Source organism: Plodia interpunctella, chromosome 8 (assembly GCF_027563975.2).
Source record: "Plodia interpunctella isolate USDA-ARS_2022_Savannah chromosome 8, ilPloInte3.2, whole genome shotgun sequence".
Classification (NCBI taxonomy): domain Eukaryota; kingdom Metazoa; phylum Arthropoda; class Insecta; order Lepidoptera; family Pyralidae; genus Plodia; species Plodia interpunctella.
Window position 1 is genome coordinate 9,932,122 of NC_071301.1, and position 107,879 is coordinate 10,040,000.

At 35.0% G+C, this 107,879-nt stretch overlaps 7 protein-coding genes and 1 long non-coding RNA gene across 14 annotated transcripts in view; 5 read left to right on the forward strand and 3 right to left on the reverse strand.

Moving 5' to 3' along the window:
- The first annotated feature begins 1,466 nt into the window (after positions 1–1,466).
- On the forward strand, positions 1,467–3,754 carry LOC128671730 (cuticle protein 64-like). Its single transcript, XM_053748466.1, has 3 exons — positions 1,467–1,527; positions 2,730–2,811; positions 3,333–3,754. Exons 1-3 carry the CDS (start codon positions 1,510–1,512, stop codon positions 3,605–3,607), a joined length of 375 nt encoding a protein of 124 aa, XP_053604441.1. The 5' UTR covers positions 1,467–1,509; the 3' UTR covers positions 3,608–3,754.
- An 11,443-nt stretch (positions 3,755–15,197) lies between these two features.
- Positions 15,198–82,191, reverse strand: mAChR-A (muscarinic Acetylcholine Receptor, A-type). The gene is made up of 6 exons (XM_053748468.1): positions 82,042–82,191; positions 39,629–40,428; positions 25,278–25,386; positions 21,400–21,410; positions 16,430–16,594; positions 15,198–16,120 (listed from the first exon to the last, which is right to left on the reverse strand). Exons 2-6 carry the CDS (start codon positions 40,354–40,356, stop codon positions 15,328–15,330), a joined length of 1,806 nt encoding a protein of 601 aa, XP_053604443.1. The 5' UTR covers positions 40,357–40,428; positions 82,042–82,191; the 3' UTR covers positions 15,198–15,327.
- Positions 57,527–60,519, forward strand: LOC128671707 (juvenile hormone esterase). The gene is made up of 3 exons (XM_053748429.2): positions 57,527–57,758; positions 58,048–59,375; positions 59,801–60,519. The coding sequence occupies exons 1-3, from the start codon at positions 57,630–57,632 to the stop codon at positions 59,973–59,975; spliced, it is 1,632 nt and encodes a 543-aa protein (XP_053604404.1). The 5' UTR covers positions 57,527–57,629; the 3' UTR covers positions 59,976–60,519.
- Positions 61,221–70,231, forward strand: LOC128672172 (uncharacterized). The gene is made up of 6 exons (XM_064436124.1): positions 61,221–61,409; positions 62,708–64,026; positions 64,798–64,967; positions 66,587–66,783; positions 67,223–68,544; positions 69,976–70,231. Exons 1-6 carry the CDS (start codon positions 61,281–61,283, stop codon positions 70,145–70,147), a joined length of 3,309 nt encoding a protein of 1,102 aa, XP_064292194.1. The 5' UTR covers positions 61,221–61,280; the 3' UTR covers positions 70,148–70,231.
- Positions 82,192–89,094: 6,903 nt separating the features above from the next.
- Positions 89,095–91,404, forward strand: RpL26 (Ribosomal protein L26). Its single transcript, XM_053748465.1, has 4 exons — positions 89,095–89,237; positions 89,470–89,651; positions 90,471–90,611; positions 91,225–91,404. The coding sequence occupies exons 2-4, from the start codon at positions 89,484–89,486 to the stop codon at positions 91,360–91,362; spliced, it is 447 nt and encodes a 148-aa protein (XP_053604440.1). The 5' UTR covers positions 89,095–89,237; positions 89,470–89,483; the 3' UTR covers positions 91,363–91,404.
- On the reverse strand, positions 89,723–90,168 carry LOC128671737 (uncharacterized). The gene is made up of 2 exons (XR_008404877.1): positions 89,971–90,168; positions 89,723–89,883 (listed from the first exon to the last, which is right to left on the reverse strand). It is a non-coding gene; the product is annotated as an uncharacterized LOC128671737 (long non-coding RNA).
- An 898-nt stretch (positions 91,405–92,302) lies between the features above and the next one.
- LOC128671728 (uncharacterized protein) lies at positions 92,303–95,044 on the reverse strand. 2 transcript variants are annotated; one of them, XM_053748463.1, is made up of 3 exons: positions 94,887–95,044; positions 94,383–94,481; positions 92,303–93,810 (listed from the first exon to the last, which is right to left on the reverse strand). In XM_053748463.1, the coding sequence occupies exons 1-3, from the start codon at positions 94,887–94,889 to the stop codon at positions 93,424–93,426; spliced, it is 489 nt and encodes a 162-aa protein (XP_053604438.1). In that variant the 5' UTR covers positions 94,890–95,044; the 3' UTR covers positions 92,303–93,423. The 2 variants fall into 2 exon arrangements, with proteins under 2 accessions (XP_053604438.1, XP_053604439.1); XM_053748464.2 differs by lacking the exon at positions 94,887–95,044 and adding an exon at positions 94,660–94,772.
- A 1,346-nt stretch (positions 95,045–96,390) lies between these two features.
- The window catches only part of LOC128671704 (proteoglycan 4-like), a 20,465-nt gene continuing 8,976 nt past the window's right edge, over positions 96,391–107,879 (forward strand). For 4 of the 6 annotated variants that reach the window (XM_053748420.1, XM_053748421.1, XM_053748423.2 and 1 more), the window contains exons 1-5: positions 96,392–96,729; positions 96,939–98,211; positions 99,975–100,090; positions 100,411–100,574; positions 107,107–107,301. In XM_053748420.1, the coding sequence (XP_053604395.1) occupies positions 96,967–98,211; positions 99,975–100,090; positions 100,411–100,574; positions 107,107–107,301 (1,720 nt within the window). In that variant the 5' untranslated portion in view covers positions 96,392–96,729; positions 96,939–96,966. Of the gene's footprint in view, positions 96,730–96,938; positions 98,212–99,974; positions 100,091–100,410; positions 100,575–107,106; positions 107,302–107,879 lie in introns of all 6 variants that reach the window. The other 2 variants (XM_053748422.2, XM_053748426.1) reach the window with 2 other exon arrangements.

Consider the following 107,879-nt stretch of genomic DNA (forward strand, 5'->3'; position numbering starts at 1 on the left):
TGATGTGAGGGTATTAACAAGTGAGGGTGTTGATGAATTCAATGGCTGATATTGGTATCAAAAAAATGCGCGTCATAGTAAATTGATTAAACGTTACATTGCTTGCTTGGTATGTAAAAGTGAAACTGACGTTGTCGAAATTAACACCACACAATTAGGTATATTCGTGCAGTAGCCGAATATTCATTATGTGATGAAATGAATGAATGATGGTTCAGTGTTAAGTGTTCGTGATTTCACAGCTTACAAAATAGTTGAATGTCACTGAAATTCACCTAAAACAAAGTGGAGAAGAAGACCTACCTACTGCCCTCAGATTGTTGTTGTAGTATTGTAAGTATGCATACCCACTAGAAAACTAGTGAGTTTCGATTTCCTTCACCTGAAAACGGTGGTGATATATGAAAACTACCATTTTTAATTCCATAACTTATTACTTGTGAAAATAAGATTACCACAAAATGGTAAAACGTGCTTATATTATATTATATTATATTATATTATATTATATTATATTATATTATATTATATTATATTATATTATATTATATTATATTATATTATATTATATTATATTATATTATATTATATTATATTATATTATATTATATTATATTATATTATATTATATTATATTATATTATATTATATTATATTATATTATATTATATTATATTATATTATATTATATTATATTATATTATATTATATTATATTATATTATATTATATTATATTATATTATATTATATTATATTATATTATATTATATTATATTATATTATATTATATTATATTATATTATATTATATTATATTATATTATATTATATTATATTATATTATATTATATTATATTATATTATATTATATTATATTATATTATATTATATTATATTATATTATATTATATTATATTATATTATATTATATTATATTATATTATATTATATTATATTATATTATATTATATTATATTATATTATATTATATTATATTATATTATATTATATTATATTATATTATATTATATTATATTATATTATATTATATTATATTATATTATATTATATTATATTATATTATATTATATTATATTATATTATATTATATTATATTATATTTGCATAAACTCATTAGTAGGTGAAGGATTCAAACCTGTAACTTTTCGATCGTAATCAGTCATCTTATCTACTCGACTAACTCATCTTTTAATATCATTAATGCGTATATTTGGACTCCTGTTATATGCTGTCACTAAGCCTGATTTTGATGCAACGAGGAGGAAAGAAAATTGCCCAAACGTTTAACCTAAGAGTGAAATAGATCCGGAAAACTGCCAAGAAGGAGAAAACAAAGAAACGTTTTAGTCCAGCAAGGATACTTGATGTAAACACAGCGGCTGATGCAACACGACATCATGTTCCGGCTGAAGCGCAGGATGTAACAGGCTCCCTATAAATACTGTTTCGGCAAAATTTTCGGCACACTTCGTCTCAAGAGGTACAACTATGAACACCCTGATCGCTGTGAGTATTGCAAAGCATTATTATGATTTAGATGATTTTTGACTTGATCAATCTAATTTTTGATAATATTTATTACTCGAATCATTTTTTTTTTGATCATTCACTAGCTATTGTTGTGATGATACTGGACGTTCCACATACAGTAATTGTGTTAACACTAAAAGTACGTATTTAGTTTCGTCTATGTCGTAAATTTCAAATTTGAGCAATGAACCAGCTATACACAACTAAAGTACAAGCTAAAGTACGGTTTGTGTCGGTCTATAAATTTCAAATTTCGTAGCAAAATATACTTTAGCATAAAGTATGTTTAACTTTATTATGAATATGAGAGTTAGTTCACAATATTCTGTTCCCAAAAAACAGCTAAGTAGTTCAATCAAAGCAAGTGTTTACCACCTATTATATTTGCTGAGACAGTGCTCTGTCTCAGCAAATATAATAATCTATTACAGATAAACAGACAGCAGATATTTATATTAAAAGAGTTCTTCCAGAACAGTAAACATACATGAAAAATTTATATGTGGATTTATCAAACTATTACTAATATCCAGTCCAGAATTTGAACTCATGAATTAACAACATGATCAGAATGAATAATTCAAATTGCCTAATGAAGCAATAAAACCAACAGTTTTTATTGATTTCGGCGGAACTAATACTTTACAGAGTACTTTTCACAACAGGGATGTTGCCTAATTAATTTCTATTTGTAAGAAACTTGAAAAATATGATTGTGAAATCAGTTAAACTAACACTTATTACAACATTTAAGTTAACTTCAACTTGTGCAGAAAACGCCAACAGTCTTGACAACATTTAAGTTAACTTCAACTTGTGCAGAAAACGCCATTTTATCTAAACGACCGACTTTAAAATTAAAGCCAAAGTTAACTGGTGCAAATTACCTTTAAACCTCTTGGGATTAAGTCTCGTTTAGTGTCCATTAATTTAGTTTTTTATCATCTACTGCTGAGTTGTTATTTTTTCGATAAGTATCCATTAGAGTGTTTTATTTTATTTGGACCCAATTTCTCTCTCAATTGTCGGTTTCCTCACAAGTCACCACTAAACTTTTCTTTCTTGCATCGTTTTAGCGTAGTCACATATTGGTTAAAAAATTATATAAAATCCAACTCGATAATAATGTATTACCAGTTTATCTACCTATATCACAATTTTATCTTTTACTTTTCCAGTTGTCTTGTCTGTTGGCGGTGGCGCATGGCAGCGCCATTGGCGGCTGGGGATTAGATGGCCTGGGTGGCCTGGGTGGATACGGTATGTTCTATTTCATCTATTTATATGGCCTTATTGCAAAAATATGTAAAGTACAAGGAGTAGACTTGATGCTAAGAGCGCTTTTGGTACAGAGAAGACTGTGTTGGTAATTGCTAAAGATATGCAGCAAAAAAATATATCATTTTCTTATCATAATCTTTTTGTTTTCTATTGTCTACGGTAAAGTAATTGGCGAGTAAAGTTAATTTTATAAGAAGATTTTAATTATTAGATATCTCTTGTCAATTTTGTCAATTTTATTGGCTAGAAGTGGCACAGGAAATACTGTTATTATCTGATTACTATATAGCATTGTTATTATCTGATGCCATAAGACTCACTTCCATTCCTTTTCATCCGTGGACAGTATAAATTACGAGTGAATTGTAACTTGGTGAATAGAAGACTTTCATTGGTGAATAGATTCACCAAGTATATATTGATTAAAAATTAATGTGCATGACCATGCACATTAATTTCTAAACAAGTTTTTAATCAATATATAACTATTATATTGACAGGTCTGCCAATCGTCTCCGCTCCAATCATCAAGGCCCCCATCTACGCTCCCGCCGCGGTCTCCACCGCTAGCCTCGTCAAAGCCGCACCTATCCCCGTCATCAGGACTGTTGCTGCTCCCATCATTTCCACTCCTATCGTCAGGACCGTCCCAGTTGTGAGCTCAGTCGGCCTTGGATTGGGAGGATTGAACGGCCTCGGTTTGGGAGGTTATGGTCTGGGATACGGAGGCCTGGGCATCGGCAAACTCGGCGGCCTTGGCTGGGGCAAAATCTAAATGAGACGAAGTGTTACCACCAATTGGCTTAACGACATCCTTGGTTTCATTGACTGGTCCTTATAAACTGAGGTCGATTTCCTACGAACTGTTCTTTCAGAATCTGTCAAAATTGTGTTCGGAAATTAAATATTGGATTTGTTTCTGGATGTGACTATTTTTCTGCCTGTTTTCCTTCTTCGTGCACATAATCTATATAAGGTACTCAACAATACTTAAATCTAAAATATCATCTAAATATAAACTATGAACTAATTCCAGATCAATGGTAATATATATTCTATGAAGCTTCATTGCCCTATAGTCCATTATACTTTCACCAACCCATCTCTTCTCTATCATGGGGTTAATTGAAAAAGCAATTAAACTGAAGAAACACCAACTATCTGTAGGGTCGCCATTAACTTTTAATAACCATGACTGGACTTTTTTCTTGTTTGGCTATGTGACATCTACACAATTCCATAGGGCGGAATCAAGCCGGTAAGTATTTGCGAAATAACTTTTTAATGTTGCGGGACGGGACGGTATGTTCAAATGGTACCGTATTGGTGTCTCGTATTAAAAAAGTTACTTCGCATAAACTAACCTGTCAAATACCTCGTTACCTACGCATAATAATAACAAATAATTTTTAGTTATATTTTAATTAAAAATAATGTACATTTTATTACATTGTGACAGGAACTTATTTACCCCAGGATCGGGTGGTCATATCATGCGTATGTCGTGTATATACAGTACGTATGTATGACAACCCTACCATAATGAGAATTCCAATTTCACATTGAGTTGATCAAAAAGTTGAATAGATTCCTTTCAAGTTTGATAGCAGGGAATTTCTTTGGTTTGATATTGAATTTCATCAGTCGTTTGTGTAACTGCGGGGTGGAAATTAAAATTCATTAAATTCGTCTTGACTACATAACCTGACTATTATTATGTAGACATCATGCAAGCGGCCATTCAAATCACAATAGAATCTTCAAAATTTTTTTGTTTATTTTCCTCGCCGACCGCTTCGTGGCGTCACAGCCCCGAATGTAACCGAAAACACGCGAGGATATGAATTTATATTCAGTCTATTAATTGCTTTCAATGTTGGTTTCTGTTAGAAAAGCAAGGTGCACTTAAAACTTCCACACAGTTGTAGGAAGACGAATTAGCTAGTGGTGGTGAAGTTACCAAGTGAATTTGTCACAAGTTGGTTCAGCTTGTACTCGACTGAAGAAAGTTGCGTGGACTACTTTATCTTGGAAATTAATTGTATGGCTTCAATAAATTTATATCTATCATCGTAGTTATAAGTCATATAAGATACCTTTAGGCGACTTAATATAAAATAAAATCTAAAACCAGTACTCGATAAGAAAAGAATAGAGAGTATCTCACGACACGACCCTCACGACGCCGATTGTGTTGCTAATTTAAATCTTGAAATTCCCATGTAAACGAAGCCACATTTGGCAATTAGATTATTAGATATATATTTATTAATCACCCGCGCAAATTGTACAAGTCAATTCACGTATCCAATAAGATTCACATTTTGTCAATTGAGAAAAGAGTGCGGTGAATGTTTTTGCGTCCCATACGTCAAGCGCATGCCTTTGGAAGTCGACAGTTAAGTAATTTTTATATTAATAATTGATTAAATATCATACTAAGTTCGAACACTAATCTGAACCACTGGCAAGCGCAATATTTAACAAATAGTCCCTTCGAAATGCCGTATCCTGACTCCGTCCGTCCGACTCCGTGTTTCGACAGTGGGGCCTACAAAAAATCGTATATTGCTTTCTCAAAAAGTCAGCAACGCATCGGTGACCCATATGAGATTACTGGTGTCCATACGGTGTTTGCTTACCAACAGGCAGGTTGCCCACTTCACTATAAAAAAACTGCATCTGTATTATTGTTTATCAGAAATTCAATACTAAGATCAGTTCAGATGTAATTTTACATGAATTACTAGGTGTTTGCAAGAAAATGGAGTTTTAAGGGTCGTTCGCAGCGAATTGTACCTCCATTATTTTCAATAATGTTGAAGTGGATCAGTAAAGCCTGGTTTACATTGCACCTTGGGGTGCGATCAGTTGGGATCAACTGACTTAGAGGCTTTCCCACCTACGCTGAACCCTTTTCAGCGTAGTGTGGACAAAATCGTTAAATTTTAAAGGCAATCTTATAGGGACTAACCAAAAATATTGTTAACACTACAGATAGTATAGTACAAAATCACTTCCCGCTGTCTGTCCCTATGTATGCTTAGATCTTAAAAACTACACACTATAACTTTTTATTACCATTACTGCTGAAGAAGGTGTAGGTGCTCTGTGTATAATTCGTTATTGGTTTTACCCGAGCGATATATGGACGGGCCCTAGTCGATTATATTAAGCTTATTATTGTTATCAATTGTTTTACACTTTAGTTGTATGTACATACCATTGGTATCTTTAAAAATGAATTCGTACATTATATAATTGGAAACTGTAATTTTGGCTGCAAGGATCGGTCTCTTAATTGTTTATATAACACGTGAACATTGAAATTATGATATGCATATAAACTGAACCTTTTTGTATGTGTTTCTATTCGTATTTTTAATCTAAATCTGAATAGTATTTGAATAGCAGTTAAGTAAATATGTGTAACTAATATCGATCATATAAATATATGATCGATATTAGTTACACATATTTACTTATCATTCGTGATGCACGGGTAAATACCCGTGCAACACGAATGTAAAGTCTCGAGATAAAATATTGTTAACATTACTAATCGAGTTCAAATTTGATCCCGGCTGTATTTACAGTCGTTAAAAAGCCTTCAATCTGCTTTTGACTCGCGTGGTTGCTCATGGTCTATCCAATATATATATATAGATACTAACGACCATGCCGAATGAAGACGATAAAGTAGGAAAGCGGGCCCTGGGCTCTGACGCTCACTGGCTGCGGAAGAAACCAGGAAAACGCTCAGACGAGAGAGAGAAGGAATCCCATTGCCAGCTGTGGCGACGTCAAAATGACTGCGATCATGAGGAATCTTAAACTGAAACTTAATACGTAATCGACTAGTCGATTAAAATTCTCCCACTTTAAATGCGGCTTAAGGTTTACCTCACACGGGGGAACTCAGCCGATGTTTGTATTGAACTTCACCCTTCGCTCGCTAAGCGCGTCTCTAATGGAAGCCGACGATTTTAAACTTTATCGATTATGAATTTTACCGAAGTCTGAAAGTGGTAAACTAAAAAAAAAATTAAACAAACGATTGTAACTGAAAATGTTTTTGTTTAAATATCAAAATATACACAAAAAATAAACACACTTCACCGTTTTGTTCACTCAATAGCTAAACGTATTCTTCGATTATCGCGTTTCTTGACTATATATTCATATCTATACTAATATTATAAAGAGAAAATGTTTGTATTTTCGTTTGTAATGAATAAACTCATAAACTACAGTCCGATTTTAATGAAATTTGGCAGACGAAATCGTCAATAGTGACAGGCTACTTTTTTATTATGGTTTAACCCGAGCGAAGCCGAAACGGACTGTTAGACTGAGGGATAAAGTAGTGAACTTGTATCTGTTAAATTCTGAACATACGAAAACTAATGTAAAGTTAATAAGATAGTGTTATGATAATCCAGCTCACGTTGAAGTTCCGTATATCGATATCATAAATCTTGGCAGAATATTAACGACCAACTTACTTCAGAAGCTAGTGTGCACAGCTAAACATCCTTTTTTTCACTTCTCAAGCTAATCAAATCTTTAGCATTTTTATTTATACTATATTTTTTGTCTTTGGTTTTTTCTACTGCAGTCACAATTATCTTGTTAAAATACATAAATTCTTACAATTTTATCTCCCACTTATCTATAGTTTCGTTTCCAGTTGAGCTCAGTCCATTACGAAGCTTAAGGCGAATTCACATCTGTGCCTCTGTTGACGAAGCGTGTTACAGGTTTTTTTTTGTGTGTAATATATTTTGGTAATTAATTATGAAATTAGCCTACATACATATTCGCTATTCTGTTCCTCTTTCATAGTCAATTGAAGAAGTCGATATTGATAAGTCATTAACTTATCGAGTGCGGATGCGCAGATCTACGCAAGAATATATTTTTTAACTATCGTCGTCTGTTGTTCCCGCAAAAGGCGTTAAGAAAATCAATTGTTGCGAATGTGGTATTATCGTAGAATGTTTAGCGTAAGTTTAACGAGCCGCCTTACTATAATGGAAGATTGCGGCGCATGATTGGCAAAAAGGTGGATTGTTCAGACTGTTAAAATAAATCACTTACCCTGGTCACGTATGAAGGAACCTTCATCATAATTTCCATCAATTATGGGAAAGATACTCGCAAACTGACAAAAATATGTCTCAAAAACATCGCACAGTAGACGAGAGTCAAAACAGTCAAGCAATTGCTTAACTGTTCATTCAATTTAGGTTCATTCAATATAGTTAACAAAACTAAATCGAATGGCGCTGATTGCCAAAGTTCAATGAAAAAAAAATCTTATGACTAATAATAATGTAGTTATAATGGATATTTAAAAACATTAGTTTGTCTGTATAATGGATATTTCTGTCTTTATTTCTTGGCTGACACATCATTTCAATTGCTTGAAATTGGCACTTATAATTTTCATAAACACACTTCACTATTTTGTTCACTTAAAAAAAAACACTTGTTTATTTTTATTTAAATTTTTATTGTCTTTGGTTATACAAAAACATGAATTAGTTTTAAAATAACTTACAAAACCACATTTATTTATAAATACATCGTGAATGACTAAATTGTACACTGATACGAGATTTGACACTTTTTGACACTTATACAAAGTGTATTTAATGTTACGCAAAACCGGCACAAATGGCAACACTAGCACATGCAGTATACAAACTACCCGTTGCCAAGGTGCTCAAGACATTGTCATGCTATAGAAGACTTGTCATTGTTTACATTCTATGCTCGTGCTGCACTCGTGCGCAGAAACTTTGCGTTAATATTCCATTGGAAGCAAATATCCTTAAGGAGACTTTTTCCAATTAACCTAATTTGTTTTACAATCTCACGGCCATAATTTGTCAAATTTAGGGTGGAAGGGAAACGAGTTTGGGATAGCGCAAAAATGTCAGTAGGTTATATTTGATTTTCATTTGGCTGTCGATAAGGTTAGTTGACTTGTTTACTAATAATACCTACTTTTGAAGTAACTTTCGGTAAAACAATAACTTTTACTATATTGATCTTGGTAAATATAATTTTAATATTTTTGTCAACCAGCCTCATTGTCTAATTATTTTCCTCTCGCGTGACCCTAATTAGGTGCGTGTGGCGGTATGTTGACCTACTTTAAAACTTAAATATTACGGTGATAAAATTACATATTATCATGGTCAGTCAATTTTTTTACTGACAATTTTCTATAGCAACGCCCACAATATCCATTAAAATAGATATAATAACAATAACGTTATAAATTGAAAAAAAAAAAATACTAAATTGGCACAAAATAAATGTTATGTTTTACACAGCGGTAAAACAACATAAATATCCTATGATAAATATTAAAGCAATATGGATAGAAATGTTATCCATTTTTATTTTTCGATTCGCCTTTAAATTAAATAATGGTGAAATTATTCTCGCGTCGAAAAATGACTATTACACTACAATAACATAGGACAGAACAATAAGGGCGCAGCTGGCACATTGCATCCTATTTATTCAGACATTTATTTAAGTATAATAATCATCTGTTTAAAATCGAAAGCGAGTCTGAACCTCACGTATTTCTGTCTTGTTAATTAAAATTATATGAAATAGATAACATATAGTAAATAAAATTATCGTGGAGTTTGTATTTGCGTCTATGAATTGATTATGCCACTGCAATAAGTAGTAACAATGTAAAAGAGACAGCTATAGCCGAGCCCCTAGCTATAGGTCGATCTTATTACTCGAATTCCTTATGGTGCCAGTGGCATTATCAACTTTATAACATTTACATTTAAGAGGCAAATTAGAATCCCACGGTGTAATCTCAGAGAGCTTCGTTCCACGCCATAGGCCTTGCCACGTAGTTAAAAGAAACATCGTAAACACAAGTGACAGCTTACGATATCAAGATAAACTTTGCGGGAAATCAAATTTTTTTCTTGATATCGACAGATGCCATGGGCCTCTGTTCGATATTGCTTGTAACTTACAACCTTTTGATCCTACCAAACACCATTACACCTATGTACAACTACAAATAAACCAACAGTTATCAATTAGGTCGTGTTCTCTCGTATTTTTGATGATGATTTCATAAAGATGTAAAAAAACACAAATGAAAATCAAATAGTACCTAGATCATACCACCTACCTCTATCATTATCTATGATTTGAGACATCATAGTGGCCTACCTGCGACTCTCGTAAAATAATTATACATGGATCCAAAATCTAATCGGTTCGATGTATATTTAAAATTATTGAGTTTCGCAAACAGGTACTTAAAATTAACAAATTTGGCTAAATAACAAGCGTATGTAAGCTTCGTCTTGAGCATTGAAACGAAAATTTATGGAAACTAGACAAGATTGCACAATCAAAATATATTTTAAAAAATTGAACAGAAATATAAATATTACAGACTCTTGATATACCATAGTTTCCCGCGTTTTGTGTATTTCTAGATCTTTCTCACCTCTTCAAGAGTGGAGTTGTCAAAACATATCGAAGGCTAACAAAATAAAAGCAATCATGTATACAACAAGCAATCTATTCAAACCTGTATACAAAGCGTTCCGGTTCATTCGTTAGCCTTCGCTCCACTACGAAATACGCTGATATAGTCCGCCACGTGACGCGTAGTCAGTGGATCGCCTGTCTCACTCACACACCTTATGTGCGCAAGAAATAAGGCAGATCTGTGCGTTACGTAGTGAACACAATTTCTTCGAACACAAGTCTGTATGTGTTTAAAATTAATAATAAATTTTTGTACTATCACGGTGTGCTTAATTAAAAAATATTATAATATAAATTTTGGTATTTTTAAATAGAGCTTTAAGGGTGTGAAGTTCTCAAACCTACATAACCCTCAAACCAATATTACATGACGATCGGATTTTTTTCTTAACTAGATCAGGTGACCCATGATAAAAAAAAAACATTTATTTAAAACTAATTTACTGTGCGCATTGATAATAGGTTTAGGAATAAGTATATTGACCAAAACATAATAAACAAATATGATGATTTCAATAGTCTAGACTATTTAATACTGGTCGTCCGATAGCCCAATTCCGTATAAGTACACTATTCTATTCATACTCGTTTGGATGTTTCTGTCATTATGAAAAGTATATTTTTAAATTACAATATAATATAAGTACGCTTGCATAAAAAATAGAAGAAAAGGATATTATTCTAGATCAGAAGAACATTAGGCATAGATGGAACTGTGCAATGCGTTATATAACCGCGAATTCAGCCCGGGAGCTGAAAAATGCGGGAACACGCGTAACTCAGCGGTCGATCTAAAGCTAAATGTTCCTCTAATGGGCCTTCCTCCTTTATCCGGGCTGAGGACCGGCACATAAAAGACCACGTATGATCAGTTATGAGGCGGAGTTACTCTAAAATAACATCGTTTTCTTCTATTTGACGGCACACGAACTACGTTACGCGCATAGAATTGTCACAAATTACAATTCGATACCAAAAAATACTCACGCGCTGTTAATCTTTTTAGATGGAACAGAATCGAAATATTTATTCAAGTTTATTTAGTAGAAATATGTTTTCCCACGACTGTGTGAAAGTATTTTTTTTATGTATTAATTTTAATTTTGTTGTGCTAAAGAAATACTATTTGGATGTTATACATTAGTGATCAAATTTTTCTAGTAGTGTCTCGGGCTGTCTAAATTGATAAAATCGAAATTTTATTTTCATATGACTACATGTAGTATACATTAGTTGAAATAAAGATAATTAATTAAATGTTCTATAATTGCCTATCATATTTGTAAATTATATTTTGGTCATTAAAAGTCAGTAATGGAATTTCGCATTTTAACACCTAATAACAAACAATACATTTTTAAATGTTAAATTTATGTTTTAATAATAACAAGAAAGTATTAAAATTACTATAAATAAATGAAATTTTTTAACAAATATATTATTTTGATAAACTTTAATAACGTAATAGATTAAAATAGACTGTGAGATTAAAATTTAATAGATGGATATATTATACAAATGATTAAAATGCGTAATCCCTTTGGATTGTATAAAATTTTTGGTAATATTCAAATCTAGTGTCTTATATAATACATACAATTACAATATCTCTGATATAATCTATCTCTACATGTACATAATTTAATAAATCGGTTAATAAAACCTCATCCACAACAAAAGGAACGTTATACGACATTCATAAATTTTATGTATATATATATATTATACGCACGTTATAAATTACACATTCATTACTTGTATATAAGTAATATATTCAATAATATTAACTATTAATAATATAATGCAGATACAAATATCATAGACTTATGAAATATAGAATTAAATGTCGTATTTACAATTTGATTTATAATTATATTTAAAAATACACACATATATTTAGAATTTAGTTAATATTTCCATTTTGACACCGCACTGACACATTCATATTATTACCGCAGCAGTTTAGCCACATATTAAAAAAAAACTTATTAACTCATTTTGAAGGCTAGTTCGCTGTACGATATCACAATAGTGATATTATGATTAGGATATTGTATACATACCATAATAACTACTAAATCAAAATACAGGGGTTTTCCACTATAAGACTACACGAGCTATGTCTTCCCGTCACATGGATAAACTCAAAAATAATATTTTTTTGAGTTTTCTCTATTTTTACGTATGTCATCGACGTAAGTGACATTTTTATTACTATTTTCATATAAAATGTATCTATTTAAAACATTCATTTTGTATCATTTTGCCACTGTAAGAATAAATAATTGTGTGGTCAAATAGTAAATAAAAAAATATCATTGACCATACGCTAGGTCCAGCACTGTGTGGTCTCAAAGAGAATAACCCCATTATCCTACAAAATGAGTTAACAAGTAACAAACTACGGGTATGTAAGTCACTAATTTTTATTTTTAAATTTGAAATCGTTGTATTCAATATTTGTGTTATACGATTTTTGTCGACAAAGAAAAAGTAGGAATATATTTATGAAAAACAAATGACAAATCTACAAACGCTTCACACTTCGAAGAAATTGAGCGTCCAACACTTTGGAACATTTAAAATATACTAACAATCCGAGCCGTGTCTAAATCATCACATAAATATTAAGTAAATATTGCTTAGAAATGTTTTAATTATCCTTATTAATGAAATTCACAATTAAACACACATCGAGGAAGCATCAAACAAGGCAAAACTCTCTCTTGACGATATTACAAACGAGTCCACACAATTTAAGACACCTAATCATCGCCTAAAATTGTATAAGAATTTGGCATCTATAAATAGGAAAAATGACATAAATTTATCTATAAAACTCGATGTATGAATTTAACATTTTTCAAAGAACCTGAAATAAAAAAAAATATGTGTGTAACATCTGATATTGGTGACGATATATCGCAAAATTCGCGAGCACTCAATGGTCGTTTCGCGTATTTCCGGCTGTAACAGACATCCGTCCGTTCCTTTTCACTCTCACTGATGGCTTTATTTGCTGAACATGGATACAGATAAGGTCTAAAATTAACACATACATTACATGCAAATATATTCCGTAGAGGTAATAATGTAAAAATTATACAATATTGGAATTTAAGACGATTATTATAAGAAAAGAATCTAAATGCATAAAATCGAGAGGAAAGATGTTACACAGCGGCAAATCGTAAGGAAAACAATTATTATTAATCTTCATAGCAATAACTTAACATTACGGCCTAACTTAGCACATAATATGGAATAACAATTTGTTGGCAACTAGGAGAAAAACTAAATTAAAAAACAGCCCTAAATTTGTCGATATTTATACTAAAAGCTCAAACCTTAACAGAACACCACTTAGAGAATTCCGACTAGAAATTACAAGATAAAACTAGATCACTACCGAGTTTAATATTACATCTTTTCATATAGGTACTAACACTAGTCACTCTTTAAATATTTGGGCATTTAATTTTCTTCTTAAAGTTTTGATTTAATCAATTCTTCTTATAACAGAAGAGTAAGAACGAATGGAAACAGTTTATCGTAAATTAAAATAACACGTAAATTTACCAAATCTAAAAGCAATATGTCTACCATGGACGGGATGATCAACTCACTAACAAAATGAAAGTTTCACAGTTCATTGCTTTTGGGAAAAAGATCGAATTAAATTGTTTGACCATGCGGACATATTTAATTTGAGATTGATTAGATATAAAGGGATTACTTGAAAAATGAAATTAGTATTTAAGTTAACTGTGTTAAATTTAATTAAAACTACCTGTGTTGTTATTAACTAAAAGGGATGGGACGTTTTCTATTAACAATTAATGGAACTTGCGAGCTAACCTGGCTACGATCATGACGACTGCAACGTCGCACGAAACGTTAGATACCACATAAAATTGTTCATCTTTAGTCCTGTTAATTTAATTTAAGTAAAAAGATTAACGAATAATTTCATAAAAATATGTCCATATGGTTATTTATATGCATATTTAGTGTTTTAATTTTATTTATATATTTTATCTCTCGTCCATCGAGCTACAAGTTTTCAACTTTTGCGCACTTTAACATAATTAATAACTACCCGTACAATATTTTCACCTGGTTCTTGAATCAAACTATATTTGTACTATGATTTTTTGAATACTTAAGAATAAAGCTTTATGGTGACTGCGATTGAATTTTCTAGTGAAAAAATATAAACTCGATGGAGTTATAGTGACGGGTACCTAAATTGGGCAATAATTATTTCGGTACCTCGTACAAAACCAATATCCTAATGGATAAAGGTTCGAATCATCTTAAGGGGCTCACCTATTGCTTGAGACTCCTTGGAAATAATTGTAGTTTCATTGTTCACTTCAAATACTGTAATGATCTGTTGTAAAGAAAAATCCATATGTCATTATCGTCTGCGTCATATGAGATGATAAGTTCACTGATATAAGCCTCTTCTATAGGCTTTGATGATATTTTATCATCAGACCGTTTAGTCGGTTGAAGTCCAGCAAAAAAAATTATTACAAACTGGAACATTTCACATTAAATTTGGTATAAACAATAAAGGAATCGTTCTGCTCTTACATGGAGTGGTACAGGCTACAATAGCCATCGGCAAATGATGAAGGAACCAATGTCTGTCCGGTTAAGCCATTCCGGGTAGAAGGCGCAAATCCAAAAAGTTCTGGCTTGATGTCGTCAAGGATATGTTTATTTTTATTTAATAAATAAGGCCAGGACAATTATGGATGCCCCGACGAAAGACAGAGCAAATTGGAGATACCTTGGTCTCTTACGCTTCGCTCAGGAAGCAGCCAGAAAATCGCAATAATGAAAGAGAGAGAGACTGAAGAATGGAATTCGTGCAGCAATAAAAATGAGTCCTTAAGATGATATGAAACGATCCTTAAGATGATTTGATCTTTATCAAAACTAATTGTACACTCCTCTAACCATTGCTTCTCTATTTCTATTATGCCATTTACATGTCAAAATTCTTACATACGTTCTTCTAAAAGTTGCATTACATAGCGCATAACACACTGGGTTTATAGTTGAGTTCACATAGCACAGTGCATAGAAGAATGACCATAATTCATCTGGTATGCACTTGGTGCAAGCTGTGAGAGGTTTTAAGAGTACAAGGATATTATAAGGCGTCCACGTTATAATAAATGATAGGAGAATAGCGGATAACGTTTTAGCCGCTTTGGTCTCCTGTTTCTTTTCTTGCGTTTTCTTCTTTTTCGGCTGTTGTTTGGAAGTTATGCCTTTACCAGCCAGTTGTTTAGGGATAATTTTAGCATTAAGGGGGATTCTGACGTCTTGAATGTGGGATGTTCTTCTAGTTAAGGCAGGGTGGCCGGCGGGATGGAGGTTGAGCTCGGAATCGCCCCTCGCTGGTGGGCGATAATGGGTTCTGGTGTTAGAAGGGGGTGATTCTTCTGTGATCATTTTAATCGTTGGTCTTTCAGTGTCTGCATCGGGTAACCTTATGAGGATGGTGTAAACAGAATCGGCTGAAGCAGATTTAGGGGCAGGTGAGGTAGTGGTGTTGATTCGTGTGTTAGGGGGGAGGGAGCGGCTGTCTCGGGCTGCAGGCATGTTCCCTGGAGGAGGGTCGTAGGTCCTCCTGAGAGGAGAAGTTCCTCCATCTGCGGCTGATGACCCGCCGGAGCCGGCTCGTGACGCGTACGGATCTCTGATGACGTTTAATGATGTACACCTGGAACAAAATATTATAGTAGTACTATATTGTTTTTAAACAGACCATCTACTTATGTGTATGCGACTACCTGCCACTAGATAAAAAGTCATGTCAGATGCCTTTAGACGACTTGAATAAAATCTCACACCAGTGTTAGTAATAACACATTCGATATGATGATGATCTAATTAATTTTCGAATAAAAATAAATTTATCTGCTATTTTAGGGATTGCTCTACCTGTGTTTGAAATTTCATTTTTAAAATTCTTTTTCAAATTTTTAGGCCTATAAATAATTTTAATAGGACTTATGTAGGTATTCGTTACCTGGACACGGAGCTCTGAAGAGGCGTCTCGACAGACACAGGCGTGGCGTACCCAGGGTCTGAAGGTTCCTCCTCAATCTCGGTGTCCTCGATGTCCTCTCGGCCGGAGTGGTACCAGGCCACGCACCAGGCATGGACTGCCGCCCACCCGCGCTTCGGACGACGACTCGAGCTTGACGACTGTGGGACAATGTACATCCTTACATATTATAAAACAAAGTCCTCCGGCGCGTCTCTCTGTCTGTTCGCGATAAACTCAAAAACTACTGCACGGATTTTCACACGGTTTTCACCAATAGATAGTGTGGTTCCTGAGGAAGCTTTAGGTGTATAATTTATTATGTTTTACCTGAGCGAAGCCGGAACGGGGCGCTAGTAATTAATAAACATTATACATGATTCTTGATGATATTATTGTATAACTCCAGGTTCTATGCAAGTTTTTACCACAAGCTTTTATTATCGTCAGAGAGATCTTGCATTTAACGTTAATTGAGGATTTCCCTCGTTGGAAGCCGATCCTGGGTACAAAGTCATGCTTATCATAATAATCCATCGTCATGGAAAATGAAGCGACCTGGAAAATTTCAACTCTATGCAACAAGTGGAATTAGGTGAAATTTGAACTCGCAAGATTTGATTACAGACAAGCAAACAACGTGACAGGTGAAAGAAAACAAAAGCTAGAATCTAATTAAAGATGGACCCACGACGATAACCTAGATCCATAAATCAACGAGGGACAGCGCAATTTCTGCCCACTCCGATCACATTCATTTGTATCAAGTTAGCATAAAAAGAACATATATTCCTTTACATACCTTATATACGAAGCAGTATTTTAATCAAATAGAAAAAAGAAAGTAAAAATTTAAAGGCTTAGATTACAGAAATAACACGTTTTATAATTACAGAACGGCGTAGAACCTTGTCCAATTACATCAAGCTAGTACTTTGTCACCTTATTAAATTACGGGAAGACAGGACGCACATTAAGGAACACTTTCAAGTTTCCACTGTCGTTTTAAAGTTGAAAGGAGACATAATTTGCTCTCTCACTTGTCTTCGCGTGTTCCCAGTTGACTTCGGGGCCGTGACGCCACAAATCAAGTTCAGAGTACAAATCCGTGATCTTACGACTCGTCGCGTGCCTGACGCAGACCATTGTCAAACCATTGGCACGCATATCATTCTTGACGACATCCAGATAGCACTCCTAAGGTTTGCCCCTTCTGTCGGGGCCAGACGGGAGCGGCACGAAGTTGGGAGTAATATTTTACCCAATTATTATGGACGATTTTTTATGACATACAAAAACGGAGGAGGGACGTAGGCGAAGAAAGTAAATTAGTTAGAGAGAGAAAACAACAGCTGAAAACGTTTAATGGTTGAAGGAGAATAAAAGAAAATAATAATGTTTAATTTTGGCAACGACATTCAGAAAACATGAATGGCTTAATTTAAAATTATATAGAAAAAAAACAGATATAATGTAGTTTAAAGGTCAATTTGACATATTCCAGAATATTTGAATATTAATAAACTAGAAAATGTATGGAAATCATCTTTGTGTGGTTCCGTATTTGAAATGGTTCTACACTCCCTATCCTACTGAGGATGTCGTACGAAACGACTAAGGGACACGTGGCAATAGGCGACAGTGGCATTCCCGAGAACGGTGGACGACGACCGTGCCAAGTGGAGACGAATAATTAGTAAAGCGGACCCTGACTCCGACGCTCGACAGCTGTGGATGGAGCCGGAAAAACGCTCAGATGAGAAAAAGTTTTTCCAACTTTAATCAAATAATCGACTTATGTGAATATTATTTCTTTCTGTAATTAAAATCGCTCGCGTCATCGATTTTTCACAAAAATAAATTTAGGGTATTACAAAGTTTAATGAATGGGAAACCTGCGACAAAAATCTTAAGTGTATTTGTGCCAAAACCATCCAAGTTTAAATTCAGTTATTACTTGCGTATAACAATTTTTAGATTCCAGGTAAGTTAGCGCAAATTTTTAATTTGGACGGTAGCCAAATCTTTATTGGGATCGATTTGGCGAAAAAAGAAAGGAGAGCCCAGCAAAAACTCGTGATACACTTCTCAATATAATAGACGTAACTGCGAAAAGTTACTAAAATTAACTATTTGTCCATTTCTTAAACAACAAACATTCTGGCATAATGGTCACCATGCCGGACTGCTACACTGGAGGTCCCGGGTTCGATCCCCGGTTAGGTCAACATGAAAATGATCTTTTTCAGATCGACCTGGGTCTTGGTTGTTCATCTATATACGTATATGTTATAGAATATAGTATCGTTGAGTTAGTATCCCATAACACAAGTCTCGAACTTACTTTGGGGCTAGCTCAATCTGTACGACTTGTGCTTATATATTATTAAATATTATTATTATTCTAAGTTGAAAATAAATATTTTGAATATATTCCGTTCCTATTGCCATTAGCGTGGTTTTTTTGATGAATTCTGCTTTAAAATACTACTCGACATATGATTCTATCTCCTCAATTTTTTCCGTTCGTTATAATTTACGCCAGTTTGTTAAACGAATGATTAAAATTTAGAATATTTTTTTTCTCAACCCCTGCGGAATTTCCCAATATACGTAATCTCTCTCTTTTCACGTGTTCCATTGCCAACGGGGCTGTGACGCCGCGATGTCCGGTCAGCATGAATAATATACTTCGGCCGCTATATAAAACTTACCTACCCACTCTACACTAAAGGTAAACCCGTTTTGCAAGTAAAGTTTACAAAGAAAACAAACAGGTTTTCGAGTTATAATTTCACCGCTCGTGTAACATTTCAGGGGAAAACAGCGAGGAAACGTATAAGCGAATTTACTATTTATGACTGCAAGAGTATGATATTCTTGGTACCACAGATTCAAAAACAAATAGACATGTAAAATTTCTTTCTTATAAAAGATTCAGTTCTTATGCTAAGCTTGTTGGCCCTGAAGCAGTGACGACACACCGACATTACTGTCATACAAATTCGTAAATAAATTATTGTTTTTGATATTTATGAAAACGTCAAATCAGATGATTTGACTTGTTGTGAAATGCCTAGTCTTAATATTTTGTGATTAATATACGAGGTATGTATAGTACTACCACGTTTATAAGTAACCTCGGCATGTTTTGTTCGACGGCGCAGAATAGTATAACCGACCGCCGACTCTGGCCGAATAAAAACATTAGTGAAATAACGAACTTATTGCTACTACATAAAATTTTAAATCCAAAAACAACAGGAGTCGTGCTATCTCGCTCATAATAATTGTACCATATTACACTTGACGGCAACTCCAGATATGGCGCGTACGCATTAGCCAATAGCGATTGGCGCAGATCGGTGTAACTTATAAAAGTGGTAGTACTGTACATAAACTTATTAATACAGAAAAAATACAAATTACTAGAAATCATAAAATTATTTATCTGCTTAATTTTTTTGTACATATTTATAAATAGTGTGCCTGATGAGATATGACAGAACTGATGTATAATATTAAAATGGCAATAAGCACTTTGTATTGAATTTTGAAATTAGATTTCCAATACAGACTAGACAAATACCAGTATTTAAATTTAGATCTACAGCTTTGCGGTAAAATGTACATTCTTAACAGTTTTAAGTCTATGGAGTAACGAACGAATATACAATTTTCTCGAAAACAGTAGGCGAGGAACGGGTCGTGTTATGTTGTCTTTTAGTATTGAAAATATTATGAAGCAGATTGCTGCGTTCCAAGTAAAGATTTCAAGGAGAGATATGGTACAAATTATATACACGTTTCACACGACATTTAGCACAAACATAAATCATGTTTACACGTAATGGAATCACATGTACTGTGGTGAGAATAGTGAAAACGTTTTCTAAGAATGTCTCTGTGAATCTAAATGCTCTCAAAATAGTAGCGAAGATTTACGAGTTGTATCCCTTTTCGATCGCAATTCTAACGAACGTGCGTTGCTGAAGTACCATAAAATATTATTTTCGTGTAAAAGTTTGATAATATACTTAGCTTACTTACACATAGACCAATTGTCTATGTATTTCTGCTGCACAAAATATCTTACATGTTGAGCGCATATCCAATCTCCAATGTCATCTGACTCACACACTTTTATATGGCTATTGTACTTATTTTCTAATGAAACAATACATTTGTAAATAATGTTTTTTTTAATACAAATAGCAATAAAATATCATGTGCTGCAGTTGCATCTGTCAAAAGTTAACGGAAACTGCCTAATTCCGAGCGAGCACCGACGAAGTTGCACAGAAATTTAATTTATCAGGCGCAGATCTCTCGCTTCATGAAGTCTCTTCGCAAATCTTCGGAGTTATTAGGTTAACTGCATTTCACAGTTGGTCTTGCTCTGCGGTATTCAATTATATCGTGTTTCATTCAAATATAATGTCAGCGTTATTTTTATACAAGATTTTATTTAGTTTTGCCTGCCCCATTTATCTGTATGTATCTTGCAAGTGATACATCATTATCATCATAAGTCTGATGCACCTCTCCGACCATATTATCTGGCTTACTTGTGCACCCAAGATTGGCTCCCAACGTAGGAACTGCTCAACGGCTTGAATGTGTTGAATGAAACATCTTCCCGGCGACAACAAAAGCCTTGCGTGGACACGTGGTCTCGATTCCTATATTTAATATAAGCACTCGATCACAATCCTGCTAATATTATAAATGCGAAAGTTTGTAAGGATGTATGTGTATATGCGTGCATACGAGGGCTGCTATTTATGTATCCGGAATAACAAAATTAAACAAACATATATTATTACATATGGTTTTATTGTTTCTCGAAGTATTCTCCGCGATGATCTATGCACTTCTGCATACGATGAAACCAATTTTCAAAGCACTTTTTCCATTCTGATTGAGGTATGTCCAAAACGTGTGTTTTGAACGCATCAACGGCCTCTTCGCGGCTCGAAAAACGTTGACCACGTAATTTATTTTTAATGTTTGGAAATAAATAAAAATCATTGGGTGCCAGGTCGGGGCTGTACGGCGGATGACCCGTCAATTCAATCTTTTGACCCTCCAAAAAATTATTTGTTTCAGCCGACTTGTGGCAGCTAGCATTGTCGTGATGAAGTATGATTCTGCGTTGTGGGTTGTTCTTTGGTATTTTTTCAAAGACTTCTGGCAAACAAATGGTGGTGTACCATTCAGAATTAACCGTCCTACTATTCTCTAGTGGCACTGTAGCTACATGTCCGTTGATACCAAAAAAACAAGCGACCATTTGCTTTAAAGTGCTTCTCGCACGAACAACTTTTGTTGGATTCGGTTCATCTTGAAAGACCCACACCGTTGACTGCTGTTTAGTTTCAGGGTCATAAGCATAGATCCAGGTTTCGTCACCTGTGTAGATATTATAAACAGCTTTTGACGTGCCACGGTTGTATTTTTTTATCATTTTCTTACACCAGTCGACACGAGCCTGTTTTTGATCTACGCTCAAGTTGTGCGGAATCCAACGCGAACAAATTTTTTTAACAATTAAATGTTCGTGTAATATCGCGTGTATACTCGTCATACTAATGCCCAGAGACGCCTCTATCTCGCGGTATGTAACATGACGATCTTGCATTACTAATTGTCGCACAGCATCAATATTTTGTTGTACCACTACCGATTTAGGACGACCCTCCTTAATTTCATCCGTGAGCATAGACCGTCCACGTTGAAATTCCTTAAACCAATAATACACAGTGGTTTTCGATGGTGCTTCATCTCCAAAAGTTAAAATCAGTTGTTCGATGCACTGTTTTTGAGTTAATCCACGCCGAAAATCATAATAAATCATCGCGCGAAAATGTTCACGAGTTAAATCCATGGCAATGAAGACAAGCTATTTTCAAAATTGGCGCCAATTGAAAAAAACAAATGACAGGGACATGAAAAATATTTATTCTCTAGCCGAAGAGTTCTATTTTCAAATGTTGTAATTACTTTTTAAATATTCTAGAATTATTGGCCAGTTCCGGATACATAAATAGCAGCCTATCGTATAAGTTTGTTACTCTTTCACGCAAAATGTACTGGACCGATTGTTATGAAATTTGGTACACGGATGGAATATGACCTGGAATAACACATAGAGTACTTTTTAACCAGTCATACATGTTTTCGTATTACGTTAAACATGTATGACTAGCTGCGCCCCGGGGCTTCGCTCCCATGGGAAGTACAAGAGTACTTTGTTATTAAAAATAATTATTTGACGGTAATTTCTGAACAAATACTTTGACTTTGACCCAACATTTGCTAAAGAGCTATAATTAAGCGTGACATAGTTTAACACAATAGACCTATATCTCAAATTATCCTGTAATGCACCGATGCGCATGCGTGCAACCACTTACAGCCATTAGATGCGGTGCACTCAACCGAGTTAATGTATTGAGACGTAAATTATATAACCAAATGCTGAATAATCCATGCTAATATTATAAAAACGAAAGTCTGTCTGTTCCGTTTTCACGGCTAAACCTGACTGGACCTATTTTGATGAAATGTTGTATACCTAATACATACAAAATTTTAATGACCCGTATGCTATATTTTTATAAAACTGAACCCCCAAATTACAATAATGGGTGAAAGTTTGTAAGAAAATGAATAAAATTAATTGCCAAAAATAAAATCATACAGAAAAGACGACTTAATTCTCTAAGTATCACACAACATTATTGGTCTAGAAATTAATAATCTGGCATGGGTAAACATATTACCCGCAAAAAATATAATTAAGCTGTCAGAAATAACTATTATACGCTGACGAAGTCGCGGGTAGGCAGAATGTTGATTAGGATCCTTAACAATGTTAGGTATTTTCAGATTCTGATTTATTCCTGACATTGCAATTATTTATGTTTTATTTTATTTTATTATTTGTATTTTTAATAACTTATTTTTGGAACACAGAAAGAAAGTACTGGTCTGAATCAAAAAAATATTTCTTTATGGTATTTTCTGAATTAAATCAAACAATATGACTTTTAACAGTACTTGTGTAAGTCTAATTAAATTAATGCTTATTATTTTTTATTGTTATAATTGAAACAGCAATAAAAAATAATAAAAAATAATAAGCATTAATTTAATTAGACAATTATAACAATAAAAATTAATAAGCATTAATTTAATTAGACAATTATAACAATAAAAAATAATAAGCATTAATTTAATAAGATCTACACAAGCACTGTTTAAAGTCATATTGTTTGATTTCATTCAGAAAATACCTAACCTAGTTAAGTATCCTAATCAACATTCAGAATTGTAGAAATTAAAAACTGTCGGCCACGTGAATTACGTTCCTGAATATTCATCAGCCATTCGGTATTACGTTATAAATGGCCTACATCTGGAATTGAACGTTTAAATGACACAGACTTATTAAAACTAGAAAGAATACGTGTATCTAAACAAAACAATTTAGAATTGAGGGAATTTCTTTTGCAGTATTCACTGTTATTTTTTAACATTTGGTTCAATGATTCAAAGATTGATCCAAAATGCTCAACACATTAATGATGAGTGTGCGGTGTGTGCTTCCGCCCTAGATATCAATACTAGATTATAGGACACATAATGTAGTCCTAAACCGATTGCAACAGTAGCATTTCAAAAGAGGCATTGTAACAATAAGAGTGGAATCTTTAAAATTGTGCGGCAGGATAGATTGAATTGAAGTTTTATTCGAAATGCATAAAAGATCTGATAAGATTAAAGATAATTCGAATTGGCTCTTCTAAATCTACATATTGCGTTTAAAAATGGAGCTAATGAGAAAATTCTCGCTAATATTCGTATGGCATAAAACTAATCAGACTTATCGGCATGCGGTATCAATTCTGATATAAGTCTTCAGTGTATGCTTGATTAAACCACTAAAACTGTATTTTAATGCAACCGAATTATCCAGTAAGTAATTGCTTGTTTATCAAACGGATTTCAAATTGCGGTTTGCCTTTTATGCAAATGAACAGCTTTTGATTTTGTGGTTTCAGAAATATGATTGCAATCACATCAATCACAAAATGTTTGTTTATTGTGTTGATTATTGGCCTGCGGAGCAATCGAGAGTTTCCTCTCTTTTAGATACTAATGCAATACTACTATCAGATTTTCATGTACATAGATTATTATACAAATTTAAAAATCTAAAATTTTATTTTTATTAAAATGCAGGGAGAGGTTCTTAATACTAAGGCCATGGTTAGGGAATTAATAAGTATTTTACATACGGAAGAAATCACACTCGTCAACGGAACCGTCACAACTGAGGGCTTAGTGCAGATTTGCATTTTACTTAAGTGAGACGCAGCGAACCAATTAAATTGTGACGCAACGACAACCACACTGCGATGTGATTGGTTCGCTGCGTCTCACTTCGAATCGATTCGATGGTGAGGCGTGAAATGAAAAACAAAAAGTGAAGCGTAAGTTCAGCAGATAACAACTTAAACAGCAGATAAAAAGGTTCTATAATTTCGTAGAATTTCAAGAAGTTGTCCCTCAGACCACACGCACATGTTCTCCATAATATATTTTTTTACTTTTTATTTTTTACACTAGCCGCCTTATTAATAAACATTTAATTCTCTGATCAGGCTTGGAGTAGTTTTTCTTTGTTTTGTCCCTCTCTCTCTTTTCAGCATTTGACATTGAAAGAACGAGACAATACAAAGAATAACATATTCCGAGGCTAATCAGAGAATAACGTTTTTATTAATAAGGGGGTAGGAGTTTTGGTAGCTTAGCTATCACTTACCTGGTGGTCCCGCCACCGCTGGTCGTGCAGCGCGCCTCGCACGTGGTAGACAGAGTCCGCGTCACCTGACTCCGACCGCGCCCGCCCGTCCACCTCGCGCGTCTCGTCACTGAAAACAATGTAATATTATAAAGGTGCTCGTGAACATTTCGGTCTATGTATTCTGTTAGAATGTTAATTTTTTTTTAACATAAAATAACAGAATAACTTAGATATGTTTGTGTTAATGAATCTACATTTTTTTTGTTTCATATTATTGAAAATTTTCTGAAATGTTCAGTTGAATTAATTTGAGGAACATCTACCTAAAAACTTAAGCACTCAACAATGTAACTATTATTCCTATATTTTAATGAATTCTTTAATATTCTATAAAGAAAATAAAAGCATGATTGGATTAAACCTAGACTCTATTCAATTGACAGTTCTGGCATGATAGGGACCAACACTGTTCAAATGAGTTTCTTTCGGCATTTCTTCTCAGCAGTGGTCGTTCCGAAATACTAGTAGTTTGTAGCTTTGGTAAACATCATTTAATTTAGAATATGACGTGAAAAAGTGCCTGTGAAGTCCTAATTTCTGAATAAATGATTTGATTTGAGTTAAAAAGTGGATAAATAAATCTCCTTAAACAGCTTAGTAAGGATGGCTGAATGAGATAAAAATACAGATGATGCTAACTATAACTTAATAGCTATAAAGAGTTAATCAAAAACATATAAAGGGTAAGAACAAAGAGCGCTGGCGAGGCGCCAGTGTGCAGCGATTTCATACAGCGTTTCTCTATGTGTGGGCCTAGTCATAAGATATAGCGATAACTGATTTTTTACCCGCAAGTTTGCATAAAATTCATTATCGCTGTCTTATAAATTAGTATTCTTTTTTCAAATTTGAATTGATAGGAACTGCGAAGCTATCATATTTTATATAGACTCTTCAAATTCTATGACGGTTTTTTTTTCTGACATGACTCAAAAAAACGATGTCAAACGTTGATCACGTATTTAACATGTATTTAATGTGTATATGTTAATTGAATTTATCCGCCCAGAATTAAAAGATTTTGACAACTACAACATTTTAGGTTTTTAAATGTTTGTAGTAAAACAAAAGACGGTTCTTTTTTATAATTGACAACCGAGAAAAATGCATAATTATCGCAGAAAAGGTCATGTTAGAAATTAAAAATACGGCAAACAGCAAATACGCAGAGTACACTGACCTAAGCCTATTCTAAACTAAAACATCTAAAAATAGATATTATCTACACTGGCCTAGATTCTAAAGAAAAACACTTCATCCTCTTATAAATTAGACCACACCCTAAAGGATTAAACCCATTCGCCGTACAGTGGAAAACGACATTAAATCGTCCGTAAATTAGCCGAACTAGCAAGCACAAATCTCTAAGCTCTACTCCATTTGGGTTATATCCTCTCTGGAACGATGTGGAGTTACAGCTTCTTGTGCGTCTTCTGTTGCTCTTATGCGTTTGTGAGTTTCATGATAAAAGGTTTTCTTCATAAACTCTCTCTTTCTGATCCTCGTATCTTTCCGGTTGCATTCGAGGCTGTTATGCCGCGAAGCCCGGAATCAGTTTAAAAAATGAAGAGTCCTCCTTAGAACAGTTCTCAATTTAGTTGATATAAATCAGAATATCGTCAAATAATTTCCACGCGAGCGCTAGAGAATGCTGCCGTGAAATGCAAACAAAAGCTTAAATTGATTTTCACAGCTAACACAACTCAGCGAAACCCGATAATACAGCAAGCCACAACGTAAACAATAAACCCAAATTTAAAACGTTATATTCTAACAAAAGCTCAAAGCAAAGATGCAAAAACCTTCGGATGAATCATCTTATCCGAAAAACGATTTCAGGCCGTCTCGACTGAAAAACACAGCTCAAAATAAGAGCTTAATGTAAAATAAGCTTAACTGCCACTCGAGATGACGCCAGAATGACCCGTAATGGCACAACAATAGGATTGCGAATTGTATACGCTCCCCAAATACCCAGGCTTCACGTACCGAGCGACTCGTAATAAGTACCCTCGCGAATGCCCATCTCAACTCGCGCCGACTGTAACGCCACATCTACACGCACTACATCAAGCGATTATGAATCTTCCTATCTCAAATTTAAGTTGACTTTTGATTGTGAGGAATATCACGTAAAGACAGCCGCTGACAAGGAAAACGGCGTAAGTAAAACCGAATGAATAACAAAATTGGACTGTATTGTTTTGACGTTAGAATACAAAATGCTGCGATTGAGTGCTTAATGTTAACTTATTGAGAAAGACTGCTCTGTCATAAATAGTGTACGGTGGAAAAGCTTGTACATTTTCCGGACGTTAAAGGGGGTGAGAGGGGACAACATGTGGCTGGGGGGTGAGAAAGGGGGGGGGTTGAATCGGATGTTGTAGAGAAATTGATAAAGTTGTCGGAGTAATAACCTAATTCGATACCAAGATGCTGAATTTATAGCCTTCTCTTTATGACGTCATAAACAGTAGGGCAAAGATAATTTCCTTCTGATTCAATGTTAAAGTGTTGTCGTCTTGGTTTATTATAGCTAACAACAGAATAGGCATAATGCCTTATAATAACAGAAACGAAAGACAGGGTCACACGGCAAGAAAAATCTTCAATTACTCGTTTGATTTTTCTGTAATAAGAATATTAACTACAATACAAATTGTTGAATTAATTAATAATTTTAATGCTACTCTTCATTATTTCTTGTTCTTCCATAATTCTCCTATATAACTTGGATGATCAGGCTTATTATTTGGTAGGGCGTGTAAATAGTCCTACCTGTGGTTGTGATTGCTCACGGGTTTTAATACAACGACGAAAGGCGTTATTGGGCGGAGGGAAATTGGTGAAAGAACGGACCACTAGGACCAACAAAAATATCCAGCACTGACCTTCAGATCTGCCTTCCTTATCAAGATCCTCAATCTGATGAGCTGCTGTCTTCAGTGGTGGCTGCTATCTCTGGCTGTTAAATGATGTACCGGCACTTGGATAAAGTTCAGACACTGCAGTGTTATATAGTCCATGTAGGATCCACAATTTCACAGACCACTTCATAAAAGGCACATGGAGATGCCGTGCTGGTCACATATGACGAAAAAATGCGAAATTATAATAAAATTAAAGAGAGCAATTGGATCTCGACGCGGCGCGAAACATTCAAGCGAATAGAAGATAAAAAATATGGCGGGCGTTCTCTCACGCAGTGACCTTTTGCCGCGAAAAGCGACATCTGTAAAATTCCAGCAGAATCCTAATGCATGCTGGATAAAATCAGTAGCGCTAGCGGTCCATAAAATTAAAAAAATAACATAAATAAGGAATAGATGGCGACTGCGTCACCATTATTATAGGTTTATTTATTATATTACTATGTGTTACTATGGAGAGATTACGTAGTTAGTATGAGTGCTTTATTTACTTATTTACCGCAATGAAAAACCAGCAATGTATACCGAATCCGCCAAAGTATGGCGAACTGTTCGACGACAGTGTGGAGCCGGCATAAATTAGTCGTAGTGAGTAAGACTGTATTAATTGCATAATTAAATAAAAAATGGATTATGATATACATTTTCCATATACATATATAGAAAATTTATTAAATGAAAAAGATTTAACAGTTAAAAATACATGAAATTATGTTTCCAACACGCAGTAGACACAACGTTGTGCATTCTGATACTATAAATTTCCATATACGCACTTGAATCAAGTAGCTACAGGAGCAAATATCATTAACATACTGTCGTAAAACTAAACAGTTTCAGCGACAGGTGACAGTGTGCTACAAAACTTCCTAATAAAAACTCCCTTGACATTTCAAAACTCAGAATGTCCTGACATATAGAAATAAGTGACCCGTCCCTTCCATCTGCCTATAAGATCGCGATAACCTCAAAACTACCTACCTTGTCTTCTACGGCTTTTACTAAAAGTGTGAATCTTGACGAAGGTTTTGGCGTATAATCTAATGGTTTTCCACGAGCGAAGCCGGGACGAGCCGCTAGTCATATGTGTAACTAGTCTGTTTCTGCCCCGGCCATAGAGCGACGGATCGGAGACCAGAATCCGCTGTACTACTTTTTATTCGCCGGTCATCAACATTTTCATCATCATATCGAGTGTGTCATTGCTAAAACTGGTGTCAGATTTTATTCAAGGCATCTGACATGACTTTTACGACAATTTACCGCCATCTAGTGGCAGGTAGTCGCATACACACAAGTGAACTAAACTGACCACCAGTGTGCAGGTTTCCTCAAGATGTTTTCCTTCACCGGAAGCAAGTCAGATTGGTATACAAACTCGTATGGCGGGAGTAGGATACGAACCTGAGACCTTTCGATCCACAGGCGGGTGTCTTAACCATTACACCACCAACGCTTCGCATTCTCATCCTTGACTAATATTGTTTGTTATTATTTCGTTACTTATATCGTCAATGAGGTCCATTTCCAAAACTGAACAACTTCCACCTTAATAATCCTATAGAATTAGGACTGAGATCATTATGGATTATAGTTTCTTCCCGCAATCATCTGCTCACCTGTCCCGAGTCAAATTCAAATCCAAATTCAAAATTCTTTAAATTCGGATTCCTTTTCAAAAAATTACTTAGACTAAGTCTACTGCCGATTTCCAAAGCGCAGGTGAAGAAGAAGCGGCGCAACAAACTTCACCGCAACCTTTTCTTTAAGGACATCAATTAACAAATGTAGGTATACTTATATGAGTGCCCAAACACCTATACTCGGCTGACTTTATGACAGCTCCTAATATAGCCGTTGACGTTGGTTCTGGCAAGACAGGATTTAGTGACCTGTGTAACGATTTCGAAACACAAAGACAATTATTATTACTCGATTATTGTATAAACTTATCATTGGCCCAAGTCTAATTAACTAATCGTTAATGGTAATACATGTAACTACTTTAACTTTTTATAAACGCTCAGCGCAGATCGTAAAGGAAACGTGTGGAACTTTCGCATAAAAGGAGTTTCCTCTCTGCATACAAACTTGTAACAATCGAGGAGCAACACAATGACGCATGTCTTTCCCTTTCACACCGCTGACAGAGGCATAATGCCGTCTCGCTCGCTGACACGTCCTTCCGTAGACTATAATGGTCATAGAATACGCGGCCGGCAGAAGAGATAGCATCTGTGAGGCTTGTCAGAGTTATTTCTCTGCATTTTGAATAGATTCTAGTTCGCCGTCAATGTATATATGTGGTATTGTTTGCGACATATTTCTGAACAAGTTGGCACGTGTAGTTAAACATTTTTGTTATTTTATAGTTCAATGATGGTTTTGAAATTGATTTGTTGAGATTAAACACGAACTCTCTATTTATTTTTTATTGAATATATTGGAAATACATATTGCATCTACTAACAAATCGCTACAACTGTGATAGTGATATAACTATGAATTATAATTCTGTGACTTGAACCTGAGCATCTAACGCAACGGTCATGTCATTATTTAGAAATATATCAAAACATTTGTTATAATGAAAGTCTCACCGTCTGTGAAATTCTCACAACTAACCCGCTAAACAGATATTGATTAAATTATGCATGCAACATTGAAGATAGAATTACGCTATTATTTTTAACTTTACCCCCAGAAACCAGAAATGGGTGACACGAAATGGTGTTTCCATGAAAAATAAATCCTATGGATTTTTCCGCGGACGAGACTACGAGAAACAGCTGGTTCTTAATAAACATAACAGTTTAAATCATACCTATGATCAGTGAAGCCGGTTACTGAGCATGGCACTTTACTTGCAAATGTAATCTACATCTAAAAAGATTCTCATCGTTGGTAAAGTGCGAAAAAATATCCTTAACTAAATGAGTTTTCTTTGTACGCGACGCTATCTCACGGGAATTTATCTTGAATGAAAATTTCGCGAATGAAATCGATTTAATACTACTGAGATAGATACAGAATTGCGTGTCTCTTGGGGATCCCACCGATCAGAGTCGTCGCAACACTTTAAATGTACATATATATATATTCAAATACATTTTAGATACAATCAGTACTTATTTGATAACTTTTAACTAGTTGACAAAAGCCTATGTGGGTTGGGTACTTACTATTTTTTCAACATAATTCTGTATTTGCAATATCATACACGCTGAGATAAATATTACCAATAGAATGGCTAAGATAATACTAGAATAGGGCTGACTGTGGCTTTCAGTCATGGCACAAAGCTGAGCTGGGATCCTTTTCGGCATGGACCCCTAGTTCGTACATGTGTAACAAATGTAAAACTGTAACTTTATTGTCGAATTTTCTTTCTTTCTTGTACCTTAGATACTATTTTCTGAGTTAAAAAATACCTTTAAAAAATAAAATAGATATACCTTTTAAATTTCATCAAAATCAGACCAGCGGTTCAAAAGTTATCGCGTTACAAACGTGCACACGTACATACATACAAAAAATGTATGCCCCAAGTTTTGTAGAAATCAAATATACAAATTGAGGGAGAAAGGATCGCCTCGCTGTTGGTGTCGATATAAATCAATTGTGTCAAAACAAGAGAACCGTTCGTATGAAAGATGTTTTTTTTTCGCTTTTTCTCCCTGTATGTAAAAACAAAGTCGTAAACTCGGTAAGCGACAACTTTCTCCCCATTCACGTATAAACAATGTGATATGTGCTCAATTTCATGTAAAATGCAAAGTTATAAAGAGTATTTTTACAAACTTTCATTTAGTTGTACGTTATTATGTTTGTCTGTAATACATTTTTCCACTACTTCCACTAGCACTACAAGAGTTAAAGTTTCCCATATTGCTTCAAAGCATTATGAATACCAGATGGTGCATCCAGGATCAGCTCCCAACAAGGAAACTCCTCAACTGCACCGATGTGATTTTTTTATTCGAGAATATCAGATTAAAATTGCTGTGTGGCTTTGTTTTTAAAAAAACTGTTCTTTATGAAGAATATAATTTTAAAACGTTCGAAAAGCAATAAGTTCAACAAAAAAGTCATTTAGTAGACTGACATTGAGGCAGGATGTACCAGCATTTACCCACACTCTCTCCATATATATCCCGGGAGGACATTGACAAATTGCGGCTTTCGACCGCCGGACAATTAAAAATAGTTCCACGAACGCGCTCAAGGAAAATGGGGGGGAATAATGATGGGAAGGACATTACATCTTTTTTTATTACATATAAATCGTTAATTATATTTATCATCAGCCATTTAAACGTCCCCACTGCCCGGGCAGGATAAGGAGTATGGGCCATGATCCAGCACACGAGTTCATTAGGAATTGGCGGGTTTTAACGACTGCAAATACAACCGGGACTAACGACTTAACGTGCCTTCCAAAGCTCGGAAGAGCTCAAGATACTTTGATCAACCCATCCAATGACAGACCATTGTTAGAGTGTCTTAACCGCCACTGTCACAGGCCGAGCGCATTAAACACTGCGCCATTGAGCTGAGAAACCAATAATAAAAAAAAAACAGATTGTAAACGGTTCGTGCGTTTGAAAGCTGCGATGACACAGACAGACATAAAGATACACTGACGTGAAACTTAAAACAACATACTGATACCTACCTATAATGTTTACCTAAAATATTTACGCATTTTACATGTGTATAAAAATGTAATTGAAAAAACAAATCTAGAATCTTAATTTGTTTGGAAAATAACACGACAAACGAGTGTCAAAACACCAACCATCACTTTAAAAAAACAACTATGCTTAGTTGTTTTAGCTATTGAAAATTACCTAAAACGGCATTTTAGGTAATTTTCAATTACATGAATACTTATCGATGAGCCTTTCGTAAAACATCGTAACTAGCTTATTTGGCTTTCACAAAATCTAATTCCAACTTTCACAATTCTTTCGGAATGTTCACTAAATCCCAAGCATAATTTCATTAAATTTCAAGAAGTGGGCCCTCAGAGCACACGCACATTTTTTTTTTATTAATGTAATTGTTATTGGAAAATGTACTTTGAAAAAATATCGGCAACAATATTCAAGTACAAATAAAATATGATTGCCAAAGATTCACGGCTTGAGATTAAAATCTGTATAGGTACTTCTCGATAGATTTCGGGTCTAATCTTTCCCGAGGGCTCTTGCGATTCAAGATGGCTGCCAAAATTTCAAGTGGATCGATGACGTCACGTGGTCCCACTTATATGAAGTTGGTTTCGGAATGTGGCTGGTATGAATAGATTCTTGAATGAAACACCGTTATCCAAGATTACGAGCCGAATGTGTTATGAACCCCCGTCGCAAAGAGGGGTGTTATCATTTTGACGTGTCTGTCAATGTATCACTATGCTGTCTGTACTATTTTACCTGCAAATCGATTGAAGCGATCGTGACCATATTTAATTATTTTTTTAAGAGAGTAATGCCGAGGGATTTTTAACAATTTTAATTAATGGTTAATCTTAGACAAATCCAATAAATATCTGTTATATGTCGCGCAGGACATTAAATTTTGGACTCAAAAATCGTGACGTCCCGCCAAAATCGGGACATAGTACTACTCAGTTGCACTTTCAAATTTATAAATTTCAAATTTAATTTATTTAACTTTGATTTTAACCGGCGGCACGCCGCTGACGTTTAGACAAAATGGCGCACTTTGCGTTTTTCTGCGCACGTTAAAGATAACGTCGACATTAACGGTGCAACTCACCCTTACAGATTCCTTTTTACATATAGATACATTTCCAGAGCTTAGTAAGTTAGCATCAAGTTAATAACTTGATTAGACTTGGATGGCATTTCATTTAATGCTGTCACAATAGCGATCACCCAATTATAACCTTCTTTATATAATCCGATAAAAACGTATCGTGCCTAAAATGTACCGGGTCATATCTACACGAGTCCCCCTTCTCATGAATCGGGTGTAACGTGTTACAAGGTTGCCAGGTTGCCACCCGCACTTTATATTAAAGTACTAACTGCACCCCGCGTTATCACCCACGCGTATTATCATTCATTGGAATTATTAAAACGTTGTAATGTTTAAAAAAAAATCAGCTCCCTCAATACCAAATTTCATAAAAGTTGGCCGAGCCGTTTGAGCGCGAAGAAGTAACAAACTCACAAACTTTCGCCATTAGTTATATTATTAATGGGATAGAGGAATTCATTGTACGTTATTTCGAGTAAATATACTCTATACTTTATGAGAAAAATAAAGAATGCAATGCTTTTTCTTCTTTTTTGCTATAGGATTGTATAAGCTTGGTCTTATAATATATAAGGGAATTTTTGGCAACCCTAGGTGTAACCCGTTCTCCCCCGAGCGGTGACACGTCAGGACGCGAAGGCGACGAGATGAAATTTTTAACGGTTTGGCGATAGGTGTTATATCACATCAGTTGTGAGGCTTTCGAGTTGTTGTAAGCGTAAGTGTTGTTTCGTATACTTGTGTATACATGCTCGATGCCCTCGCATATTTAACACAATCAACAGACATCATGTTATCAACACATACCAAAATCATTACAAATTCGCCGCTTTTGCTTCAAGATAAAAAGTATGGTTGACTGTACATAATTGCTTATAAAAAAAATTAAAAGCATTTTCTTATTCACCAATGATATATACATGCCCCGTAACGTGGTGGTGAGTCAATATTATCAAAATATTAACGATAGATGAAGTATATGCAGTTTCGGCTTCCATCGTGTCAACTATGTTCAATACAATATTAAATTTCCTTTAAAATTTCATAGCACATGCCAAACTTACTACATAAAATGTTAAAAGGAAGTGCCTACGTACTGCATGTACCAGATAAGGCGGGAAAAAGCGGCGACATTTTTAAAAGTGTTCCGCTTTTCAAAATGGCGTCGGAGCTACCACCGCGGTAATTGAAAATGGCCTGTCCAATAAGGTTGCCACGGAAAGTGCTTTCTTGGAATAGATATTTCGCTCTTTTTGTATACTATGCTATGTTATACAAACTTTTACCTGTGTGTTTTGTAAATGACAATTTAAGAAATACAACTATGTCCTTCTTCAAATCCTGTATTAAATATACAGAACTGATTTTCTGCAATCGCTGCCTAATCTTCACATGTTTCTGGCAGCTGCAGTACCCAAAGGCCGGTGAAAATCTTTGAATTTCTAGTATTCAGCTTTGATTTTATGACCGGCGGTCTGACCTAACGGCGGTAACCTCTTGTTGGTTGACCTAACCTTTTGTTACATAACAATCGTCAAGCCTCATACTTCGGTCGCCTTATACGACATCTACTAAGATTTAGAGTTCGTCCTATTTTAAAGCGCAAATCGCACGTGATTTCGATTCAACCCTCTTTTCAGTCGCTAAGTTTTTCTGTTTACTCGACACCACATTCGGTTTAGTGTACTATCATATCTATCCATTATCAAGACAACGAGCTGGTCAGTTTTCTACCTACTTTACTTTTCACGACCGAACAATATTGCACTGTCATCCGAACTTCGTAGATTCAATCACAATTTCATTTATTTATTTGTAAGTATTTGAATTGCGCAATGCTAACAGAAACTGTACTTACATAAAATCCCTTTGCATCCGTACACATGTATGTAATTACAGTTTTGTGTTTATTTTAAGGTCGTTAACTTTGACCCGCACTCTGCGCGCCGCTGACATTTAGACAAAATGGCGTAGATGCGTAGTTTGTGTTATTCTGCGCAGACTTGTACAACTTACTGTAAATATACCTCTCTGAATGTTTTTCCCAAATTGTAAATGCTATTTTATTAAAACACGGCGAGTCGACACAAGTCGCACGCTGTCATAGAATAAGTCGCAAGTCAAACCATCACGTGGGAGTAACAAGTCATAATTCACGCCGCTTCCATAGAGAAATTCTACGGCTGTTTAATTACGAACGAGCATTAATTTATACAGTTTCCCGAAACGCGGATGTTATTTCAGGCTTCCGACTAAAGTTGTAGACACATTTTAATTCGGAATTAAGTAAAATGTAAGCTTCTGATTGCTTTGGCAAATATTAATCGTTTAACTATTTAACTTTTCTATATAAGAGTGTTCGGAGAGGAAGGGTGATTTGCAGGCAGTGGGGATATATAGCTACATATATATTGTATATCTGTTGAAGAAAATCATCGTGAGGAAACCTACACACTGGTTGACAGATTAAGTTCACAGTATGTGTATGCGACTGCTTGTCACTAGACAACATAGTCGTGTAAGTCATGTCAGACGAAAGCGACTTGAATAAAATCAGACACCAGTATTAGATACTCTACACTCGAAAAGAAAGAAGAAGTACTAATTATTACTTTACCTTTTGTATACAATTTGTTTTCAACGAATAAAATGCTGACAGTACTACGACAATCAAATGGCATTTTGTAAGGCGTAAGTAAGTAATTCTAACCTGAAAAACTTTATGACAAATTCGATATAAGACATTATTTTCTACAATTAAAATGTTCTTGAATCAGATGAATGAGATACATTCGACTTAGGAGAATATAATAAGCAAATACAAACATACAATCATAATATTCTCTCCATAGGCTATCGGAATTTGGCTCAAGAAGTTAGAAGCCTCAACGTCATTATACCCCCTATATTAATTTCCTCTTTCGATTGTTCCCATCGCTCTTTTATTTCCAATTCTTATTGTACCGATATTTAGCGGACAAATCTGTATTATTAATTATAAGACGGAGACAACAAATGAGAAGAGGACAGAGCTACTATTGAATTTTGGTTCGTTTTAAACTCGTCTATTTCGCGAAAAATGTTAATTGTTGGTCACCTTTTCAGCAGAAACAATTTTGGCGTACACAAAAAAAAAAACAATATTATTTTTCTGATTTTAGTATACAGGTTTTTGATTTGTGTGGATTGCACCATTGACGTTAACTTCAACCTGCTCAGAAAAACGTTAAGTACGGCATTTTGTCTTATTAGTCAAAGTTGGTACGTGATTTTGACCTGTTCGCCGCTGACGTTTAGATACAATGGCCTATATAATGGCCTTTGCTTTTTTCTGCGCAGTTGCCACTCTCGGCATTACCACAGATAATTCCAGTAGTTCCATTTAAATATAGCAAGTACGTATAATATGTAACTTTCGTATTTCTGTGTGTCTCAAAGATATAATTTTCCTTTGTGCCGGTCTGGTTATGACAACTGCGGACATTTTATGTTTTAAAAGGGACCCATCATGTGTGTGTCCGTGTAGAGATTTTATCTATAACCCCTATAGATTTTATATAAAATATATCGATAATCCCTTTGAAGCGAAGCGCTGGGACGCATCTATTAACAAATAATTTAGCTTTTGATGAATTACATCCATACATACATATTATATCGCCCGTGGTTCGACAAATCTCATCTCGCAGGCTACATGCTAATTAATTGCTTTAATGAATTTTAAAAAAATAGAAAATACCTAATAAAGCCCTCATAATTCATGATTAGAAAACCAAATAGCAGACCTATTCCAAGGTCGAGACAAAGCGAGTGTCGTCAGATGCGGAATGAATATGCAAAACTCATCAGGGAAACTGTACGGAGCCAGAGCGCGGGAAAGTCTCATTTTTCGTCGCCATTAATGCTTGTTAATTAAAGCGAAACCCCACGAAGCTATGAATACTTTTTAATTTAAATTCAGAGATCTGATTTTTTTTCACAATTTTAGATCACATCAAATATTGTCTATACGTATATCTATTTTTTGCCTACATATGAGAAGTTCAAGACAAAAAGAAATCTTCGTATTTGGATTCATTTTCTTTTTAGGAATGTATGTTTGTCTAAAAATTTTATTGAAATATCAAGGAATAATTCAATAAATTCAGAAGATCTGATTTTTTTTTACAATTTTAGATCACATCAAATATTGTCTATACATATATCTATTGTTTGCCTACATATGAGAAGTTTGTCTAAAAATTTTATTGAAATATCAAGGACTGAAGAAGTCAAAGATTACTAATAAACCAGGATATACTCGTGAATTAATATATAGAACATCACAGACGTAAATTTCTACAAAATTTCATTAACACTTTTGCAATTTGACATCGCAAAAACGAGGGTTGCTTAAACACACTTTTAAAACTAATTTGCCATAAAGTTACTTAATTACAAAGTCGCATAGGTGAGAACACTGCAGACGCTCTGAAAGCTCAAGATAAACTTAGGATTAAAGTTCCAAAGCTCCTGACTTTCAGCTTTGAGTTGTAAATCTAAAGCTCGGAGGACATGCATTATTAGGACTTTAAAACATTCTTCTTTGAACTCCGCTACTTTTGCAGAGAAATTCTGGTAAAGTTGTTTTAGGTTTTCGTCTGTTTTTCTTCAACCTTCTGCTAAAAAAATGGTGTTATTTGAAACATCAATATTGGATGTTTCAAATCATAGAACACCATTTGCAATTTTTATAAAATTTACATTGTTCTTCATAGCATGTCGGTCGACTCAGACGGATCAGTTTGGAGACCAGACTAAGAGGCATTAACATTTATGGAACGATTTAAATGCGGCGCTGTTCAATTTAGGAACCAAATGAATCGCATTAATATTATAAATTAACTTCATAGTACGAATATGCGATGCAGATCAGTTCAGGTCTTGAACTGGAACGCATAAAGAGATGATAGTAAGCCACAAAGCATTCTCCTTGACGTTGTACCTGTGTGTGCAGTTGGAGACAACGCATGATTGCATATCAGAACATGGAAGACATGGACGTAGTCTGATCCAGTTAATTTGAGTATTGGCCAATATACAATGTGGTTGGAATTGATAATTTTTTATCTATGAGAAAGTTTGTTGTAGTGTTCGATGGGAATGGAAATCGTATGTACCATACATAGGATTCGAAAAAATATTATATAATTTTAGTGACCAAGTATGCTGAGTAATACTTTTTACGTTAGATTACTGACGTTGGTAATAATAAACATAGTTTTATTAGATGCCGAGTAATAGTTATAATGGAATTGGGCTGGGCACCTGGCTAATGATGGAAGGTGGAGCAAAGCTGTAACTGAGTGGTGCCCCAGAACTGGAAAACGGAGCGTAGGGCATCCGGCGGCTGGATGGGTCGATGATGTAAAGGAAATTGCTGACAACAACTGTATGGGGATGGCCGAGGACAGAGATGGTTGGCGAAGATAGGAGGAGGCCTATGCCCAGCAGTGGGTCACGGAGGGTTGCAGATGATGATGATGATGATGAATAGTTATAAATATGCTAGAAACTCACCAGAAAAAGAAGAAAATACTTATTAATAAAACTTACCTCGAGTTGGACCTCTTCGAAGAGTCGTGTTTCTTCCCCCCTTGCAGATTCGGCAGATCTTTCTGGCGTTTCTTCGTCTCCCTCCATATTCTGTAGTACAGTATACACATAACTGTCACTGGCACATAAAATGCGGCTATCGCCGTCCCGAACGTGATGAACTGGTTCGTCTCTATGAACTGAATGTAGCACTCGTGAGGAGGCACCTTCCTCTCGCCATCTATGTATGGCCACGCGTAAATCCAAGGGGGCCAGAGAAGCAAACTGAACCCCCACGCACCCCCTATCATCACTGTCGCTCTTCTTGTAGTCCTTTTAGCGCGATACGTCAACGGTCTCGTCACACTAAAGTATCTATCGAAACTAATTATTAACAGATTTAACACTGACGCGTTCGACGCTAGATAATCCAAGGCGAGCCACGTGTCGCACACATGAGGCCCCAAAGGCCAGTATCCATAAATCGTGAACATCGTGTACAATGGCATGGAGATTAGTCCAACGGCGAAGTCAGCAACGGCCAGAGAGAAGAGGAAGTAGTTGCTGATGGTTTGTAGTTGCTTGTCGATTTTGAAGCTGATCATAACAAGCGAGTTGCCGACGACGGTGAGGATGGAGAGAACGCTGGCGAGGGTTGCGATGACAATCTTCTGGGCGAGGCTGTAGGGGCTGGCGGGGAGGCTCTCGTCCAGGTCTGTGAGGTTAGCTGCGATGGACAGGTTGAGCATGCTGTCAACTCGGCGAACGGCGCGAGCCCCTCGCGCCGCGCGGGCACGAGCGCCGACCGACCACGTTTCCGACTGTGGACAAAAACAAATAATTGAGAATGTCGGTCAATGAGGGCTTTGGTTTAAGATTTCTTAGGGAATATATGAGGATCTTCTTCTTTATAGCGTGTCGACTCGGCGAATCATATTAAAATTTGTGTATAAGACGCCACAATACAGCATGTGAGGATGAGACAAATACTGGCTGCGTAAGTACTTAAATTTAAAGTATCAATTGAATCAATGAACTAAAATTATCTAAATATTGGTGCCCTGAAATTGAGACACTTAATCAGGAAAAAAATATTGAAGCTTTTTGTCTTTTTGAATAGCATTCAAAATCATCCCTCTCATTTCATACTGAAAGAGTACCTACGTAGAAAGAAATCCACTTACAAATAATGATAAAAGTAAGTGGAAATACCAAAATAAATTTCATTTCTCAAAATGCGTTTGAAGTGTTTGACAGAAACTGACCTATGTTACCTTTCGCGGGTCGAATTCCTTCACATATATCGAATATTCCCAGAGCACCTGCATAATGTTCCCCTTGAATAAAAAGATTGAGCGGGTGGAGTATTGGATCGGTAATAGGGTCAAATTCAATAAAACTTGTATCGTTTATGTAAGCTGTTTATTTTGCGATGGGTTTTCTAGTGTTACTTTTGATATGAAAGGTACTCATCGCGGAATAACAAAAAATATTCTAACGCTATCTAATGCATAAGTAAAGAAACCAGTAATATAGCAACAATAATCAGGCACATGATGGGATTTCCTGGAAGGGCCTAGTCAAGAAAGCCACAGCTACTGTGATACGATACGATTATAACAATGATCGTAATAATATATCCGCCGTAAAATATAGGTATAGATATAGTAGCGGTTTAGCTTTATTAGAGGTATATATGGGTTTAATGTTTATTCCCGGGCAAGATCGTTTACGCTCAAGATCACCCGTGTGTAAATAAATTAAACAGTCTACTATCTATATAGTTACACTGACTATAAGTTACCCAACCCTATTTGTCAAGATGTGCTGTAAACACGTGTGACCTGAACCAGTTATGGATCGGTTATAACTAGTTGAAACTAGTTATGGGCTGCTGTCTTTGTTTGCCCGGTGCTGCGATGTGATATGACTACATGTCATTGTGGGCAATTTATCTTTGATAATTTATCGTTATTGGATGTGATAATGTAGTTAGTTCGACTTCCATCCCTAAAAGTAAATACTTTCCATGTTATCCATAAAAAATAATACTTAAAGTGTGCTTTATACTTTAGGCAAAATTATGTTTTATCACTATCGCACTTTACAAAATTATAAACCGTTGTACCAGTTAACAGCACATCAACCTACCCCAATTCATTGCAAACACGCCGCTAACATTGCGCCTTAGAGGTTCAAACAGGGTAACTTGATGTGCTGTTGACTGTACAATTTATCGCGATCAGATTACTCATAGAACTTAATACATCATGAACTATTGACAAGTGGGAGGTAACAGGAGCTGTTCGTAAATGGCCAAGCGTGAGTGGTGGTGAATTGGGTCGGATCCGAGTGTCATTTTGTCAACGATTGATCTTGTGACTGAAGACAATGACCAACAATGGACTAAGTAAATATTTTTGTGGCCTAGATTTTATGCCGGTTTACGTGAAAGCTCGTCTCTTTTCGTTATTACTATTACAGATGGATTTCCACCAGATTTTTTGGGAATAAACTAGGATAGATTGTCTATGATTTATAACCAGCTATTGCCCACAACTTGGTCGGCGTGGCTTTCCCATGGAAACATTTATTTTTTCTGGGATAAATTGTATCCCACCTCCTTCTCTGTTCTTCTTCTGCAAATTTTCAGAAAGATTGGTTGAGCGTTACGAGGTACCAAACTTACTTTCGCATTTATAATATTATTTAGGATTAAGGTTCATCGTTCAGAAAACTGTTAGTTCATAGTAGTAGTGGGAAGCGAATTCACGCAGGCGGAGCCGCTAGCGAAAGCTAGTGTTTCATAAGTAATGTTTTTATTATTAATATTGTGCTATACCACAGAAGCCTTTAAAATAAACCACAAACATAAATTGATGCAACTTTAACAAACCAACACTGTTCAGCTTAATGAGCAAACACTCAAAATGTTCGTCTTGCATTGCTAATGTACAGTAAACAACTCGTCAATTTATACAATTCATCGCAAATTCGCCCCTATCACCACTGCATACATGCCTATTTAGGGTAACATATCATGCAGTTGATATTTCCAATTTGTACTGCTCGCTCACACCAGGCAAGTTGGAGGAAAACAGAAGATGCTTAAACGAACAAGGGGTCTAGATGATCAAAAATATTCTGCGGAAATGGATTTCGAATCGGGTTTACGTCTGCGTTTTTCGTTCTGTATCAAAACAAGTTATGAACATAACAAAAGTGTCTTGAAGGTCTATGAATTATTCCTCAAAACGCACCCATTTTTGTTTTGCTTGCTAATGAAGAGCACAGCTATAGTTGCGAAAAGGAGGTCATTAGATGCGCTTTACAATACTTCGAGAAATATCTAGCTCATATCTATTGGTAAAATATCACAAACATTTTTCTTCACATTTGATTTGTCCACTTTTTGATATTTATTTGATAAGTTGAGCATTTTGATCAAAGTTCTAATATCTGGAACTACCAATGTCTTTTTCAAAAAATATTCATATTAATTGATGACGCCACATTGAAGAAGGGCTATAACTGTCCAATATCTGTCTATATCGGAGTAAATCCGCGAAACACAACTAGTTAGGAAATAAAGAAACTTGAAACATCTTCCGTCAAAGGGTTAAATTTGGCTACTCCATAGATTCGTAACTCAGTAATACACTTACATTCTACTTGGTTCACTCCGATTGTACGTGACCGGCCCCGGGGCATAAAGTTTCGAGATTCCCGGGAATTTCCAGGGGATAACGAATCCAGAACCCGAAATAATTGACGGAGCATAGACAACTATTGATTGACTTGTACGAAGTTCAAAGAAAAAGCTTTAAAGTCTAAACCTGATAAAAGATAAAGCTTACTATAAGCTAAAACATGTTTTGTCTCTTTTTGTAAATTCCAAATTTGTAAAGTGTGATAGTGACAAAAATAAATTACCTTAAAATGTTCTTTAACTTTTTTTATGAATAACAGGGAACGCTGAAATTAGACCTTCATAGGCACATTTTTGGTCATATTTTAAATTAAATTATATTATTTTATCATAGCTACATAGTACTGCCATTTCGGAACCACTGCCGAGAAAAAGATGCTTATCTTATATACAAAAGTATAATACTTTGAGTAATCCTACCAATGTATGTATGTGTGTATGTTTGTTTTAAATCTACTGAACGGATTGTTAGGAAATTTGGTACACGGGTAGAATATAATCTGTAATAATACATAGGGTACTTTTTATCTCGAAATTCCCACGGGAGCGAAGCCCCGGGGCGCAGCTAGTATTGATACAATTGTGATGTATACCTGCCGAATGATACGCCATACGATTAAATAAATAATAAGAATAATAAGAAGTGATTCATTCATTGACGATTATATAATTGCGTGATTCTTCAAAGAGTATAAAACTAAAATTAAAAATATTTATTCTCAACGAAGATAAACCACCAACCACCGAGACACCTACTTCCGCTAAAATTATTGATTAAAAATTGTGAATGTATTAAAACATAAAAGTAGGTTGACGTATCTCATTTTTCATAGAAAACCAAGCAAGTTTTAAAATCACAACTACCGAAGATGGATCTTTCTTTAATGATAGTTTACGTCGCCTGCATCTTGACAAATTGCAAATTTCACTCGAAAATGTTGCCGTTAGGATAGTCAATTAGCATTTTTATCATAAAGCTATTGCTATAAGCAAGGTATTGCCCGCAGAACAGCAAAAAGAACAGCAAACAAGAGTTCTCACATTGGGTGTTGATACTGAGTGCATCACTATGTAAAAGAAATTACTGGCTGTTGCCAGTAATTTCAGTTGTTACTGAATAAGTTGCCCAGGACAGAAGAAGTTGGGGTAGACGAAGAAGCGGTGGTGGTGTAATGGTTAAGACGCCCGCCTATAGATCTAAAGGTCCCAGGTTCGAATCGTACTCGTGCCACATGAGTTTATACTAATCTGACTCATGTATAGAGTAGTTTTCATCGTCCACCACTTGCTTCCGGTGAAGGAAAACATCGTGAGGAAACCTGCACACTGGCTGATTCTTATTAACTTGTGCGTGAAATGGAGAAGGCAATGGCAAACCACTCCATTAATAATGCCAAGAAAGTTGTTTTGTGTGTTTCATTCCACGTAATAACTACGACCCTCAGCCTTGAGGAATACGACTATTAAGAAGAAGACGGAAGGGAGGCTATAATACCCAGCATTGGGTCACAGAGAACCGCAAATGAATTACTTAAAAAATATGTACATACTCAAGGAATTGCTATGAGGCGGTAAAAATATTATGATAATTTTAACACGGGCGTAACCGCGGGCTAAAGTTAGTAAGAAAAATATTTCGATAAACTTCTGCATGATATTTCATAACCTCTCTATAATTTGCTCTTAGTTAAGGTACCTAACATCGTCAAATAATTCACTCAGGTAACTAATTAGAGTTATTGGAGCTATTCCTGGAATGTCGCCTGTATTTGGAGTAGGTACTTCGATCCGGAATATTGCGATTCGCACCGGTACAAGTGTCAAACTTAAATAAGAATTCTTGATATTTGGATATTCGATATTTGCAGAGAGATATATGAGATTTGGTGGTATTTTAATAAATCAAAATCGATGACACTATTTAAGTAATTATTCTGCTAAATATTATTAAAAAAAGTGATTTTTAAAACTTTAAACTGTTTGACGTAACTTAAAACCTAACTTTAAATGTTTTACATTTAAAATAGCATTACTTACAAAAGTCGACAAGAATTCTATTTATTTAGCTATAAGTCAGATTTAACGAAATTATTTTTTATAAAAAAATCATGCATACAAATGGCAAACTTAATTTAACTAAATAAATAATTTATTATCATTAACGCCAACTGGGGTTCTCTTCCAGTCATGTTTCACATTCACATTATTACGAAAGATAGTAGTCAGAGCAGTACTGTAATATATAGGGTACAAATCACACAGGCTGATTTGACCCCAAAGTGAGTTCGAGACTTGTACTATGGGATACTAACTCAACGATACTATATTTTATATAATATATGTAGATAAACATCCGAGACCCAAATCAATTCGAAAAATATCATTTTCCATCTTGACTTGACCGGGAATCGAACCCTGACCTCCAGTGTAGTAGGCCGGTATGATGACCACTCACAGAGGTGGCCTACACGAGGTAGTGAAATACACAATGTATTAATAATAGTTGAGTTGGTACTCCACACAGAGCGTATGAATCCACATAACAATCTTTATTTCTTCTGAAAAACATGTCACATAACCCTTAACCCTTCAAATAAAATAGGAATAAACATTTGTATTACAAATTGTCATGGTTGAATGTACCCGTGTCGTGTACGTAAAAAATCCTCACAATACTGTTCAACAGAGCGAATGGCGTATGGTCTGATGATCAAAGCTGGAGATAATTCTTTCACTCCTTCATTTTTTCCCTCCACCCCAACCGGACGAAAATAGCTAGTGAAATGTCTATTTATGGGATAATACGTTTACAACACAGAACTATAGGACAAATAAAACAATTACAATAAAATGGGGGTTGTGTTTGTTATACAGTCTCATAAAAGCAATCTTTCAGAATATAACTAATGATGAAAAAAACAATCAAATCTTTTCGTCGATCAATAATAAAAATTCATAAGAATGGAATTAAAAAGATAAAAATTGTGACCAAAAGTTGTTAAACACATATTGTGGTTTTGAAAATTTTACACTATAATATAGTGTAAATACATATACATATATAAATTTTAGAGAGATTTCGAAAATATTTTTTTTAAAATCACGCTAGTGGAAAATTTCGGCTGTGTAGGACAAGCGGAAGTTAAGAATTTGACTACCAAGATTTGATTACAGACAGATAGAACGTCAGACAGTCAGGCGGGCCAGGTGAGACTTAATTGATGAATCTTCTAAAATACATTTATTTATATTAAAATACATCTACCTAGGGAGGCTCATAATTGCTTCTTAAATTTCATATTCCAGTTCACGTCGGCGAAGAATTTCTCACTGTAATATTTCTCAACATTACAACGTGAAAAAGATCGTGTTGATATGGCATATGCGGAGTATAAAAGTTAAAACGTCGATAAATATCGTAAATCAAACGCGATCTCATATAAACGTCAGTAAGCGAAGGGATTCGATGGAAATTCCAAGTTTTTATCGTTACGAGTTTGAATTCTCTCGAGTTAAGACTCTCCCCCACATTTTCACGTAAGTAGGTCATGCGTTAACGGCATTCCATAATTAATGTTTGGACTGAATTGTGTTTTTAAAGCCCAAAAACAAACAAAAACTTAGATTGTATCATTCTATGTCCGTGCAGATTGAAAAGCCACAAGTGGAGAAGAAACTTTCCCCTTACTCTTTATTAGCAATTTTATTTTGACACGAACAATATTATTACAATATTATTAACTTAGTGCTTAAGTATTACTAAATTTGAGTGCCGAAAATTAAACATGTGAAAATGGCCATTCGATGAAAAGAAACCAAACCTTGGTCTGCAAAGTTAAATCTATTCATACAGGCATCGATACTTACTTCACTATTGGACATGTTACAGGTTAATTTTAGGAATTGTATCTAGCTATAACCGCCATACCGTGGCCACTATAGTATCTAGAATTCAGGAGATATTCCGGGATTTCCGGATTGCAAGCAGCACGATCGGGTTGTCACTTCGCTATTAATAGTTCCACTAGATATAACTAAGTAACAATATAATCGTAATATAGCGGATAAAGAAGAAGATTCTTAGATATTTCCGTAGCTATCATTTCTTCTCGTGAATGCATAATCAAAAATTTCAATAATGTTTTCAAAAATAAAAGTATACAGGACAACAATCCTCATGCAATTGAAAATTACTACATCAGTTTTCTTCTTTTTCTGAATTCCCACTGTTTCTGCATTCCAAAAACATCGTCAAAAGTTCTAGCAAAATTTTTCGTTTGTTTTGTTTAAAACCACCGTTTTCAACAATATTTTTTGGAGAAAATTTATGAAGTAAACTTCCATTGCGTGAGCATCGGGCGCCTGGATCATTATTTCCCAGAATAAGGGAAAATGGCGGGAATCAGGGAATTTGGAATGAATATTACACTAAATATTTGGTTCAACAAGACAAAGAAGAAGAAAAAACTTGCACGCGATCTGATTTCCCCGTGTTGATATACGAGTTAATATGCCTGAAACGAGCACCGTTACATATATCCAGAAAATAAATTTTACTACAGAATAGCAACAGTTTCCAGTGAAATGAATCGTAAATTTCAGAATAGTACTGAGGCTGCGAGTCGCATGCCAAGCGGCCATTTTGTTTTGTCACACTAGTCGAGTACTCAAGTAAAATAATTTGGTTATGGAAAAGTTAAAACCCGTATGTATTGTATAGTACTAGAATTTAAACCAAAACTAGTTTTTGTCGGGTCTACTCATGGAACGATGAACTCAAAACTTGGATAAAATAAATTGTTTCGATTATGCATAGGTACCTACATAGGAACAGACAGAAAAGCGAAACGACAGGAAGCGACTATGTATTAGATTATGTAATTCAGGAGACACCAGATGAAAATAAGAGAGAAATTCAATAAAAGCCAGCACACACAAAAAACGTGTTTTAACCATAAGCTGTAGTATTTTTACTAGATCAGCTCCTCAGAACAACTTTTCCATCGACCAGTGTAATCTTTTTGTTTAATATATCCTACGTTATGCACTGTCCTCTAGCAATTCCAACTAGAAAATAACAACGCCAAACTGTAACTTAAAAATATCATTTTTCTATTTTATCTGTCTCTTACGTGAAATGCTTGTTGCAGACAAATAAAGCGGGAAAAATTATAACCCTATATTTGCTTAGAAAATAATTCTAGTTTTATTGTTTAGATTTCTTTTGGAATATAAATAAGTATGTAATTGATTCATAAATATGTTATGAAGAGTCAAATTAACCCTAGTTTAAGATAATTGAATATGATACTATAAACTCAACATTAATCCTTACATATTATAAAACAAAGTCCTCTACCGCGCCTGTCTGTCTGTTCGCAATAAACTCAATGCACGGATTTTCATGCGATTTTCACCAATAGATAGTGTGATTTCTGAAGGCGTCTAATTTATTATATTTTTACCCGAGCGAAGCCAGGATGGGTCGCTAATTTTCTATATATTTGACATTATTTTGAATATTCAAATAATCTATATTATTTGAATATTGTAATTAAAACAAGCAATACTAAGCACGTATATTTCCATATTTCACATCAATTTCCCTTCTCTCAGTGTCAGAGCAATATGGTTTTTCTTTTCATGAGTCACTTTTCTGTCTCTGTCCTACTCATGTCCACTCCTAACTCCTATCATCTCAAATAGTACATGCATCTCTTTCTTGGTCTTCCTCTTCTTAAGTTAAATGTTTTGATATTGCCTTCTTCCTTTTTCATATATATAGACGCTAGCTTTAAACTTTCTTTGTCATAAATATTTTTATCCTGTCAAAAGCACAGATTATTTATTAATCAGAAAATGAATTAAGTAAATTTGTGCCAATAACATTTTTATTAAGTACAAACACATAACTGAATTGCATCATCACTCAAACATAAACATATTATATTATAGCTTAATATTTATATTCATAAACATATTATATTATAGCTTAATATTTATATTCATAAACATATTATATTATAGCTTAATATTCATATTCATAAACATATTATATTATAGCTTAATATTTATATTCATAAACATATTATATTATAGCTTAATATTTATATTCATAAACATATTATATTATAGCTTAATATTTATATTCATAAACATATTATATTATAGCTTAATATTTATATTCATAAACATATTATATTATAGCTTAATATTTATATTCATAAACATATTATATTATAGCTTAATAGTTATATTCATAAACATATTATATTATAGCTTAATATTTATATTCATAAACATATTATATTATAGCTTAATATTTATAATCCCAGTTCGACACTGTTTCCAGTAATTACTCATTTCGTTAACCAACCAAGGGTTGCTTTACTCCCTTCAAGCGAAATTGACCTATATTAGTATAATTATAAAGCCGGGTTTATGGCGGCAACGAATTTCAAAGACAAAATGTGGATTGCGTAAGATAATTCACTTTACCCGATTCTTAATTGCATTAATTTTGCTAACTTGAGGGCTAATCTGATTTAATGTGACATTTTGTGGATACGTCAATCACACATGCCATCATAAATGGAGAATTACCAATCATGGAATTAGTAGGTACTCCGACAAATGACTACATGTTTCCAATATTCTCCATAAAGCCATGTTTGGCCAGTTACACAGTGAAAAAATAAAATAGTATGTATGATATGCAAGAAATAAAAAAATATATATTTTTTATAATAGACTAGCCCTTGCCCACAACTTCGTATGTGAGTAAAAATCCGTTTCCCTTGTCAATTTCAGGAAATCCCTTCTCAGTGCTCCCCTACACTGTCCTAGGAACCTACACACCAGATTTCAGCTTTCTACGCCCAGTAGTTCCGGCTGTGCGTTGTCTGTCAGTCAGTCACCCAGTAACGCAAGAGTTTTATATATATAGATTCTGATAATATTGTGCAATCGTCAATGAAGGTACATTATTATTTATAAAACTAATAGCAAAAATCAAGTCGTGTATATACTTGAAAAAGACATATAGATAAACATCCAAGACCCGGGCCAATCAGAAAAAGACTATTTTCCATCATGACCCGACCGGGGATCGAACTCGGGACCTCTCGGTTCGGAGGCAAGCACTTTACCACTGCGCCACCGAGACTTAGATGGTAATCACATTACCATATTTCGATTGATACATTAATTCGAATCAGTGTTTGTGTAAACACGTTATTTGGATGACGTCTGTGAGTGTACAAATAATGATACTAAACTATTATTACTAGACTTCTATTGTATACTTTAAATAACTTAATAAAAACTAAATGTTATAAATAAAATACAAGTAAATACATTTTTTTGCCTTGTATATTATGAATCTACGTCACCACCGTGTTCTTTTTGATATATTTCTTCATAATCATACTAATGTGACAAACATGTAAACTATTAGTGACTGTGTGACACAATATTTTTTCTACCTTTACGTCACGCCAGTGTTACTCAGATGTTTTTTTTTATTAATTTACTTACAAATGTTATTTGGAAACATTTTGCCACACTTAAAAGCGCCTTTAATAACAAATTTCCTTTCATTTTCATACTCTCTTTGTTATCACAAATATAACAAAGGGTTGTTCATTTGCTCTCATTTTGCAAAGGAAATGGAAAATAAAGATGTCCTATTTTAGATTCTACCCACACTTTTTTCATTTATTTTTCTAGCAAATTATTATCTTGAAATAAATTATACTTTAACTAGAGATTCTATATGCTAGTAGTTTGTAGCCTTGGTAAATATTATTTAATTTAGAATATGACGTGAAAAAGTATAATTTCTGAATAAACGGTTTGATTTTGATGTTGAGTTTATTCATTATAAATCAAAAACAAACAAAAATACATTTTTTTTCTCTTTATAGGAAGTATTTTTTTTTTCTTATAAGATTACTATTACGTACCTCACGGCGCGGTCTCATTACTCCGTCGTCCTCAATTGCGTCGACGCATTAAATTGACAGTCCGTTGTGCAATTATAAAAGTTTTAACATTGACGTCCTGCAACGTATGTACGTGATTCACCGTATTGCTACAATACCAATGTTTACATTGTTCTACGTCGATAAGTCGTCGGACGTCCACGCAACGGAGGACCACGAAGGAGCAATGAAACCCGGCAAACAACCAAAAGAAAGAAAGCCAGATTGAAACATACATTGCATAAATGAAAAAAAATAATGTATATTTTTGACATGTGAATCTAAAGAAGTAAATTACCACGAAAATTAGACGACAGTATTAATTAATAATACACTCGATATGAATGAACACTAAATAGAAAACGGGAAAATCCACTACGAAAATCTTTCTAACACGACTATTTCCGAAAGCAGTTTTCCTTTTATTTCGATTCTATCTCGAGTTATCTCCTGAGTACATGGACGATGGAAATGTAACATGTGTTGATTGAATAAACGTGGGGACAAGAGCATCTATTATTGTTTCTGTTCGGACGGAAATCTTTAAATTACAGGTGCAGATAAACTGCTTCCCGTATATGTAAGAGCTTCTTTATGGATATTTTGGATGTATATATTCTACGGCTAACCGCAGAAGTGCGGCTTCACCTACGTTTAGTCAACTAGACGTAGGACCAGATGCGAACGTTCACAGGTAGCTACACTCAGGTATAGTCGAAGGTTAACAGGCTACACCTAAGTATATAACCATCAGACACCGGTTGAACCTAGGTCTGCGTAAGCGGGATGGTCTACGTAATACGGCTAAACGATAAGCAGGCTACAACTAGGTTTAACCATCTGCGACTGGTTGCACTCAGGTCTAACCAGGCAGATAACGCCTAAACCTAAGCCCAAAATAAGCAGGCGACACCTGGGTGTAACCAACTGAGGCCAGTCGGTATCAGTAGGTGTAGTGACACCTAGTTCAAGCGGGACTTTGCGATGAATCTTCCTAATACTACAGAGATAACAGACATACACGAGAAAACTGATATAAAGCGTGAAAAATCTTCCATTTGCTATAAACCGTCTGTCGGTCTGTGCAGCGGATATCTCCGGAATCCAATAACAGACTCGCTGTCTAGCCGAGCACTTATTGAAATACTTAGCGGAGTGCCGGTACAAATCCGATCTTTATTTATAACGTGCTGTTCTCTTTTTATAATTCAAGGGCTTCATTTTTCGCCTCGTGGTGTCTAATTTTATGTTTATTATGGAATGTTCTAATTCTAGTAGACGTTCTTCGTGGAAACGCATATAAAAGTAAAAAATGGAATTAAATGAAAATTACGTTTTATATTTGTTTTTTTTTTACCATATATGTATATAAAAAATGCCAATTTATGTATTTTTTTTTTCACTATTTTATTGTTTTGTAAGTACTTACTTCTTGCAATCTTACCTTTTAGTTTACTTGTTAAATCGCAAATTATGCGACATCCTAACTAATATTATAAATGCGAAATATAGTTTTTTTGTTTGTTACCTCTTCACACTCTATCTACTCGACCAATCTTATTGAAATTTGTCATACATGTAGTTTGAAGTATGGAGAAGGACACAGGGTACATTTCGTCCCGAAAAAAAATTAATTCCCGTGGGAAATTTACGCGGGCCAAGCTGCGGGTTAACACTAGTAAACAATAAGTAACGCACACTTTCAGATTCATATCGTTAGATACCTACATACCTTGTACAAAGAATAGTTGGTATTTTTCACTGCATTTGAGAATGCAATATGCAGGCTATCAGAATAAAGTGCAATGTGCTGCAAATTTCTAACACTTCCCTCCTTATTGATTGTTTCATATCTGCCGATGACCCCAATATGAGGCCAGATATTACTTCTGTATAACAATAACTGTATCGGCAATTGCTTTACTTAAATGGATTCAATTAAAAAGTCTTCACTATGTTTTTTAGAATGTACGTTCATTTGTTTTTAATATTACCACAACACCCTGTATTATACTGTAGGCATGCATCTCTTGTCTGTATGTTCGATTTCCCGGCTAAATCGCTGCACCGATTTTGGTGACATTTATATGCAGTAAAGACCCCTATTCAATCATAGGCTAAAGAAAACGTAAAATGCTGAAATGTTGTATGTTCGTTGAACCGAAACTCTTAACGAACGGCGCTCAAAATCGCTAATTGGAAGCAAAACAATTATTACATGAAAAATAAATCTACTTGGATTATGTTTCCTCAATCCAATATCAGTATTTAGTGCAGTATCCGCAACCAAATCAGGTTATGGTATGGTTAGCCGACATTCGGTGAGAGAGATTGGGTCTAAACTAAACGCATTTGCTTTGAACACAAAACATAAAAACCAGAAATAAAGCTGTGCCATTTTATTTAAAGCCAGGTTTTTCTGAAATCGAAATTAGATATGTAATTAGTATATGTACTTTATATGTATTTTATACCGGCTGTTGGCAGTTTGCCAAACTTCGACGGATCCGGTATACATTGCTGGTTTATCATTGCGGTAAATAAAAAAAATCACTCATACTAACTACCCAATGTTCACGCATTCGCGTCGGCAAAGTGTGTCAAAGTTCGGCGACAGTGTGGAGCCGGCACTATGCGTGTCGCTGTAGTCCGCGTCTCCAACCGCGATAAAAAGCACCCATGTCACTTTCCAGCCCTCCAACTATCTCCCCACCGAAAATCACAACAATCCATTTCTTCGTTTGGACGTATAAGAATAACATACACTTTCACATTTATAACGTTAAGTATGGATTTCGGGCATTACCGCAAATAGAGCTCATCTAAGCGCCCGGCGAAAATGCTATATTTGGCTCCATCTTACTCGTTGACATACGTACACCCAGAGCGTTGACATCCCTCGTCAGATCAACGAAAAGTAACGCTATCTGTGGGCGAAGTGCGCGTTTGAATTTTCACTTCTTAGACGTGAAAATTCAAACCCGCACTTCGCCCTCTGTATGTAGTTTCGACGCATGTTTAATGTCTTAACAACCGAGAACCAGCGGAGCTCGTCGAAGAGGGGCATGACAGAGCATTGGCCAAAGAATGATTTCTTTCAGCACTATTAAGTACTTTAATGACGAATATTTTTACCATTGCACATTTTGACCGTTGAGCGTTTGAACTCAAGTTTGTACAAGTAAACTTCTACTCATTGAAGTTCCGGCGCAAGAATTTTGATAATGCATTAGATAAGGCATTCATTTCTGTACCCAAATTATTTTGTGCAGGTGGCCATTTTAGCGAATAATTGGCTCGCTGGCCGGGTCATTACCCAGACAATGGTATTATCAGTTCCCGAATGGCACCTATTTTTATTACACTTTTGGAATTCCATTTGACATCATTCGTCTAAGAGCTTTGATCTGGAGCAGTGGTATGTAAGCCTTCATTTATTTAATGCACATTTACAAAAAAAATGTATTGCATATTTTATAAGCAATAACGTTAAAATAACGACATAATTAAATTGTATTTTATTTAAGCTTTTTCTAAACTGGCAACGCTACAAAAAAATAAAGAAAGAGTCTTGACGGTTGTTTTCACTTGGCAAGTGGGGTCATTCGGTAACAATCGGGCGAAACGTGAACACGTTGTGGAAGAATAATAAAATTAGTGAAGTGATTTTGGGTGTTTAATTTGCAGTGAGTTTACAGGTACCCAGGTTAATTGCTTTACGACGAGTAGAAAATTAAATAGGTCCACTTAGTAACACTTCATAGCAAATTAAGCGAAATTCTTTAAGCATTAAAGATGTCTATGTATCTTCACCACCGCTCGGTAATGATGCAGTCCTATAGCGAAGATTTAACAAAATTGTTTGAAATCGCGACTGTAATCGTTTATTTATTTATTCATTCATAAGTACACAAAACAGTAAGTTAGGTTAGGTTACATAATTTCTACGAATTAACCAAAACATGACCAAACAATACGTGTACATAACATGTTAAATTTTGCTCACATCAAAATACAAAGTGAAAAACAACACAAATAAACATATGAGGAAAATGAGGAAAAATGGCAATTTAATCTATTATAACATTACGGCACTTCTTTTTGAATGACATTAGTGAAGTGCAATGAATGTCGGGTAGTTCTGTTGATGAATAAAATCGACACATTCTATGCAGACGATTATAATGACCGATTTTATTCGCACAAGCGGAAATAAGACACATTGAGGAACTTCATGTTAACATTTTTATTTCATAAGATTATTTTATATTAAGTTAATATAGATGCGGCTAACGTTTATATGTGCACACATCTTTCGAGCTTATCTTTTACTCACTATATCGTTCTCTGTCGCTCTCTGAGTGCTTTCTCAGTTTCTTCATCAAAGCAAAGGCATCGGAGACCCTATAATAGGTCCTATAATAATTCCCTTGAGTTTAAATGTCGTATTCTTGATGTAGTTACTTCTAGCTCTCTGCATTCTTTGGGCAATTGTTTGTTAGTGCAAACTATAACATCTAATAAAATAAGTAAATAAGATTTAGAGAAGAATGTAAGCGTCCCTGGCACGCAGGGTGCGGGCGAGCGAACATAGTCTAGATTTAAACTAGACAGCCTTTATGTCAACCATTCTTGTGCCATTTCGAGAAGTGCCGCAAGATTGGCCACTTGAAAACTTTATAAACTCATATCACCTTCATAACGTCATTTAAAAGCATTACTAACTAAAATGTTTCAGTTCTGTTCCTTATCGATAAACTTTCCTTTGTTACTGAGCAAAATTTAGTTTTTTCTCTGTAACCCTGCTTTTCTTGTATATTGGAACTTTCATAACCTAAAAATGAATACTTGAGTGACACAGCCGTGACTCGCCTGACCTAATTCCGATGACCGGGTGAACTCGCGGTATTTTCGGGATGATATTGGCAATATTCATTTTGTTATTAAAAAAAAAGCATTCTATTTTCGTAACACGTAAAAATAAAGAGAAAAAGGTAAGGCATGTAACGTTGGGTAGAGGCCTATATAAGGTCAAGGATAATACGCGTGCCAAAATTTTAAAATTTGGGATGCCGACGACCGGGCAAAGTGGAGACAAAAATTTAGGAAAGCGCACCCTGGGCTTCGACGCTCAACGGCTAACGAAGAAATCGGGAACACGCACGATTGAGAGAGAGCAGCCTATATCGACCGACAGTGGCTAACAACCTCGGGAACATTAACAGATTTTTTTTTCCTGAAGAGTTTAGGAGAAACATAATTCCCAACACCTTGATGCAATGAAATGGCGCTGAAGCCGCGTTTTGCGCGACGTAACGCGCCCTCCTGACCCCAATATGACGCTGGCTCAAAAATGACACAATTTCTCGCTCTTTAACCGTAGCATTGCACTAAATTACTTTGTGTAAACACAGAAATAGGTCCCTCTCTTATCTTCGCATGTTCCCTTAATTTAACATGTTTATAATACCATGTTTCATAATCACGATCAGAATTATTATCAGCATCATCAAACACGTAATTAATCAAGTATAATTATATCAAGTATTATACTTGATTAATTACAATATATCAATTATAATTATACAAAAAAAGGAATAACCTTTAACAAAGATCAATGAATCATTGTTTGTTACACAAGATACAAAAATAGCAAAACTATTTATTTTGTTTTTACTGTATGAATAGTATTTTATATGATGTATAACTATAATTCCATTGTAACAAATAATGGTACAATGTTTTGACTGGGTTGTCTATACTTGGAAATACAGTGTGCAACAAAATATTTAAACATAAATCGATTGAAATTAATTTTGATGATAAGATAGTTTAAGACCAATACTTAATTTTATGATAGTTTTACCCGAGCGAAGCCGGGACAGGCCGCTAGTTTTCATAATAAACAATCAACCTTCAAGGGATGAAGTAAGGGATGAAAGTTTGGATGAAATAGTGGATGAAATACTATAGTGACACACGGGGGGCTGACGCATCTGAAGGTCTAATTTCTGAAGACACTATTTCATTTATTAAAATTTATGCATGAATTTATATTTTAACCTTGGTCTGCAGCTATATCGTTGACCATTATGAGGAAGTTATCATTACCTAATGATGAGCTCTGATCAGAGATGGGTTCGCGCCGGACTGTTTGAGAAGAAACCGGACAAATACGCGGCGTAAACTAAACCCATCTATTGCTCTGATATATATAGAAGAAGTTCTTATCTTACACACTCGTAACATTTTAACTTTTGATTTTGTTTGAACAACACGCATTCATTTGCCAATTAATTTTAATTGTCCCAAAATTTATACTTAATTCATAATGGTGCAAGTGAATGTAAATGAGGGTATTTTAGAAGGAGAGTTAGTGAACAATGAATATGGTGGAAAATTTTACAGTTTCAAAGGGATTCCGTACGCGGATCCTCCTGTAGGAGATCTTAGATTCAAAGTAAGTTGTACCATTGTTTATTATTTTGTTATTTATAAATTTGTAAACATTTTTTTGTTTAATGTTTTCGCACGTTTCTTCGATGTCTAAGGAACAAAGGGCTTGGACATCTTGGGCCTATATTATTATACGTTAAATATGCCATTCTGAAGGAATGTAGTTAATCTCCTGATTATACTAGTACATCAACCGTATGATATAGGCTGGTGGTAAATAATGGGCAATAGTTTTTTTTTCGGATTTATCCCTAATTTCTTCATATTTTTATTTATTATCATTTTTGTTCCAGGCACCTCAGCCACCGAAACCATGGAATGGCATACGAAGCGCAAATGAGTTTGGACCAGTGTGTTATCAAATAGATTTCGCGATAAACTCGAATCCAATAGGTTCTGAAGATTGCCTTTATCTCAACGTGTACACGCCAGAACTAAACCCAGTAAAACCTATGCCTGTAATGCTTTACATCCACGGAGGAGCATTTCTATCGGGAAGTGGAAATGACGATATGACAGGACCAGAATTTTTGGTCAAACATAACGTTATAATAGTCACTATCAATTACAGACTTGGAGCTCTGGGTTTCCTGTGCTTGGACACAGAAGATATTCCCGGTAATGCTGGAATGAAAGACCAAGTAGCTGCAATGAGATGGGTCAATAAAAACATTAGTAATTTTGGCGGAGATCCAAATAATGTGACGATATTTGGAGAAAGTGCAGGAGCTGGTAGCGTTTCTTTTCATCTCATATCTCCGCTAACTAAAGGACTGTTTAGGAAAGCTATAGCCCAAAGTGGTGTGTTAACATGCTGGTGGGCCCAGGCATTTAAACCACGTGATCATGCTCTCAGCCTTGCTAAACAATTAGGCTTTTATTCCGAAGACGACAAGAAATTGAGTGATTTTTTCAAATCTTTGCCGCTCGAAAAACTAGTACAGTTGGATTTGTCCAATATATTAGGTTTTTCGAAAAAAGAATTCTTAAATATTTATTTCAATATTGTAAGTGAAAAACCATTTGGACATGAAAGGTATTTTCACGGCGATGTGTATGATGTTTTGCGTAATACCGGTATACATGCTGACGTAGAATTAATGGCTGGTTACACAGAGGATGAAGGCTACGTAGGATTATGCGGCATCAACATCGAACGGTTAATTAAACAATTGAATACCATGAATGACTTTTGCGTTCCAAAACAGATCGCGCTAAATGTACCGCTGACAAAACAATTGGACGTGGCGAAAAAATTTAAATCATTTTATTTTAAAAACCAAGAGATAACGATGGATAATTTGGATAAATATATCAACTATTTATCAATGGATATGTTTATTGTTGGTGCCATTCAACTCGCAAAAATAATTGCAAAACAGAAGAAAAATAAAGTGTTCTTTTACAAGTTCACCTGCAAATCTGAAAGGAATCGCCTTGCCACAGAATACCTAGGATTAAAGGAAGACATGTTTGAAAATAGGCAGGTCGTATGCCATTCGGATGATCTAGCTTATTTATTCCCTGTAAAATCTATGTTAGAGAAAGTCAATACAAATTCAAGAACATTTGAATTAATAGAAAATGTCACCAGACTTTGGACGAACTTTGCTAAATATGGGTAAGATTTTTCTCATCTCTGTAACATAGTTTTTTTTAACTTTCTTCCTCTTTAGATATAACTACTTCATTTAAAGCTTGCTTATCTCATCAAATGTTAGAGTGTTCAAACTATTTATAATAATATACGTAAAGAAGAAAAAATATGGTTTTACTCTCTCACTTTATCTCAAAAATGGTCGCCAATAATATATTGTAGCTCCGATATGTGAAGATAAAATAATTTATTGCGTTGTTCTAAATTTCCATTTCATCATTTTAAAATTCGCGAAGATGATCTCAATATTGTAATATATTTTTAGGCTGTGTTAAAAGTTTTAACATCAAACATTGTTATCATCTAATTTCCATAGAAAGTTTAGTGTGATTGAAAAATTTGTTACACAAAACATTCACACATTCATATGTTTGTTACATCTTTTTAAGGAATCCAACACCAGACGCCAGTTTGGGGGTCCAGTGGACGCCGTTCTCTTCAGAAAGACAAGAATATTTAGATGTTGGAAATAAACTAGTTCCAAGTACCGATCCAGAGAAGGACGAACTTGCATTTTGGGAGTCTATATATCAAGAATACTATCCGCATTGCCTTTGCAATTAAAATCATATCTGTATGCAACACCAAGTACAATTTTACTATCGGTGTTGGAAAAATATTAATACCTTCTGTTGTTAAAATAATCTAATTTAAGAAGTTAACAAAAAATATTATCTTGTTTTTTTGATCTTGTTGTTTTGATGGCAGTCGAATTTCATCATGCAAGAATTTAAAGGTTTTTCTTGTGGACAATCAAATACGTTATGTCATTCTTATTAAACTACTTATATAACATTGAGAATAGTGTTCGAATTTATTTTTACAGTTTCAAGTTACACTTATTGCTTAAAGTATGAAAACTTACTGCTTGGTTTATCTGTTTTAGTAAAATTACAGTAGTATAGATGTATAATAACTTTTTAAGAGCTACAAAGTACATGTCGCTTCCTACTTTTGGAGCGTTACAAAGGGTGCCGTAGTTATTTAAAAATACAAAATGTATTTTTTTACGATAATTTTCTCTCTATATTGTAAAGTGACATGTGGACAGGATTGTGTTTGAAATAAAAAAGGCAATGGCAAACCACTCCATTAATGTGCTAAGAAAGTTGTCGTGTGTGTTTCATTCCATATAACGATCACGACTCTCAGCCATGAGGAATACGACTGTGACGAGAATGATGTATCTACGTACAAATTATACGTGACGCAACTAATAATTTAAGGTGGCGTGACACTGCAAGACATGCCGATTATTGCCAAGGTCTTATCAAAACATGTACTTACCTTAGAATGAAGATAAAATAATTATTTTTACATTTTACTGTTGAAAACCATTGAAAAATCTATCTTATCTAATCTAACAATTACGTATTCTTGCATATGCAAGAACGAATACGAATTGTTTTGACCTATGAGATATCGATAGGCACAACGTCATTTCACCTTGTAATTGCTTTTATTTATCTCTTCTCTTCACACTTATGATACTCAACCAATCTTCTTAAAATTTCGAATATATAAAATTAAGAGAATGGAGAAAGACATAGGGTACCTTTCATCCCAGAAAAAAACTATTGTTCCCGTGACATTTGTGAAAATTGACTTCCAAAAGACGTAATAATGAGCTAGATCTTTTTTACATTACATAAAATATTATGGTCGTAATCAAGGATGGAAAATTAAAAAAATATATATTGCAACTTAAGCTTTATATCAATGCAGATAAGAGCACCTTTATCACTATTAATATAGGACTCAAATTCGGCAACAATACGTGAATTCTACTAATTTGTTTGGATAATAGTCAGTAATATCTTGTCAACCTTGAAGTATTGCCGCGTGAAGTATAGAATTTTTACTTAAAAAATGGTGCAAGTCAAGATAAATGACGGTGTTTTGGAGGGAGAACACTTGGTGAATGAGTTTGGGGGCAAATTCTTTAGCTTTAAAGGGATTCCTTACGCCGCGCCACCACTTGGCGAGCTCCGATTTAAAGTAAGTCGAACCAAATATTATATATGTTATTATATTATTATAGAAGTATGTAGCTATACCTTAAAGAATCAGATTGTCAACGTCGGCTTGAATTGCCAGTCATCTTTTGTATGTAATTATCTAGTTTCTGTTAGTATCGTTTTAGTATCATATATATGAAGGCATATTTATTTATATTTTTTTTGCCACTGGACCGAGAGGTTCCGGTTTCGATCCCCGGTCGGATCATGATGGAAAATGATCTTTTTCTGATTGGGCCCGGTCTTGGATGTTTATATATATATATGTGTGTATTTGTATTTATGTAAGTATAGTATCGTTGAGTTAGTATCCCATAATACAAGTCTCGAACTTTCTTTGGAGTTTGTCCTAATATATTTATTATATTTAAGTAGGTATTTTGATTATCTTTTTATAAATATTGTTAGTTCTTATTGTCCAATCAATGCGATTAGGATGTTGTCAGGGCGTCGAGAATGTGCCGCTAATCGGATGTATTGTTTTTACACATATTTACACATCATGTGTAAGCTATGTACTGTCACCTGCAAAAGTCCAGTGTACTTTTTAACCTTATTCTTAGGAATTAAAATTTAAAATTACTATTGGACTTTTGCAGCTGACCGTCTCTGATGCGCTAAGATCCTGCCAGTAATAACAGCATCCTAAGAGTGCAAATAGATTTCACTGTCAGTACATGAACCATAGAGCGATGAGTCATGAACTGACTGTAAGATGATTACTTATACTATATAGTTGTTCGCCGCGAACTTCGACCTCGCGAACACAATATTTTTTTACAAAATTGTGAATATTTCAAAAGCGACTGAACCGATTTTGATGCCCCACGAATTTAAAAATTCTATGGGCATATTCTACGTACCTTTTAAATTTCATCAAAATCGGTTCTCTTTTTTCTTTTTGTTGAGAGATATTAATAATTTATGACGCTATAGCTAATACTAAGTATCTTATTCATTATTCGTGACAAGAAGGACAAAGTTAAGCAACTTGGTTGTAGCATCCGGGAGGTGAAACAGAGAAAAGTTTTTATTGAATGCACATTTATTTATTTTAAAAAATTTTCGCTAAATATATATATTATAATACATACAAATGAATGATTCTCTACTATTCAACCATAGAATAAAACACTAATAACATTGTGGTGCATTTAATAACCAAAATACTAAGTATATTTGAATAAAAAACCCCAAATTAATAGTCATTTTAGTACACAATAGTATACCTAGTATTATACAAAGTTAGTTATATATATATATATATAATTATCACAGGCCCCTCAACCGGTGACACCGTGGAATGGAATCCGCAAAGCCACAGAATTTGGTTCTATATGTTACCAAATATTTGACATATTCACGGGACAATTCACGCCTAATGGCAGCGAAGACTGTCTGTATTTAAATGTTTACACTCCAGACCTGAAACCCAAAAAGCCTTTACCAGTAATGGTATATATCCATGGCGGAGCATTCATGTGCGGCAGTGGAAATGATGACATATACGGACCCGAATTCCTGGTCAAACATGACGTCATCCTTGTTACATTCAACTACAGGCTTGAGGCTTTCGGGTTCCTGTGTCTGGATACAGAAGACATACCCGGCAATGCTGGTATGAAAGACCAAGTAGCAGCATTAAGATGGGTCAACAAAAACATTGCCAATTTCGGCGGAGATCCAAACAACGTCACTATTTTTGGAGAAAGTGCTGGAGGTGCAAGCGTCTCATTCCATTTAGTTTCTCCTATGTCTAAAGGACTATTCCGAAGAGCTATAGCCCAAAGTGGAGCAGCTTTTAGCCCCTGGGCCATGTCCTTTCAGCCACGTGACAGAGGTCTGGCTTTAGCGAAAAAGCTAGATTTTCATTCCGAAGATGATAAAGAACTTTACAACTTCTTCAAAAATGTGCCCACGCAGGCATTGTGTGGACATCAATTACCCTTAACTTTAGATGAACAGCCCGGTATTAGCATGAGTGTTGTGAGTGAAAAGAAATTTGGAAACAATGAGAGATTTTTCTACGGTGATATTTATGAGGTTGCACGTAACGGAATACATGAAGACGTGGAAGTTATGACAGGTTACGTAGCCCACGAAGGTTTCATATTGATGTTAAACCCTATCCAAAGATCTATATCGGGATTTTTTGACCTAATCAATAATTATGTCGATTATCTTGCTCCAAAAGAAATCAGACTGAACTGCAAATTAGCTGATGTAATAGAGGCATCAAAGAGTCTGAAGAAATTTTACACGGATAATAAAGTACTGACTGAAGAAAACTGGGATGTTCTTGAAAAAATATTAGGATTTAATGCGTTCAAATATGGTATAATCCAATCTGCGAAGTTTGCCGCAAATCAGAATAGGAAAGTATATCTGTACAAGTTTACATGTACCTCGGAGAGAAATGTATTTGCGCATAAGCTTGGCCTGGGAAAGTATATTGGTGATAAGGCTGTGACCAGTCACGTAGATGACCTAGCCTATCTCTTTCCCGAAAAAGCAATAAATCATCAACCTATCAACGATAGCACAAAGAAACTGATTGATAATGTAACAACACTTTGGACCAACTTTGCAAAATTTGGGTGAGTTGCTTTAAATTTATATTTCCTTTTTATTTTACGCCCACTATTTTGTGTTTATAAAGACTCATTGACCTTTTTGTACACCTGAAATTGAATACTACCAAAATTCACGACAACTGGCGAGTCATAATGAAATTATAGATAATTACAACTCAATATCTGTATTTTATAATAGAATTTTGATAATGGGATTCGAGACTTGCCTACGATGATAAAAATAGAATAAAATATAATTTCTAATACATAAATAATTACAACAACGTCCATCAAATATTCAAATTCGCAGTAGTTCGATTTTTTTTTAAATAGAAGCATATTTTGCCTGTCTTCATAATTATTAAAGGTACACTTCTTAAAAAAAAGAATACTCACTGCTATCATTAAATATTGAACACGATGAAATTGAAATGACGGGTGTATGCAGCAAGATTCACATTTATTTCGACCGGGTTATAATTTATATAATATAATTCCCAAGAGAACAATAGTTTTTTCATGCAATTTGACAGGCCAATTTTTGTTCGAATAAAATTATTTTGTGGCAAGTGTCGTATAAAATATTGATATATAAGTAATATAATTTAATACACTATAATAACAAGTGCTTATAATAAATTAAAAGTGTTTATAAAAATTAAACTAAGCTATTATTGATTGAGATCCCATAAATTGTCACTTCAATACACATTACTGTGACAAAATATATAGCTTTGCACGTTTTTAGATATTCGCAAACATAAAATTAACTTTTTATACCTACTTTCTTTTTAGTAACCCCACCCCTGACGGCTCTCTGGGCATCACATGGGAGCCATATTCTCTAGGAAAACAAAAATGCCTCAATATTGGCAACACATTATCGCTCGAAGAAGAACCAGATAAGGAAGAAGTTGTTTTCTGGGAAAACCTCCATAAGAAATACGTTCCACAACAAGTTCTATGAGTACTGTAAGGTCAAGATAATCTTATTATCGAACAAGACAGATATATTTCAGTTCATCTGTGTGAATTTACAAAGGTTGATATACCTACTAAGTTTTAATGAAAAAAAAAAGATAATTGTTAATTATGATAATTAAGTGCATTTCTATTGATTTGGATCTAAATTGTCTAATTGTCTAAATCTGTACGAATATAATAAATTTTTAAGAAGAAATAAATACGATGAATAATCAGCGTTTAAATGAGATCATCAATTTTTGACTTACAACACCGAATTGTTCACAAATAGATGTTTGTATAGGATGATTAGAGATGTACCTAGATAACAGTCCCTACATCTCCTATCCTATCAATACATATAATAAAATTGAAGAAAGGTCAAATTTGAACATTGTTTTTTTTTTAATTCTTCATGGAATATACTAAGTTACTGATATAGATGACGAAAATATAGTTTTAGAAATTTTTGTCTGTCTGTCTGTGTGTCTGAACGCGCATCACTAAATCTAGTGGACCGATTTGTTTGAAATTTGATATGTAGGTACCTTATATACCGGGCTAACATCTTAGATACATTTCATTCCAGTAAATGGTCAGGTTCCCGTAGGATAATTGAAAAACTAATAATTAATCAAAAATACCTCGGAATCCCGGGTTAACATCTTATAGACATTTCATCCCGAAAAATGAGGAGGGTCCTGTAGGAAAATTAAAATAACAATTCACGGAGCCGATTTACTTTAAAATTTTGTGGAAAGAAAAAGGGGTGAAAAACTGTTAATATGAAAGTTCTACACCGTTGAAGTTACTCACTTGAAAATTTGGATTTTGGTTGTTTACAACAAATTAATGAATACGTATTTCAGACTTTTCTGAAAATTAACCCTCAACGTTCAAAAGGGGGATGAAAGATTGTATGGGACTTAATACAATTTTCAAGATTAAAAGATGAAAATTGGCACACTTTTTCTAGCAAATAAGTAAATAAAAAAATGTTTAATTTACGTTTGTGATTAATAATACACGGAATTTGTCATGGAATAGGGACGGGACGCGTTGCAGAAAGCGAGAGTGGGAATCAGAGCGGGAAATGGAATGGAAAAACATGATGGCACAATATGTAGGAAACGGTACGGGATATCTACATTACGAGCAGGAAGCGGGATTGGACAAGTTTGCGGGACGAGACACGCAGCGAGAAACTGGAAATTGAACTAAAGATGAGAAAAAATAAGAATTTAAATCATATATGTTTACCAGTCTTACAGAGTACGCGATTAAAAAATACTGAGATTTTGCTATGAAATTCACGCGGGCGAAGCCGCAGACAAAAGCTAGTAGTAAATATTTTCTTTCTAAAGGCAGTAACTTTTTTAGTAAAGATCGTAGCTCGTGGTTTTAGGAGTAAGTAAAAAAATATCACATTTGTAGTTACTCAGTTACAATTATCTATATCAAAATATAAACGGATAGAATAGAATCATTGATCGTGTTATCATTTTGATTTCTGATTAGTAAATGAACTTGTAGCAAATAAATTCTTATTACGAGCATTATAAAGTCTAATTTCCAATAATACAACACTATCTAATATTATCTAAAAATAATTGTTGACGACTTTTGTTATTCGCTCAGTTTAATCTGGTCAACCTTGGAGGATTGCCGTGTGTTGAGATTAATTTTAAAATGGTCCAAGTGAAGATAAACGATGGTGTTTTGGAAGGAGTGTATGTAGATAGTGAATATGGAGGGAAATACTATAGTTTTAAAGGCATCCCTTATGCCGCTCCACCAATTGGAGAACTTAGATATAAGGTAAATTCCTGTGGAAAAATAATTTATTTAATATCACCTAAGCCTGTAACTATGCTCCAGTAGACATTTGGAGATGTAAATTTCCCTATTTGTCATTTAATTCTACCTGTGTACGAAATTTCATAGAAATTTGTCCCGTAGCATTTCCGATTCAAATTCTAATTATTTATTAAGAAATTAGAACGTCACAGTGATTTTTTCACGCCAAAGGTAATTAAAATTAATTATCTATATATAAATTAAAAAAATTAAAATTAAAGGTAAACTACTGGTAAGGATAAGAAGTATGGGCCATGACCCACCACGCGGGCCCATTGCTGATTGGCGGGTTGTAACGACTGCAAATACAGTCAGATCCAACGGCTTAACGTGCCTTCCGAAGGACGGACACAATAGAACTTCCTCAATATTTTAATCACGAATCATAATTTCTCCACAGGCACCGCAGCCAGTCACTCCTTGGGATGGAGTCCGCAAGGCCACGGAGCATGGCCCCATCTGCTACCAGGCATTTGACATGATAACTTTTACAATAAACCCTGCAGGCAGCGAAGACTGTCTCTATATCAATGTGTATACTCCAGAAATAAAACCATCCAAACCTTTACCAGTCATGTTCTTCATACACGGCGGAGGATTTATAGCCGGCAGTGGCAACGATGATCTGTATGGGCCAGACTTTCTGATAAAACAAGAAGTTATCCTTGTCACGTTCAACTACAGACTTGAAGCACTCGGCTTCCTGTGCCTTGACACAGAGGAAATCCCTGGCAATGCTGGAATGAAAGACCAAGTTGCTGCCTTGAGATGGGTCCAAAAAAATATCACGCATTTTGGCGGAGATCCAAATAATGTCACAATTTTCGGAGAGAGTGCCGGAGGTGCTAGTGTATCTTTTCATTTGATTTCTCCTATGTCCAAAGGATTGTTCCAAAGAGCTATTGTTCAAAGTGGAGCCGTAACTAATCCGTGGGCAATCCTCTTTCAGCCACGTGAAGTTGCCCAAGCTGTAGCAAGGCAATTAGGTCACCACTCTGAAGACGACGTCGAATTGAACAAATTTTTCAAAACAGTGCCAGTAGCTTCGTTAAGTCCTTTGAAAGTGCAAATAACAACAGGCGAAAGTCAAAAACCTCCTTTATTAACCTTTGGCATTGTAAATGAAAAGAAATTCGGAGACAATGAAAGGTTTTTCTACGGCGATGTACATGATGTGGTGCGCAATGGAATCCATGAAGGTGTTGAAGTAATTGTCGGTTACACAGATGACGAGGGTCTGGTGACATTAGCACACTTTGGTCCATTATCTGAAGTGTGCAATAAAATTAACAACTTCGTTGATTATTTAGCTCCCAAAGCCATTCTGACCAACTGTAAGCTAACAGATCAGATCGAAGCTTCGAGAAGTGTGAAAAGATTCTATTTCGGCAACGGAGTTGTTACTGAAGAAAAATGGGAGTCCTTCAAGAAATTTTTGGACTTTGAAATGTTCAACTATGGGTTGCTTCAATTGGCAAAGTTTTCTGCGCATCAGAAGACCAAAACTTACTTCTACAAGTTTGGTTACAAGTCTGAGAGGAATAAATTCGCTCGTGTGCTTGGATTGGGAGATCTTCTCCAAGGCAGGGCCGTGACTTGTCATGCTGATGAACTGGCATATCTTTTCACCGAGCAACTGTTTAATCATGAGCCGCTAACAGATTCTACAAGGAGACTCATAGATAACATTTGCAAGCTTTGGACGAACTTTGCAAAATTCGGGTAAGATATAAAAATGATTAACTAAAAACAATGCGATACGACGCGCAGCTCCCTTTTTCCTTTATTTACTTGATCTTGGTCTAAAAATAAATTTAGAGTTTTCGTGCAACGCATGTTAAATAAATGTCGTGCAATGTGTGGTAATAATCACACATTGCTTCTTAAAAGCATTAATCATACTTAATATTCTGGCAGAATTATTGAAAACCAATTAACTCCAATTTAAAATGCTGTAATGTTTTTGTTTATTGAAATCACTCAGATAACATTTTATCGGAGTTCTTACAATACATTCGAGTGCCTATGACACATCGTCGTGGATCTACAGGTCATGTTTATATAAATTCAGTAGGTAGATTGATTGTAGCTATCACCTTCTATCTAAAGTGGTCTGTTGGAAATAGTCCCATGTACTGCAATAAAGCTGTGGATATGGAGCTGTTTGTAAGAGTGATTACGGAGAATATACTGTAATCACTCATACACATTGCTCCATTGCACTGTATCTTATGTTTTCTACAGGTTTTGACACTGACGTGCGTTGACGTACGTCGAATCTTAATACAACTTCTGCTTGTTCGGCGTTGTCTGTCGACGGACGTTAAAACGACTCGGCAATGAGCTTCAATTTGAATTAGAATTGCACCGTCGCGTTGCGTACCTAACTGCTTTTGTCGCTCACCTTTTGTTATCACTTGTTCAAATATAAACAGGGGAGATATTCGGTTAAAATAGAGATGTCTGATATTTGCTTTTACTTGTACATACATATGTCATTGAATGTGTTTTATCATCATGTTTCTGTCCTAGGTCATTCAAATTCAAATTCAAAATTCTTTATTCAATTTAGGATGATATTGACGTCAAAAAAATTACTTAAACTAAGTCTACTGCCGGCTTCCAAAGCGCAGGTGAAGAAGAAGCGGCGCAACAAACTTCACCGCAGCCTTTTCTCCAAGGACGTCAATTAACAAATATAGGTCTTATACATATATTAAAAATTAGGAGGATGAATTTAAATCATAATTAAAAATGTCAAAATTTGAATAAATAAATAAATAAAATAAAAGTTGTATTTCCAATAAAATTATCGAAAATTGTCACACAAAATATATATATAAATAAAAAGCTAAATGTACAAAACGTACGTAATAAGGTTTTCAAATCCTTACATATTATGAAACAAAGTCATCTGCCGCATCTGTCTGTCTGTTCGCAATAAACTCAAAAACCGCTCCAAGAATTTTCATGCGGTCTTCACCTATAGATAGAGTGATTCCTGACTAAGGTTTAGGAGTATAATTTACTGTTTTTTTACAATTGATTCTTTGTTTAGAAGGGAAATTGACGCGGGCGAAGCAAGTTGATTATAAATTATATCAAATTTAGCTTTAGTTTAAATATTAAAGTATGTTTGAATATATTTTTCAGAAACCCAACCCCTGATGAGACCCTGGGTGTGAAGTGGGTCCCGTTTACTTTGGAAAAGCAAGAATACCTGTACATTGGCAACGCACTCTCGTTGGAAGAACACCCGGATAAAAAGGATTTCAAGTTTTGGGAAACCCTCCACAGAAAATATGTACCAAATCAAGTTTTATAAGCAAAAAAAGCAGATTTTTTAAAATCATCAATTGTTATTTATAAGATTTTCTTTATACTTCTATTAATAAACAAATAAAATATACCTTTTAGTTATTTACTAAAAGTCTTTCATGAAAATCACGATGTATGAAAAAAATAAAATGATGTGATGTTTTGAAAACGTGATTTTACTGTAAATATCTCGCTATCGAAGCATTATATTGAATGTATTATATTCACTACTCGATTTAGTAATAGATTAAAACAATAAATAATACATAGCTAAATAACACTAACAAGGTAAGAAAACTGTAAGCGGACTGTACGTCTGTACATAGGAGATATTACAAAATATAATTAAATATGGGGACTTTTTATGGGACTAATAGAAGCCAAAATATATTTTTTTAGTTTTTGTCTGTCTGTATGTTGCACACAAAAGCTGTTTGCACAGTTATATATCAGATGGTTTAATTAGTTGCTAGAACCCAAGATATTGATTAAAACAATTTATGAGTAAAGCTAATTTTTAAATAAATCTAGAATAATTATCAAACATTCCTTGATGAGAGAAATAATATTGAACTTATGCGCTAGAAGTTAGTAATAAAACTAGATACATTTTAACTCCATTGGTATTGACATTGTATGTACGCTATTTTACGGTCACATCCGAAATATAAAATACAAACACGTCTACAGACTATAAATATTTCGAGCGCGCAAAAGCACTCGATTTTCCAATATTCAACCACCGCACCGGGCGGCAAGCATTAAAATTTCAATTAAAATACACGTCGCGTGACAACCCTATTTCATGTTAACAATTGAACCGAGGAATATTTGACAGTTTAATGTCTGCTGTCATACGTGAAATGGAATGGATCGCTATTTCGGTCAGTACCTATATGTATTCTAATTCTGAGTGTGAAGAGAGTCAAAATGTTTTCCTACATTCATGCTGCTACTATTCTTTCTCTCTTTCACTCGTCTCTGGTTCTATACTCGGTTGTGACATGAGATTACATTTTGAAGATTTGGCTGTGATTTTAAGACAGGCCTGCCTGACATCAACTTTCTTTGGGAATGCTGTTATTGCCTCTGCTGTTAAGTCTCGCTTCTAACTACTTTTAAACTTTCGCGTTGGATAATTAATAAGTCCGGTAGAAGGAGATTCTACCGGACAGTCGTCATCGCGGTAGCTCGCTGAGTCAGTCGCCCAGTGACCACGGGCCTTTGTAACACAGTCCGAAACGTCTGGGAAATAAAATTCGTATAATATATAAGTATTCTCGCTTCTTACGACAGCAAAGTGCCACGACAATATATGAGATATCTCTCATAGCATAAATCATAATCATATCATCGTAGAAAAGTGTGCTGTAGTGTACTGTAAGCACACTTTTATACCACATAAATAACCACTCGTCTACGATCATTAGAGGACCTCAATGGCTTAATGATCATACTACGTTAGGGTCCCGCCGATCATTAAGCCTCAAATAGTAAGAAAGCTGATATTCAAAATCACATTAAAAAATACTCCAAATGTGCAATTGTGATATGGTATAACAAGTTTTAAAACCACAAAAACTAAACGTTGTTATTGATCCTGTGTGGTGTCACCCTAGAAGGTATATTATACACTTCCTTACAGAATATAATTCCTTGCCCACAACATGTATACCGATTGAAAACCAATTTGAGAAAAAAGTGACAATCTAATTGGTTCGGATTATCTCACGGATCATTTCGAAGAATTTCCAAGCATCTATTTCCCCGGTCGGATATTAGTTTTACTACGTTGGGGCAACCCTAACAGCATTTCCGAGATCGGTTTGCAGTGTAAACAGTTCCTGGATTCCTGGAACATTCCATTTTCTAGTTTTATTTTCGAAGGTTCAACGACCTCGGTTTTGCAGTGGTAAAGTGCTTACCTCTGAAACGAGAGGTCCCGGGTTCGATCCCCAGTCTAGTCATGATGGAAAATAATCTTTTTTTGATTGACCCGGGTCTTGGATGTTTATATGTATTTGTTATAAAATATAGTATCGTTGAGTTAGTATCCCATAATACAAGTCTCGAACTTACTTTGGGGCTGTGGGATTTGTGCTAATATTATTTAATTCTTTTGCTAGTTTACTTTGTTAGGTAATTTATAAGTGAGTTGACATTATTTACAACCTGATGTTAAAAAGAAAATTAATCCTAGGTAAATAAGTCCATACTTTTTATCATAATTATTAACTTGGCAAAGAATAGCGCACCCTCGACGCTCGCTGACCAACTGAAAATAGCGGCCCAAAGCCGCGAGGGTTTCCGTATGCTGCCCTCCAAACTTCAATTCGAAGATGGCACCCCATGTTGATGATAGAATAGCGCAACATTAGTCGACTCGAGTGTCAGCCTGACGGTTAGATGTAAGTTTTTGTGTTTAAGGAATTTAAATATTTTGCCGTCTACACTACACGTTATCCAAGTCCTAACTAATATTACAAATGCGAAAGTAAATTTGTTGCTGAGCTAATCATTTTGAAACGCTGCATACATGTAGTTTGAAATACAGAGAAAGACAGAGTACCTTTCATCTCGCAAAAATAAATTTTACGCGGGTAAAAACTAGTTGAACATGAAAGCAATGTATCAATGCACAAAAAGTAAATTTTTCGAACAAAGTAAATGTTTACGTAAAGAACCATTCACGAAGGAAATAAATTTCAAAATTCATTCTCCAGAATTCCAATCCCACACAGAGCTGTAAATAAAACGTCAATCGGGTACTGCGCATCGTAAAACCGGAGACAAATCGAAGCGAACTCGGACACCGCACTACCTGCAAACTGAAACTTTGACGATTGGAAAACAAGATAGTTTCACAGCCCTTTTACTTTACAAATAATTAAGTACCTATAGTGTATTCTATGTTTATATTCCGCCTTTTGCAGAAACATTTATGTTAAAAATTGATATATTTTATACATCTTCGATTATATCAGCGTGCTTCGCTATGACTCGTGACGCGGCTCCACGATAATATGAATCTTATTGATAAAAAATTTCTTTCAGGAGAAAAGATTTTTAAGATTTTTTAATCAATTTTGTACAGACGAATATGGATAATTAATATTATTATTTATTATTTATTATTATCAGTGTACTCAGCAATTGAGGTACAAATTAGTACTTTAGAATATAAAATCTATGAGTTATGGAAAAACGGTTAAAGATAATTCCACAGAGAAGAAAGCAAGTCGTTTCTCTTTTATGAGCACTATAGTTAAGATAGTCCTTATTTATGTTATTGCGGGAAGCTATAAGCAATTTCATTTTATTTTTGTTTAATATATTATACAATCATTTACCACATTACAATTCGGAGGAAAATATCTAAAAGAAATGTGCACAATAACTAACTAAATGAAATATTTATTTCTTATATAAATAGCATTAAATAAAATAAATACATTTTTTTCCATCACGGGGAATAATATCAGCACTGGTGTCTAGGCGTGCCGTATCGACGGCCTCGTCAGACTTAATGAATTTTATTGCCAGCTTTAGAGCCCCAATATTTTATGGGAGCGGTAAATTTTATGGACCAACCTGAATAGATTGAATTCCGTTTGTTTTGGGGGTGATAAAAATGTTAAAATGTTCAGTCTACGTAAAGTTGCCACGTGTAAATAAAATGTAACTACATAGATCATTATATTTTAAGAACATTTTTCTTTTCAGGGAATAAAAATAACGTCTTTTATGCCTTTTAAATAGACATAACACGTCCACTGTCGGTCTAATTCCTTCCTACTCCACGAATCTGTGGACTTGGACCTTATTTGGACTTATTTAGAGACACACCTAATCTTTTACTATTATATTAAGATCATATATTAATATATTGTGCAAGTATACCTACAATTCTCTTCAATATATTTGTAGTAGATCAGTTTACATCTTGAGATGGAGAAAAATAAGTAATTGTCATTATAATAGTGTCCTAATTATAATAATTATTATTGATTTATATTATATAACATTGAATACAATAATTCATGCAGAAATTTCCTCTGCCAAATATTCCTGTCGTTCGCCATTTTGACCGCGTGGTTACAAGATGGCTGCCACATAAATTCCCCGTCATAAATATTGCATTTACGATTGGCGGACGAAGATCTTGGAACTGATTGAAATTATATCCGATTGCCGTTTTCCCATCTTGTTATTTATACGTCGTAGGCCTTGTTTTATGGGGTTGGTGAATCATTTGTTACCGTTTTGAGAACCGTTCTCAAACCGGCCAACTGTCACTTTTTTCTTTCATTAATATCATACGCACATCTGTTGGACACTCTCTGCTTAATACTTTTTTTTTCTTTTTCATAATTTATCATCTGAATTTGTTTTATATATATATGTTATTATACATTCATATTTAGTTTGTTTTAGCTTTTTATTGTCATTATATTTAAACATGTGTTTGCACCGCTTATTTTTTTCTGTTTGTTTGTTCTAATGGTTAGCTAGTAGAGAAGGCTTATGACATTAAGTTCGCTATTTATTTATAAGTATGTTTTTACTTGGAACAATAAAGTTTGATAAATAAATAAAATATCATTGTGTCTTACTATAATTTAAAATTCTAAATATAATCATGAAGTCTATGAATATTTTATGAAAGTTTTCCATATAAAAAGTGAATTTGAACCTTTTAAATATCCAATTCAACCGCAGTGCTGATTAAGTTCAGCCGCCTAAAAAGGCTGTTAACAATACAATTTTTTGTTCCAACTCTCATTCTATTAGCACAAAATATTACTTCACTTTCGGCGCACTCACGAAATGTTGCTGAAACACCATTAGAGTTTAATTAATACCACCCAGCCCCGTTTCATGTTTCCTTATTAACCCGTTCGTCGATGACTTTAAGCTTGACGATTTCATTTTGGCGGCCAACGTTTTATTTACTAATTTTGGACGAGAGTTACATTTTTGAAATCTGTGTATGCTTTTTGTAAAGTGAATTAATTTCTATCTAACATATACGTATGTGTAGTTAACAAAATATTTATGAATCGATTAAAAAATGACAGGTAACAATGTCCGATGACCGTGTCTTCCTCTCTTTTCCTTTATGTTACAAACTACCTAACCGTTAACTACTATATTTTTTTAATTATATTAAATACGGATTACGGACAAGTAAAAATATGCCCACTGTCCAAAACCTATAAGTGATGTCCAAAATTTTAATTTTTAAACTCTTCCCATTAAATTTTTAACGAGATAATTATCCACACTTTTTAAAGAGTTCGCTCGATCCATCCACAATTTAATTATTTTTGGGGGTTGATCGTGCCTATATTTGAGGGTTGATTGGTCTTTATCATGAAGTTTTATTTATAACTTCACCGAATAGAGCTATATATAAATATATATATAATTAAATGAAAAAATATGTATTTAATACTATGTACTATATACCTACTTAGTAGTAAAGGCTCCAACTGAAAATCAGTGTATTGCTCCTAGAGTAATAACATCACTGAGTTGTGGCCTGTTTAGATTACTGCAGCACACACACCCATAATCACTATTTGTACTTACCCACGTTTTTTTTATTTTATTTTTTTGGTTATTATGTGTGTGTAGTTTATTGAATAAACTTATTTCTATTCTATTCTATACTGTCACGTTTGTGACAGTCTAAATTTCTTTTCATAAATACAAACTGAAAGTTTCATCTAGTATCTCAAAAAGTTCTTATCATAGTTAAAATCGTATCACACGTTTTTCAAGTAATTCTTTTAGGACTAAATTTAATTACATCTATTCTAATCTTAAAAAAATATTAAATTAAGATTGTTGTGTACATATATAACATTTTAAATTATATTAAAAAAATACCCTAATTAGTTAATAATCTTTTAATCATAGAACACGAAAATTAATATCCTAATAGAACGTTAAAATTAATTAGATGCGTTTATAAAAATTATAAATTCCACTTTTGCTTAGCATTGCCTACGCCGTAGAAAGCTCTACGCTTTGCTACGAGGCGCGCTACGAGATGCTACACCAGTCATGCGCGTAGCACTTTGTAGACGCAAGTGGCGTTTTGTACACAGTTTTTTTTTTAGATAAAAAGAGAAAATATATTTTGTTCTTTATTTTTTATGTATTCTCTTAATTAAACGCTTTTCATGGACCGTTCTTCGTAGTGGTTACAAACTCATAATTAATATCAAAAAAATACATTTAGTAAAGTGCTACATATTAAGGGCGCAAGCCTCAAAGCACAGCCAATTATTTTGTTTTCTTAATTAAGAACTATTCTTATAATAATTGTGACGTCACAATCTATTTCCAAAGTGTCCGGCGCTGGGTAAGTGGGGCGAGCGTGTCAACCGGTCAGTTGGCATCCCGAGCGAAGCGTGACACACACTTTATAAATAAAAACAATGTTATAACAGGTATTATAACTATATTAAGACAAAACATAAAGCCGAACGCACAATAATCTTAAGGTTTTTTTTCACACGGCTCGTACGCCTATTGTATTGTATATTCTGTAGAACAACATATGTTCTTCTCCGCACTTCAAAGTACATGTATACAACATTTGAAGAAGATCGGTTAAGTAAATAAAGCGTGAAGATGTATTAAGCAAACTTATTTTCGCATTTATAATATTATTCTATTCCGTATTGTTATGTGTTTTGTAATTGTGTTTGTCTTTTGAATAAATATCAACTAATTCTTTAATATTATTCTTGAAGCACGTTGTACGGTGATCGTCCACGCATTCTCCCAAACTTGACCCACTGTGACCGCCCATTACCCCCGACTCTTTGAAACAATAGTAATTTTGCATTTTGCTCAAGTGTGAAATTCGTTTTTGGATAATTAAAGGCGCTCGGCGACCTTTATAATTAAAATGTAAACGTTTTTGTTGAAAATTAAGAAATATATATTTTTTTTGATATTTTTTTATTATGGTTATGTTCTCGTCTGTAATATCTCGTATAATAAATTGCGTAAATAATTGTGTTTGTTAACTATTCACGCTCTATCTACTCAACCAATCATCTCTCAATCAACCAATTTTGTACACATGTAGTTTGAAGTATGGAGAAGGTCATATTCAAATTCAAATTCAAAATTCTTTATTCAATTTAGGATGATATACATCACTTATTGACGTCAAAAATTACTTAAACTAAGTCTACTGCCGGCTTCCAAAGCGCAGGTGAAGAAGAAGCGGCGCAACAAACTTCACCGCAGCCTTTTCTCCAAGGACGTCAATTAACATAGGGTACCTTTCATCCCGGAAAAATAAATGTTCTCGTGGGAAATTCACCCGGGCGTACCCGCGGGCAAAAGCTAATGCCTCTATAATTTTACGACCAGTCTGAAATCAACTTCTTTGGGAGATTAGAAACCCTGCTCTCGACTATCGGCTATCGAGACTTTTCATACTTTAATAGCCTCCTACAATATCCACAAAATTTTATTTTACTCGATTCTAATACCTATTATTTTAAGAAATTACAAAATAGACCACAATATACGCAATCTAATTTCGGTATACTCAACACCTTAAATTCCTAACTTGATAGAAAATTTAATTTTCTACCTATTTGTTTTATAATTAAGCGAGTGAGATTTGTCAGGATCGTGGCAAGTGGAATATCTTGGTCCCTGCCTAACCCATGGGAAACAGGCGATAGATAGTGAAATATAATATGTATGTATGTATATACATATATATTCACTATTTGATATAATTTTAAGGATAACGCATTATGGACTCGTAACGGGTTAGAACTATCTTCACATTCAGTTCATCGTAGTACCTGCCGTAAATTTATTATACACTATATCAGTATAGTAAATTTTGTTACACCATTTTATGGTGGAAATAATTTCCATAACGCATTATAGGCCATAACGTACATAATTCAAAATACATTTTGCCATAATCCCTACTCGGTATTAACAACGAGGCTCCGTAATTAGGCCATTATTCTTACGACTGCTCATTTTATTATTATAGTCCAATCTTGCTTTGCGGTGAAATTCCATTTTAAATATACTTTTCAGTTATATTCAGTTGTTCAGTTTTTTTTATGTTCAGTTCCATTACAGATTTTTCATCTGGAATTATTCGAACCATAATAATGGAAGAATAAAAATGATCTTTCAGTTTTTCCCGAAGGTTAACTATTTATTTATATATTTATTCATTCATAAACTTCCTTGCAATTACAAATATATGTTTCTGCCAAACTGCTAAGCAATTCAACAGCGAGTGGTAGGAAAAGCTTTAGCATTAAGTCCGCCCTTTGGAAAAATATCTTGAATAAATAATAACTAACTATTCAAATAAATAAATATAAATAAATATATTAAGGACACATCACACGGATTGAGCTAGCCCCAAAGTAAGTACGAGACTTGTGTTATGGGATACTTACTCGACGATACTATATTATATCACAAATACATATATAGATAAACATCCAAGACCCGGGTCAATCAGAAAAGATTATTTTCCATCATGACCCGACCGGGGATCGAACCCGGGACTTCTCGGTTCAGTGGCAAGAACTTTACCACTGCGCCACCGAGGTCGTCAGGTGTGATCACTCAGAGTTTATCGGAGTTCTTACAATACATTCGAGTGCCTATGACACATCGTCGTGGATCTACAGGTCATGTCGTCAAAGTCGTCTTGTATTCAAATAAAATTACTTAAATAAATACAGAAAACATTCGAGAAAACATTGTATTATGCATTCTACTGGAGATGGATCGGAGATTAACATTCTCAAAAAAGACGATATTTTCCTTTCATGATCAATCTTGGGTAAAAGTTACAACTAATTAATAAAAATAAGGAAAAAAGAGTAACATCACTCATGTTTCTGTATGTCCGTCAGTCACAGTCAATTTGTTTCCTGCCTCACTAAATTTGCTAAAATGGCGATTTGAATGTTGTGCGGATGAAGCCTATTTTTGTCCATTAAATAAATTACAAGAAAGATCACGAGCAAGATCTATTTAAGATTTATTAGTATAATTATTTTTGACGTCGTTAAGGTCATCATCTTCTTCTTCATCAGTCGTATTCCTCATGGCTGAAGGTCATGGTCATTACGTAGAATGAAACACAATTAACAACTTTCTTGGCACTATTAATGAAGTGGTTTGCCATTGCCTTCTCCGTTTCACACACAAGCTAAATAATCAACAAGTAGTGTGCAGGTTTCCTCACGATGTTTTCCTCCACCGGAAGCAAGTGGTGGCCTATGAAAACTACATGAGTCAGATTGGTATGCCAACTCGTCTGGCACGAGTAGGATTCTAACCTGGGACCTTTCGCTCTACAGGCGGTCTTAATTAATTATACAAATATAGCATGCTCTTGCTGCATGCACATTTTAAATGGAAGTAATTATTCATAATTCATTTAATAATAAACAATAAATTAAGGGGCATTAAAGATGGAAGTAAAGGGTTCCAGGAATAGAGGAAGACCTAAGAATGGAGTGGGTCAAGGATAGTATGAACAGGAAAGGAGTATCAATGGATATGGCAAATGATAGAACAAAATGGAAGGAACTTACATAGTGTGCCGACCCCACATGAGTGGGATAAGGTCAAGAAGAAGAAGAAATTAAATGTCATGCGGTCTATTTTAAAAATGTATTGATTCGCAAAGACTCTTGTATGAGTCTTTGAGATTATTGTACATTTTAATGCACATACAATATGAACTCCTATTTCTAAATAGTAAATTGGTACTGAAAACCACTAATTATATTTGTTTCACTGGAGGTCCGAGGATTTTTCTGGAATGCGTATTGATCGTACCTATGTATCGCATTGATGTACTGACCCCAAGTTTATATCAATTAATCAGTATTCGTTCGTATATTTCGTAAACGGATAAGATGAAAGGGATAATAGAAATAATGAAGGATTTCCTTTATGTAATTATTGGCCTCTTTTATTTTATGCGTTTACACTTCAGACACACGAAATATACCGAGATACAGAACTATGTCGGAAAATGAATAAGTATTTTAGAATACAGACTACATATATTCCCGAGAGTATTTTAATAACAAAATTTTGGTGTGAATTTCTCATGCCAAAAAATTAACTAATCCACAAGCGTATGAATTTATACAGTCATTTCATAATTGAGTCCGAATGAAAGAAAACCGGCGGCGTTTAACGAGTCGGTCTATATGTCGGCATGTAAAATTCAGATTTGCGCTTGCAAAACATGAGAACTTACATTTTAAGTCGCCGCCCGCGGATCGCGACTACCAAGACGATGGAGTTCAAACATTTTTCGATGTTTAATTTGGTATTATACTAACAATAGAGTCTTCAACAATGGGACTTCAAAATTTTAATTGGGTTTATTTTTTACTACCTACAGATACCGGGTTTCACTGCGTCGCAGCCCCCAAATGCAACCGGGAATACGCGAAGATCAGAGAGATACTTTAAAATATAAATAAAATATAAAAATATAAAAAATATATAAATAAAAAATCACAGAAACGAATGGAGCATTTATTTCAGACAATTTGCGTGCAGTTCGTTTAATATGTAAATAAATGCAAAATGTGATGTGAAATGGAATTCGATTAAATATATAAGTAGGTGGTAGTATGTACACGGGTAGACCAAAACTGAATATTTTCTAAACCTGAATTATCCCGTAATTATATCGCGAAGACAAAAAGCACAGCTTTGTTTTAAAACACATAAAATTCAGAGTTTCGCAGTGATAGTGGTGCCGGAGGTATGAAATACTAGCTGCGCTCTGGGGCTTTGCTATCGTGGGAATTTCGAGATAAAAAGCAACTTCTGTGTTATTCCAAGTTATATTCTACGCGTGTACCAAATTTCATAACAATCCGTCCAGTAGATTTTGCGTGAAAATTTAACAAACATGCACATATACATCCTCACAAACTTGCATTTAGGTACAATATTTAGTAGGATTTATTTGGCAAGTCACCTAGGTAGGTACTCTGTCTGCTTGGACCCTTTGCCCTAGCTATTATTTTTTTAGACTAAGGGGGACTCCCCTTCGTCTAAAAAAATCAATAGGTACAGACATATAATAGGTATAGACAATACTTTTGTATACAAATGTTTAAAAAATATATATAGATCAGCGAGCCCTATCATCTTGACTATTTAGCTACCGTGCTGTCAATTTCCATTACTGGTCCACTATAGGGGGAGTCAAATTAATACTGCACTAAAATAAATCGCTGGATCTTGTATTTAGAATTTCAATTAGCACGTTGAGCCGTGATTGAAATGGATTAGATTAAATAATTTGTTGTTTCGGCACGGTATTACACCAACAGGATGTCTAAATCTTGTTTAAATGCAGCAAATACGAACATTTTACAATTTACTTATTTTGAAGAAAATAATTCGCGTTGTTCATGTGTTAAACGTGCAGATATTTTTTTATATCTCGCACATTTCGGAATATATAACTATTAATGAGGGTTTAATACACCGAGTTATGCATACTCAAATTAAATCGAGAAGTTTGCCTTATAGTACAACTGGTAAAGCACATCTAGGCTAGTGCCTGGGCACTGGTAAAGCACATCTAGATGTGCTTTACCAGTTGTACTAGCTTTGAAGAAAATCGTGTCCACGTTTAGATTCTTGACACAAAATACTTAAAATTATTAATTCATTAATTTAAAATTATCAGTTGAATCAGTTGCATCGTGCGAGAGCGGATAGTCCTTTGACATGTTAAAAATCCGGAATATTAGTGAGATTTTACGACAGAATCATGGAGGATCGAAGGTGTCACCAGGGAATTTTGTTTACGGGGTGACCTTGAGTCCCGGGGAAAGCACTTACCTATGAAGCCGAACATGGTCGGTGTAGGCCGGGCCCGTTGGAGCGCCGCGCCATCGCTGCTTCAGTCCAGATTCATCACGACACGAGCTTAACCTCACTACACGTCACTCATACTAGGTTGGGCTCCGGGGTACCGCGGGGAGACGTGTGCTGTCCCCGACCCTACTTCATTCACTGGTCGTCCCGGGCGAGTCCTAACGATTGCGCATGCTCCGTTCGAAGACTGTAGCTCCCTCTGTTTTGGTCCTGGCGGGCTTCAAACCCGCGCTAAACATTGGCCCACCGTTGCGATAAAATGGCGTACATTACATTGTTTTATCCCGTGTCTGGGTATAGCTCTCTTTAAAACCAAGCAATGTACGTCGATTGGCAGCAATGTTGGTCGAATATGTGGATGGCTTCAGATTCAGAGGTCATAGGGTCGCGGAGAAATGATCGCCGGTACAGTAAACACTATAGAGTTGACATCACATCACATTAAAGACATAAGTTGATGTGAATAGGGTACTTTTCATGAAACTGGCAGTTACAGATTCATTGGAGAAATTCGGAATTCCAATCGATGTTTAAAGCATGTGAGTAGATTCTGGTTAGGTTAGGTACCCAATATAAGCGACAATATTATTATAAACAATTAAGTGACTAGGTTACTTACTACCTACTTATCGCGTTTTACTTCTAATAGTATAATAATATTATCCCACTAAATTATATATTTACAAGATACTAGTCGGGTGAATTTCACGAGTCATGAATATAAATTGCAGCGAGATCTCCGTATCCTTCGTGGTTGTGGGTTGTAGTCACACAGGCTATTGAAACACACAACTTTCATAAGAGTTCGTTGGGCTCGTTGGTGCAATGCAAAGACTAAAGAGCTTGCGTTGCGCTGAGCTTGCATTCGCAAAGGTTGATCGCGGGATAAATGACCAAAAATGGTCATAAATGACCAAAAGCATCTCAAACTTATTCCTATATTTATAATGAAGACTAGACAGTGCTGACCTGTCGGAAGCTTGGAGTCTTGTTTTAAAAACTCACTAATACGGATCCGAATCGAACCTGAGCCGTACCGTGATAGTCGTCTTTACCACATCATTATAAACTAGGTGTTGCCCGCGGCTCCACATGCGGCAAAAAATATGATGTGTGTGTTCTTCATACAAACTTGCATTCCATATTAGACTAGGTACTTCATTTAAAAGCTTGTACCTACCTACCAAATTAGTTTTCGTTAATACCTACTACTTCTGTCTGTCTGTCTGAATAAAAAAATGCATCACGAATAATCCGATTGAATATATTTTTATTAAAGCAGCACGTTAATAGTTTCGCGATTCCTGTTTTCACGTGTAGGTACCTATTTAACGTCAAATTTTATTTGGTTCGACAGGAATTCGATATCTCAGTTTAAGAAATATCGAATAGCCATTCTCAGTTATTTAATTAGCTAATTTTACAACAAGCTTTTAGGTACAACTTGCACCAGCCTATTCAAGCGCTGTCATTACAATATTTCAAATTTCAACAAGGACAATAATTAGTTTAGTAAAACTAATTCTTGTCATTGTTAAATTTTGAAAAATCGGTCGGGCAGTAGCCCGACTTGAAATATTTAATATGTAACTAGCGTGGTAATATAAATTTTATGAATGATTGATTTTAAAAATGGTTGGAGTCTCGTCTGGGCATCCGAAAACTGTGCCCCCTGGTGTGGGGTCATGGGTCTGGGCTTGTGCGACGCCACCGCTTCCACCCGGCAAGGTAGCGGTCGCTGGGAGGCCAGCTACGGAACCTCCTCTGATACCTCGTATTGACAGCAAAAGTAAGCGAGCTATACGCTGTTTTGGTGGCAAGGTGAAGCATGTAAACGAAGGACATATATTCCAGCAAACGTAACTTTGATGGATGGAAGCAGCGTCGCATAGGTACGGCCTACTCCTTGTATTCGGTTCGTCCGTTTCAGCCTCCGAGCTGGCTGGGTGTGGTGCATATGTTCATGTTCATGATTGATTTTGAAAATGGTGCATTTTTCAAATTTCAACAAGGACAAGAATTAGTTTAGTAAAACTAATTCTTGTAGGTTAAAGTCAATGTCAAAGTTGACTGTTGCAACCCACCTTACTAATTCCATGACCACAACTGAGGAGAAAAACCTTTCCACACCACAATATTGAAAAAAAGATCTAAAAAATCAAAAATAATTCTAAATCAATATAATATATAAAAAAGAAGAAATAAAAATTACTCTTATTTCAAAAATCTATTACCTATTTTCTAAATTAAAGCTATTTAATTTAGAAAATAATATAGAAAATAATATCAGTTCAGTCGAGTGTTCGTTCGTGGCAGGACGCTTATCTCATTGCTTTGTGACTCAATTACCGGTCTTATAGTAAGTGCGTGCTAATTTGAATGGTGCATCAGTGCAATCAAGGTGCAATTTACATAAACATTGTCGGCTACCTTTTTATTGCTACCTGATTTATGACAAAGCGGAATACGTGCCTAGCTCGCTTCAATCTAATATATTTTATCGTGTTTTGTGTTTACAACAATAATTAACTATGAGCACACGCAAAACTCCATCGCCAAAACATGAAGCCAACCGGCCCAAGAGGAAAACACCGGATTGTCACTGTAATATCCAGGAAATTATGAGTGACTTTCAAAGGAAAATGACCATTTCTTTCAATGAATCACTGGCAACTCAATCTGAACAGTTAAATAGTTCACTAAACATGTTGCGAGATGATGTGAACTCATTTACAGGACAAATTAATGAATTAAATGCTACAATGCACAAAATTATTGAGGATCAATCAACGTTAAAAAAGGAGATCACAGATTTGAGATCATCAGATGATAAAACAAATAAAAAAGTGGACAATATTGAATGTGATATTAATAGCCTTGCGTCTCAAGTTAGTGAACTCACAGACCAATTAAGATTAAAAGAGCAACAAGGACGAATCAACAACTTAGAAATAACCGGCATACCAATTGTCAAGGGCGAAAACCTGTACACCATTGTTGGTAATATTGCGTCTAAGATTGGCATTTCTCTTGAGCCCACAGACATTGATTTCATCCACCGGGTAAGACGTTTCAATAATGCCCAGACAAGTGAGATAAAACCAGCGCGTGATGCTAGTCTCGCACCAAATATTATCGTCCGTTTTACTCAAAGAAAACGCAAGACAGATATGTTGACGGCGGCACGGGCGCGACGCGGACTCACCACTGCAGATGCCGGTTTGGATGGTCCAGCGAGTCCCATCTTCATCAGTGATCATCTTACACCACAAAATAAATTACTTTATAAGCAAGTTCGTAAAATAGCCAAGGAAAAGTTATATAAATATATATGGTTATCAGACTGTAAAATTTTTGTGCGAAAAAGTGATACCTCGCATGCTATTTTGGTGTCCCGTGAATCTGATCTCATCAAAATCAAATGACTATGCCGTCTATTTAATTTCCGGTCGAATGTGTTAAGAATAATAGTTATATTTAATACCCTAAACTCGTTTTGCATTTATTTTTATAGTAAGAAAACATGTACTCGTAATTATTTCTATATAGTCTTAAATTTTATTATTTGTTTCGAATATGCTGGTGGAACAATAAATATATTTAAAATTCGGTAACAATAATATTTCCATTTACTATCAAAACGTGCGGGGCTTACGTACAAAGTCACATGAATTTTTAGGAAATGTTTTGTCAGGAAATTATGACATTATATGCATAAACGAAAGTTGGCTCAATGATAACTTCTATGATTCCGAGTACTTTGATAATAGGTACTCGGTGTATCGATGTGATCGCGACCCAATAGCAAGCGGTATGGATATGGGTGGCGGTGTTGTGATAGCCGTGCGACGCGACCTGCGCCCGGTACACAGGATTGACATGCGTGCGCCGCCGCCGGCAGATGAGGTATGGGTGTCCGTGGCGCTAAGCTCGCCGCCGTACTCGCCTGACCTTCGGCGTCCGTGCGCTGCATCGCCTCGCTACTTACACATTATTTCTACGTATATATCTCACGGACCGAATCATGAGTGTTTGCTTACTTCATTTTATGACAGGGTTATCGATTTTATAAACGCTCATCCAGACGACGTCTTTCTGGTTCTTGGTGATTTTAATGTCACTTTAGCGGATTGGTCACATAATGTAGATAACCAATGCATGGATATACATACCAATAACAATAACTTGGCCTGTATTACCGAGGATTTTTTGAACTTTTCATTGCTTTCCCAATATAATAATCAATTTAATTTAAACAATAGAATGTTAGACTTAGTTTTTAGTAATGAATTATGCACTGTTAACTCTTGTAATTTTCCTTTAGTAAAAGAAGATCCGAATCATAAATCCTTAAATATTATTTTAAACACTAACTTTCTTTCTCCATCTTCCTTAAGTGATGCGAAAAGTAAGAGAAAACTTTTTTTCAAAGCCGATTTCGAGTCTATAAAAATGGAACTCAATGCCATTAATTGGGTAAGTAAGTTCAACACTCTGTCTGACGTTAATTCTATGGTAGATTACTTTTATAGTGTTTTTGACGAATTTATTGAAAAATATGTACCTACTTCTAAATTTAATAGCAAACATAAATTCCCTCCTTGGTACACGCAACCCTTGATAAAATTAGATAAAGAGAAAGAAAAATGTCATAAAAAATGGAAGTGCTTTGGAAATTTGCAAGATTATTATACTTTTTCCATTTTAAGAAAACGTTTTAAAAAATTAGAAAGGTCTTGCTATGATAGGTATATTAAATTCTCAGAAGAAAATATTAGAAAAAACCCTAACTCATTTTGGTCATTTGTAAAATCAAAAAAGAATCATAACGACATTCCAGAAAATATGTTCTATAAAGATGAGTGTTTAACTGATGGAAACAAAATTTGTGACGCATTTAATAATTGTTTTGGTTCTGTTTTTATCTCTTCGAATGGTGTAAGTTCACAAACCACTTTTTCATCTAGATCACAAGATAAAACACATGACACAACTGTTGATATAAGTCACATAAAATTCGAGTTAGAAACCATAGTTTGTGAATTTAAGAAAGTAAATATACACAAAGGGGCCGGGGCCGATAACATCCATCCTGTGCTTATATCAAATTGCGCCGAAGAACTTGCAATTCCAATGTTAATTATTTTTCAAAAATCAATAGATACAGGTGTATTTCCATATAAATGGAAACAATCTTTGATTACGCCTATTCCAAAAAATAGAAACAAAGAACAAATAACTGAATATAGGCCAATCTCAAAATTATCTATTCTAGGCAAAATTTTTGAAAAACTCGTGACTCATCATCTTTCTTTGTCAGTTCGAAATTTTATTGCAGAAGAACAACACGGGTTTTTCAAGGGTCGTTGTGTTGAAAGTAACATGGTAACTTTTACTGACTTTTTATCACAAGCTATGGATAACAATGAACAGGTGGATGTCGTGTATACCGATTTCTCCCGGGCGTTTGATAAATTAAATCATAAACTCCTTATTTTGAAGCTCGAAGAAGCCGGCATACATGGCTGCCTCCTTAGGTGGATTGAATCGTACATCAGTAATAGGAGTCAGGCCGTCTGTATTAAAGGATACTGTTCGCAATTTTTACCTGTGCCTTCCGGGGTCCCACAAGGTTCCCATATTGGGCCCTTGCTTTTCTCCTTATATATAAATGACATAGGACACATATTTAATAACAGTCACCACCTTTTATATGCTGACGATAATAAAATATATAAAATAATTAGGTCTGTGGTTGACTGTAACAGATTACAGGAGGACTTGCTGGCTCTTCAAGACTACTGTACCTCTAATCAGCTTTATCTTAATACAGATAAATGCTATATTATTACCTACTCACGAAAAAGAAATATTGTTAAATACGAATATAAAATAAATAACGAAATTTTGCAGAGAGTAACAGAAATTAGAGATCTAGGTATAATTATGGATTCTGAACTCTCATTTAGGAAACACATTGATTTCGCAATAAAAAAAGCTTTTCAAAAATTAGGCTTTGTATTAAGAATTAGTAAACCATTTAAACAAACCATCACAATGAAAATTTTATACTTTGCATTTGTTCGTTCTATTTTGGACTTTGCGAGTGTTGTATGGAATCCTAATTATAAAGTACACATAGATAGAATCGAAAGAGTACAAAAAAAGTTTATAAAATCTTTAAATTTTCGTGAGTGTACACAATTTGAATCATATAATAAGGCCTTGCTTCATCATAAGTTTCTTTCCTTAAATGACAGGCGAAAAATGTTTGATTTGGTGTTTCTATATAAAATTCTTAATAATTTAATTGATTCTTCAAAACTTCTGAGTAAAATTTCCTTTGTTACTCCTAGGCGTTTACCTGTACGTCCCTCACGTAAAATTCCACTTTTCTCTCCTCCACATTTACACAAAAACTATACTCGTAACTCATTTATACATCGTTCCACCACCATATATAATAAAGAATATAGAAATATAGATCTATTAAATACTACTCTAAAACGATTAAAACTCATTTTTCAATCTAGTTCATAATAACTGATAGTAATATAATTTTATAACAAACTTATAATTATATAACAAACCTAATTAACCTAACACTGTTATGTTCCCAGCAACAGCGGAAAGCTACGCTAAGTTAATTTTATTTACAAATTCCTGCCATGTAATTAACCCTTTTTATTATATAAATATAGCACTTTAGGGCACTATAGGTCTTTAAATTGTACTCATAGTTTATGTAAATTTCTATTTTTGTAAACGACTGTTTGTTGCCTAAATAAAGATAAAAAAAAAAAAAAAAAAAAAAAAAAATATTAGCTATTTAATTGAAGAAACGTAGAAATCCAAATTGTTTGCGTAGAACTAAACATAAATTCTGAATTTGACATATAAAGTTGCCAGTCTTAAATTTTTGTCAAGGTGTCATTGTTGAAACATTTAATTTTTGGAAACATTATGTTAGTACATATGGTTTGATACGATAATAACTATGACTTTATCAAGATTTATTTGATATGTAACAGTTTATAATATTTCGAAATTAATTAAATTCGTATGATGATGAACCTCCGAATTATACTTATTTTTCTTTTCTTTCTGGCAACATCGATTAGTATTTCTTTTTACTTCGGTTCTTTGCCGTGTTGTTTTGGGTACGTTGATTAATCCTTTAAAATCGTGAAATTGGCGTCATATTAGTTTTTAGAATCAATTAAGTGTTCTTTAAAGTAGTTTTTTGTGGTTGAAATTATGATTATTTCAGAATTTAAGGCCGATAGTGCTCATAATATTCGCCGGGAAAGTTTGACATTTAGCACGCATAGGGTGTCAATAACCTAAATAGTTTTGTGTTTTTAAATGAAACGTGGTATTTTGCGTTTTCAGCGAAGAGCGTCAAAATGAAGTACAATAAGCTTGTCACATCCTCGCGGAGGAAAAACAGGAAGAGGCATTTCAGTGCCCCTTCACATATACGTAGAGTTCTCATGTCGTCTCCATTATCCAAGGAATTGAGGCAGAAATTCAACGTCAAATCTATGCCAATCCGCAAAGACGACGAAGTCCAGGTAAATATCACTGTCTTTCCTATCTATATTACGTATACTCTCAAGTAAAATAGTAAATAAAGCACAATCAATTGGAGGTTAGGATTATAGTCCATCATTTATTTTTCACATGTGAGAGCAAAATGAAATGATGAAGACAAACCATTCACAGACAGCTGACGATTGCTGACTCGTGACGGAGGATCTGAAGGTTTTCTTTGGTGAATCTGGAACTTGTCTGCTAGTCAGTACCCTGGTTCAAAAATTGGCTCTGATTATTTTGCCTCACTCTCATTTATAAAGTAGGTACCAATATTTCGCCAAAAGATATTAATCTTACATGTCCACTTTAACCTGGGGTTTGTTTTAGTGATAATTTCATTTGGTACCTATAATTCCAGTGCATCCTATTTGACATTCATGTATTGTTAATATGAACTGTGATTTAAACATGGAGAAATGCAAATCAAACACTGTAATCATGGCATTCCAAATAGTTCTAAATTTAGTCTATGATTCTTTTGTGTTCTTTATTTGATTTTTAAGAAATAAGAATTTATATTTCATAGTGTTTTCTTTAAAACCATACAGAAGTTTGAATTAAATTCTCTGAAAATAAATGAAATTGTAAAACAGAAGTTTGTTTACACTTTGTATTATTATGCTATTTTGTACCATTATACAAGTTTAATTAAATAATGATAAAGTTCCTATATATAGTGGTAATAAGATCATTGGAATTTTCAGTTATTATTTAATGAAGCCATTAGCACAGAAATTATCTACTATTTATCTTGCATTGTTTTGTATCTCTTACAAATCCTCCACTTTTTGTGTCAGGTTGTCAGAGGACACTACAAAGGCCAACAAGTTGGCAAAGTAGTCCAAGTATACCGAAAGAAATTTGTCGTATATATCGAGAGGATTCAACGTGAAAAGGCCAATGGCGCCAGCGTGTATGTAGGCATCCACCCCTCAAAGGTTTGTTGAATTTATTACTTTGATAAAATTTTTGTCTATATGAAGTTATTTATATCTCTTGCTGCTAAAAGGGCCCAGTAAAGAGGCCTACCTGCAGGAAAATCGAGGGAAGTAAGAAATAACATTCTTATATATTCCTGTATGTTTAGTTAAAAATGGTTTTGGCAGAGATATCTTGTACAATATTTGGGTATTTTTATGAAATCTGCTTTTTACTTTTCTAGCATTCAATGGCAATCATTTATATATTGTTAATTCATGACTGATCACTGATCCTCATTTTAATACTTATATCAACATCACCTTTTTGTATGTAATTATGCAAGCTATATAGTCTGTGTGCTAATTTTCTTCTAATGAATGGGAATATTAAAGGTTTTTATTTTTTTCCGAAGAAAGCAAAAACATGTTTAAGCAAAATACAAAGATGATGATAACTTTTAACTTAGACTGTGTTATCACTTCTTGCACACCTGAAGTTCGCTGAAGGTTGATGTAAGAATGGGCACTGCTAATGCTGAAACACTTCCATGGCTCTGATTAACCCTTTTCCAGTTAGGATTAAAGGATTCATCCAAAATATTTACTAACTAGAAATCATTTTTGTTTCCAGTGTGTAATTGTCAAACTAAAGATGAACAAGGATCGGAAAGCCATTCTTGATCGCCGAGCTAAGGGCAGACTTGCAGCCCTCGGAAAGGACAAGGGAAAATACACTGAGGAAACCGCCACCGCTATGGAAACCTCTTGAACACATAGATCATAAGACAAATAAAAATCCAAAATTCAAATATATTGACTTTTATTTTTTAATTTAGGCAAAATGCACAGATTATTAAAAAATCACACAATATTCCTAAGAAAGCGCAGAATTTTCGCACAAAATGAGGGCAATGTTGCATATACTCGTATAGCCAAATCCGCTACAGTATCACGTTTTTATCCAGGGTGTCAACTTTCTGGAGAATCGGGGAGGCTTGAAGCAGTAAATTTATTTTTCACATAACAAAATACTAAAGATTTCGGTTAGAATTTTGGGAATTTTGTTGAAAATTTTCTATCATGTTGACTCCTTGTTAATTATCCCTTACGGGGTGTGGTGCCACACTAGAAATAGAATGGACCATTACTTATCCTCCCGTGTATCTAAGAGGTAGCTGATATGCATCAATAGTATTCCCATGGAGGGTTGACGTCAAGCAGGCGGCTGTATATTCAGATGAATCTTTAGAAGGCTAACTCCGGACTTCGCGTCGGCGTTAGCCCAGAACGCAACAGGTATTACGCGGAAGCGAAAAAGACACCCTGCTATCCCATGAGGGGTAGACAGAGACAAGAGCTATAAAACTAGGACAACACTATGGTGTGTTATTGGTGGAAACTACGTAAACTCACGAATTTATGTGTGAAATATCTCAAAAATCTCTTACATTTGGTAACAGCAGCGTTTTCAAATCTTTTTAGAGAAAAATTAAGATAACGTTTTTTGTCTAAATAAGTCGATATTATAATTTTATTTAACCGCATACTGTTTCTTATAGGATGTAGGTAAACAACATTGGGACTACGAGAAACAGTAATCCTACGTGGTCCCAACCGCGAGAATACAAAGCATTGATTACCATAAATCAAAATTTATTTTCATGATGAAACTTGGCGTAACTGGTGATTTAATGAAGAAAACAACTGAATGATGATATTCAAAGTTTATTTGTATAAAAATGTATGAGAAATTGAGCACCTCATTCATTTTTTCACTCACACAAATAGCAAGCGAACTTTATCTAGTAAATATACCTACTGTTATTTTTAAATATAATAAAGCAAGTTTTGTGTTGTTCTAACGCGTAATTCTTTGTGGAACTACCAGTGAGATTGGAAATTAACTAAAACTAGCTGTTGCTTGGAGCTCCGCCTGCGGTAGCCTATTTTTGACTCCAGGTCATATCTACAAATTTCACCAAATACGGGCCTAGGTCTAGCCGAAAAACGTGACAGACAGACAAGACTTTGGATTTATAAGGTCTACAATGAGCAACACAAGGACATCATCCCTAATGGATGATTAAAATGGATGGATCAATGTGGAAAATGTCACATATAGTTCTACAAACCACATGCAAATATCAAAGATTACTGAGCTCCTTTCAGTCTCATTAAAATTATTAAGATGATTATTTAATATAAATGGAAAGTTTTATCGATATAGCTTACTTAAGCCAAATATTACTAGGGCAGGTTACATGCATTATACTTGAATATAGGTACACATTACAGCTTAAACAAAGAACCAAATTATGTATTAGCTAAAGCTATCAAATGTTACATCATGGTCTCCAAGTTTAGATTTTGTTTACGCATTATGAAAATACTATAGACTTATAAAATACGTTATTCATAAAAAGTTAAAACATAGGTACCTACTAAATTTGTTTCGTCACTTTCTGTGAAAAGTGTGAAAGTGACAAAACATATTTCAGCTTCAAATAAAGCCACTCAAAGCATAGGAAGTTTTAACTTTTTTAGGAATAATTATTATTTAATGGGCGAGCTGCTTGCTACATCTTAAATTTTAACCTTATTATGTATAATAGTGTCTTATGGGCCCTTTACTCAATACATATCAGTTTCCAATATGGGCCATGAAAGATGATGCATATTTGGATAATAGGCCATTTTGTTATTACTTATTATTCTATTCTAATACATAAACAATAGTTATGTCATCTTTCAAAGCATATATTGTATTATAGAACAATACAATCTAATTAAAATTACTGGCAGGTTTTATTTCTCATTTGGCTCAAAAACTTTAGACGGCGACTTCAGTTTTATGTTCTGTCTGAAGATTTGATTTGGACGCACATTTGTATCGTTTCTTGACTTCGTTGTTCAAACCTTCTCTGTTTCTTGCAATTTCTATAGCGTAAAACTGAACTCTAGGTACAAGAATCGTGTTTTCTTCTGAATAATCACCTTTAGTATCTGCTCGCATTAAGGTGCCAAAACTGTAGTCCTCAACAATTGTTTTGAACTTTTCGCAAAATAATCTCCATCTAGCTTTGTTTGTATTGTTCTTGATTTCATCTTCTTTGATGTATTTTACATCTAAATCTGAAAAATCTTGTCTGAAGTGTGTGTAGATCAGATCGTCATGAGGGGTCAGTCGCAGCCATCTGGTGTCCACTGAGCACAAAACCTGAAAATAAAATACATAATGATTAAATTTTTTGAGCACAGTAACTGCATGTCCTTTATTATATTTATGAAGACCTCAGTGGACAAGTGGTAAAGTGCTTGCCTCTGAACCGAGAGGTCCCGGGTTCGATCCCCGTTCGGATCACGATGAAAAATGATCTTTTTCTGATTGGCCCCGGGTCTTGGATATTTATCTATATGTGTATTTGTTATAAAATATTAGTATCATTGAGTTAGTATCCCATAACACAAGTTGAGAACTTACTTTGGGGCTAACTCAATCTGTGTGATTTGTCCTAATATATTTATTTATATTTATTCCCCCAGTTAGCCTGCTAGGCAGTAATATGTGCTAATTTAAGTTGGGTTGATGTGCTATTAGTTTGGTATTCATTTCAAAAAATGAGATAGTAGTTAGTCTATGATAAAACTAAAAATAAATTCTAGATTTTAAATTATTGCATACAGCATGAACTGTTTTTCCAAACAGGATCAGGTTTTGGTTTAGTTGCTTATGGTAAATACTGCTGTTTCCACAAGAGGTTAAGTGGCTATAGTAAAAAAAAAACTAACATTAAAGTAAATGTCACTATGTTCCATGGCTCTAGCAGCCCACATGTGTTCCAGGGTCTCATCGTTAACAAATTCGTCGGCTGGTCGAGATAGTACATCCTGAAAATTATAAAAACCATTATTGTAAAAATAATAAACATGCTTTTTTGTCAGAGGATTTTAAGAACAAAGATTTCGTTATTAGAATAACAAGTAGGTCAAATTTGCAGTAGATATCTATAATAATAATAAAAGCTTCCATTGCATTGCAAAATTACAATAACTTCGTTGAACTTACATTTTAATACTTTTGGATGTGTCTAGCAGTTTAGAAACTTATTATGGAAGACAAACTTATAGATATATTCACTAAAAAAACATTGCTGCTTCAACAATAAATATAACCAAACATTAACCTTTCTTTATAAATCTATTGTTAAAAACCAAATGAATACATCTTACATTACAGAAATAAATTACCTTTGTGACTAAACCAACCAAAACAAAATAAGTAATATTCCTTACCATTGTGGCCAATTAATAACAAATCTTATACGGGCAATATATTTAAGCAAATATAAGAAAAAAAAAAGAGGTATTTTTATGGGAAGTTTAAAACCGATTAACCGAATGCACGTGCATTTGCAATCACTTCGAATAGAACTGTCATTATCATTTGTCATAAATAACTGTCACGCACGTAGTCTTGTAATTTATGGAAGCAAAGAAATTTTCCATCCATGTCTCTGACTGAAGTATAATAATATAATAGCTATACAATGGAAAAGAAGAAACTAATTTAGATAAGTAGTACCTATTATAAATGTGAAAGACTGTTTATTACTATCGACAATTTGAGAAAATTTTAGTCTTCCCACGGAGTACGGAATAGAGCACGAATAGAGAGTATTCTATAGATAAAAGAAATATATAAAGGAGTCTTCCTTAGCTTCCATACTATCGACACCTAGATAGGTAGTATTGGTCACAGATATTAGAACAGTAATATTCTAATATCTGTGAGATTGGTGGGATATGATAGTATCGATAGCCAGATTTGGTGCTATACATGGATTTAGTAAGTACTTCGTACAACCGTACGTACTAATTCCATGGTGCAAAATTTATAATAGAGAATAATATCGATAGTATCAATAGTTTAATCGTCTTCATGGTTCGATAGTATTGTAAGTTACCAATAGCATTGCACAAGAATAGCTATCGATTCAATCTATAAGCCTATCGATAGTATTGCCTTATTTGATAAATTTTTCGGCAACGCTAATGGCAATTAAAATATAGGTATATACTTCATCTATTTCTAGCGATGAATGAATAGTAGGTTCAGGAACAGCATCATTAACATCTTTTATAGAGAAGCTAGGAAGATTCTAATATAACAGTAATGTAATAGAAAGGTGGGTGATACAAATGGTCTAAATAAATAATGTACTTTTAAATTGTCTGCTATTATTACAACCACATAAAAAATGGCTGGGTACCTCAAAATACAGTACAGGAGCAAAGCCCCGAGTTAATTCAAACTAGCTTTGGCCCGTCGCTTTACCCAAAATGACAATAATAATCTTTTTGGGAAAATGGAATTCTACCGTGTTTTTCATAAAAAACACAGTTTTAGTTAAAATATGTTTTGTCTCTTTTTGTCAATTTCAAATTTATCAAGTGCGATAGTGACAAAACATATTAGCAGAATATTTTAACTTTTGTATTAATAAAGGGGCTAAAGTGCTTACCCTTTTTCCAGGTAAGGTGGTTGCGTAGATAAGGCCCCAAAAGAGGAAACAAACTTGCTTTGGCATTTAAACTACAGTATTCCCAAAAATCTTTGTTTATTTTATTTTTTGTCAAAAATGTTCTTGTGGTATTGTTTCGTGGTTTCGAACGTACCTATCTTAGTCGAAAATAAGGACAGTGATATACAGTTATGTAATGTATGAAAGAGATAAAACATTCGGCATTCTTCGTAAGCCGAGATCGTATGCTTTCGGTTTGATTTGTTCATCATTTGATTTTGATTGGACGACAGGGCAAGAGGGTGGCGCATGCGCGTTCTGGCGACGCCATCTCTGAAACTACTGTGCCTATTATGTACTTGTTCAAAGTGAAGTGATTGCTAATTTGTGATTATAATTGTTTTTGAATCATGGAATTAATTCGTGACGAGTGAAAACAAGCATTTGTTAACACTTCTCAAATAATATATTGCAATCTCCGGATATCTGCCAGCGGCGGGCCGTATCTTGCGGAAGTTTCTTGGCCTATAGCATCGCATATTTTTTGCGGCTATCGCCGCCGCGGTCGCCTCACTGAGTTATTTTATGGACTCCTTTCGTCTATATAGCTAGTGGTAACTTTTCAACATTGTATTTTTATGTTTAGTCGCATCGTTGTTATAGAAAGTAGTGCTAGGCGCGGAGAGCATATCCCGCGTTCTTGCGCGCCTACTGAATATAGCTACATTTATTATGTATGGATTTTATTGTTGTGGGTCAAAGACATTCCGGGGTTCTTAGTAGTGACAACAACAGAATTGATCTGGCAAACTTTGTGTTTCAGCTTTGTATACGTTCGAGACGCGTCTAACATGAATTCTGCATTAAAGCCGGTGCTGGCGCAGCAGCCGGGCGGTCAAGCGAGCCCAGCGAAGGCTAACGTGGCGACTGCCAACCACGCCGTGGGGCTGCCGCAGGGCGCGCAGAACTCGCTGCACCACGCCAGCTTGGTGGGGCAGAACCTCACGGCGCACGTGCCCGCGGCGCAGCCTCTGCCGCACGCCGCGCCCTCCATGGCACCTGTCACCGCCAACATGGCGCAAATGGCACAGAACATGAGTCACCATGGCAACCTCTCCCATGTTACACAGAATTCTGTTACTCCTACCAATATGGCTGCAAGTCCCAGCAAAAGCGCCAGCACTAGTGCCCCACTGAGTTTGGTTCAAGACAAACCTACTGCCCCAACACCGTCCCAACCGCTAGCACTTACGAGAACTCCAGAGAAGAAAGAGCCTGATTCTACTGGGCATGCTAATGGTACTATTGACTCACCGAAATCTGGAGCAAATGCTCCTGCTTCTCTGAAACCCCACAACCCTGAGCCAAATAAAGATAAGCAAGATATCGCAAAGACATCACCGAGCACTCCAAAGCCACCTGAAAAACCAAGTACACCAAACAATGCACCAAATACACCCCAAAAAAGTGAAGGAGCTAATAACCCTGTTAGCCAGACAGATGGTCCAGTTCAACCCAAAGTGGCCACAGCCAATGAACCAGCAGAAAAATCGCCATCCAAGCCCACTGAGTTAAAACCATCTCCAACTGCTGATGTGGCTCCTACACAGAGTGATAGCAAGCCTGTGCCAGAATCAGCAAATGACAGCCAGTTGCAAGAGAAGCCAGCAACACCTACCAAACCGGAGGCATCTACAGCAGAGAGTTCTAAAACTGAAAGCCCAGCTAAACCTGAGGAGAAAAAAGAGGAACCAAAAGTTGAAGAATCTCAGGATGCAACTGAAAACAAAGAAGAAAAGCTTGACAAATCTGAGCCTGCAAAGGAAGAACCAGAACCAGAACAACCTCAAAAAGTAGAAAAAGTAGAAGCACCAATCGAAAAAGTGGAAGAAAAGAAACCAGATGTTAAAACTCCAGCTAAAGAAGTGAAGCCTACTCCGAAATCTACATTGAAGTTAGCCACAGTGACCCCTCCAATGAGAAAGCGAAGGCAAGCATCACTGAACAAGACAGCTGATGGCCCGAGCCCGCCTAAGAAGGCTGCTTCTGAAGCTGAAGTTACTCCTGATTCCAGATCTAAGAGAAATAGAACAAAGGTTGGTGGTTTTCTTTAATTATAATTAATATTTTAAACAATTAATTAAAGGTTTTTTTTGCATCTCCAGCTGGCTACAAAATGTTTATTTTTGTTTTTGGCACTTAGTGAGATGTTAGGATAAATAGTGCCTATACAGCAATTTTATGGGACTTTCCGCTACTAGTCACCTTATCTTAAAAGTTTGTATTTCCACCAATGTAACAGTGAAAGGTCTGAAGTAGAAACATATTTTTTGACATTAAGTTGTCAAACTTTGCATTAATTCACATATATTGATTAGTGGATTTTGTTGTTTATTTCCATTCTAAAACAAACAAAATTGGGTATTTGAGGAGTAAAAATAAAATGCATGTTGGTATTTATTTTTTCACACATTTCGTAATTACATGATTGTTGTTTTTTATTTTCATATATAAGTTATTAGGTATGTTTCTGATTCTAAAATCGTGACGTCATAGTACACTACTACCTATTATACAAGTTCCATGTAACTTATTGTTTTTGACATTAGAAAAAGTATCTTATTATAATAGGAAAATAGCCAATATAAACAATAATGCTTACTACTTTCAAATTTCTACAGTTTATAATATTTTCCTTATCTTTGACGTAAGTGTTGCTTATACATACATGATATAAGGTGTCTATTATGTATGATCATGATCACAGTATGATACTCTAAAAATAAAACTGCTAATATGACTGACCTGCTTGTTTATCATTGAAAGTCATATGACATAAACAATTCACTTTTTTGACAAAAAATACTTAATGATCTTTTTAAATATTCAGGATATCTTTAATTTGATTTTTTATCCTAGAGGCAGTCTACTATTAGAGTAAGTTTCCTTACTTTTAAAAATTCTATGAGATTCCTAAGTAGTCATACTTTTGTAGGTCAACAACTGTGATAGCGTGTGATATTCCTTTTTATTTAAAATATACATTTTGTTATATTTTGAAATAAAAACTTAAACAAATTATACATAAAATATTATCAACTTGTCATTCCCAAAGTTATTGTTTGTTATATATATATATATATATATATATATATATATATATATATATATATATATATATATATGTCTGTTCAGAAATCTGTCTTTGTAAATATTAATGAGTTAACCTTTGCTGCATTAAAATAAATCTTTATGGTGCACTAGAAGATAGGAGTTATAAACTAAGATTTTATAATCATTTTCTATACTCCTGCATTATCTTAATATAGTGCATGTAATGCCCACTGTAGGTTGCTATATTAGTGTAATACTTAGTTACCAATGATGAAACAAATAATTTTTATTTTGGTGACCATTAGAAGGCCCTTATTATATTAGAACGCTGAGGAAAAGTACTGTGATAGTGACAATGCTTTCAAAAGATATGACAAAAATAAAAGCAAACATTTTTGGGACCGTCCAAAAACTGATATTCTATGTGACGTCACGATTGAGTAATAATAATCTTACTGAAAAAACCTATGTTTCTTCGACAGCTACCTTAATTATGGTGATGATTTCAAAATTTTAGTTTTTTATGATGGTTGATTTTATTTTTATAAATGGATTTTCCAACCAACTTTACATCTTCGTATACTATCCAGCGGCACTGTGGACAGTTTATGAATTATCACAATGATCATAAGATCATTAGATATAAATCAATAGATATAAATATAGATCAATAGATATAAATCTATTTTATCTAGAGCATACATATTTTTCCAATTTTCTAACATTGTCATCTATCCTGTTCCAGGTACAACTGTACCAGTCGCCGACTCCAGAAATCACGTTGGCAACCAAGCTGTCTGCGTCGACTGGCCGCTCCACCCCCACTAAGCCTAACGATGACAAGCTCATTGTTTTCTACAAGTAAGTAGCTGCGCCTCGCGGCTTTGCTCCCGTGGGAATTTCGTGGTAAAACGTACCCTTTGTGTTATTCCAGGTTATATTTTATTCACATACCAAAATTCATAACAGTCGATTTTGTGTGAAAGAGTAACAAACACACGCATGTTTTGTCTGTTACCTCTTCACGCTCTATCTACTCAACCAATCTTCCTGAAATTTTGCATATATATAGTTTGAAGTATGTAGAGGGACATGGGGTACCTTTCATCCCGGAAAAATAACTGTTCCCGAGGGAAATTAACGCGGGCAAGAACAGCAAGTGAACAATAAATAAATTCCAGGAACGAGTACCTGGCAGTCCGCAACGCAGAGGGCGGGTTCTACGTGTGCCAGGCCGTGCAGAACGTGTACCGCAGCACGCGCAAGATCAAGATCCGCTGGCTGTCGCAGGACAAGGCCGACCCTTCCGGGGAGACTTACAGGCCAGACTTCTACGATGTTACTGGTGAGCTGTTAGGGTTCCGTATCTCAAAAGGTAAAAACGGAACCCTTATCACCTTGATCACTTCGTTGTCCGTCTGTCTATCTGTCCGTCAGTCAAGATCCTTTTTCTCAGGAACGCGTAAAGGTATAAAGTTGAAATTTATACCAAATACCCAGGTTTATGGTCTTTTCCAGCTGGGAAAAACAAACTTTAACACGATCAAATAATATGCCCGTTTATGTCGCATATCTTGCGATTTCACAAAGGGAATTAAAACCTATAGGGTACTTCCCGTAGACATATATAGACACAAGACACAAGTTGGGACATACCGTACTGATACAGGAAAAAAATCTGAAAATTGGTAATTTATAGTTAAATCATCAAAAGAATTAAAAAGAAAAAGAGTTATATTTGTAATTTATTCCATACAAAATGAGTGAATTTTGCGATTTCACGCGCGACACATAAAAAGGTTCGTGGCCGAACGTGTTTTACGACGATAAAATTATGTTTTTGAACAATTCTCTGTTCAAAACATGGTCCAGCGAACCCGGCTTTAGCACCACAATGTCGCCTAACTCGGACACGCGAATGCATGACCGTTGCGCCGTTAGTACAAGTGGCTTTTATTTACCGCAGCGAAAAACCAGTAATGTGTATAGCCAAAGTATGGTACTGTTCAACGAGTGTGGAGCCGGCATTACATTAATGTCGTATCAGTGGCGGATTGGACTAGCTATAAATTTAGCTAAGTTGACACGCGAAGAAGAATTGTTACAGGTTTCAACTAGTAAATAAATATCTATATATGGACTGATCACACAAAATAGAGTCTTAGCACACTTATACTGCACCACTCATGCTCGGCTAAATAAAAATGAATTTAAATAATTGAATCAAAAAAAACGACAAATCGTTTCGAGAAAAGGTTGATAGTACCCTTGTGCTTCGCTTGGGTCGTTTTGGCGATCATCAGATCTAATGAGAAGTCAAATTGTACATCATAATAAGCTTGCTTACGAATTCATTGGATGACTATATGATGAATATTGGACATTGTGCAAATTGGACTTTTGCGAACTGGACATTTTGCGAGTTGGACATTCTTCGCCTAAACTGTGAAAATTATATGAAAAAACCGGTCAAGTGCGAGTTAGACTCGCGCGTGCGTGAAATTGCAAAATGCACTCATTTTGTAAGGAATAAATTACAAACAACTTTTGTTTCCTATGATTTAATGATCTGAATGATGAATGAATGAATTCTATGAGAGTCCGGAGAACGTCACCGAAGTTACATTGAATGGCTCAGTAGTTCGGGTTGTCGAACAGTTTAAGTATCTTGGTCATATTGTGACTGGAGACCGTAAAGATGATTTAGATATGGAGCGTGAGAGACGGGCATTGTCGGTTCGGTGTAACATGATCGCGCGCCGTTTTGCTAGATATAGTGGAGAAGTGAAGGAGACCCTCTTTAGAGTGTTGTTGAGTGCTTCTACACTTGTCAGTTATGGTATAATCATAAGTGTTTTTCCTTCAGCACCGTAAGGGTGCAGTATAATAATGCATACCGCATCCTTATGAAACTTCCTCGCTACTGCAGCGCGTCGGGCATGTTCGCTGAGGGGAGAATGCCCGATTTCTTTGCTATTATAAGGTCACGTATATCTTCCTTCTGGGACAGATTGCGTGACTCTAGTAATAGCATTCTTAAATTAATTTGTAAAGACTTGACAAGCCCGTTGATGCGGTATTGGATCACAGCACATCGGGAACCTAACAAAAATGATTTATTGTAAGACTGAAAATACGCCTTGCGGCTTTATTTTTACTTTATTTGATTTAGATAATTACATTGTATTTATTTTACATATGTAAATGTACAAATGTATGGGTTTTTACCTAAAATAAATAACTATTATTATGTTTACATTTTTATGCTCGGTCTCTGTTTAAATTAGACCGGTATACTGCAATACACGGGCCGAAGCCAAGTGTATAACAGGAAGGTCGTTAATTGTATTTACGGCAGGATTATCAATATTGGGAGTTGTAATACTAGGCAAGTAATTTTGAGATTGTACTGTTGCGTTGGAATCTATGCGGCTGGTGGATGTAAGTGAGGAAGTTTGTCCGTCTGTCTGTAAGAACTTTCTCACTATTTAATATAGCTGCCTTCTGAAGTAGGTTATAAGTTGTAGGTGATAGATTTAAGGTTTTTAAAGATTGATGTAGCTGTTTCGGTATGACTCCAGTCGTAGAAAGAACTATAGGGACTATTGTAAACTTTTCAAGGCGCCAGATTCTACTTATTTCATCCTTCAATTCTATGTATTTGGTTAGTTTTTCTGATATTGTGTTCTGGAGGTTATGAGTAGTCGGAATAGCGATATCTATTCAATAAGCGGTTTTAGCAATCTTATTTACTAACGTTATATCCGGTCTATTGAAGTGGATAGTGCGGTCTGTTAATATGGCTCTATCAAAATATAATTTTGTTGTCTGGTTTTCCAGAACAGTTTCAGGAATGTATTTATAATAAGGCTGTATGGATTGTATGAAATTGTATTGTAGAGCAAGATTTTGGTGGATGATATTGGCAACTTAGTCATGCCTGTGTTTATAATCAGTCTGGGCTATTGCTTTACATGCGCCTGTTATATGTTGGATAGTTTCTGGTGAGCTATTGCATTTTCTACAAGGGTCTGAAAGCAAAGTTTTTATTAAATATTTAGATAATTCCTGGTTTCTATGACCTGATCTTGGATGGCTAACATAAAACCTTCAGTCTCAGGGAAGAGCTCACCGCGTTCGACGCATCTTTGTCGACAGATGAATGGCATAGGTCCTGGCGATGTCTTCCGTAAGATTTTACAGCCCAATCCGAGATTTTACTTCTATCATCTGTTATTGTTTCATTGGGTTGTGCTGTGTGATCTTGGAGGTTTAAGGGAGTAAATTTTTTGTCGTTATGTGCTATTGTTTATTAGATTGCCTCGTTCTGTTGAAAAAATATTGTCGTAGGGTTTTAACTTGTTTATTGTGTAGGTTCGTAATATCAATAATACCTCTACCTCCTTCCTTTCTAGGCAATATTAGTCGCTGTATGCAAGATCTGGGGTGGTGTTTCCGGTGTTTGGTCATAGCTGTGTTTATTATGCGCTGTAAGTTTTTTAGGTCAGATTTGGTCCAGTTAATAATTCCAAAAGAATATGTAAGAACAGGGATGGCATTTACTGTATTTTTTGCATGTAGTTGTGATCTAAGTATTGCATTAAGTCTATGTCGAAATTGATTTGTCAGTTTGTCTTTATTTTCTCTATGATGAATTAACAGTGATTGATTATGTCCTAAGTATTTGTAGCTTTAGTTAACGTCTAAGGGGTCAATTTGTAGCCCTGTCTGTAGCGTGTAATTATGTTGGTACTGTTTTCCTGCTTTCATTGAATCTTGCACTTGTCTAAGCCGAATTCCATTTTAATATCAATAGTGAACTGTTCTACGATGCTAATTGTTTAAATTGATCTTCTGTCTTAGCATACAGCTTTATATCGTCCATGTAAAGGAGGTGATTTAGTAAAGTAGTGGTCTGTTCGTTCGTGTCTTTAGTTAATAATGGGTAACCTAAAGAGTTTGAATTTAATGTATTGGATAGTGGGTTTAAAGTGAGACAAAACCAAAGCGGGCTAAGAGCGTCTCCCTGGAAGATGCCTCTTTGTATCATGATAGGATCAGTTTCTATGGCGTCAGTAAGTGTTATCAGTTTGAGTCTAGTGGTCCAAGTTGCCATTGTGTTCTCTAATAATGCAGTTATTGTTGGATGTATTTTGTATATTTTTAGAATTTCTAGCAGCTAGGAACGGGGAACTGAATCGTATGCCTTTTTGTAGTCTATGTAACCAGTAAAGATATCAGATTTGGATTTTGTGCTTTTGTCATTAGGACTGAGACTATAACAAGTTGTTCTTTACAGCCTTGACATAACTTTCTGCAACATTTCTGTTGTTCGGCCAAAATATTGTTTTTATCGACGTGTGCGTATATAAGTTCTGTTAGACAAGACGTGATGATTTTGTAAAGGGTTTGCAAACAGGTTATTGGCCTGTATTTAGCGGTATTCTTGGTGTCATTTTGGTCTTTCGGTATCATAATAGTTATACCTGATGTGATATATGATGGCATTAATTGGGGATTCTGGATAAAATCATTGATAAAACTATGTAAATAAACAGTTATTTACATATATGTATAGATGTGAACTTTTTATACCAATAGCTGTGGATGAAATCTGAACCTGGGGCTTTCCAATGCGATTTATAACATTTTCGAAGACATCTATGGGTACAAATTCAAATGGCATAGGTTGTGTATTAATGTTATTATGATTTGTTTTTGTGTGTATCCATTCTGGCTGTCGGTTGTGTTCTACAGGTAGTTCCCAAATACCAGCCCAAAAGCTTTTAAGTTCTTCCGCATTCGGTAAATTGCTGTTATTTTGAGGTACGGAGTTTTGTGCATTTGATGTGGTGTTTCTTAGGTTGCGGTAGAATTGTTTTTCATTTCTATGGAATTGATTATTCTGTTGCATGCTATATATCTTAAACGGCCCGATGCGACAAATAGCTTTTGTTTAAGTGTGTCTAAGGTGTGAGAGAGTAGTGTGTTCGGGGATTCATGAATGGAATGAGTTTTGTACTGTTCAATTATTTCATGCACTTGTCTTCCTAGTCTGTTGCTTCTGCTTCCATTAATGAATTGTGTGACTTTTCCTATTTTACTTCTAAGCTCTGTAACCATATTCTCTAGTCGTCGTTGCCAAGATGGTTTATACGGTTTGTTGTGAGTGTGAGTGCTATCCGTGTTATTTAAAGTTAGTTTAGTTCCATTTACTTTAGCTGCAGTCCATGCTGCGCAATATATAACAGTTTGTGCGGCACAAAACTCAGTTTCTTTGTTAATATTTTCCGGTAAAATAGTTTTATTCATGTAATCAACAATAGCTGAAAGATTTTTAGATGACTTCTGTTTAGGAATATACATTCTTTGGGTATTGTGAAGATCATTGAAATGTTGTAATGCCGAATGAAAGGTTTCATCAATATCTTGCCGTCTCCAGGATTGTATGTGGATCACGTATGATTTCTTCAGAATTAGTAGTTTCTACGTTAATTATAGGGAGGTTATCATTGCAGTCATCATTACGTTCTGTAATAACATCATATTGTGTTTGGTTTAACTCTTCAGAAATTTCCTGTTTAATTGTATTGAGCCTGGAATCACTAATATATTTATTATTTATAATTGCTCTTCACTGATCAGCGATCTTTTGTTCACTTAAGTAAGCCAGTGAAGCCTGAAAGCTGAACATACAGATAAAACCCTCATGCAGTAGCTTTCTGTATGTAGTCCGGTTTGTATCTAATTGAAATATATTCGCATTATGGCTTCATTTTGCTCGTTAGTCCATCTCATTCTATTTTGGCTATGTGTGGTTTGTGATTGTGGCTGCACTAGCTCTGTGCATTGAATGTGTTGTGTTTCGGTGCTGCGAATCTGTGTAGTTGGAGAAATAAGCGAAATCTGGTGCCTTTGTAGTTCATCACGAACCTCGGAATAAAGCTGGTCTATTATATTTTGCGGTAGGAGTTTCCTTCTCATTATTGCTCTACTTTGGTCGCCTATCCTTTTGTCGGCTTACTGTTATGTCCGGAAATTTTTCGATAAATTTCGAGTGTAGTGGTTCGAGGTATGTTTTCGTATCGGTATCTAAGGATGTGAGTTGCAGGTAAGTGCGCAGAATAAACTTGTTCATTTCAGGTGACCATTTCATGCGCGTATTTGGAGCGCTCTCGGTGGGTGCAATTTCTAAATCCAGATTGATTTCTTGCACAACACTGTCGAGCGAAGTAGCAGTGGACAAGGTAGCTGTCCGCCTTGTCATATATGAAGGGCGAGTTGAAGGAATAGATGAAAAGAGAGAATTAGTATCATCGTTCGATAATTCGGCTGTAGTCTCCACGCCGCGAACCCGCCTGTTCAATTCACGACAACCGGCTGTAGCATCTTGTGTGACGGGAGCCCGCCTGCTCAACTCCTCGCCACCGGTGTTACTCGAACTGAAGCACCCAGCACCGGCTCCAAGTGCGCCCCGGCGACCCCCGGGCAGCGGCCGTAAATTATAATTTCTAGAATTGTTTTTCTCCATTTTTAATGATGGGAAAGGTGGATAGTAGGAGAGGAAAGTTGGGATCGTTGGTTAGGAAATGGCATTGTTGCTCCGATGTTATAGCAGAAGTTGCTCCTCACTAAGTATAGGTGCGTGTGTATTGCGTTTAGATGTAAGAAAGCCCTTTAGTCTATACCTTATTATTATTATATTATTATTTAATCAGATTTTTTCCTATATTAGTACGGCATGTCCCAACTTTTTGCCAAATTTCCTGATTCTTGATCTACGGGAAGTACCCTATAGGTTTTATATATATTTTAGGCCTTAAATAAATATATTAGGACAAATGACACAGATTGAGACTATAGTGTGGTCTGTCCAGACATGGAGTGCGTGCTGACGACGCTGTCGATGTCGCGCGCGAGCGCGGGTGGGGCGGGAGCACAACAGCTGGCGGCGGCGGAGCGCGCGCGCGCACAGTCTATCCTAGAGCGCGCGCTGCGCGCGGAGCACGCGGGGGCCGGGGGCGCGGCCGCGGGGAACTGCATCGAGCTCACCGAGGAGCATCCCGACGGATGTGAGTCCATTTTGTTTTACGTTTCAGTTCTGTGACCCGATTTAGAAAACTATTCGACGGTTTACAGTGCGGACATGGCTTTTTTGTCAGGCGTTAAATGCCACATGATCACTCTGACGGTGAAATAAATGCCGACAATTTTTTTTCCCCCCACATATAACAGATAAAATACTAGTAATAAAAAATATTGATTGAATATTATTCTTTTATATTTGTTCTTTTATGCGCAAGATGCATAATGTTAAGTTTGATTTTTATTTTAAAAGCTGTTTCAGTTTTTTTAGCGCTTAATAAATTATACAATTATTTTTTCATATATAAGCTTTATTTTTGCGCTTTTTCTATTTTTTTTTTTTGAGTGCTGCTTAATTTATTATGTAAGTATTTAAAAATTTCAATATTGTTTCGTAAAACTACATAACCACATTATTTTCAAATAAACATCTAGTAGAAATTATGATTCAGTTGTTTTCATAATATAGATGTTATTATTTGTAATCTGAGTTATTTACCCCTAGCGCATCCCAAGCCCTAACTTACACAGTACTAAAGCCGTAGAGCGACTTTGCCATTCGATG

Coding starts and splice junctions, on each gene's coding strand:
- LOC128671728 (XM_053748463.1), bottom strand. Junction 93,811..94,382: donor ATAGTGACATTTACTTTAAT/GTTAGTTTTTTT, acceptor TTTTATTTTCAG/GTTTTGTGCTCAGTGGACAC.
- LOC128671707 (XM_053748429.2), top strand. CDS start 57,630: ATGGTGCAAGTGAATGTAAATGAGGGTATTTTAGAAGGAGAGTTAGTG. Junction 57,759..58,047: donor TAGGAGATCTTAGATTCAAA/GTAAGTTGTACC, acceptor TTTTTGTTCCAG/GCACCTCAGCCACCGAAACC. Junction 59,376..59,800: donor ACGAACTTTGCTAAATATGG/GTAAGATTTTTC, acceptor CATCTTTTTAAG/GAATCCAACACCAGACGCCA.
- LOC128672172 (XM_064436124.1), top strand. CDS start 61,281: ATGGTGCAAGTCAAGATAAATGACGGTGTTTTGGAGGGAGAACACTTG. Junction 64,968..66,586: donor CGTTCCACAACAAGTTCTAT/GAGTACTGTAAG, acceptor ATTGTTGACGAC/TTTTGTTATTCGCTCAGTTT. Junction 68,545..69,975: donor ACGAACTTTGCAAAATTCGG/GTAAGATATAAA, acceptor TATATTTTTCAG/AAACCCAACCCCTGATGAGA.
- LOC128671730 (XM_053748466.1), top strand. Junction 2,812..3,332: donor GGGTGGCCTGGGTGGATACG/GTATGTTCTATT, acceptor TTATATTGACAG/GTCTGCCAATCGTCTCCGCT.
- RpL26 (XM_053748465.1), top strand. CDS start 89,484: ATGAAGTACAATAAGCTTGTCACATCCTCGCGGAGGAAAAACAGGAAG. Junction 89,652..90,470: donor GCAAAGACGACGAAGTCCAG/GTAAATATCACT, acceptor TTTTTGTGTCAG/GTTGTCAGAGGACACTACAA. Junction 90,612..91,224: donor TAGGCATCCACCCCTCAAAG/GTTTGTTGAATT, acceptor TTTTGTTTCCAG/TGTGTAATTGTCAAACTAAA.
- mAChR-A (XM_053748468.1), bottom strand. CDS start 40,356: ATGCTCAACCTGTCCATCGCAGCTAACCTCACAGACCTGGACGAGAGC. Junction 25,387..39,628: donor TCGAAGAGGTCCAACTCGAG/GTAAGTTTTATT, acceptor CATTGTTTTCAG/TGACGAGACGCGCGAGGTGG. Junction 16,121..16,429: donor CTTCAGAGCTCCGTGTCCAG/GTAACGAATACC, acceptor ATTTTGTTCCAG/GTGTACATCATTAAACGTCA.